We start from the raw sequence: 142,158 nt of genomic DNA, 5'->3' as shown, positions 1-142,158 counted from the left end.
TGTGCACCAGCGTGATTTGATACAGTTGGAGGTTTATTCTGAAAAGATTTATCAATATCCAAGTAAATGTGTTTGTAAATATTTATTAATAGTATTCTGCTGGATCCAATCTAGACTTAGTCGATTGGTGTATTCAGAGCTCTTCTATGTATTTGCTTGTAATTATAAATAATAATATAAATAAAATCAGACAATACTGTTACCATCCATGATACGAAGTTTTTACTTTAACACCATTATTGTCTCATCCACAGATTTTAACAAGACTTGTCTGTAGACATCACATTCCTTGACAATGGCTATGAACAGTGTTAAAGGACAAGTCTTCTTTTCGTGAACCTAGAGTAGTTTTTGTTGTTGTTTATGTGTTACAGAGGTGACATTATCACCTTTAAAATCAGCTTTCCATGAGAAATTCAAATAAATTAATATGGTAGAGGACCTAGTACTCATTAGTGTTTCTAAGTCCACGTGTATTCATTCTGCAGTAAAAAGCAAGAGTGGCAGCTGTGCAATGATTTCATTCAAGTTAAATATTTTTTCTCAGGCCATCCTGTCAGCTCTGACAACCTCTCAGTAGGTTTTGTTGTTAGATACACTAACTTGCTTCTAACCCTCCTCCAGGTCCAGAGACTTTGCAGACAGCAAGTACCTGCTCCACCATGCCCAGTTTAACACCAACATACTTCCAGACAGCCACAAGAGGCCGTACCTCATCAAAGTGACTTCTGAGTGGTGCTTTGCATGCATCCACATTGAGCCTGTGTGGAAGGAGGCAGTGCAGGAGCTGGAACCACTGGGTAAGCTTTATGTCACATTAGTATTAAATGTTCCATAACATTACAGGAATTATTCAGCATTTTCCCTGATAGTACAGAACATGGAAGCTACTGAACATAGTTTCAGAGAATTTTTCTAAACAGGGAAGAGTCCCTTTTAACTGTCAAAGATGCAAAGTCCCCTCTTCTCAGTGATGAAAATCAAGATAAAGCTGGTTTCTGAGCTTTTCTTTGGGGTTTCGTCAAAATTAACTGTGGTTCATTTCATACCTCACTGTGGTACACAGTAGCCCTAATTCTCAGAAGTCTCTAAAACAGATTTTTGCATCTTTTATGAACCTTATCCAGTAGGCCGACCCTCATCATTGCAAAGGCTAGAGCTAAAATCCCAAAGGTTGAAGTGGTGGATTCTCTCACATTGAAATGTGATCCATAATGCTGTGTGCCTATAATTTGACAACTCAGTCTGAATCTGTGAAAATGAACAATTGTCTGTTTTCATTTCCGCAAAATCACTGGAATAACATAATACGAAGTTTGAATGTAGGAACATTTGTATTTTGCTGCAGCGTATCAGGCACATTATCACCCTATTTCTCCCTCCGTGCACCAGGTGTTGGCATCGGCATTGTGGATCTTGGTTATGAACGTCGCCTGGCCAACCAGCTGGGAGCTCACCGCGCTCCCTCCATCATCGGCCTGGTAAATGGCAGGGTGACGTTCTTCCATCAGGCTGTGGTACGAGAACACCTGCGGCAATTCATTGAAGATCTGCTGCCTCAGAAACTGGTGGAAAAGGTAAATGTGATGAATTTCCACATGCTTTTATTTAATGGAACTCATTCATCCAGTCCTGTTCCTTAAATCATTGACTATATATTCTTTCCTTATTGTTATCATTTCTCCAGATCACAGATGACAACTACATGGGTTATCTGAATAGCTGGCAGATGGAAAATAAGCCCAGCCTTGTCATGTTTGATCAAGTTCCTGTTGTTCCCCTGCTCTACAAAGTAAGATTTCAAATTAAGTGCATACCTGTGTATAGTAATTGGGTGAAATGTTCGAGTGGAACGTGTTTAAATGCCAGCCTGAACAGACATCTGGGTCTTCAATTTGGTTCACATTCTAAGACCTGATTAAAATAAAGTACAAATCTGTGAGAGCAGCTGCCTCTGCTTCAAATCTTTATCTGTGTGGAGAAGGAGATATTTCACGCTTAGAAATATCTACTTTTGTCAAAACCTTTTACCCAAACTGAATTTTTTTTTTTTTTAATGGATCGTGATTGTGGGCTAGGTCCAGGATAAATTTGATCACTTTCACTAACATGGGGAAATTTTGCATTTTGACCTTTTCTCATGCAATAATCAATAATCCATTGATCTTGATCGAATCTACAGGCATATATAGATGGTAGATATCTAAGAATGTGTGCAGATAGGTCTAGATCCAGATCCACCATATTTACTAATCCACTTATCTGTAATTATAATATGGTTACATTGCTCTGGATTTGATTTTGGATTCAGTGGAGTGTTGGGCTTCGGCAGAGGTGATCCACTCTCTTGAGAGCTATTCTAGTTCTTTGAATTTATTCATCTTCCAAGCCCTCATCTTCTCACTCTCCTTCTCCAGTTAACAGCGTTTGCCTTCAGAGACTACGTGCGCTTTGGCTACGTGGACCAGGGCGACACACAGAGCTCCCAGTTACTGTGGAAATTCAACATCAACACATATGCCCCCACCATGCTCCTGTTTAAGGAGGATACAGAGAGACCCGTTGACATCATCCAGGTACATCTACGACGCCACCACTTCCATTGTTCTATAGTAGTGAATCAGGCTTTACTATAGTGTCAAGACTTACTGGCTGGTTTTAAATTTGTCAGTGTGTATCGAAAGTCAACCCTGAATATTCATCATATCTGTCTGATAAAAACAAACTAACTTAAACATTTATAATAGTTAATTGCTAAATGAGGTACTTTGGTAATTACTCACCCACATCAATATTTTATTGTCTTCACACCTTCTCTTCCTCTTTCTCAGGCCAGAGGGATGAAGCGACAGATCATGGATGAGTTTGTCTCCAACAACAAGTTCCTGCAGGTTCCACGGCTGGTTAACCAGCAGCTTTTTGATGAGCTGTGTCCTGTCAAGCAGTTCCATCGGCGAAGGAAGTAAGGCATTTTAAGAACCTGCACTTTTTTTAGTTATATTGAAGTTTGCTTAAGGGAATCAGAGGAGATGTCCTCTTAGATGGAAGGAGAATATTGCTGAGCCGCCAAGTCTAATGCTGCAAACAAACATGGTTGTCTTTGTGAACTGAAATGGCATTTGTGTGAATTGTCTGTAATTGTTCTGCAGGTACTGTGTGCTACTGATCACAGAAGAGGACCAAACCTTTCTCCAAGGCAACAGGGCTTTCTTGGACTTTGCATCCGCTAACAAAAAAGAGGTTCTGCGGTTTGCTTATGTCTACCAGCGTCACCAGCAGCCTCTCTGTCTGGCTCTGCTCCATAATCAAGCTACACTCTCTCCTAAGGTCAGAGCCAGAAACACATGCATCAAGACAGAAACATACTATCATAATTTATTGTAAACATGCTTCTACCGTTCTTTTCAGGTGGTGATCCTTGAGAGACGGAGCCAGGCCGGTAAAGTCCTGTACCGCTCTGTGAGCGGCGGCTGGAACGGCAGCGAAGAAGATAAGTACAGGCTTCATGAACAGCTGGAGCTCCTTCAGAAAGATCCCACCTATCTGAGCTCAGACACCACCCTGCCAGAACTCAACAACGAGATGGCTCCGGTAAGACTGAAAAGAGACGGGTTGGGGGGGCACACGTTTTGATTGGAACTTATTTGATGATTCATTGTGTTTTTTCCTGTTTCATTTTCAATTTCAACAGATGTTTATTATTCAGTGGATTAATGCTGCACATGATTACATCCTTCAAATATATGATGACCTCCTCTACTCAAACTGGTAAATGAAACTCTTTAAAATTTCAATGTATTTAATGTTAAAAAATTTTAAAAAAAGAAAAAAAAGAATCATGACTCTGCATCACAGTGATGATGCTCAGAATTTCTCTCTTGGTTCTCATGTTCTTATTTAGCATCATAACCATGATTCAAAAACTTTGTAAGACACATTGAAGCTATGTGAAGACAACACTCTGTGTTGTTGTTTGACTGTGTGCTGCACTGTACTTTCACCATGTTTCATCAACAATACGTTTCTCTCCTCAAGGCGAGAGATGATGCCCATTTTGTCTCTGATCTTCTCAGCTCTCTTCATTCTTTTTGGCACCGTCATCATTCAGGCCTTCAGGTGAGAGAGCCTCAAATATCTGTTTTTATCACGTTCTTTAATATTTGACTTGATCCCTTGAACTTCATGACACTGGCTAGGTCTAAAGCCAAAAGATTTTAGGTCCTGAGAGGAGGTGTTGTTTTTGTGGTTGTTGTTGAAATGATTTTGGAGAGTTGTTTGTCCAAAAAATGTATTTTTTTAATTGTCATCTCATTTATACATTTATTAATTTATTTGTAATTTTGTATACTGTTGTGATCCCAGAAGGGAAATTAAGAGCACACTCTCGTCATTCGTCAAATGCATACATATACTGTATATTAGTGTGTACAGGCCCTGAAAACACACACACACACACACACACACACACACACACACACACACACACACACACACACACACACACACAGGGACCTGTACGCACGCATGCAGTAGGAGGTAGGAAGCTCCTACATGGTATGCCCCAAATGAGCAACTGGTAAGGGGGGCCTTGCTCAAGGGAGCCTCGGCAGTGCTCCGGAGGTGAGCTGACTCCTCCCACTGTCAGCTCACACTCCGGGTGGCTGGGTGGGAGCAGGAATCGAACACCGATCTTGGAAAATTGGACGACCCGCTCTACTACTCCGCCGGTTTAACATTTAGTTGAATGTTCTCTGACTAACAGCTCCCTCCTTCCATTTTGGAACTTTTATACGGATGCAGTTCCCTCATCTCTCTTCATCATCTCTCTGAATCCAAAATTGTCCAATTTCTTACTTACTAAAAGTGGTGGGAGGGTGGGTGAAAGGATGGATGTGTTTTACTATGGGGACAATTGCAAGTTTTTTTCTTCTAATGACATAATAATGACATCTTCACATGATCTGGATCTTAGTTATATTCCAGATATGGTGGTCCTGAATATTTCAAATTTGTATGGCTCACAAGAATGATCAATTTATAATTATTAATGCTCCAGATTTGCTTCAGCTTAATTAGGTGTCAAATTTGAGCTCCTGCCAAACGTTGCTGAGCTAGAACCAGTGGAAAACCACCGTTCATAAAATATTATTTTAGAATAACCATCAAACTAATTATGATGTCAACGTTATTCCAAATTGTGTGTGTTGGTTTTCCTGATAGATGCCATACTTTGAGAGTTTGTCCCAGGCTACTGCTAGAGGTGCAATGACAGAGGCTCTCTTAGTGCAGTCTCATTTATCTTATTTGTCCTCTAATTCCCCATGATTAAGTCAAATACAACCTTAATAGTTTTGCCCTAGAGGAGTCAGAACAATATGTTTCAATGCAGATGATTTGTATTCTGTGGTGTACTTTCAGTGAGCCAGGTGAAAACAAAACCCGGAATCCAAAACCAAAGGAACCACCACAACCTGAAGATGACGTCTCAAATAGAAGCAACACTTCAAGGTAGTGTGGAGAAAAGAGGTGAACACAAGTTGAATGCAGGAGACATTGACCAAAGGTCACTGCTCCAAACCGGGTTTTTGTTCAGTCACCAAAGTTACAGCTCCTGGAAAATACGGTCACTCAAGATCAGTGTTTTAATTCATGAGACTGCATGAATGACGTTGTTCAAATATTTAGGGTTGGTCCTGTGTTGAGTTGTCTGTCAGTCTTTGTAGCCCCATCAGAGTTGCCCTTAAATACACATGAATCAGGATTATGGTTGGTGAATTCATATTTCATGGAGCTTTACTACCCAAAATAAAAAAGAAAGTAAAGTTATGGGAATGCTTTGCCAAAAAAACTGTCCCGGTTTATCTGCACAGGCTGATTCATAGGGCTTTGCTGTGAATTGTATGCCTCATCTTTACTTTTTCCTCTATCCACTATACAATCTTTCAGACTCACTAACTCTCTGAATGTGGATGTGAGCCAGCGTCTGCAGTCTAATAACAGTTAAGAAATATAGATTTGAAGCAGAGCCAGTTACCAGCACTGTAAGGTTTCATATTTAGCTTGTCCTGTGAAAGCTGCAGCAATAACCAGCTGCTTGGATGGAAAACCTGTTATACAGATGACATCACTAACAAATGTCTAACATCAAATGGTGAACAACACGAAAAAAAATGTTGTCAGCTCAAATAGTCGTGTTCAGGTGATTATTGTGTAAATGTGACAGGACAACTCAAGGTTAAGTGTTGGAAAATGTCTTTCTTCTTCTGTGGGGCTGAATACATTAGTCACCACTTTGGAGAGTCATGGTGACTGTTAAACTGTGAAATATAAATCTCCATATGAAATTCATGCTGCTCTCTCTCTCTCTGTGTCTCTCTCTCTCTGTTTCTTATTGGTCCATGCAGCCGTCCTCCTAAGAAGGACTTTGTGGAGGTGACAGAACTGACAGACGTGACGTACACCAGCAACCTGGTGAAGCTCAGGCCGGGTCACATCAACGTTGTCCTGGTGCTCACTAACGCCTCCAAGACTGCCTTACTCAGGAAATTTGCAAAGGAGGTTTTTTCTTTCTCAGGGTAAGTCTCAATACTTGTTTGATCGTTATTCATTGCATTTTTAAAATTTTCATATAATTTTATTTCCACTTTATTTTTTCTTGTTAAGATAAACTATTACTGAAAACTGTTATAGAACAGTAAAGTTTATTAAACTGCGTACTCCATAAATCCAATACAATGATTTGTAATAGAAAAAATGTGCAGTTTTATGGTATTAAGGAGTATTAACCATTCAAAAATTGTTATTGCAAACCTTTTTTGACCACTGCTTCAAATTCTGCAGCACTCAGAGCCTCCACTTCTCCTTCCTCAATGCTGATAAACACCGTCACTGGATGCCATCACTCCTTCACTTGAGCGCTGAAGCTATGCAGAGCGAGGGCCAGTCAGACGAAGATGAGGAGTCCTCGGACTACAACGGCCACGTTCTGGCCCTCAATGGCTACAAGAAGTACTTCTGCCTTTTCAGACCCGTCTTCACAGGGGAGGACCCCAGTGACTCCTCATCCGAAACCTCATTCTCCTCCGACAGCAAGAGAAAGTCCAGATCCAGGTCCAGATCCATCTCCCACTCCAGATCCAGGTCCCATTCCAGAGAGGATGGGGCCGTACCCAAGAGAGGCTCCAGTAGAGCCACCAGCATCGAAGTCCACCACAAGCTTGACAGGCTGGGACTGTGGATGGAGAGGTTAATGGAGGGCACCCTACCCAGATTACGGGTTCTTTCATGGCCCCCCCTAGATGAAACCACCTGAAACAACTGCTCTACAGATAGCTGAGGTTAAAGTTAGAAAGGTACGAACGGTAGTGGATACTGGCTATGGTTTTTCCTCTTGATTGAGTTCTTCAGATGATTTAAGATCTTTTTTGCACTGATGGGTTCCCACACAGAACAGCTAGAGCCTGTTGACAGTGGAGCGGGTGGATTAACAACTTTTAAAATGTATGGCTGTCTTCTGTACAGAGAAAAGGATAGAATCAAGAAATCATAGGGACTTTCTCCTGACATGCTGTTAAAAATGTCAGCACCTACTTACGCAGTTGCAGGGTGAGGTCTTTGTTAGCTGCAGCACCTCCAGAAAGACAATTATGACTGCATGCAAAGTCATTTTCCATGACGTAATTTGCACAGAGGCGACTGCTACCATATTATTTTCCTCATGTCTGTCTTCAGTAATTTAAAGAAAGCTTTGTTCTACTTGCACTCGATCCAATGAACACTCGTTTTGTTGGTTTTTGTTTTTTGTTTTTTTTACTTTATGACGCTTTAAGATAACCTGTGTTTGCTGTTACAGATCTTAGTCATCATCAAGTACAAAAGACAATGTCAAGCATTTTAATCAGCAGTTAGTTTATTCACTTAACATCTCCTTCTGCATTTCAATATGTTGACTGACAGAGTTGCCATGTCCTGTTATGTTTAAAGGGATTTAAAAATTTATTAATAACCAAAATTGGCCTTTTTATGTTTGTTTTTGAAGCTTCTTTTTTCTGAAATGTGGAGTATGAAGATGAATCTTACGATGTTACACTCAAACTTTTAAGCCTGACCCCTTGAGCCAGTGTAAATGTTTAATGCATGAAATACATAGATTTAAACCCACTGTTAAAGATTTTGTGACTGCAATAGCTGCTTCAGTGTTTTACTGCTTCACCTCCTCCATTTGCTCAGAATACATTGATGCTAACAAATAATTTCAATACACTGTACCTTTGGATCATTTCTTTCTTGAATGTCCTTTAAACTTTATTTATGTACATATTCATGTCAGAAATGAAGTGTAGCTAGGACAATAAACAGTTTATTTATTAAAATACAACAATAAGTGTGACCTTTCTTTTTCAGTTTCTGTCACTTTGTAAAGATGCAGCCCTTCATGTTTTAATGCTGGTAAATCGTTCATTAATAAAGATGAGAAATGTATCCAGTTTATTTATTTTGCTGTTATGAAGAACATTTCATGGAAACTCAAACAAATTGCTGTGTGTTTTGTAGCACAGTACGAGCTCAGCACTCGTGAGAAATGTCCACTTTCTTCATGGCAATGTCTTCAGGGCCAAAGGGGATTGGAAGCAGCTCCTCCACTGTCTTCTTCACATATGAACCGTCTGGTTTTGACAGGTAAACGTCCCAGTTTGAGCCAAACTGAAGATAATGAACAAAAAGAAGAAACACGTAATGATTGGTGTTTCTGGTCCCGACAGCAAATGTTACCAAGGAAGCAACACATGCTATAGGTCAGCCACACTATTGCAAGGCACTGTACAGAACATATAATGTGCGTCAAGAGGGGATCAATCATTTACATCAAAAGAAACCAATAACAAAAGAGATAGGACGTCCTGTAAAATGTCAATAGAAATTATCTGACCGTGACTCAACTGGAAGCAGAAAGGAATTTCTTAAATGTTTAACCCTATCAGCTCAATTTGTTTTCTGGTGCTTATAGTGACTTTGAGCCCAGCAACACATTTCAGACAACAGGAGACATTTCTTTTCACTTTTTACATAACTTGATTCTAATACCTCTCTCAGGACCTGCCTGCAGCCACCACATGGGGAGATGACCTTGTCCTCTAGATCACTGCAAAGAACCGAAGAGAAAATGAGTGGACAGTGGGAAGGGTTTCAAGAAGAGTGGTTAGAGAAACAATACATGAATATTTTATTGATCCTACAGATAGAATCAATAGGAGCCTACGTAAAAATCCAGAAACATACCTCTTCAACCTTCTTTTTACTGAAGGTGCCTCGTCAGTCACTGCCTTTTTCAATTATTGTTTTCACGCTTGTGTCACGTGTTTTTATTTTACTTTTCACTTTTTACATTTTTATTAGTCAAAGTGTCATTTATTTCATAATTTTCTTCTAATTTTTTTCTGTTAATTACTATGTTTTTGTGCTGCTATCCATTTGGTTTAAGTTGTATTTTTGTTTTGTTTTGAATTTTACTGTCTTCAGATATTCATACAGTTGTAAAACATTTAGAGATTAAATGTTTTGCAAAGATCCTTTTATGATTTCTATTTACTTGACTCTAAAACATTTTCCCTCACCTACTGGTCAACTTCTGCGAGTCAGTCAAACATTGACTCAACACAGCCTTGAGAAGAAATTGGACAAGCGTGACTCCATAAATATTTGTGATGTGTTAAAGAACTCAAAGTTAATCTGTCTTGGTTAAAATGAAGACGTGGACTTACGTAAGAAGACACTCTTCACACGAAACAGGTAATTACTGGTGACTAAATTTTGGTGTAGATTGAGTTGAACTTACCTAGCAACAGCAATGGCTTTGAAATTTCTGTAGCCTTCAGAAACAGCCTTGAAGATTGCCGTCCTCTCTGCACACACACCCAGGTTGTTGCAGGCGTTTTCCACATTACAACCTGTGAGAAACCAGATATTAGCTGTCTGTCGGTCTGACTATCTACTAACTATATATACAGTATATATATATATGTGTGTGTGTGTGTGTGTGTGTGTGTGTGTGTGTGTGTGTGTGTGTGTGTGTGTGTGTGTGTGTGTGTGTGTGTGTATATATATATATATATAATTTAAAAAACAGTTACTCCGGGTCTTTGTACCCAGGGATGTTTGACAAACGTTTCCCCTCCCCAACATCTCTGGGTACACGTGACTATAACCACTTCATAGTCCAGCAACAAAAACAGGAGTGCATCATTTTTATACAACTGTTGACAATGATTTAACATTCTCTTCAGTGTGCTCGGTGCTATTGACACAGGGGCCGAAAGATAACCGTAACTCACGGGAAAGACTTGATCCGAAAAGTGATTTTGTTGCTCGACCACTTTGAGTAACGCAAACTTCCAATGATTAATTTAATGCTGTTTTTCTGCAGTAATAACCAATAGCTTTAATCTAACCTCCTCTCGTTGAGTTATTTCAACTGTTTTCTGTCAGCTAATCATTAACACAGAGGAAAATCCAACTCTGACCGACTTAATGATCAGGTTTGCAACTGGAAATGAAATCCTGCTTCTTCACCTGCATCTCAAATGATTGTCAACAAAGCAGCAAAAGGGGACTTACCTCAAACATATTTTGGATTGTACTGTGGTTGTGCAATTAAAAGTTTGCAATACATAATTTTAAATATAAATGATAAAATACTTGCTGACAACAAAACAAACTTGTTTCATTCTAATGCTATAAATAATAAATGTGTTAGCAATAAAAAACCGGCATGAAATAAACATGCTTTTCCATTTGCATGTGTACTTTACCTGTAAACACTTTGTTTTCAAGTGTGAGGAGAGCAGCTCCCACCCTGAATTTGCTGTAGGGACAGTATGCTTGTTTCTTTGCCTCCTGAGACTGGTTGATCAGCTTCTTCACTGTTTCTTGGGACAAGTGTTTGGAGCTGTGATCCTTAATGTGCATCGCCTCGCTGTTGAACTTGACTTGATCCATATTTGCTCTTTACCAGTTTGTGCAGATTTACACCACAGCTTTAAAAATAAATAGGAAAGGGTGATAGAGGAGAGGCATCAGTCCTGGCCAATCACCTTAATGGGATGTCAGCACTATGTCATGAGGTCATTGGAAAGGTTTTTTTGTTTTGTTTTGTTTTGTGTTGTCACGTACATGTAGACATGCAACTAAAGGGAGGTTCAGAAAGGTTGCTTTGATAATTCTGAATACTTGAGTTAGCCTATGGAGAACAGGCTTTTCCAGATTGTTTTATGTACAGTGCATCTGGAAAGTTCCACATTTTGTTATGTTACAGCCTCATTCCAGAATACATTTTTGTCCTCAAAATTTTACACATAATATCCCATAATAACATGAAAAAAAAGGTTTTAAGAAATATTTTAAAGAAGAAAAGCCTACATCATCACATGTATTCACAATATTCACAGTCTTTGCTCAATACTAGAGAACCTTTATCAGCAATTACAGCCTAAGGTCTTTTTGAATGTGATGTCACAAGCCTGGCACACCTATCTTCAGGTTATGTTGCCCATTCCTCTTTCCAGCACCTTAGAACCTCATCAGGTTGGATGGGGAGCATCAGAGCTCAGCCATTTTCAAATCTCTCCAGAGATGTTTGATGGGATTCAAGTCAGGGCTCTGGCTGATCCACTGAAGGACATTCATAGAGTTGTTCTGAAGCCACTCCTCTCATATCTTAGCTGTGTGCTCAGGGTCATTGTCCTGGTGGAAGATTAACTGTTGCTCCAGAGGTCAAAAAGCACTCTGGAGCAGGTGTATTACTAGGGTTTTGTGTCTATATGGCCATATACCATACAGGTGGAATGCTGCAGAGATATTTGTCCTTCTGGAAGGTTCTTTCTCCACACAGGACCACTGGAGCTCTGACAGTGTTACCATCAGGCTCTTGGTCATCTCCCTGGTTAAGGCCCTTTTCCCTCGATTGCTCAGTTTAGACAGGCAGTCAGCACCAGGAAGCGTTCTGGTTGTTCTGGCGGCCACCGTTCTCATTTGGACCTCAAGCGACATAATTTTTTCTGTACTCTTCCCCAGATGTGTGCCTTGAGACAATTCTGTCGCAGAGATCTACAGACAATTCCATTGACTACATCTTTTGTTTGTGGTCTGATGCCCTGCGCCTAGGTTGTGGGATCTTTTTTAGAAAGGGGTGTCGCTTATGTGTCTTTTCAAATCAGGTCCAATCAACTGAATTTACCTCTGGTGGACTCCAGTAAAGCTGTAGGAACATCTGATGGGTGATCAATGGAAACAGGATGTGTCTGAGCTAAATTTTAAGCTTTCTGGTAAAAAATATGAATACAGTACTTACGTACATGTTATGTGATTTTTTATTTTTTATTTTTAATAAATTTGGAAAAAACAAAAAAAACCTTTTTTTTTACATTGCTATCATGGGGCGTTGTATGTAGAAATATGAGGAAGAAAAGAATCTATTTGATTTGGAATGAGGCTGTTACGTAACAAAATGTTGAAAAAGTGACGAGTTGTGAATACAGTACTTTCCAGATGCACTGACTGTATACGGTATATTGTGTTGCCTCACTAAGATACAAGACAGAATGCTTCACAGACAAAGATTGAATTACAAATGTAACTTAGACATTAGACTGTGATTTGAATAGCATTGGAGACAGTCAAGACATTACAATATAGACAGTTTCTACAGACAGTAGAAAGCTTCAGCTTGTTTGGTCCTAATCTGGGGAACACAGATTACCCATCCCAGATGACCTGAGGGGTTGGGATTCCTTGGAATATACAAATCAGTCAGGTAAGGACTTTGGTCCCAGAACTTTAAATCTATCCTTTCACACACAGGAAACCATTACAGTGACTTGACAATCAGTATAACACTTTTTACTTTCTGGAGATCTGGATGAGCTGCTGCTGAGAGATTGATTGACTGCATCAACATCTGTCAAAATAAACACTGTACATATAAACAAATATTTCTACATCTTTTTTAGCCAGAAATTACAGCAAATATATTTTATGGAGTGAATAGGCAGATTTAGTGATTGTTTTGAAGTGTATGATGAAATGTATAATCCATAATTACACCAGGATTTTTTGCTTGATTTATTAATTTTAGGGCAACGAAGTCGATGTAAACATAAGACTTTGAGCTTTTAGGGTGTCTTTAGGGTGGGAGATGTGATCAATAACAGAGGAGACAGTTTGAGAAAATAGAAAACTTTATTTATAAGTCCAGCCGTTTGTGATCTCTGAGTCAGGGATGAAAAGGAGGACTCAAAAACAAGAACACACCTTAAAATGGGTATGACATAGTTTCACATTGACAATGGAAAACATCAGAAACATAAGATAATGATAAAAATAAAACCCAATGTGCATTTACAGTAATTGCATAAATACAAAACATGTCCATTATGATCCATTGAACCGCTCATCCCAGTAGACTGTGATCACCTGTTCCGAATGATGTTATTGATCCATCCGAGATAGTTTCTCACCTTGGTGTAGACACCAGGATAGTAAGAGTAGGCACAGCCAATGCCCCATGACACAATGCCTTCAAATCTACCGTCACAAACAAGAGGTCCTCCTGAGTCACCCTGAGGATGGAGAAACAAGAATGTTTTAGTTAGATCTGGTGTTTGTGATATAAATTATCGCGAAATGAAATATCCACAAAAATACAAACATATTTCTAGTCCACAGTTCACATATCTAAGGTTGGAATACTTTTACTTAAAATGGTTTTATTGTATATATTTTTTTAATTGTTTCTTTGTGTTGTTTGTTATTTTGTCGAGACACACTAAATAGGATGAGTTTTTATGTTTTCTATTGCATTTTGTGTTTGTTATGGTGTTGTTAAACGTTGACATCCCTGAACCAGACGTAAACCAGATGGAAGGTTTTCTCATGAGCAAGACTGTAAATTTGATTGCATTTTAATAAATATTATTAATCAATTGGCCAAAAGAGTTCAGTATTGCTGTGGGATATCCTGTGATCGACTGCATTGTTAAAATTTGGATTGTGATTAAATTAGTCCAATAGTGGCCTGAACACAACATGTGACCAGCAAGGGCTCAGCTTCTCAAGAGTGAAGTGATACCATGAACCTTGATCATGTGTCATTACGTGAGTTTTTCTTGAGATTTTGAATAAGTGCAGAAAAAAATTCCAGTGACATGAAAGCCTTCGATTAGAATTTTGCACTTAGTACATGCTGTACATACGCACGCACACACACACGCACGCACACACATCACTGGGTCTCACCTGACAGGAGTCTTTCCCACCAAACAGAGAGCCAGCACAGATCATGTTGTTTGTGACCCTGAAGTAGTAGTAGTACCAGCAGTTGGAGAAGATGTTCACACTCACAGACCTCAGGACAGGCGACAGTTGTTTGTTGTTCATATGGGTCACACCCCAACCGCTGACAGAGCAGTCGGCGAGGTCAGCCAAGGGGGGCGCGTTTGGGTCAGGCAAAGAAGCCAGAGCGACCCTGGAGTTCATGATGGCCGGACGGTCCAACTGAGCCACAGAGGACAAACCTCAGTCAGTCAATACTGAAACTAACTGTGAATTAGTAGATACGTATTCTTTACTCACATTACAGAAATTATTCTGTGTGAGTGAAGAGTTATTACACTTCTACATCACCTCATCACCTTCTCTGCTATCTGTACTTCAGACTGATGACATGTACTACATAAAACCACCATGCATAGCACAATACAGTGAGTAAAATAAGATATGTGGAGATAGTAACTATGTACATTAATGTGAACTGGAGTAGCAAATATATAAAATTTCTTCATCTATCTTTATGGCCTGGTTTATAATAATATGTGAGGAGGTTTTTGTCTCTGAGGTTTTTGAACAGTAATCCCAAAATCACCTTTTACAAAAAATTGAGAACTCTGACTACATGCAATCCTTCCCCTGACACCCCCGCACACATACGCACACAAACCCACACGCACACGCATGCACGCGCACGCGCACACACACACACACACACACACACACACACACACACACACACACACACACACACACACACACATTTTTTTAAGAGACATTCTGTTGAGCCAATGGTTTGTTTTTCTGGTGTTTTACCTGTGCTAAAGACTAAATTTCAAAATAAGATGGAGACTGCTGCTTTGAATTCAGCCAATCATTCACTCTATTGAACTCTATTGAACTGAAACACCACATTACTATTAGTACCCCAAATAACTGTTTGCATAGCGTTTTGTACAGCAGTCTTGTCCATGGTCTGCCTAAGGATTGTGTTGCAAGTCACAGACAATGTCAATGACGTCAATCAGTAACCTAACTCACACACTGAACCCCGGTATCAATATCAATTCTATATTTGTAACACAACCAAAACCTGTGCCAATAGATAAAGTCATCCCTTACCTTAATGAGCATGATGTCATTGTTAAATGACCAGGATCTGTACCGATAGTGTTTGATGATCAAGGAGGCTTTGAACTTCTGCTCAAAGCCCTCATCCAGTGATAAGTCGTGCTCACTCAGGACCAGTTGAAGCAAGTGAATTCTAAAAGAACACAGGAGAGGGCATGAGAGAAAGAAGGGCTCAAGAACCAGCACAAAATTACTCCTACAATAAAATGACTACTGTATGTGCACAACAGTAGTAACTCACGGTCTCCAACAGTGGGCAGCAGACACCACCCACTGAGGGTGGATCAGGGTTCCTCCACAGAAGGGGTTATTCATAAAGCGGAGAATGACTTGAAACTTAATGGAATGGGGTTCCACCTCTCTACCCCCTATGATTCTCCCACCATTTATACCTAAGGGATAAGAGGGTTTAGAAAAAAATGTAAAATAAGTTGTTTGTATATTAATATCAGAATTACATGGTTAATAGTGTAAAAGCCAGTATGTACTCACCTATCAGGTTCACAACATACAGAAGGAGCAGCGAGAGCTGGCAGCATGATGTCAAGTTCATCTTAATAACTACAAAAAATTAAATTCAGATTGTACATTATATTACATCATATATTCTTGTGAACACTATAATTAGCTTACACCTAAGAGGGCTTTCTTCTGGAGAATCTAAGCAGGATGATTCTGCTGTATGTTGAAGTGCTAAGACATATTGTGGTCCTCCTGAAGAGACAGTTCCTTCACAATCTATTTCAATGTACATAATACCCTGACCTGGGTGTACTAATGTACCCCTCCAATCAAATTTAAGTGCTTTACATTTTATGACAGGTGTAGGTTACAGTTTTCAATAAATTCTTGCTATTAATTCATTTTCCGCTGATTGTTTCCTTACAATCACTATGAAATAATCTTCACAAATGCTAATGTTGAATAAAATGAATTCTTAAATCTGTGTAGCATACTCACCTTTATATTGAGTCAGTTGAACAAAGCGCAAGAGTAGCATCAACACACTGGTACTCACACACACACACATACACACTCACACTCACTCTTCTCATCCCAAGACTAACAGTACAGCTTGTGAACTCTCAGGCACCTTTTATACCGTATAACCACTCTCAATCTTATTGTTCAAAGCTATTGTCCACCATATATCTAAGTGTCTCCACACACACAGAGTGTGACCTAGTACTTGACAAAAAAAGAACAGAAAAACAGTAGCTTTCTCATTCAATACGCCCCTCTGCTGAGGCCTTTGTTCTCACAGATTCAGCCTATTGTCCAGTAGTGGAAACAAAGTGAAGCTTTACAGAGGTGAAACCCAACAAGCCACAGATATGACGGACTTGCCAGGCATGATTGTCCGACTATGTTTCCGACAGCAAGAATAATGCTCACATGATGTAGAAATACATTCATCATCTGCTGCGCTGTGAACCAAAGGTGTCAGGGGATTTAACAGCATTTGCTTTTCACTTGAACAGGAATTATATATGATTATATATCAAAGTTAATGGTTATGCTACCTCTCATCTTACATCTCATTTTTGTTCCAGGTGCTTTTTATTACCTGTCATACTTGTTTCTGAATGGTTTTAATTGAAATATAAATTTCACATTTTTAAAGACATTTTTAGGCCTAATGACATATTTTAATTGTTTTTGACAACCGAACTAGGAAATGGTCTGAAACCTCCACTGAGAAGGCTCACTATAAACTCCACAGTTCATCAGTTGAATCTTGTTTGTATAACAGTCTGAGACTCAGTGTAACTCCGAGTCCATGCCTCCTGTGTCTGATAGACAAGGTTAGTGATTCTCTGACAACTGCAGAGTTACCTGGACTGTCAGCTCCACAGGAGGGTGGGCACTCTGATGCTGGGTCCAAAGGTTGGATTTGCACAATAATCGTTAACGTTCTGCTTGTTGGATGGGAAGCTTTGAGTCAATCTGGTATCGTCGCACAAATGTCTGCATTAAGTGTTTGTCTTTGTGTTTATGAAAGAAAAATAACAGCAGATTTGAAGTAAGTTAAGTAAGTGAACGTTGGTCCAGGAAACATCTGACAGCTTGAGGCCCACAGAGCTGCTTCTCCCGTTCTACTGGGTGAAACATAAATTATTTAGAATGATCTAAATGTGGTACAAAAGGAAGCCGGATGAGATTCTCCTCTCACGCTGTGGATGATGCTGATTTACCAGAAGGCTGTTCATGATGATGATGATGATGATGATGATGAGGCTGATAATAATGACCTATTATCACTGCTCACACACACACACACACACACACACACACACACACACACACACACACACACACACACACACACACACACACACACACACACACACACACACACACACACACACACACACACACACACACACAGTAGGCTATTGAAACATTTCAGCACAGATAAGCCTGAACGATGACACAGACAGAGCATGCTGATACAGTATAGATGAGACTGTTCGGCACAGTAACCTGTGTTGCTATGGCAACAGTGTAAGGCCCTTTGACAAGTAAGGAGAAAGAGTTCTGATAGTGCCTGGATGGGATGCTACAAGGCAGTTTTTGGGGGTGACCTGTGGTGTTTGTGTTCTTCTTCAATCAGTGACACAGCAGCGGACGCTGGCGCCGCACGTCACAGAGAAAATGACGGAATGGAGAACTTTTTTTGAACAAATCTCAAGGATAAAAGTTGACTTGAACGACTTCTTGTGTCTCCAGAGAGGAGTTGATGCTCAGACAGGAAAAGAGTAAATGTTTTGCTCCACATTTTGGCAAAAAACCAATAAATTGACTAAATGACAAAGGTCTGGTTTAAAATGTTCCCTTCTATTGCTGTTAAATGGACTTTATAAAGTAGAATACATATTCATTTTCTTGCTGAGAGTTTTATGGGAAAAATCTCTCATGTCAGCAGTTGGTTAGGTTATCTTAGATTAACATAATACAAAGACTGAAAACAGTAGTAAACAGCCGGTCTGACTATCCAAATCTGTCAAATAACATATCTAAAGCAAAAAAAAAAAGAGGTTATAGCTTATTTCCTTAATAGGAAAAAGGTTAACCATTTCTGTGTGTCTCAGAATGCTGTTTGCCAGGCTTTTAGGTAAATTCCTGGTTCCTATTAGGATGTTTTTGACAAAGTATTTCCACCCATGTTCTGGAAGGAAATGAAAAGAGTTCCAGGAATTAGTCTTTGCCGTTCCCATAATCTCCTCTAAAATAACCTGAAACCAATCTACACTATCTTAACTGTTGCATAAGAGGGAGCAACCTCAAGCTAAAGTTTCAGAGCCCAGAGTGAGTTGATGACACAAGAAAGTTTGGATATATTGGATTACTGCCATTATATGATGTCCTCCTACATGATAAAACACCAGTAATTGTTTGGTCGAGTCAACGCACTTGAAAGGATTAACAGGGCGTCACTCTTAAGTTACTCTTTGAGAAACTGGCTCTCCATGTTTTATTTTATTCAATAGATTCACTGAAAGTACAAAGGAACATATGAGTTTTGATACCTGATATGTTGTTAATCGGGTGTGATGAAGAACATTTAGTCCTCACCAGCCAGTTGGAACTATAGAAGCTTTTTGAAGATGGATAAACATCGTGCTGCTTTTGACTTTTCTACAAGAGAATGACTCAGATTACGGAGAATCAAAAGCAACTGCTCTGAATCCATCTGCCACACCTTATCCTTTAAGTGTTTCTGTATTCATACAGGCCATAGATCCATGCAGGACTGTATCTTGGGTGGCCACACCGCTGCACAGAAAAACACCAAGTACACTGTGTGGCTGCAGAACACCAGGGGTTAACACATCTGAGGTGGATCCTTGGTTGACAGATACCGGGTGCTGACTGTAGCACATATAACATTGGGTAAGAATGTTCAAAAAGCAATCATCAATGAACTGCTGATGATACCAGCTAATATTGTTTGGTGCAAAACACTGAAACCATATAACCAAAATACCCATGTTGGAAAAGTTGCACGCTTCTTCATGTGGAGATTTCAGCCATGTTGATGTTTTGCTAGGCAGTAATGTTGTTTGGTTTGATCCATGCTGAAATATCACTGACACTGTTAAACGGATTTCCATGAATACATCCATGGTGCTCAGATGTATCCCAATGATGCTGGTGATCCACTGACTTCTGTCATGTCTCACTATTTGAGTGATGCTTTTAATTTTGTGTAACACACACAACTAAAAAATTGAAGACTAAAAAAATAAATAAATAAAAAAGAAAAGTGAGGAAAAGAAAAGCATTCTTTCTCATGTTAACCAGTAAACTTTGCTAGGCTAAGGTTTGCTGGTTACACTCGACTTGAGTGTTTATCTTCTCATCCAAACCCTGCAAGGAGTGGTGCTTATTTAAATATGGACAAATATGAACGGATGAACCCTATAGGGTTTACTGTAGTTGTCAGTCATGGTGTGAAGTTGGTGAGTCAATATTTAATTTTGTTAAACTGACAAAAGAAATGGAAAGCTTTCTGTCAAAAGAATATACCACTTTGAAATTCTTCTCCCTTAAAATCTAAACTATCTACTCAACAGTTGTGTTTCAACTTTGCTCAAGTAAAGAAACCATTTCTGAGACATTTGCACAGAACCTCAGTCTTCTAGTTTTTTCCCATTGTGAATGCTGCTTGTTCATAATGCAGAGTAACTGTTGACGCCAAAGCACATTGATGTGATCAAGTCACCCAAACGCGGAACATCATCTGTATTGTGTGTGTGTGTGTGTGTGTGTGTGTGTGTGTGTGTGTGTGTGTGTGCGTGCGTGCGTGCGTGTGTGTGTGTGTGTGTGATCTTGTCTGGATTCAGGGAATTGGCTGTATTTCTGATGTACTGTCCCAACCCTGCCTGCACACAGTAATCCATTGTTTGCTGTCAAACAAACACTACTGGCTTCATGGTGACTCACTCTGTGCTACGACTTTGAATCCTGGTAGTTATGTGTCACTTGACATCACTCCAAGCTTCTGTGACTATTGATATCCAGTCATGTTATATTTGTTGACTTACACTGTGCCAAACGAAAATGCCCTTTCTTTTAGGATGGAACAAATGATGACCGTGGCCGGCGACTGCATCATAAATACATTTGAGGGCACTGAACAGCATGCCAATCCCCACAAGCTGGTCAATCCCCACTACAACAGGAGAACCAAGAATGCTGACATCATACTTATTAAGGTACACCAGAAACATTGCAGAGATTCAGCCATCCAAGAGGAGGGATCTTGTCATGAAGCAAATGTTGCAGGCGTTACAGTTCTCTCCTAATTGACTTCAAATATTTATGATGTTCTGAATTGTCAGCCTAAGAAACTTACTGTCCTACATCCACGTATCACAAGTGAAGTGTGGTTTAAAGAGTCATGAGAGCAACGAAACATGACTTTTTAAATAGATGGTACTATTTCTTCAGTGTCATTTTGATCTCAGTGAGTGTGAGTGATAATTTTGGAAACACTGAAATGTATCAAGAGCAATATGATTTTTTCTTTATATCCTCTCACAATTGCAATTATACAGCTTTTTGATCATTTGTCAGACACAAAATGTTGCCATGGAAATAAACAAATACATATACAGTAAATAGGCATTGTCAAATTTTGAATAAATATAAAAAATTACATCAGCGCAAGCTATGAAATGTACAGTATATCTACATGAAAAATTGCAAAAGGCATGCAAAGGAGAGGATGATGGTAGAGGGCCAGGCAGCTCCTCACTGGTGCGCCCCAATGATGGTATTTTGCTCAAGGGCACCTTGGCAGTGCTCTGGAGGTGAACTGACACCGCTCCTTCTACCAGTTCACACTCAAGATTTTTTGTCCACAGCGGGTATTGAACCAGCGACCCTCCAGTCCCCAGCCCAACACTCAACACTGAACTACTGTTGCCCCAAGAAATGCGTTGTTTGCAAGACTGATACACAATGAAATTAACTATACCCATTTTTAAAAGTCCAACACCAAAGTGCTGCTATGGAAATGCACAAAATAAAAATTTATTCAGCCAAATGCACATTTTACATCACTCATCATGTAGAAATGTTTGCAAAACCAGGTTCTGTTGTTGAAAAGTTTTTAAGTTATGCCCTGGACAAAAACATTTTTCATACAAATGGACAGAATTATAGATATATCCCCCTGGGATTTCTCTTGAATGTTTTTTTTTTCTATGTCCAGTTACGAGCCCAGATGATGCTGAACAAATTTTGTTGCCTCTGCCCAGACAGGTGACAGGAGTGGTTGAAGACCTTTTGAGTCAGGTGTCTGAGTCGGGCCACAGCAGTCTGGGTGGAGGCCAGTCTCCCTTCACACTGAGGACAGTCACAGTGCCAATTGTTTCAACTGCAAGGTGTAACAGCAGTGAGTCCTTTAATGAAAACATCACAGCAGACAGGACATGTGCCACTTACAGGACTGGAGGAAAAGATGCTTGCAAGGTACAAAAGGACAAATGTCATTTTTACCGCCATTCACCAACAATCAGCACTTTAAAAAAAAGGCCGTCTGGTCAGTGGGTGTTGCACATTATGTCCAAGTTGCCACATTGAGACACATGTGATCATTTGATATTTGTAAAGCCATTAAATCCATTGAAATGCTGGATTCCCCATGGTGCCAGGCATGGTTCTCAGTGTATATCAAATAGCACATTGTCATTCTGTTTTCATCAGCCCACATTAAGGCAAAAGAATAACATCAGGTCCAAAGGCATTGCTGTTATTTCAAGGCATCATTTATAGCCCTCGACCTCAGCAGCCTCTGATTTGGTTATTTGAAACATGTTTCTATCCCAACCTTCTGCGTGAGAAGAAAATTGCATGAACTCCAACGTGCGAAATAGCAGCAGGCTATATTTTGCCTTAAGATACGAGCTGAATGACTAATTAAAATGTGCTAAATTTAACCCTGCAGTGAGCAACTTTGTGTGTTAGTATATCCATGAAGCAGTAAGAGATGTGGTGAATTCAACCATCCTGTGAGAACTCATTGTCACATTTCTCTGATTTTTTGTGGGTTGTATCACTTTATCACCTTTCTATGAAATGTTAGAGCATAAAATCATATGTGACTAAGTCACATTTCCAGATATGTTGTATATGGAACGTAAAACGGTTCACGAAAATTCACCTATCACCCAAGAGACATCTTTGTTTCTAAATAACTGGTGTTGAGTACTTAGTATTCAGGTATTCAAGGGAGCTGAATGATGTGACATCTGCCAACATATATTCATTAGCTACCTGCTTGCTACATCCAACTTAATTATCTGGCTAGCTCACTTATTTTAGCTTGTGAACAAATCAAATACACTCAAATGCTTTTATAATAAGCATATATTTAGTACAGCCAGAGTCAGTCCTCCATATTACCGTCAGTTTTAGGATTAAAGTGAAAAAGTGATCACTGACAATCATACTCTTCAATTAATTGACTCATCTACGATTAACTTTTCTTAAAAATAATTTTGCTGGATCATTTGAGACCCCAGATTTGTAAATGCTTTCCTGAAAACTCCATCTCCAACACTACTCAGCCTCGTTGCTGTTTACCTGTAACTCTAGTAAAGGGCATTTACATTCCTTTACTGCAAGCTTAGAGAAACTCCATTGCTTTTTTGTTTATAAGACACATTACAACTTTGCAGCTGAAGAAAGTTGTGGTCTTGTTCTTTCAGGGAGACTCAGGAGTACTGCGTGTTTGTGGGAGACATGTCTATGAAGTGGTATCCTGGGACAGCAGCTATGGTGATGCTAAGTTTCCAGGTGTCTAAACGGTTGTATCCAAACTCTGCCGATGGATGACCAAACTGCCTACTGGACATACTTATGCTGCAGCAAAGACTGATGAAGATAGGGTGAAACTCAGATAATGAATATAATCATTTGTGCCTGATAAGGTTCATCTCATTATTCTGGTCATGTTTTCAACTCTGATGCCTCTTGTGTTCTCATGTGATCTACCTGTGAACCATGGCCTCCTCAAGCTAAGGGCACATGTAATTACAGTAACGGTAATAACTTGTTCAAAAAATACACTTTTTTGACAAGTTAAATATCTATCTAGTAATTTTATATTTTGTCAGATGATTATCACTCACACCTGATCCAGTCATTTAAATATTACTATTGTTTATTTATGGGGGAGGGTGCGTTAAAAACCTTGATAACATGTTAATGTGTCCTCTAATTATTCATTTATTCATCTTCCAATCTGCTTCTCCTGCTTTTGCAGGTCACAGGGGTTGCTGGAGTATCCCAGCTGATTTATGGGCAAAATGTGGGGGACACTCCCTTTTATTTATTTTAATTGAAATTTGTATCCGTTGAATTTTACATGTTTGTTTAAATTTTTCCTCAAACCACATCATATATATTACAAGAAAATTACCCCCATTGTTTACCAAGTTTATTGTGAAAATACAGTATACTGTCAGCTGATGGCAAGACCCACATCAAAGAAGAGATTAAGTAGAAAAAGAAGTGGACAGCTCCTTCATGGGGGATGGTGCCTTGCTCAAGGGCACGTCATTAGTGCTCAACAGGTGAACTGGCTCCTCTCCACTACCAGTTCACACTCCAAACATTTTGGTCAACATGGGCCTTGAACCAGCCACCCTCCTTTCCCCAACCCAAGACCTAATGGACTGAGCTGCTGCTGCCCCAAGTACCTCAGTTCTGTAATATTTCTGGCTTTACAGGCCACAAATAACTCCTCTGAGTCCTTCTGTTTTCTATGGATTCAAATCAGTTCACTGTGATGAAAACTCTACAAAATTTAAGGACATTTTTCAGAAACCAAGACTTTAAGGACTTTCAATGTTTGTCCTTTGGGAATGTAAGACGACACCAAAGCTTCGGCTTCCTCACAGACTGTGGGATACTTTATTCTGAGATTTCCTGATACTTGATGAAATCCATCTTACCCTCAACATGCTGCCAGTTTCCAGTGCCTGACAAAGCAAAGTGGCTCCACTGAACCACTGTCTGACTGTAAAATGTTCTGTTCAGTAGAAGCTTCATTCTTCTTCCTCCAGACAAACCCCCAATCCATAGGTATTGTTTCATCGCTCCACAGAGCATCAACCTCAACCTGTGACTTAGACGGTTGTGAGTTTAGTGGAGCTGACCACAGGGAGTAGGTGTGACATGACTGCGCCTCCTATATGAATTGTTGTCGGCATATTAAAGTTAGTTCTGCTGCAGGCTCATGTATCACCTTTCAGGTATGTCATGATCCATCCTTTGCTTCATGTACTTTTCTGTCTATCTCTTTTGTAGGATCCTTTTGTGCTGCTTTTTCTATAGAAGACAGATTAACACATAAAAACTGACAGCAGTGGAAGATAAAACCCAATGATATTTTTCAATGTATAGTTAATCCCTGAGGACTTGATATACAAAAGAAAACCTGTTTACAAGCACCTTAATGGGATCTCACCTTACACCTGGTGTACAAAAACAAAACACAAGAACGTTTGGAAGACTGAAATTCAGATGATTTTTAAGTGTGTTAAGTGTGCGTGTGTGTGTGTGTGTGTGTGTGTGTGTGTGTGTGTGTGTGTGTGTGTGTGTGTGTGTGTGTGTGTGTGTCTGTGTGTGTTGTATATTATTCAGGAGAACAATTTAAGATATAATAAAGATTGTGAGGTTTACTGAGGAAAACCTTAGATATTATTTCATATGGTGAATATCAAAAGAACTAAATAAAACTGATGTCTAGAGCAAATCCGAGATGTTTATCTGTGATAAGATCTCCAAGACCCATCCAACCCTTTGTGGTGAATTCCTGCTCGTCAGAAATTGTGGTGAAAACAGGCCTTTAGTGTTGGAAGTGGAACTGGGGGGGACAAAAGTCACAACTTGGCCCGTGAAAACACTGCCATCCTCTGGTGATGTGGGACTCTGTGGATGTGCTCAAAACATCACGACCAAAGAAATCTCCACTTTGGTAATATTACAGATCAGCTTGTGAGATTTAACACCCTCGACGCGTCAAGCGGTGGCGCGTTAACGACGTTTCCCGAAGATCTGCATGGGTTAATAAATGTGCCCATCTTCGAATAGAAGCTCGCCATTTATTTGATTGCATCTAGATCCCGGAGAGTGGAGCGTTGGCACACTCCCGTCTCCAACTGGAAGCCTCTCCGAGCTGCACCAGAAAATCCCCCCCCCGTACTGCTCCCTTGTCAGGTCTCCCCGGAATCCGTGTTTTGCATCGTGCCTCAATTTGCATTTCTTCCTCAGATTTTCCGAGCGGCGGGTTCAGCCGCTCCAAACCAGCGGGCGCTCCACGGCTTCATTGTACGTGCGCCTCCATTTCCAAAGCAATACGCACGGAGAAGAAACCACTTTGGAAAATTTGAATAATGTTGCCGAAGCTCCACGAGTGGGGAAATTGAGGACATTTTGACTGTTATTTTCTTTTGCGCACCTTCGGACACAGACACGTGTCTTCGGGGTAAACAGAAAGTGCTAGATCGTGTCAGCAGATAGCGTTGCTTTGCCCCCTCCTTTTGTTTGTTATAACGTTAGACAGCCGAGTTCAGGCTTGGCGACAGCCTATACATTTTAGTTTGTGCGCCTTGGTGATAAAGACGCATTTGGAGATGTCGGAAGTGCTACCTTTCAACGAAGAAAAAATGAGTCATTATGGAAATGAGGGCGACGAGGGACACCTTTCCTTCACCTGTCGTCTTCAAGACACCAACAACTTCTTCAGTGGCTCACAGAATAAACGTCCGCCGAAACTCGGACAGATAGGCAGGAGCAAACGGGGTAATTATAGAATTAAGGCGTTTTCATTTTGCATGGAGATGTGTTGAATGCGCAACATAGATTACTGAGCACTGCAATTAAGGATAGACGTCTGCAGCTAAATGGGCAGCGTCTTTCTCTTTGCGTGTCTTCAGTTAGCGTCAGATGATGTTTTGTTTGCATGTGTGTGGGATAAAGTTACCGCTTTTTAAACAATCTATTCGCAATGCAACACAAGTTGGATGCGCAATGCGTGCCGTTAAAATGCCTTGTGAATGCTGCTCACCAGAGTTGTGCAGGATGTCCCCTCCCCAAGTCATGATTGAAATTATTGAGATTTGCATGTCGTGCAGCTAATATTTTTGTGTTTTCACCATCAATTCAGGTAGTTTGCATTTATGCTTTTTCGTAATTTGTGATGACACCCAAGAGATGGTTGTCGAACATTGAAGCTCTCTCCTTGCTAGATGCGTGCACAGACTCACAGTTGCGCCTACATTAGTGCACAGACACAACATGGACAAACATGGCAAATAGGCAGTCAGGATTGGATCATGGCTGCACCAAAATGCCGAAATTGAGACATGCATATTCACAAAAATGCATGTCTTTCTCACGCACAGGCACACACACACACACACACACACACACACACACACACACACACACACACACACACACACACACACACACACACACACATACATACACACACAGACATACATACGCACGCACGCACATTATTACGCTCTCATGCAGTCCACTTCTACCATGACAGCACTGCTGTCAGTGGTTCTGAGCTTTAGTGCCTTTCCGTCAGTCGGTGGTGAATTTTACAGACGCCACAGTGAGATGAGCCCCTTCATTAATGCACTCTCCCCTGTCGTCCACAGTTGTGATTGACGATGAGAATGGTGATGATGAAGCACTGAAAAATGGAACAGAGAAGACCCCAGCAGAGGCTTAAAGAACTCGGCTCACCACTTCTAAGAGACACTATTGAATTTTTTTATGGCGATATTTAACAGTTTTAATCCAAAGACACTGTATATAAGCACTTTTTCTCATGTGGCAACAAGCAGCGCTTCCACGCCCTCCTCTCCCAGTCAGTCATGGCCATCCGAGTGAAACTCACTGGAAGGGGTGGGAGATGGTAGCACAGGAGACCCCGGGTGGATCCCTCCCAAAACACACACAAACACATTCACAAAAACACACTCAGCCTTGATTACTGGGGTTCACCACAAATTCAAAGGTGGGGAACGATGACAGAGGGGCGGGCGAGACGGAGGAAATATGTGATGCTGTGGAAATCAGGGACAGGAGACAGAAATAAATCTGATATTAAAACCTAAGCACACACTTCTCCCATATCTTATCAATCTAAGCTTTGGTTCCATTCTTTCTGCTCTTCATTTTGGTCGAAGGCAAAGGAATAACTGAGTTTGTAAATATGGATATTGTAGCCTGTATTTTCTTGCACAGCGGGAAGCATTTAATTGGCTTATTCTGTGTTCAAGACTTTATTTATTGATCATTTGGAAAAATATCTTGCAATGACTAATGGCCAGAGGGAGTGTATATTTTATGTATGGTGAAAAAACTTAGTGTGAATGGGAGTGACATTTTTCTTTCACTTAACAATACTCGATGTTGCCTGAGTGTTTTTTTTCTTTTTTTTGTTACCATACTAGCAGCTAATGAGTCATTTATGTACAGTGGACCTCCCACCTGTTTGTAAGCTTCCCAGGCTTTCACCTGGATAGGTTGATACTTACCTTGACTGTATACACCCTATTGATGAACTATTTATATTGCATCGTGCATTATTGTTTGTGCCAAATCTCATGTACTGAAAACTTGTTTTTTGTGCTTTATACATTTACTCATACAACTGTTGTTTTGTTGAATTGCCATTCTTAGGGCTCTTTCTTAAAACACTAAAATACCAACTCATGCATGGCCAATATAAAATCATGCATGCATGGCAGAAGTTCTGAAACTTGTGTATTCTTGAAGCACCTCATATACAGCTTTGAATGACAAACCTCAAAAAACAGTCTTAATTCTGCATTGTACTGTACGATTCTCACTGATTTGTACAGTGGCCTAATACCTTGTAATAAAGATTATGACAAAGTATTATTTACTGTTTAGTGTTGATTGTGATTTACAATAAGCAGTTATGTTCTTGATGTTGCTTTTTGTTTTCTTTTCGAACTGTTTTGAAGCTGTAGCAAAAAACACAAAAATATAGTTTTGTATCGAGAGACGATAGCAAGCAGCTTGGCCGACGGATACGTTGTAAGAGTTTCCCCTGCTCTTACTGGATTGCTTATCTGCATGCCAAGGAAGGTCAAGTCAGCATTTTCCACTGGGAACAGTAGCATCCCTTTCCTTGGAAGGATGAAATACCAAGGAAAACAGACAAGACGATTTGGGAGAAATATGGGTGTAAAAAAAAACTAGAATTTGAAATCCATATGTCTTGGTTTGTTAAATGGAGAGTTGAGACACTCTGCTTGAACAGCTGTGCGACTCTGATCTCATTAATGTGCTACAGTACTGCAAATGATTCTGTAGGAAAAGTGTACACCACTTCTTCACAATGCAATAAATGTTTGTTTGCATCTAAAATCTCAGCTCCTGTCTTTGATCAAATACTCCTTTTAACTCCTGCAGGACCACTGAGGCATGAGGAACACTGATGGGATGTGACATTTCCAACTCTGCTCTGGCGACTAAATGATTCATGTGTGACGAGCCTCTGTCAGAGTAGAGCGTCCTAAACCGGGACTGTTGGGATATGTGCTGAGAACACATACATGCACTGCACAGAGGCACACATGTCTGTTTCAGCTCCAATTGCAGACAAGACTAACATCGCTAGTCTCTCTCCCTCCCTCATCTTGACAGACATGAAAGGGGCTGCCTGGGCTGGGTACCATGGTAACAGATGCACCTTGCACTTGATGGGTGCTGCGGTGTTTTTTTTTCCAGTGCAGAATATTCTTCCCTGAGTCTCGGCTTGATACCATCGCTATCTTTAATGGAATGTTCTTCAGTCTCTTATGTCTGCTCTCTTCTCTCAAACCCTCTATTCTTTCAGTGGCGTGACCACGTTGTCCTGCCAAAATAGTCCCTTCTTCCAAGATGGCAGTCAACCATGACAGTGGCATCTACTGCAGTAACAACCTATCCCTTCATAGAGAATGAGAGCATGTTATGTTTTAAGTAGTTGTATGATTCTGTGTGGTGGATTCTTTTATCCAAAATGTTGCAGTGTAAGTGTGATGTAATTGGACTGAGCAGGGCTCTGAGGAGCCTCAACGCAGGATGAGATATATCTACACAGTCAAACCTTGTGGGTCTCAACCAGTGACACACTGCAGAAAATCACCAGGGTTGGATGAAATCACAAAATTCTCACAGCAGTCCTACAGAAATGATCAATGGCCAATGGTAACTTATAGAATATTCTGTAGCATTTTCCTTTCAGTGAGATTAAAAGGTCACTTTTTGATATTTTGTTCAGATTAATTTAGTCTTGTGGGTTGTTGGGTTTTTTTTTTAACCTTTTCTCTTCACTATGTTGTATAATTTGTAGCCATGATGAATGACAGTGTTGCATTATGAAAGGGGATCACATGGCACATGTTAACAAAAAATAGCAATACATTTGACATTTATTGAACAGTAACACAGAAAATCAAGGAAAGAAAAGAGGAAAAGAGGAAAGAAAATCAAACAAATACATCAGTTTGAGACAGTTGTCATGCTCCATACACTCAAAAATTGGTTGGAAACAAGTTGACATCTTTCAAATGAGAAAAGGTATCTGTCAGTACCATCCACTGGATTGTGCATGTTAACTACAGAACAATTTAAACGTTGAAATGTATTGATTTTAAAGCAAATTATGATATTGATTCCACATAAACATTTAGAGTGATGATAGTGATGATGATTCTTTGCTGCAGCCATGAGGAAGGAAGGAATGCTCCACTCTTCATAGACTGCTTACCAATAAATAAAGTTTTGTCTCCAAATGCAAAGTTTTAGATTTACTTAAATTTGACAAAATAACACTCCAAATCAAAAAGATGTGGAATAAATCAGTGAAATTCTAAAGAAGTTGTAGTTTTATAGCAGTATTTTGCTTCTTATGTAGTTCTTGTCCTTTTGCCCATCAAAATAATGATCAGAGTATGTAGCTCTGTAATAGCTTGCAGTTAAAAGCAGCCCGAAGTATGACAAAATTCTATATGTGAGCGAACTGTGATCTTCAGTATGTATTTAATTGACAGATTAAAAGGTAACATGCCTAAGCAGTGTACATCCTAAATCAATGAATTTCTACAAATAGCCTCATCAAGAGGGATTCCATACAAAAAAATAAAACTTTTTGACCTGGACTTGTCAAATATCTTCTTAAGCAATTTTGTAATCAACAGTGTGTTGTGTATTTTGTTATTTTAACCCAATCGTCTAAGGAGGTCTGACCACCCACAATGTTGAAGCAAACGGACAACATGATGGAACAAAGGAGAATTGAGGTATTCAAGGGAAGAAGAGTGGGACGGATGCATTGTTTAGTCACTGACACCAGGAGGGAAAGAACACCCTGCAGCTCACTGTTAGCTGTACGCACGCACTGACATACTGTACTTTGGTACACACAGATTCTCACCCAGCCTCCATTCTGGATTTGTGAATCTGACCTTTGTGAAGTTGATGGGAAATACCCTGGGTGACCTCATATGCTGAGTCACCTCACTGGGAAAATCATCCTCTCTCTTTATTGGTGCAAATCAATAGGTTTTATGTGATGCAGTAATAATAGCATGTGTGTGTGTGTGGCATGCCAGTGGATGAGGCACAGCTTGATTTCCATTCCATTGTATATATATATATATATCCATTTGTGCGCTAAGGTGTGTGGATGTTGGTCGGCTCATTCAGGTTTTTATCATTTGTGTGTGAGCACAGATGTGAGCGAAATCTGTTGTTACATTCCTCTCTCTGTTCCTGTGTGTGTGTGTGTGTGTGTGTGTGTGTGTGTGTGTGTGTGTGTGTGTGTGTGTGTGTGTGTGTGTGTGTGTGTGTGTGTGTGTGTGTGTGTGTGTGTGTGTGTGTGTGTGTGTGTAGGGGGTAAATTGGCATTGGGATCAGGTATTCTCTTGCTGATTAAGACTCTGTTGGGAATTCACAAGGACATGAAGAGCAAATGGGAAAATGCATTCCTGTTTGCAGTCGTGGTTGGAAAAATAAACGATTTTACCTTAAAGCATCACTTTAGAATGCTCTTTCTGCTCATAAATAGGGTTTTCCATCCAGTTTAATTTTCTTTTTGTTTGGGTAGAAAGGAATCACAACATTTCATGCCACAAAAAACAGCTTTGCCTGTGACACGACTTTAAAATACACTTTGTTTGCAGCTAGATCATGACTGCAGATGACGTCAATCTCTCAAGCAAGTTGCCACTCAGATATCAGAACAGCATTTACTCATCTCCAAAAACCAAAGCCTCATGCATCAAAAAAAATTGGGGAGTTTCCAATTTTGACAGATGGGACTCACATGGCAGAGTGTTAAAAACGGACAAACAGCATACAAAGACAAGGATTTCTCCACTTTAGCATTAGCATTCTCTCACTTTTTTCCCAGGAAAGAGAAGAGAGATGAAAAAGGGAGGGAGGAGAGAGGACAGCAGAGAGGCAGACAGATCGAAAGAAAGCAGGAGAGCGGCACGAGAGGGAGATGAGGAGATAAGAGAAATGGAGAGCCATGAGTGAAAGAGAAGAGAAGAATAAACAAAAGTGAGATTAGAGGAAGAGAGAGGAAGAGACCCAGGCTCAGTATGATGAAATGAATGCCAGGGAGAACCACTAGATCGTTACTATAGCAACCACATCCCTCTGCTCTCTGTCTCTGCCTATCTCTCTCTCTCTCTCTCTCTCTCTCTCTCTCTCTCTCTCTCTCTCTCTCTCTCTCTCTCTCTCTCTCTCTCTCTCTCTCTCTCTCTCTCTCTCTCCTTCCATGCCTAGTTGCTTTGTTGTAGCTTTAAGCCTGTGGAGGAAAACCAATGGCTGAAAGAGACAGCTTTTAACATTTTGGTGCAGTGGCGTCGTAAAGCTCCATGGAAACTTTCTGAACATGTGCAGTATAGATTTAGCATCATGTTAAATATTGCTTCCCTGTTATCTTTTGATTTGTGTCAGAAACACCATACCAAACAATGCACTGGTTTGTGTCCTACGGGTATTTCTCTGCAAAATCTTATGTAAGGTTATTGGCATGCATGACAGTGCAATGCACCACTGTGGGGTCACGAGCAGTTCAAGGAAAAGGCACAAGCAAGAATCTCTAATGATATTAATAAAGTAAATTAAGCAGTGTTTTAACATGGACCCTGCAGAGAAGCGGACATGCATCTGATGTAGGTGCAAAGTGTTGTATTTGTCTGATAAAGTGTACATTGCTGCAACGCTGCAGATAGAGATGCTATAAGCTTTCTCCTCACGCTCAGCAGCATAATATTTCTCCATCAGGATTGTCTTCTCCCCTGCAAATTGTGAGCAAAATCACCATTAAACACACACACATACACACACACACACACACACACACACACACACACACACACACACACACACACACACACACACACACACACACACGGGCACACACACTGGCACACACACAGGCGCATACAAGAATATGCAAGCTCACAAATTTAGCCTGGCATCATGCATGCACACACTCACACTCACAGACACCAGCGAGGGAAATATCAAACTGGGATGCACAACAAAGGATGAGCTCGAGGGCCCCCAGCTAATCTCATGCATGGAGATCATTTTCAAAACAGAACAAAATGGTGGGCCATCTCTCCGTGGCAGAGTGGGTCTCCTCAAGGCCCCAGGGGCAGGATGGCATGTAACTGTGTATGCCTGTCTCCTGAATAAAAGATGCTGACCTAGATGGAAATGCCCCATTGGTCACTTAATTTGTTCGACAAGCATGATTGGCTCACACCCAAACACCAATTTAGCTGCTAACCAATCGCACCACAGTGGAGGTGATCATGTGCGTGCAAAATGTTACAAAGTTTTCAGGCTTGCACAGAAAAAGATTTACTGAAGATGGAAAGGAAAGGCAAGGGTTTCTGGGTAGGTTTGGAGCACATATCATTAATATACTGTATCACACTTGAGTCAATTTACTAGACAAGCAATCGCAATTCTTCATATCATTGTCTTTGCATTGCATGTTGTTCTCTCTCATTTGCCCTTTGAAAACACTTAGCATTTAACCTCATTTCCTCTGGACTCTTTTATCCTGTGTGCATTTTCAAAGACAGACTAATGGAAGAAACGATGAGAATATTTATTAGATGCTCCATTATCAGCTAGCATTACACAGCTCACTGATGCAAGCTGACTTCATGCAGTGTGTCAGCATGGACCACGTGGGACTAAACATAGTACATACAGTATGTCTGCATGTCTGTAAGCATGAGTGAGCCCGACTCAAAGGGTGTTTTGTATCAACACAATACTAAGCCCTTCTACATTATTGATATGCAATTTGACTGCCCACCATTAATAAATTATTAAGGAATTGAAAATTGTTGAGCTGGGGCTTGACAGCCTTCAAGCTCTTTGGCCCTGGTGAATGAATGAACCCTGCCACACGCTCATCAATGACAAAAGAACTCCCGACTGCAAAAGTGAATGAAAATTCTGCTTGATTTTATTCAGGTTTTTCAAAGGACCCAAACTATTTAACCCCCACCTTGTATTATGTAATAATCCATCTGTTTATTTCGTGCAATGGGGCTGTTTATAGTGCTTGGTCTCCCCTGGAGGAGCCTGGAACCAGATACTCGGTTTTGTTCCAATCTGACGACTATGACTCTGTTCACCTCAGCATATGTGGTCCAGCTCATTGTTTCTTACATCTAAACCCTTTTTACTGATACAGTAATTGAAGTGAAAGATGATTGAATGAGCTCCTCAGCAGGATGCACATACAGGATCGTAACCAGCCTAGATAGTACAGTATGTGGTGTCTGATCAATTCCTGCTTTTGACTTCTATGTTGTCTCTAAAGTTTACCCATCCATCTTACATTGTGTAGCTTTAAATATCATGAATTATGTATCATGTTGCTCCAGCACTTAATTGAAGCTTTATGATGGGCACTGAGTGAAATACCCAGATCAATAACTACATTTGCATGTGCATATGTGCTTGTTGCTTTGTGTATTGTACTGAGTGTTTATGAACATGATGCACACATACATGTATGTATTAAGGTTGATGTGTCAACAGACTTTGCTGTCTTCCCTTCCTCTTTCATCCATTTCACTTTACCTGCAAACTGTCCATGATTGAAAATGCACATGGAAGCGTTCATACACAGGCAAGGAAATTTGTTTATCTATTCCCATACTTTAATCGACACAAATAGTGTTCAATACCATACATGTTATACAGAGACTCTATCACATCAGTGTCTCCTAACCAGTTCAATATAAGCATTGATAGTTACTACATATTATTGTCCCATCATTGTCAGATTGTGTTCCGTGTAATATCACACCCTTCAGTCTTAATGTCAGCCTGGTAGAACATGTGCCCCAAAACACAACTGGATTCTAATTGTATAATGATATTCTGGGACAATACAAACTATCTGGAACCATCATAACTATTGTAGTAATCATCATAGCTATTCGTTATGAACGCTAGAATTCCCTCCCTACCCACCTTATGTGGTGTTCACCTAAGGAAATAAATTCATCTGTGTATATATCCTCCTCAGAATCAGAGCAGATCTCTGTAAAAATGCAGCAGTCTTCTGAAGGGGAGATGAGTTTTCTTTTTCTTAGGATACCTGGAGGAATGAAAGAGGACGTAAGGGCAGATATCACCCTGACTGTACATGACACCTGTATAATAATGACTTCAGTAACTACTGGTGTGTGTGTGTTCTAAAAAATGAACAAGTTAGACACATTAAAATCTAACCTTGTGCATAAACATCCAAGGTCTAACATTACTGATATGAATAGCCAAGCTGTTTCATCAGCATTGAAATTCCTTGGTGATGTCCATTCTGCACCATCAGCCTCTCTGGCGAAGCCTCAGGAATATAAACCAGCCGTTTGCCCCGTACTCTCTAACTCTCCCTGTTCTCTTCCCTCTATTTCTCTATATTCTCTTACTTATTGACAGAAAACAAGCGTGGCATCACCATTTCCATGCTGTCACAGCTGTAAAGGTTACACTTCTCTTTTTGCTGGACATGCATGGGGGAGCAGTACGGAGGGAAGGATCAGGGATATGAATCTTAATGACTTCTACAAGTGGAGAGTATGAAGAAGGTGTCCAGAGAGAATCTGCCCTTCATCTCCTTCTCTCCACAGCCTCTCTTCCTCTCACCTATGCATGCATGCATGCAGCCTGACTGTGATTATGGGATTTTTCTCCCTTTATTTGTGACTAATTAGCTGATGAAAACAGCCAGGGACCTGAATGCTGCTATGTTGGAAACAGAGAAAACAAGATAGAGGATGGACTCCTAATGTTTCATAGTTTTACATGTGGTGTAGATGTCACTGCACAGCAGTATCATTTACATTGGAACAATGTAGATTTCCATACTGTATAGAATTAAGTAGTGGTTCCTAAACCTTTCAGTGCCTTTCTGGGTCGAGAGTTATATACCCTGGCACGTCCCCAGTTTATCATAGGGCATGTTATTAACACAACTAGTTACACTGACATTCATGCCTATGGGCAACTCTTTTGTGTATTTTTGGTGGTGGGAGGAAGAGAAACCATGCAGAGACATGCAAACACTACATAGAAAAGTCCCAGGTCCTCAGGTAGATTAAACACAGGACCTTCTTCCATCCATCCATCCATCCATCCATCCATCCATTTTCTGGAAGATGTCTCTTCTCCAGCTGCTTAACTGCCTGATGAAGCCTTTCTCAGCTAACTACGGGCAAGAAGCAGGGTACATACTGGATGAGACGCCAACTCATTTTGGGCCAAACAGACACGGGGAGAACATGCAAACTCCACAGAGAAAGGAATCAAACAGTGCTACCCACTTCATCGCCATGATGCCCAAGTCTTGATTAATTTTATTTTATTAATTTCAAAGTGGGACATATAATTCATTACATTTTAGATGGGAAAGACCTCCAACTAATGACCAGAATGCAATGATTGCATTTTTTTCTTCAGCAGCTGTGAAGCTAACAAGAATAATCCTATTTTTTACCTTATTATGTCTGCATGGTAGTGTAGCAACCACCCTATAGACATAATGTACCCATCTTCCTTTAAAAATATTTTTCTGTCCTACTTTTGTATGCATTAATCATTTCAATCACATTAAACTAGTGTTGTGCACAAATGGGCCTGTTCTGGAGGAGGTGGTTTGGACTCCAGCTGCTTCACCAAAGACCCTCTTGAACAACAAGCAACGTCTCTTACACTGATCCGACTGGTTATTTTTAAACACTCACACTAAATTACTGAGGGTTACTGTTTGCCAAACTGCAAGCCAGTGCAGAGTCAGAGCCAGGGTCCAATTTTTCAAAAGTGTGTCTGCTGTCTGTGCATTTTACTTTTTCTTCACATTGGCTTGTCTGTACTTGTTACCCCTTCATGCTAGCCTTTTTGGTATTGTCTGTCTTCCATGCTTCCTAAATTGAAAGGTTTGTCATCTTTTTGCTAAATGTTAGTCTGACATGTGACTGACTGAGCTGATTCCCATTCCTTTGCTGCCTCTTCAGCATTTGAGCTCATGTTGTCTGCTAAAATGGTACATCTTGTCTTTATATGTATAAATAATCTGAACTATCTGCTCTGGTTAACTCACAATGGAAAAGATCATTACCATTACATTACAAAATATTCAGCATTTGTTTCTTACTGGTATTTTTTAGTCTATTTCTGGTGTCCTTTGTGTATGAAGTGCCACTCGGGCACAACTGGCCACTGGTGAACTGCTTGTTCATCCTTTCACACTTCAAACCCTTCTTGAGGCAATGTATGAATAACTGAGTCAAAACATGTATGTATTTTTTATCTTTTGGTCACACCATTGAAATGGACTATCTCACAAGGGATTTCATGACACATGGTAGAACCATAAAACAATAAACACTTCCAACAACAGTTCACATTCATGTTGAAAATGACAATTAATGGTTGCTGGATTCCATGCACAAAAAGTTTCCTGATTAGAAAAACAATAGGCATGAAAATTAAATACACCTGCATAACTTACCTTACAGTAGTGTGTAGAGTGTTTGTGTTATCGTTGTCATACAAAGCTCAAGTGAGCCTATTTATCATGCTTAAACTGTGCTTGGTGAAGCTAGTATTTATAATTTGTGAACTATTCTCCAGACAAAAAAATAAAAATAAAAATTATACAGTATGTCTTGTGATGTGTTGTATTCCATAATTACATTTATCTAAGGATCTAATGTCCACTCCCTACGTTTTGCTAACCACTGACATTAACCTCCATGAGTTCATCTGTAATTGTCTCTGAGGATATAATATTTGAAAATGTGATTTGTTCAAGCTCCTGCGTTGGCACCCTGCTGACAAGTATTTCTGTGTATGGAGAATGTGTGATAGTATGTATATACAATTCACTGCATACATAAACAGCGACATACTGCTTAAGTGTGGACTGAAGCTGAGCCATCTCAAATTGTGTGTTTGTGAGTGTTCGTCTTTTTTTAAGAATTGTTCAAAAAAGCTATTTCTGCCGTGAGCACTCCACTTTGATAGCTTTTCTGTCACATTCAGCAATTGAAATGAGTCGTTATGTGGCAATGCAAAGTCCTTTTCTCTATCTCTTCCAAATTCTCTGGAGACCCCAAGTTTTACTTTTACTCTTTCAGTTGCCATGGATACCTCCGGCAAGGCATCTGATTGGAGGCAACAATAAACTCAGCTCTTTCATGCCTTTGAAAAATTTGTCTCCAATGTGATGATCTGAAAGACTCTCTTGCATTCTGACACCTCAACTGTATGCACCCAAATATGTAGGTACACTCACACACCCACACACCCACACGCACGCACTCTCACAACGCAGCATTAACCATTTGATGACAGCAGAATAGAGATCAATGTAATCTTCAGCACAGTCAAAAGCCACTGTCATCATCCATCTCTGTGGAACAGGGGATATGTGTGAAATCAATTCTGCACTCATTTAAGGAGAAGCCAATCACTAAGGTGACCCTGAGTGCTCCCACGTGGTCGTTGATGTTAGCACCAAAATGGTATAATAATATGCAGTAGCACTGCCAACACAGCAAAGTGGGCAAGAGTAACAAATGACAGATTGGTGTGCTGGACTATTTCAGATAAAAACAAAGTCATTTCTGACTGATACATGCTGTAGGGGAATAGTTTGACCTTTAAATGATCCTGCTCACATATTTATATTACAAATATGAAGCTACTGCATGCAGCTAGTCAACTTGATGATGAAAAACCCTTATTTCCTGTTGCTGACATACATCTATCTTCTTTTCCTTTCGGCTTTTCCCTTTACGGGTCGCCACAGTGAATCAGTTGCCTCCATCTAACCATGTCTTCCGCATCCTCCTCTCTCACACCAACTACCTTCATGTCCTCTTTCAATACATCCATAAACCTCCTCCATGGCTTTCCTCTAGGCCTCCTGCCTGGCAGTTCAAAACTCAGCATCCTTCTACCAATATATTCACTATCTCTCCTCTGGACATGTCCAATCCATCTCAGTCTGGCCTCTCTGACTTTATCTCCAAAACCTCTAGCATGTGCTGTCCTCTGATGTACTCATTCCTGATCCTATCATTCCTGGTCACTCCCAAAGAGAACCTCAGCATCTTCACCTCTGTTGCCTCCAGCTGTCTCCTGTCTTTTCCTCAGTGACACTGTCTCTAGACCAAACAACACCACTGGTCTCACCACAGTTTCGTAGAGCTTTCCTTTCATTTTAGCTGAAACTCTTCTATCACACATCACACCTGACACTTTTCTGCACCCATTCCATCCTGCCTGTACACGCTTTCCCCCCTCTTTTCCAAACTCTCCATTGCTCTGGACTGTTGACCCTAAGTACTTAACGTACCCTAAGTAAGTCACTTAAAATCCTTCACCTTCTTGATCTCTTCTCCCTGTAACCTCACTCTTCCACTTGGGTCCCTCTCATTCACACACATGTACTCTGTCTTGCTACTGCTAACCATCATTCCTCTCCTTTCCAGGACAAACCTCCACCTCTCTAGCTTCTCCCCCACCTGTTCCCTGCTCTCACTACAGATCACAATGTCATCTGCAAACATCATAGTCCATGGAGATTCCTGTCTAACCTCGTCTGTCAGCCTGTCCATCACCACATAGCGAACAAGAAGGGGCTCAGAGCTGATCCCTGATGCAGTCCCACCTCCACCTTGAACTCCTCTGTCACACCTACAGCACACCTCACCACTGTCTTACAGTCCTCATACATGTCCTGCACTGCTCTAACATACTTCTCTGCCACTCCAGACTTCCTCATACAATACCACAGTTCCTCTCTGGGCACCCTATTATAAGCTTTCTTCAGATCTACAAAAACACTCCGTCTGGCCTTCTCTGTACTTCTCTATCAACTTCCCTATAGCAAATACTGCATCTGTAGTACTCTTTTTTGACATGAAACCATACTGCTGCTCACAAATGCTTCCCTCTTCTTCATAACTTCATTGTATGTCTCATCAGCTTTATTCCTCTGTAGTTGCCACAACTCTGCACATCTCCCTTGATCTTAAAAATTGTCATTATCACACTTCTCCACTCCTCAGGCATCTTCTCACTATGTAAGATCCTGTTAAACAACCCAATCAGAAACTTTACTGCCGTCTCTCCTAGACACTTCCAAAACTCCACAGGTATATCAACGGGACCGGGTGCCTTTCCACTCTTCATCCTCTTCGATGCCCTCCTGACTAATCTTTGCTACTTCCTGGTCCACAACAGCCACCTTTTCCAGTCTTTGTTCTCTCTCATTGTCCTCATTCATCAACTCTTCAAAGTACTCATTCTATCTTCCCATTGGGACGGCAGTGGTAGAGCACGCGGTAGAGCAGGTCATCCAATCTTTCAAAGATCGGCAGTTCGATTCCCGCTCCTGCCCAAAAAGAATACCCGAAGGTGAGCTGACAGTGGGAGGTGTCAGCTGCCCCCTGGAGCACTGCCGAGGCACCCTTGAGCGAGGCACCCTTGAGCGAGGCGCCCTTGAGCAAGGTGCCGTCCCCCTTACAATTGCTCATTTGGGGCACACCACGAAGGAGCTGCCCGCCACTCTACCTTCTCTGCATGCATACAGGCCCCATGTGTGTGTGTTTGTGTGTTGGGGACCTGTACACACACATACTGTATATATGAATTATTTGAACTAACTAGAGTATGCCACTAATTTTCCTGCGGGGATTATAATCAGCATATAAAATTAAATTTAAAAAAAAAATCCCCCTACTGGCACCTGTCAATAGACTTCCATCCCTATCCTTAATCACCCTAACCTGCTGCACATCCTTCCCATCTCTGTCTCTCTGTCTTACCTGCAGAGATCAGTCTCTCCCTCCTTACTGTCCAGCCTAGCATACAAGTCATCATAAGCCCCTTGTTTGGCCTTTACTACCTCTATTTTCACCTAATGCTGAATCTCCCTGTGCTCCTGTCTACTATCCTCATTCCTTTCAGTGTCCCACTACTTCTTAGCCAACATCTTTCTCTATATACACTCCTGTACCTCCTCATTCCACCACCTAGTCTCCTTATCTACTTTCCTTCCAGATGACACACCACGTACTCTCCTACCTGTCTCCCTGATCACATTAGCTGTAGTTGTCCAGTCATCTGGAAGCACCTCCTGACCACCCAGACTCTGTCTTAACTCCTTCCTAAAAGTTATGCAACACTCCTTTTTCAGCTTCCACCATTTCATCCTCTGCTCTACCTTTGCCCTCTTCATCTTCCTCACCACCAGAGTCATCCTACACACCACCATCCTATGCTGTTTGGCTACACTCTCGCCTACCACTACTTTGCAGTCACTGATCTCCTTTAGATTACACCATCTACACAAGATGTAGTCTACCTGTGTGCTCCTGCCCCCATCCTTATAGGTCACCCTATGTTCCTACCTCTTCTGGAAGAAAGTATTCACTATAGCCATTTCCATCCCTTTTGCAAAGTCATCCACCATCTGTTCTTCAGCATTCCTCTCCTGGATACCAAACCTGCCCATCACCTCCTCATCACTTCTTTTTCCTGCACCAACATGTCCATTGAAGTCTTCACCAATGACAATTCTCTCACTTCTAGGTATGCTCTGCATCACTTCATCAAGGCCCAACCAGAATTTCTCCTTCTCCTCCAGCTCACATCCTACCTGTGGAGCATACCCACTAACAACATTGAACATCACACCTTTGATTTCTAGCTTCAGACTCATCACTGTATCTGACACTATTTTTACCTCCAGGACATTCCTAACAAACTCCTCCTTCAGGATAACTCCTACTCCATTTCTCTTCCTTTCTACACCATGATAGAACAACTTGAACCCTGCTCCTAAACTTCTAACCTTGTTACCTTTCCACCTTGTCTCCTGGACACACAGTATGTCTACCTTCCTCCTCTGCATCATGTCAACCAACTTTCTACCTTTTTTCTCTACTGTCATACATCTATGAAGACTGTATTTGAATGTATCTAATTTGCTGTTCCTTTAAATTTTGGATTGGTAAAACAAGATTTAAATTATCATTCCAGTTTTAAAAAAAACTGGAATAATTTGCCATTTTACAGTCTTTCTACATGGGATCCAGCTTCCCTGACAGTATTTCCTGTCACTGATTATGATACAAGCAGACTGGTTGCACCAAAAGTCTGTGTAAGATTCTTAGATTTTAACACTGAGGTATATGATGTTGAGGGGATATTGCAATTATTGTGTTTGTCTTTTTGAAAATCTGAAAAAATGTGTAGATCAGGGCTAAATTAAAAACTAACAGTAAATATTTTGGTACCTTTTGCTATTTAGAAATTATAATGTACTCTGGCTCATCAGGTGTTTCAACAAACTGCATAATAGGTCCCACAATAAATGACAACATATGTTGGGAAAAATAGAAAGTTACACATTTTAACTTTTAGTTGACATATTTGCTTAAATTTGCTTACAAACTATGTGTGATTTTATTCAACAGCGTGTTGTCTGTGGTGAGGTCATTTTCATATGAGTTTGATCCAGAGCTAGACTTTGATTTATTCTCACTGACTGAATCGGACTGTTGTCAGCTGCTGGGAAAATGTGGGGTTCAGTTTCAGCAAAGAAGACTCTTCCTTAATCCATTAGTTGTTTGCCTTGCACTGGTTTGTTTAATCTTCCTGTTAATTTTAAACAAATCTGTCATGGAAAATGCTGACATACAAGAGGGAAAGAGAAGTCTGGCATTGATCAACAATCAAACAAAAGTAGCAGTGTGAGGGGACAAATGCCATGATCTGTCGATTTAGCCTGTGAGAAAACAGAAGTCATAAAAATCTGTGCCAGACATAAATGGAGAAGAGTAAGGGTACACATGTCTGGGGGGATTGTTTCAAACAACTGTTTATATAAGTTGTTGATCTAACACTTTTTGGCGTCAACAATCAATCATTTCAGATTATCATATTTTAATTCCTGAATATTTCTAACCTTTTCAAAAAGTAACAATTCAGATGAAACATTTTCAAAGCTTCAAAGGCTGTCCAGAACCAATGTGGGTAGGAACCTCCGTAAACCGGGAAATTATTGCATGTGTTCAAGCCGGACCTGTAAGCGGTTGCACACGTGCCCGTCTACGGTTTTCGGCACGCCATTGTGGAAAATAGTTACTTTCACGCTGCTGACTTCTCGACCTGAGGTTGGTTTCTCTGTACTTTTCGGTTGGTTAAATATTCCATCTTTCCACAATGGCTACGGATTCCTGGGCCCAGGCGGTGGACGAGCAAGAGGCAGCGGCGGAATCGGTAAACTTTAACTTACGCAACACCTGCTAACATGTTAGCTTAGCTACATTATCTTATGGCCTGTTCTGGTACAATGTTAATGCAGATACGCTGCCAAACCGTCTGTATGACAGTAGAGCAGTTTAAATTGTTTAATAACAGTATGGACTGTGAATGAATGAGATTGTGTGACAGTTGGTCTCCCAAACGTTTAAATTCAGGTAATCGTTAGCCGAGATAAGCTAGGCTAGGTTAACTAGCTTGAGTTGAAAGGATATGTGCTCAATGAGTATCTACAATAGCTTTAGCAGTTAGCTAGCTAACAAGTTAATGATGCAAGAGGTTCAAAAATAGCAACGTAGTTGAAGACGTAAATAAAACATCGTCGCAGGAGTTCTTGTGTAATATCAGGAGAGACAAGAACATGAAACGGTCCTGGTTGACATTCTGTCATTTGTCAAATAAGCGAACTGACTTTATTGTGTTCCTCTTTGCAGCTGAGTAACCTTCAAATAAAAGCGAAACCAGAGGAGAATGGTAAGTGCTTAAATAGTAATACTGTTGTATGAAACCCAATAATCTCAACTATTTTGAGTTTCAGTATCTATAATTTTAAACGTACAGGCACGACGTCAAACCTTACAGATTCCAGCAGCGCAGCTGCGTCATCAGAAGCTGAGGGAGAAAACAAGACTACAGAGGACGACGACAAAGGTGGTTTTTATTCACATGTCATTAAATGAGTTGTCTGGATAAGCTGCTTGAATGCCTTTTACTCGAGTTATTTGATTGTCTGAATGCCTGGATTAAGCAAACTTGTTATATTTATTTTTTATCCAGAGGACAAAGCGGCACAATCATTGTTGAATAAACTGATTCGGAATAATCTCGTTAATAACACAAATCAAGTGGAGGTTCTTCAAAAGGATCCCAACTCTCCGCTCTACTCTGTCAAGTCTTTCGAGGAGTTGCGATTGTAAGTGAATATTTTATGTCTGTACTTTTCACACAATTTTATTATTAACAACTCATATTTGTTATATATGAAACTTACAATTATGACAAGCGTGAAGGCGCATGTAGTAAGACAGGATGTTTTGGTGAAGAACATGTTCTCACCAAGACTTAATCCGCAACCGTATTCTTTCTGTTCCATCCTTTTTATTGGTAGATCCTTAAAGGCGTTTAAAACATCATATAAGAGAGTTGATGAATTTGTCCTGTGTACAGAAAACCACAGTTGCTTCAGGGCGTATACGGCATGGGTTTCAATCGGCCATCCAAAATCCAGGAGACTGCCTTACCCATGATGCTGGCTGAACCGTGAGTATGCTTGGCAGTTAATATACATGTTTAGCTCAGTAGATTATCTCTTACCCTAATACATTTTATACAATTGTGAAATCACATCTCTTGCAATCTAATTTCTAATTTCTTGTTTCTTCTAGTCCACAAAATCTCATTGCCCAGTCTCAATCTGGAACAGGGAAAACAGCTGCTTTTGTTCTAGCTATGCTCAGTCATGTAGATCCCAACAACAAATATCCTCAGGTTGGTTTTCATATGCTTTGATGTTCGTCTAGAAGAACAAATGTTTTTTAAAAATTGATATATAACATTTTTATTTTATTTCTATTGAGCCATATTTAACCTTATACCAGTAGAACTTCATTAATCCTTTTCCCTTTATCCTATTTCTTTCTATCAGTGCCTCTGTGTCTCACCCACATATGAACTGGCACTTCAGACTGGTAAAGTAATCGAACAGATGGGAAAACACTATCCTGAGGTCAAGCTAGCATATGCGATCAGAGGAAATAAATGTAAGGCTTCCCTTCTCTTTCCATACTATACAGTGTAAAAGATGCATCAGTTATATTATTCTATAACTGTTTAGTAAATTACAAGTTAGTCTTGAATTTGAATTCTTCCCATTGCTTAAAAGAGAACCATAACCAATATTTTTACATTTCAAACTTTTCAGTACAGAGGGGCATGAAGTTGCAGGAACAGATTGTCATTGGCACACCGGGCACAATACAGGACTGGTGTGTGAAATTCAAGTTTATAGACCCCAAAAAGATCAAGGTTTTCGTGCTGGATGAGGCTGACGTCATGATAGCCACGCAGGGGCACCAGGACCAGAGCATTCGCATCCAGAGGTTAGAATAAGCATGGACTTTGAGGAGAATCAATTTTACCACTAACTAAAAAGTATTTTTCTATGTTCTTGAGACCTTCAGTGCCCCTACGTTCTGTTGCAGTTTAGTTTCAGTGCCATAAGCACACAGATTTGAACCACTGTGACTTTTCTCTGTCATATAGAATGCTGCCAAAAACCTGCCAGATGTTGCTGTTTTCAGCCACATTCGAAGAATCAGTATGGAACTTTGCCCAACGCATTGTGCCTGACCCCAACATCATCAAGTTGAAAAGAGAGGAGGAGACCCTGGATACCATCAAGCAGTACTATGTGTTGTGTAACAGTAAGGAGGAGAAGTTCCAAGCCCTCTGTAACATCTACGGCGCCATTACTATTGCCCAGGCCATGATCTTCTGCCATGTGAGTTCAGACTTTTTTCAGTACAGGACCCTCTTTCAGTCATCAATTGTCAGTTACATGACCTAGTGTGCTTCTGAAGACGTGACAGCACTGTATTCATGTACTCCATCAGACAAGGAAGACTGCAGGCTGGCTGGCGGGGGAGCTGTCTCGAGAAGGCCACCAGGTGGCGCTGCTCAGTGGGGAAATGCAGGTGGAACAGAGGGCTGCTGTCATTGACCGCTTCAGAGACGGCAAGGAGAAGGTCCTGGTCACCACAAATGTTTGTGCTCGAGGTAAAGACAGTCACTTGGACAGGAGAGGCAGATTCAGCATCATTCCATTACCAAGCCAATTTCATGAACATTTTCAAGACAATTCTCCCCATTACAATTTAACACTTAACACAATCCCCTGAACAAATTTAGCCTGCCGTTTGTGTAAATGCATATGAATTTGTATGGATTTTAGTTTCCATTTATCTAAAAGGCACTACATGCTGCACTTGTGGTATTGTCGTTGGCTAAATTGGTGTGAATCAAAAGCATTTAGCTGCTTAGTGAAAATTGTATTTGGTGTATGTTATGGTAAAATCCAGATGAAATAACACTACCACTGTCTATTTCATCTGTTTCATTTTCAGGTATTGATGTTGAACAAGTTTCTGTGGTGATCAACTTTGACTTACCAGTAGACAAGGACGGTAACCCGGACAACGAGACGTACCTGCACCGGATTGGCCGTACAGGTCGATTTGGCAAAAGGGGATTGGCTATCAACATGGTAGACAGCAGGATGAGCATGAACATCCTCAACAGGATCCAGGAGCATTTCAGTAAGGCTGTAGCTACAAAAGTTTCTCCAAAACATGCAACATTTGTTCTTATTCTTCCCAGTTAAAGTAATTGATTCAGGAATGCAGTGGTGTCTTTATTTCCCTTCTATCAGCCGTATGAACTTTTTCTTTGGTTTTTCCTCTACAGGTAAGAAAATTGAAAAGCTAGACACAGATGATCTGGATGAAATCGAAAGAATTGCCAGCTAAAGAGAGCACCGTTCATCGCATGAAGGACACCAACCCTACTTTCCTTCTCCTCGCCGCTCTCCAAGGACTGTATGCTTCAGTGTTTTATGGGTTGTTTTTTTTTTAGCTGTCGGAGGAAAGAGCAAAACCACAAATGCAGCACATGTTTACAAGTGGATATGTCTCCTCCCAGACGAATGTTTTTAAAGCCTCTGGAACCTACCCTGTTTCACCCTTTGTACCACTTTAAATAAAGTCTGAGTTTATTATGTATCCTGATGCTGAAAGACCAGTAATAGTATACTCTATTTTATTGAACAAAAAAAAACTTTTTGGTGTTGGCTGTAGTGGTTGAACGATACAAGCTACTCTAGTAAGAGAAAAGAATATAAAATAACAATTTTATGTGCCACAAAGTTCTTAATTTTAAAGGGAACAACATATAATTGAATGTAAGTGTATCTTGTTGACTATTACAGCATTTATTGAGCTGTATTGACCAAAATTACAAAGGGTGAAGTTGGGTATGCTGCTCCAACACATTAATCAATAAAATTGTGATATCGCAATGGTTGGGTTTCAAGGGTCTATGCAAACTTATCAGCCTGTGATAGGTACTGTATTATAAAATACTATCCACCTGTATTCACATGACAAATTAATCATGAATTAACCTCAGCTTTAGCATCAGGGTGTTGGTCAAATGCCAAAAAAGGCTGCCTGGAGTAATTACACACTAACTCATTTAGATATTTGTTCGATTAGTAATCAGACCTTCACGCATTTCACCCTCATGTTCATAAATCACTAAAAAAGTTAGGGCCATTGTCAATGCAGGCTTGGTGCCTTCACTGAGCATAAATCAGCATCTTCTCCATTTCATAAAACAATTTGCTTTTGTACAAAATGTCATATTGGTCTCATGTTATCATTTCACCCTTTTGAGTCTCAATGTCTCAATCTTTTCAATCAGGGTCTCCGGTTGATCATAAGCAGTTACATTCTTCAACCAGACTGTGTTAAGGATTGTGGGTTCAAAAATGATGCGCAATGCCTTCCTCAAGTGCATTATATATACACATGATTTTGTTACTGATATTCTAAAATATTTGGGCTTATTATTCTGGCAAAGACTTGAAATTTTGATTATATATTGAATTAAGGAGCTTCTTTAGGATGTGTGACTTATCTTTTTGAAACCAAATGCTGAATCGACTTGAGGACCTACGCCAATCAGATTCACTGTGTTGCTCTGACATGTTCACGTAGATGTAAAACATGTATTTGTGTGCATATTTCAAACATCAGGTTAAATAGTGTGACTGAATTACACTTCTAAGAAGTGCAAAAACATTCCTCATGAGGCTAAATTTTGTCAGAAGCAGTACTTTGAACACGATGAGCCTAATCAGTTGAAACTTTCATAGGGTGACTGTAGAAAACGTATGGTTATGCTGATTTCTGAACCATTTGATCAATGCGCTGGAATTGTAAGGTCAGGGATTGGTCAGTCTAGACCTTGTGCAAACCTCATCTGGGTTCCACCTGCACTGAGAAGACTGCTGGTGGAAGTTCAGTTTAAATGGACTGTTTATAGCCAACTTGCTGAAAATCCCTCAATGAGCAGATGCAGCCAAATTAGACACAAGTGAACATAAAGGATTTTGGAGAAAGAAGCAGTGAATGCAGTGTTTTCTGGACATTTGGATGTATACATTACCAGCGAGAGTGTGCACTTTGCTGATCCATTATGTAATAGAGCCACGGACACACACAAAGCAGTTTTGGCTGTATAGCTTAACACTCCTCTCCACAAGTTGTATACCTTATTAGATAATTGTGAGAAGCGATGAAAACCCAGTTCATACATATAGGAGTAATACTGCCTGACCAGGCTTGGTTCATATCGTAACCTGAAGGTCATGTGTAGACTATGATAGGTTCAGGTTGTGTGGTTTTCTGTAGCTGAACTGTGTTCATGGATGCAGTTATGTATTCTTAATATGTGACATTAAAAGAACATGGAGATGTTCATGTGTGCTTTAATGTTCAAATGAGTGTGAGTGTCGAGTAAAAATATAAACAATTTATTACAATCATTTCATACAGCAGTATGGAAATACAAAGAGCACTATGAGTGAATGAATGAAGTGCTCTAGTCCTCTGAGGTTCCAGTGGAGACGAGTTGCTCTTCTGATGTCTCAGGCGAGATCTGCAGGTCTGATGGGGGAAAGATGATATGAATGTTGAAAAGTACTGATAAAAAGATTTCATCTGTCCATCATGATAAATGATTAGCATTCCGTTAACATCTTACTGATGACGTTAAACACTAGGCCTAGTAACCTGAGATAAAAAAACATCTGAAAGACAACCATTTAATTTTTGTTATGCAAACAAGTCAAAAGAATAAAAATCAAATGTCAGTGTTAATCAAAAATATATTTTTTCTTTTCAAAATCCTTATTTACATCATAGCAGGTCATCTGTGGGAAGCCGCCTAAAGCAGGCCTACTAAGAAGTGGGAGGACACTAGTGTGATTCGTTCACTTGATTAGAATATTTTACTCTTGTATGAAGCAAAACAGAAGGGCAAATACATGAACTTCATGTTTTTTTAACAACTTCTGCATGTTTTAGTTCCACACCTGTCTTTTTGTAGTCCACCCTGGTGAGGAAAAGGCCATGGGCTGGAGCAGCGAGGCCCTGAGGATAGACCAAACTGTCTTTAGCTTCAAGTATCTCCTTCATCTGCGGCACCGAGATACGACCCAGGCCTACAGCCACCAGGGCCCCCGTCATCCTCCGCACCTGCAGCACAAGGAGGGCGCAACAAGTTTCAAGAAAAAACAGAAAAAAATAGAAAAACCCACTATTTTAATTTCAATATGCTTTACATTGAATGACGGATTTAGATGAATTCCGTAATCACTATAAACTCTTCTCAGGTATATGTGGTTGTTCATCTTTCATGTGGCCCAGCCATGCGCTGGTGACACGTCCGGGGTGTACCCCGCCTTGCGCCCCTAGCCAACTGAGATAAGCTCCAGTGTAACCCATGACTTACAAAGCAAAAAGGTGTCCTCAAGAAAATGGAAGGACAGACAGACTCATACGTGATTCTTTTTTTTTCCAGTCATCACCAGCAGATGGCGCTACTTCTTTAAAATGAGCATTAACAAATGCATTTTTATTGATAACAACGAACCTGTTTATAGAGAAAAGATGGACTCTTAAAAGTCAGCTCCAAGATTGGAATCTCTCTGAAAGGAAAAGAAAGAAACATGTTAACCTCACACAAATGTGAGCTATATGTCTGTATGTATTTAATGTCACTTTAGTTCATTTTTTTTACTGTCTGCATATTAATGCAGAACATGCAAATATAGTCATAAAGGACATTCTCAAAATCTTTCATCCCAGTTCACACACACATCAGTTCTGAGGAGCTATAATCTACCAAGCAAACAAGCTATTTTAGGGAAAGGTTAAATACGACCACAGGGTTTTTAAAGTTTTGTGGAAAAGCAATGTATAATGTCGCATTACTCAGTCACATCGGGGAGGTAATTATTCTAAATACACTCCTGTCTCTCAAGCCCGCCCGCCTGCCCGCCCGCCCGTCCATCCATCCATCCATCCATCCATCCATCCATCCATCCATCCTCTTGTAGATGAGACGACTGTAATTGTCTCATCAAAAGCCCCCTTCGCGGGTCGCAGATGTGGCTGGAGCCTATCCCAGTTTACTGCAGGTGAGAGGGATGGGTACACTCTGGATGTGTTACCATCTCTCAAACCTATTATGTGCTAAAACGTAGCTGCGTTTTGTTTTACTGGATATTACAGTGCTTTTCTTGACAATATGAACAAATCTGGAGGCCGTGCACAAACTTTGGTATAAATGTCATGTCTTGAATGTGCAGCTGAGGCTTACACTCAATAGGATGGTGTGTAATGCAAAAACTAATGTTTCCTTTTCAAATTTTAAGTGACAGCCACCCTTTTGTCTGAAACAGGCTGACTTAAGGAGAGAGTGCAGAAAACAGGCATATAGGAAGAACTGGGTCAAATGCAAATTGACTCAGCCTTTGCTGTCTGATTAAGTTTGACATATAATGGATGCAGAGACTCAATTAAATGGCAGCGCTGTTAAACCATGGACTCTGGTGAGGGACAGAATCAGTAAAGGTTTACGGTCCCCGAGTGCAGTCGAGTTTCCCTTTCTTTTTGACAAGATTAGTTTTGAGACGATCTAACCTTTGATTGACCTGAAATGTGAAACCGAGTCCTATCGAAGCTAAGAAAAAGGAACATTTTCTGGCTAGTAGAAACACAAATAAATGCTACCAATTTGATTTCTTCCTCCCTTAATATTACTACTTTCACTATTACTGTAGTACTTATTACAAATACCACAAAATGTAATTTTATATTAGCCGTGAAGTATCTCTATGGCCCTGTACCCCACTCCCTTTCTCTCCACTAACCTAACCCTAACCCAAGTGTATAAAACACTTGATTTATGTCTGTTTTTGTGTAGAGAACCAACCCAAACACATGTCATCTTAATGGTAATGATGGATAAATATTTTCTGTTGATCATCTTTGATAAATTGTATATCCTGGTGTCCTCATCTTTTACACAAGTTTGGAATGCCCAAAAATTATGTTTTTAAAAGTTATTAGAGATCAGATAGGGAGAGAGAGATTTATACTCTGTCACCCCCTACAGATCAAAGCAGGAGACTGCCCACCCTGAGTCTTGGATCTGCTTGAGGTTTAAGCCTGTTAAAAAGTAGTGTTTCATGGCCAGACACTTACTAATGAAGGAAAACAGTCAGTTTAGTTCTGGTCTAATCCTCCAGGAATCATTAATCTGGTGTGCCCAGAGGTTTTCCAATAAACCTAACCTTAAGTTAGACAAATCTGTACACACCAGCTGACAACCAGTCCATAAAACCAAGGTTTAACCAACAACAAGTCAGCTGTTCCTTTTTCATGTGCTACTGCAATTCACAGGTCCCAGAGCAGCACACCAACAGGAAGGTGTTTTTAAATGAATGTGATTGGTGTACTCGAACAGGTAGCCTACCTACAGAAGTGTGTCTGCATGAAGGAGCAGCTTGGCTGTATGCTGGCCACATTGAGCATCTTGACAGGATTTTTAAAAGGCATATCGCTGCTGACGGCCCTGAAGCTGCTGAAGTCATGAAGTCCAACCAGTAGAGCAGCAGCCTCACGCATGGCTCCCACATCCAGCTCCCTGATAAACAACACAAGCAATACATTATCCCAGGTTGTAAAAGAACAGGCAGCTCAGGTTGATAAATTTCACTTTTTACAAGTGCATTGTGACCTGAACGTGACCTGCATGAAAAGCTGGAATGTTGTGAACACAATCAGCATGACAGGTTGTCGAGAATTCCTGTTCCTGTTTCAAAAGTTGAATAACTTATTGAAGAAGAAGAAGTAGAACTTTATTGATCCCTTAAGGAGGTTCCGTCAGGGAAATTGGAAGAAATACAAAATATGTGTATTAATTACAATCCTGAACATCTGAGTTGACGTGACAATGTTAGCAGCTGATTACATTCAGAACGGTGGTATATTGTATTTGTCAGTGTTCGTCCGTCCGTCTGTTAGTTCACCAAATATCTTAGCAACCGTTGCAGATAGAAAGATGAAACATAAAGCACATTACTCGGGCAGCAAAATGGATGAAAATAAGATGACGACCTTGACCCTGAGGAAACTAGGTCAAGGTCAAATTTAAACTTTTGTACACTCAGGAACCAGATAAGATAGAAAGACTAAGGAGAAAACCAATGTAAGACCATTGATCAAAACTAATGCTTTGATCTTTCTATGCACTAGCTTGGATCTATGGTCAAACCTACGCACTTGTCAGGTACTACTTTCAGGGTACCCTGACCTACCCTTCGCGGGATTGTTGCAGTCTCTGACTGACTTGTTGTCTTTTACTTTGATACCCACAAAACTCATGACATTGCTATCAATTAATTGCTGGTCAGACAAAGAGACCAACTTTGTTTTGTCTTTCACATTTTATAGACTAAATGATCATATATAAAGAGCAGTTGTTTAAAACAAATTTTAAGTTGCAGTCACTGGTGTTTATAAAATACTTAAATACTGTACTAAAAATACTTAAATACTAACTACTTATATTTGAAATCCTTAAAATTTTACTAAGTACTTTAAATCTTCTTCTTTTCCTTTTGGGTTTTCCCTTCAGGGGTCGCCACAGCGAATCAGTTGCTTCCATCTAACCCTGTCTTCTGCATCCTCTTCTCTCACACCAACTACCTTCATGTCCTCTTTCACTACATCCATAAACCTCCTCTTTGGTCTTCCTCTAGGCCTCCTGCCTGGCAGTTCAAAACTCAGCATCCTTCTACCAATATATTCACTATCTCTCCTCTGGACATGTCCAAACCATCTCAGTCTGGTCTCTCTGACTTTATCTCCAAAACAGCATCTTCATCTCTGCTACCTCCAGCTCTGTCTCTTGTCTTTTCCTCAGTGACACTGTCTCTAGACCAAACAACATCGCTGGTTTCACCACAATTTTGTATAGTTTTATACGGCTACATTTGACTAAGTACTTTAAATACTTTTGTTTTATAACAACATCAAGGACTAATTCGTTTTTTTTAAGCAATCCAAAAAAATGTTCGTCTGGGATCCAGATTAAAAAAATTAAATATGCAGTTTATTTAAATTATGTAATTAAATATTTAATGACTAAAATATTAATACTATGTGATCAATGCATTTCAGAAATATCACGGAAGAAGTAAGAACGACGAGGAGATTATTCAACTTGCTATTAAAAATTTCAAGAAATTCATCACTGAGATGAAGAGTGGTGATGGATATTTTTTGCAGTGTGGGTGTATGGCCGGTGTAATGAACAGGGAGCGGCAGATCAAAGAGAGGAGAGAGGAGGAGGCTGCTTAGGGATAGAGGGATGAGATACAGGCTGTGAATGAGAGGAGATAACAAAGAAAAGGTACCACAGAGGAAAAAGAGAGGGAAGAAGAAAGACAAATACACTCTAACAAATAGTGGAGAGAAGGAGATGCTGAAAAAAGGAAAGAGTGGGAAAGAACCACACTCAGGGTAAGTGTGTGGGTGTTTCTCTGCATGCGTATAAGCCTGCAGCTTATCTTGCCCTACTTTCCTCTCAAAAAGTGAAGAGCAGACAAACGCTAATACATACATTCCCTGAAATTTGTTCTTCACACTCCCTCCATCCAATCACAGCTAAAAATTCAGCTTCGTCTGTTTTCTGTCTCTCATTCTGACTCCGTCCATCCTGGTCCTTCTTACCTTCCTCTGCCTCCTCGTCTTTGTTTGCTCAGATAAAACACTTTGTCTCACTGAACCTAATTTGCAGTTCTGGTGTGGCACGCATGGATTATTTATGTGTTTAACATAACATTGCTTCTGCAAGGCTTGGCATGAGCTTATTGAGGCTGTGTCTGCATGTCTGCGTGTGTGTCTGCGTGTGTCTGGGCCTGTCAGACTGAGCTTGAGTCCGAGTCTGATCTTAAAATCATCATGTCCAAAAAGGATGAAAAGGCAGATGGCGAATTAAGGGAGGGGCCGTGATCGAGGGAGGATAACTCACGTGTTGCGAAGGCACCAGCAGAGATTTTGTTCTGTGACAGGAAGCAGAAATCGGTTATTGACTCCCAGGGCGATCCGATAGACGTAGGTCCGAGACTGGGCACAGTATCGGGCGTGGAAATTATGGGGCACACGGTAGGCACGAGTGATTCTGAGAGAGACAGAAGAGATGCTATAAAGAAAGCTCAACTGCGTGTCTGATGTCGTGAATGTCCTTTAATGTCTCAAAAGTCACAGAAAATAATAAAAATTGGAATAAAAGTGGATGTCTTAAAAACCAAAAACAAACATGCTGAGATGATTTCTTTTTAAACTGTGCTTCATTTCTCTCTCAGACTGAAGCAGTCTGGACACAGATGGACACTTGTACTGTATCCGTGCACAAACCATAAGGCAGGGGTAGGTCATGTGATAACGTGTTCGGACATGAGCTCCCCTGATAGCTAAATCAATCAGCATGGATCAGTTTATGGGTATTAGTGAAATATCAAAGTGGACTGGCATGGAATCAAAGTCAAACACATGGAACCATAAACCAAACAGCACTTGTTTGTAAAACATTAAAGACTTATTCGTCTTTTCATTGTTTTTCAAGGGATGCATTTAAAAATGATTCAAACTGTTTCAGGTACAAATACAGCATCTGTGTGGAGCTCAGTTTCACCATGAAACCACGATACAGAGACACAGCACACACTGTCAAGAGTTTGACATAAATACAATGGCAGCAAAAACATGTCACTATCTCACACTAAACCAGTCACCTCAGCAAACACATTCATGAAAAAATTAAATCAGATTCAACATATTTGATAAAAAATAAAATGGCAAAGTTAGGACTATCAACAACTCTATATGACTGGTGAAAAAGAAATATCAATTTTAACAAGTTTTTACCCAAATCATTGAAATAATGCATTTGCTAACATTTTTTTAGAATTACTTAATGCTTCTAGAAATTCTCAAACTGATTCACATACTATCAAAATAGTTGGCCTTTAATGGCTAACTACTAAAGTAACTTTTGTTGAAGCTCTGGTGTGTGTGTGTGTGTGTGTGTGTGTGTGTGTGTGTGTGTGTGTGTGTGTGTACGTCAAGTCACAGGCACAGAAACTAGGTTACGTTTCTCCGGGGAGGAGATTTGCGGTGACGCACGGCAGAGGAAACCCTTGTGTCTCATTCATCGTCTGCTCCAACATGAAGTGAAAACATTTGCCTGGCCACTAAACCACATAAACACACACACACACATCCACATACATTTTTAATAAGCAGGGAACAAAGCATGGTCTAACACTTTTGAGATCTGGGGTATTGTTTGGTATGGCACCAGTTTTCTACTAGCAGTTTCCCTTGATGACAAAAAAGATTTGATCATCTAAAAAGTGAGGGTATTTTTTACAGTGTGCACCTGTCTGTTTATTCCCTCCAAGGATCTTGTGAAAATTTCATCTTCATGAAAATCCAATGGGACACAAACATTACTAGTGGTTGAATACAGTAAAATTATATGTGGAAACGCAGAATCTGTTTACGTAGAGTCTCCATAACACTGTTAGTGCTAAAATCAGCAGGGTTCACATACTAATGAAGATGGTTGTTTCCATTTAGCGAGTGTACTCGTGTGTATGTGTGTGTGTGTGTGTGTGTGTCTGTATTTGTGTATTAATAGATGCTATAGACCAAAAAGCAGAGCGGGGATAATCCTTTCTAACCTTCTCTCTGCAGGTTTAGGGATTAGCAGGATGCTGAAAGCCTCCCTTTCCTCTCTCCTCTGTCTCCCAAACGGCTCCTTCTGTTTCACCCTCACTCCTGTGTTCATCCTGACTGTTTTGGAATCTGTTTGTTGCTCCAACTTTCCTCTCTCTCACTAAATCCCTTTGTCCTTCACCACTATCCCTCTCTTTTGTTCTACTTTGTTAATGTCTCTTTGTTTCTGCCAACAACTCAAAGTATCACAGCTTTATGAAACAGTCATCATGGGAATGTGATTGTAGCTTTGAATAATGCACCAGCATGTAATGAAGGGATTCAAGAGGAAGTAAAGTGAAGACACCCTCATGCAGGAATTTATTTATACTTAAGTAATGCTGTTCTTTCTACTAATCAGGTGAACTCAATGAGATAAAGATATTAAGCAGAGATACAGTAAATCCACATAGATCCACTGTGATCAATTACAAGAAAGATCACACTTTTCCTTTCAATCTAAATGGATGCTGAATTAAAACACTAAGATGGTCAACTTAAAAACCTTTGTTTTGATAACGGGATGATTTTAAGGGATGACAGACTGAACAGGACTCCACTAGTACCTGTCACCTGAGAGGGAAAGACATAACAGTGGTCATCTAATATGATACAGAATCTGAAAGCTGGCCTAAAACTTGGTTTAGTGTATGAGGGAGATGAAAATCCATTTCTTTGTAAGATGAACATAAAACTTGTCTGGACCTTTTTCTGAAAATTGGTGGAATAATTTGTCAAATAGCAACAAAGAGCAAATTCATTCAAATTTTGGAAATCTGGATTTTTTTTTTAATGTTATTTTTTAACATTGAACTAGAGATTTTTCCACTTTTTCCACCTACCACACATAAACAATTAAATAACATTTAATAAGACGTGGTTTTGGTGCTGGGCATCAAGCGAGAAGAATATATGAAATCTTGGATTGGATCCATGTAGAAGAGAAGAAGTGTCAATATTTGATTCTTCCTTTGTGACAGTGTTTGTCGGTCGCTTTTCATTTAATTTACACGTAAACAAATACTTTGAATAATGTCACAGAACTTTAGAGATTTCACTGTCAGGACTGAGGTTGAGGATTGCTGACTCACCTGATCTCTTCTGTTTTCAGGTGGAAATTAAGAGCATTAACAAGAATGTCCTCAGGAAACGGTGGCATATCGTTCCTGCGCTGCAGGTCGAAGTGTGCAGAGTTAGAGAGGGCGTGAACGCCCGTGTCTGTCCGACTGGAAATTGTTGATAATACTGGATCGACAGGCCTCAGCTTCTTTATTGCATCCTGCACGTAGACAGAATATCAAAGGATGAAATAGTATAACTGCTGTTGTAGTTTAAATAAAGAGTCATACCTCACCACAAACAGTCAGACTGAGTTAGATCAAAATACAGAATAAAGGGATATCAAGTCAAGCTGTAAACAGCAGCAGCATGACGCGACAAGACTTTATTTTGGGTTACATTTATGCCCTTAATTAGAAATGCTGTGTTGCATAGAAAGTGGAGGGCTGACAGGAAACAAGAGCAGAAAGAAAAAGGGAGTGGAGAGTGATCTGTGTATTCAGCTGGATCTAGTTCACTGTTGCTTTGTTAACAAAGACACCCACAATCTGTGGAGCTGGGCATGTTCAGTTGTCGCATAGCAGGGCAGGTAATGTCCAGTAAATCAGATGAAATCAAACATGCCATGTTACAAGTTTCTTGCTGTTTGATCTGAAGACTAGTCTGAAGTTTCTTATCTGATCTTATCTGAGGCGGCAGCAGCTCACTCCAGTGACTGGAGGGCAGCCAGTTCAAGACCAGCATGGATCAAAGTATGATGTTCACCTCCTGAGCACCGCCAAGGTGCCCTTGAGCAAGGCACCAAACCATCTACAGTTTATTTACAGTTTACTCTTTGTGTGTGTTCCAGCCTATATGTATGTGAAATGTAGACTGAAAAAAAATTTCCCCACAGAGGGACTAATAAAGGAACTTTCTTCTTTCCTTATTCCATTCTCTACTTTTAACATTGCACAATTAACATTACCTTTCTGTTGTTGTTTTTATTTTCGGTCTTTTTAGGCACTTGATGTAAAGCCATTGCAGCTCCACTTCTTGTAAGAAAGGTGCTCTACAAATTAAGCTTATTATTGTTGACTAACTATTGCTGTTTTGATGCCTTAAGTTTCTCTAAGAGATAAATTATGATCGGTTCTCCTTTCTTAAAGGATGCATCAGGACACAAACACTGAACTTACCTCTATGTGATTCTGGATCCCCGTCTTATTCAGCTGATGTGGAGGCGATCTCACTGCTCCACTGCATAGAAAATAGTCATCAAAAAATATCAGCACAAAATCGTTACCAATAATACAGTACAGTACTTTACCTCCGTGCAGCACAACCCACCAGTATTTAGTTCCAATGTATTGGAAAAATATGAGGTAACGTGACCGGTTGTGCATAGTCCCTCCGACTGTATCTGACACAGAAGTGAAACGTCACCAGCATTAAACTCTGAACATTAAATCATCTGTGAATAGATTTCTGACGTCATCACCACCTTTGCGTTATGGGGACACGTCTGACCCTCAAAAAATGTCCATGTGGTTCAGAACTGGTGACAAGCGAAAAAAGTAGGCTCGGAATTTTGTAGTCCGGAAAAAAACAGAAGACAGCCTACCAGCAGCTGACCGCTGTGTATTATATACCACTGATAAACCACACCTATGTTCATAATAGTAACAACCTCATTAAGTATAAAACAAGATTGCAGTCTACTTTGATATTCAACGGGCTTAAAACCCCTACTCTGGGTATCTATCAGCCTGTCTGCAGCTCCGCTACAGTCCTGCGAGGCTTTGTCCCTTTTTGATGACGTCACGACGGCTGAAGCAACAAATCTGAAAAATTAGGACAAAACGAAAAGAGAAAGAAAAATTAATTAAAACTCTTAGGCTGGGAATGAAATAGAGTTTTAGTTTTTTTTAAGGTATTATTGCGTACCACTAGATACCGTAATGTAAGAGATCTGACCAAATCAAATATACATCTCGTATAAATGACATTTATTTTTCATATAACAATCTGTTTTATATTGAATAATGTAATGTTTTAAGACCTTTATTTTCTTCTCGGGATTAAAAAAAAAAAGCGTTCGTTTTTGGCAGAATAATTGGGTTAAGTAATAAAAAAATCAATTTAATCCTAAAATACGGCTCATTATTTGTAGAAGGACTGAGTTTAATCTTCGGTAAAACCGGCGCAAATGTCAATATTATTATATGATTATGTGGTTACGTGGGTTGGTTGTACAGCAGGTCGACAGTTTATGCCTTGCAGTGCGCTGATCCATACGAGTCCTTTTTCGTCCTTTCTTGATTCCTCTTGTTGCGACGCGTCGTAACCAGTCGGCGCTCTCTCCTTGTCCTCCACTCCCCGTGGCGCAGCTACGCCTCTCGTCCGTCTCCACACTGGAGTAGTAGTAACCGGACTGCCGCGCACTCTGCTTGCATTCTCTGTCACCGTGCCGCTAGGAGAGGGGCGACAGACATCCACGCGTCAGGGGATACCAGTCACCATCCGCACGGTTCACTGCGTTATTCAGCCGCGGGCAATGACATTAGCAAATTGAAGCGGAAATACACGATAAAAACGCCAAAATGACAGTGGACTTTGAAGAATGTATAAAAGATTCACCCCGATTCAGGTAAGGCTGCTTATGGCAGGCACATCACAGGAGTGCGCAAAAAAAAATGGCACACCTCTTACGCATGATTTTTTTTTTTTTTTTTGACTGGGACTTAATCTCATGCAAAATTTTACCATCAACACAATAAATATTGATAAATGTTAACGCCTGATTCGTTCGTGTGCTCAACGTCAGAGTGGCGTTTTGAATGTTTTCCCTTTCCCATTTTAAATATCTTGTTGATGAAACAGTAAAAAAATTTTTTTTCTTATTTCTTACATATGCTGGAAGACGTGTAACCCCTATGTGATTGTGTGTTTTTTGTGGGTTGTAACGTTAGTGCATGTGAGAAGTGGAACACTAATTGATATGCACTGTGAGGATCCATTTTGCTTGATTGTAAAACAGGAATTCACAAATTTGGCTGTTGTGTTTTCACCAATCTTGTGCATTAAATGAGACAAGGAACACTCTGTGAATAGCCTCAAACCAAGTGAAAAATCCAAAGCATCCGCAAGTGTTGCAGAATGGCTTACAGGTTGGGTGCAGCCTTTTCATTTGCTCATAGAGCCATTCCTGCAGTCACACAGCCTGAATCTGTGGTAGGAGCTGAAGAGAAGATGCCCTTGCAGCAGCAGTTAGTATCTGCAGCAGCTCTGAACTGACTGGAGGTAACAGGGAGAGGAGCCCACGCTTCTCTCTGCAGAGAAAGAGCTCCTGTCCTGGGTGCAGGTCCAGCTGTTCGGCCTCCTGCATGCCCACCGCAGGGCAAAAAGCAGCAGAGTCCAACCTGTCCGCAACCCTGTGTTGACCATTAGGAAGCTAGCAGGTGAAAACAGCATGTGGACCAAGGATCATGTCAAAGAGATTAGATTGTAGTGTTTCGTTGAAGAGGAAAAGTGTTCGGATGTTCGTTATGTGTCTGCTGTCATGTTGCCACGTTATAGTGTGTTTTTTGTGTTTGTGCTCTATTCTCACTCATGTCAATTTGCTGCTTCCTTCTGCCCCTGCCTCTCTCTCAAACACAACTTATTTTGTTTGTTCAACATTGTGTGATGAACAGATACTTTACGATGTGTGTGAGGAAGGAGATATGGAATTAAATAAAGAGACTGGAGGATGAAGACTACCTCACTGAATGCAGTCTTCCTCACAACAATGTCACAAGAAGAGCCTTAGAAGCAACATGCATTTATTCATCTGCCTGTCAGGTTCCCATGATCTTATGAAGACTACTGTTTGGAAAATTCCACTACTGACAAAGGAAGTTGATCTTTCCTTAGATTTACAGTCAGTAGGGGAAATGTTTTGCTTCAGAATTCCATGATCTATATGAGGGTCATAAAAAGCATTTCTGATTACAGCAAATTCCAATGTTTTTATTCATAGCGTTAATGCTTTCAGTTTGTAAATTTGTCCTCACAACAATAACTACTGTTTTGCAAATACATCCTCACGAACACAAATTTAATGTCATATTTGGATAATAATCCCTGTAATGCATGGCGTTATCCACATTGAACTGACTATCTCTCTATGCTTGAACTTGTTGGGTTTGGTTCACGACTGCTTTGACCTTCTACGGGACAGAGCCCTGGAAACCTGTGTGCATGTCAGCACATTATTCTCTTCGAAAAAGAGGGAGAGTAATGGTTGAAAGCAGAGTATCAACAGAATAGTTTTAACTAATGGCATAATGACACAAAGAGCCAGGGGCCGTAAGCTACCAATAACGTAAGGAGACATTTTCCATTTTGAAGACATTGTGGACACTTAAATACCTGTCTGCAGAGTGTCAAATCACAATAAGCCCAATTACAAAGTTAAGTAAATGGCTGCAGGGCTTTTATCAATGTCATGTGACCTCAGCTCTGCCCGTGAATTAGACTCACTGAAGCCCCAGGTTCCATCGTTGTGTCACTTTAGAGGAACATCAGAGAGCCAGTCCTACCTGTCCTCCCACACACGGTTCTCAAACAGCTCATGCGCACTACCTCTCACTTCAGGTTTTAACTTGTACCGGCCTTGTATGCCTGAATGCATGATTGTGTGAGCAGGAAAGAATTTATAAAGTATGTCTAAATATCTGAAACACTTATCTTCATGCTCAGCTCCCTCATCCCTTGTACTATGCATTCCATTTTTACCTCCCCCGTCCTTCCTTTTATTCCCTCACCTGCTGCATTCATTCAGTCTGTGACAAAACCTGAGGTAAAGCCTGAGCACCTGCTGTTTAGTCTCTGGTTGTTGGTTTGGTTGTTGGACTGGTTGTAACCTGACTCTCAAAGACTTCTGCTCTGTTTATCTACATTATCATCCTTATGATTATATTTTGGCCATAGAACTTTTGTTTTTAGACAAGGGCATATCTCCCATACCACACATACTATCTTCACTACACCGCCAATATACAGTATTTTCTGCACTATAAGGCGCACTGGGTTATAAGGTGCACCTTCAATGAACGGCCTATCTAAAAAAAAAATCTTAAATAAGCACACTGGATTATAAAGTGCACTGGATTATAAAACACATCTGAGAACTCATCTTCAATGAATGGTCTATTTTAAAACTTTCTTCATATATAAGGCACATTGGATTATAAGAAATTGAGAAATTTAAAGGCTTTTAGGTGCATCTTGTAGTGGGGAAAATACTGTATATTAAACATGATAAGTAGTTGTCCCTTTTTATTGTTTTCATTTTTGACTAATCTTAATATGGATTTTTCTATAAAAACTCAATTTTAAGGTGATTCTGAAAGCTGACTACTTCAGACTCACCATAGGATTAGAGGAAATGACACATGCTGGTGTTTTGTTGACCACTGAGGTGGATGGAAACATCAAGTGTCACTAATGTAAATCACCACACTGTCTTTGATGTAGCGTACATATAGGGAAGGATTAATGCAGCATTTTGCAACTTATACTTAGTAAATTTATTGACTTGATAAGACTCTTTATATGCATATGTGGTTGTGAACCGTTGCCTAGCAACAGCTGCTGTAAGTGAGTGAAACGTGAGGTTAGATAATTTAGAACAGCTTATGTATGGATGGAAGGATGAAAAGACACTGTCTTAAATATTTCCAGTTTGATTTTCCACTAAAATTTTGACTGGAAGCTTCTGTTGACAGTTTTCAGCTTAAGAGACAAACTGAGATTCCTGTCAAATCATCTGTGTTCACAATACTGCATGAGAAAGGAAGATGAAGATGACACACAACCAAACTATCTACATTTTCAAGAGTGTTATTCTTCTGTAATCTATGGTGGTGTTTTGTGACGATCATTTGAACTGGGTGTCTGAATAGAGTTAGAAACTGACCAGAGGACAAAGGAAGGCAGCCATGTTACATAATTTTCAGAGAACTTCTATTCTTCTCTGAAAGAAAAAGGTTTAAATCAATTTGTGGCTTTAGTTAAGATATAGAAAAGCTGGATTTAAAAACAAACAAACAGTTGAATAATAATCTACTTCAAATAAAGACGAATGTCTTAAAAAGTACTCCATGAATCAAAAATTCAGCCAAACATAAGGCTGCAGACAATAACATTGTTATTACTGATAATTAATAGAGAATCATTTCATAAGGGCCTGTCTGGATTGTCAGGAAGAGCAAAAAAAAAAAAAAATTCAACTGGACAATGTGGGTCTGTTGAAGACATTTCACGTCTCATCTGAAGCTTCTTCAGTTCTGACCTGTGGTTGCTATGGTTACCTGAAGAATGGCTAGTTGAGATGTCACAACCTGTCATTTCTGCCAGGGTGCTTTTTTTTGTAGTAACTGAACTAGATAGATCTTATTGTGAATGCAGCAAAGTTTTCTTTGCTTCATCTGTACCTCTTCTTTCTTATAAATACATGAACAAACTGCTGATGCTGTTCTTCTAGTTTCAGTTGATTGTGTTTTGTCCCATTATGATTAAAATAACAAAAATCTGTAGGTTTAATCATTTTAACAATTTTATATTGAAATAATGCTATTGGAAAAAAGAGATACAACTTCCACTGTAACACATTCTTGATAAAGAACCGTTAACTAACTTGAATGTTCATGTGAAACAAATTATAATTTTTTTAAAGACACACCTCCATTATTTGGTAAATAAAAGTGCTTCTTGATGTTCTAGACATTTTGCTGGTATGCTGGTTTTTCCTAATTAAATATTTATTCCTTACCTACATCATCATTTAAGCTTTGTTTTATACCGTCATGCTACTTTTTCTTAAAATGAGCTGTTTTCTTCATCAGCCTGTGAAATATGTAAATATACACCACACCATATTTAGCCAGATGAGTAGCTGCTGCTGTTACTTGTGATCACTCTGGCTGTCATGGCAACCACCCCGCTGACGTCTATAGGAAGACAGACAGGTGTGCAAAGTGTTCACCCGCAGAGAGACGCAGCTGTGTGACAGAGTAAATGCAGCAGTATGGTCACCTTGATACAGTGCAAAAACATTGTATCAAAGCTAACGTTGACTAATGTCACTGGAGTCTGTCAGGGCTGTAATGGCAGAACATGGTCCCAGAATAAAGCATTGGCATCTTGATACATTGTATTTGTCTGTTGTCTTTTTTACTTATTCGTGACAAAATCTTTTCAGAGCCACGGCGATTCTTTGAACCAGAAATAGATCCTCTTTTCAACATCAAGTCCTTGACAGAATGATTTTAGACTGCTGACATTCAGGCTCTTATGTCAAGATACTCATTTCCAGCCACTCTCTCTAATGCGTCCATACACAGAGGATATGATAGAAAATGCTGTTATCCTCTATATATGGAGGTTCTCTGTTCTCTTTCAACCTTTTATCAGTGCTCTTTATCATTAAGCTGAGACATCTTTAACAAAATTGCTCTGCTAAACAATTCTGCAAACATTAGAAATCAGCAAGCAAATCCTTTCATTTGGTCTTTATCTTGAGGGATTTTCCTCTCAGTGCAATAAGGTTACTCTTTAATCCATGTGAAGGTCAAGCAATTCATTCATGCTCGACATATTTATGTAGGTTTAATATCTTTAAGCAGAATTTTAAACAGAGGTGCTTCTTTTAAATTCAGTCAAAACAGATAGTGTCAGGGCTTGCTAAATGTACTTCCAGATGTGCATATGCCATAAAAGAGTGTTTATAACAGGATACATCTGAGTCACATCCTCTTAGCAATTTTAATATTAATTTGAATATTTCAAATTGATATACATTGAACTAAAGTTGTTCAAATTATTTAGTATTTATTAGTTGAAATAACAGCACAGTGTTTCAGTGCTGCATGCAAAAATCGTTCTCATGTTGTGCTGTTGCAGAAAAAAACAGTAGTAAGAACTGAGTCTAGTCCTTTTCATGTGCTAAGAACGCTGAAATATGGATGTGTTGGGAATGAGATCAGCTGCTTTGTTCTTTATTCCAATAGAAGCAGCAGTTTGGCCATCCATGGACTTTTTAAACTTCAAGTACTGTCACAGAAAGACAAAGCAGAGAGTCTGGGCGCCTAAAGATTTCTGCTGTCCCTCATCCATTCACATAAATATTTTAGTTTCCGCTGTGAGCTTAAAGGTTGAGGCCTTGCTCTGACTGTGAACCACAAGAAACACATCTTTCATGTCACAACCGTGAAAAACTGTGGTGATTCAAAGGGGTTTGTGGCATTGGAGATATTGTATTTAGGGGTTGGGGTAATTAGATGTGGTCCTATTGGTGTTGTAGTATCTATGTGCTGTCTGTCATTCTAATATGAATATCTGTGGTGTGTTTTCCGTGTTCCACAAAGAGAGTTCACTTTTGAAAGGCACCAGACCACTTTAACACAGAGTGTAATCCTATCCTTGCTGTTTTGCAAGTATAGTATTTGTTAGACTGATGCCTTAAAGTAGATGGCAGGTAAAGTGGTGGTGCTACTGCAGTAAATTAGTATAATGTGACATTACAGATGAACTAAAGAGGTAGAGGAAGCAAAAAAGAGGCAGAACACAGTAGCTGTAAAAAAATTGGTTTGATTGAGGGTTTTTGCCAGTGTCATAGCTACCATGCTGTGTATTTGCCCACACAGCATCTTGTGTGCCTACTGTTTGCTTGTGCATTGCCCAGATCACTGTTGCTTCTATGCTTACAAATCCACAATTCAAGCTGTCTTGCCTGCACGTCTTTTGCCTGGGATTAAGTCTTGTACAAGATCCGATTGCTTAATCCAGAGCTATAATTCATACTGAAACCAACTGCACATGCCAAAAAAATAATAATTCATGAGTAGACCACAGAGGAATTTAGAGTATCATATTAAAGCAAGCATGTCACTGCAATCCTCTAGTCACTGCTAATTTATGAAAGGTTTACAACATATCAGGAAGTCTTAACTATGACTTCTGTTTCATCAGCTCTCCTCCACCAACCCCTGATTTCAACAAGTGTTTTAAAAAGCTATTTTGTTACTGATGTGGAGGCTGCTCTTGGTTTTTGTATCCAGTAAATTATAGTTAAAGGTATTAATGAGGAAATCCTGAAAACCAGAACCACTCCAAACTGCAGTTTTTATGATTCAATGGGGATTCTAGAGATATTACTTTTCTTTCCATATAGGTTGATGGTTTAGATATCAAATATATGTTTTTCTATGTTTGGCTACTAAATCTTCACATCTTTACATCTCTAATCTCTGGAATTTTTAATGAATGTCTTTCTTTTCTTTTTTTAAACTCTAACTATGTGCACAGATGTAATCTTTAACCAGCAGTGATTTCTGTGAGTCTGGTAAAGGGAGTTTTTATGTGGTTTCCATTGTCCTTATTTGGTTTACATTAGTATTCCATAGACATACTGTAGATTTATCTAGCCTGCTGGCTAACATGTAGGCTTGTCATATAGGATTCTGATATTCCTGTTTTTCCCTTGTCAGCCATGCGTCCGTTTAATAGGCTGATGATAGAGCAGTGGACCAGCACGTGGTCACCCCCCCCACCCCCCAGATCTACAATGCAGCGGATTTTTTGCTGCTCTGCTGCACGTGCTGCTCGGGGACTTAGTGTGGGACCCATATATGAAATAGGATTATCAGCAACCACACTCTGATTAAATCAACAGGATCGCCTACACACCCTATTACAGCTCACACACTCGCAGCTACACTTACCCTGAGAACCTCAATGCAATTTCTCCTCCTATGCAGCAGTAGCTGGCACAGTAACGCAGAATTGAAGAAATTGGTTTGACACACTTTCCGTGTGATTACAGTTCAAAGGCCTTGTGAGCCCTCAATCTGTTGGACAGATGATATCTGCTCTTGTTGGGAATATTAATATTTTTGTAGTTCAGGTGCTGTTTTCCAGGTCACTTTCATTTATGGCATCAGTCTGACCTTTAACCTTTCAATCCTGGATTATTTTTAGACCTGTCGTCATTTTACAACTGTAGGTATATCATACTTCACCTCGATGCAGTTTAGAATCGTGTCTATTTTTTTAAAGTAGCATCAGGAAGCATCTCCGTAACAGATTTAGTATTTAAGTGCTGAATGTACAAATACATTCACCTCTGTTGCATTTCTGCTCCGTGGTTAAGGAGCTCTCAGACCTACTGTTTTCCTGACGACACTGTAGGTTTATTTTGTTCTTTGACTTAGCTGCTAGATGCTACTAACTGCTTGATTGTGGTGCTAAGATACATTCGTTAAACTGTGACTGAACAGTTCTGTCTCAGGGGAGCGATCCAGTCTTTTAATGATCACACCTTTAATGTCTCTGTCTCTGTACTCAGTTCTGCAGTTTTAAATCTATGACTTGTCATTTAGTAGACAAAAATGTAACAGGCAGGGGTTGAAAAAAATAATTAATAAATAAATAAATGTGATTTCACACATAATTGTAAAACTAATTCCTGTTCAAGTACTATCGATCAACATTTACCAGGAACAAAGGCTGCCAACATTATCAGCATGATGGAACCAGACTTAGACTTCCCAAGTACAGTCACGCTTTCAGATCATGATTATATTCATGTCAATCTCATCGGACGCTTACCTGCAAGCAGCGGGCAGCTCTGTCATGAAGGGGACAGTGCCTTGCTCAAGGGCATCTTGAGGTGAAATGGTACCTCCCACTGCCAGTTCACACTCTGAAATGATTTGGCCCATATGGGCCTTGAATCAAACACCCTCTGGTCCCCAGCCCAAGACCTGGTGGACTGAATGTCCCTCAAGAGATTCAAACACAAGCTGTCTGTGTGGGACTCAACCCCTAACACAGCTACACCAGTTTTTACGATGTTGTTTCTGCAATAAAATAAGAATTCATTTCTTTCACAACATGGGAAAACTCCTTATTCACTGATAATGGACTTTGGAATCTAGATAATCTGTAAGACTTAAAAGAGAGCCAACTTACAGTACATGCTAATATAACTTTGACTAGCTAATGGTGTTTTGTCACCATTGTGGTGCTAAGCTTATGTTGTTGCTCCTGCTCGTCTTGATTTAGAAAGTCAATCAACTTTTATTTGTGAAGCGCTTAATCATGTCAACAGACATTTCAAAGTGCTTTTACATGCAAAAACCCAACAGAGCTCTCCAGAGCCAGTATAAGCAACAGCAGCGGGGAAAAACCTCCCTCATTGAGGAAGAAACTCCGGGCAGGACCCAGACTCTGGAGGACGGTCATCCGCCTTGACCAGTTTTGTGGAAAAGAAAAAAAATGAAGATAAGGACAGGGTAAGAGAGAGACAGGGAGAGAGAGTGGCAGATAGGCCAGATGGAGAAGTGGGAAGGTGTTACAGTATGTAGGGCAGATTCACTAACAAACACATCTTGTGCAAATATAGATAATATTAATTGCTATCATTAGAAATCCTGTGTTCTATAAAGACATCAGCAGTGTGGATATAGAAAGTCTGTCTGTGTCAGTTGTGGCTGTTCTAACTCCAAAAGAAGGTTCAGAACAAACTGGATTTCAGTCCTGTGTTGAGACTGAAAGATGCAGCCTAAATTTAACCCTCACTCAACCCTAACTACAGTCTCACAGCCCCGCAGAGTGAGGAGTTCTCTAAAATCCAGCCAAGGCCTGTCGAAACATGATTCAGATCTATCAGTTAAATCACTAGCTTTGTGTTCCTGGTCTGCTTTCATCATCATGGCACAACATGGCAGCGTCTCAGTAGGAAATGTTTGTCTATACTTGGGCATGCTGCTCGGTATAAACACTTTTTTTTGTCTTCACTAAACATTTTCCATGTTTTAATTCCTATTTCTGGTTTGGTTTTACATGACACATATATTTTGTGACTGTGATTGACTGAAAAAACAAATACACAGACTGTTTACGTACACAAAATGGAAATCATGTCTGAACTGTAAACCATAAAACAAAACACATATAGCAGCATGTGTGTTTGTACAGTATGGACAGCTTACACATTAAAGACTGCTGGTGTGCAATGTATGGAACCATAGCTCAACAAAACAATTTATATGGTCATATTCTGCAGGGTAAAAGGTTCCGACATCCAGTGGTTTCACAAAATCACCAGGCCCAAGAAGAAAGATATCCACAAACATCTTGACTTTTACAAAAGTTCTTTTGTCTGCAGGAAAATAACTCTCAGCTTCATGGTGGCTTTGTTTTTGTTTTGGATTCTTCATACACAATATTGTCGTTCTTTATACAGTAGAGTTGAAGGATTAGGAAACAATTTCTCCTCCCAAAAATTCCTTGGTAATAAACTGAACTAAAAATCAACCGTAGGCCTCACAGTTTACATCCTGTGACTCATAAAAATGTAGAAATACAACAGGACAAGCCCGTTTTGGCAGCACAGTCTATTAGACACATCCACCAATGGACACACACACACACACAAACACACACACATACACACACACCTTTCTCTCTCTTTGACCGTTCGTTTGGCTGCTGATCATCTTTGGTCACAGACGTCCCTGCCTATTGGTGTAACAGTTGTGCTCCTGGAGACGTTTATGCAGAGAGACGTGGGTGTTTGCCATCAGGCACACAACGTGGGGATGAGGTGGTGCCACCAAACCCTTCACCAACAACCCAACTGGTTAAACCTACTCAGAGGGCAAAGACAGGAAAAGACAGAGTGAGAATTTTTTTTGTCCCACACCTGTCGATCGTTTCTCAGTAAATCTCCGGTCGTGACAGATGGCCGCCCACCCACTGCTGAGGTTTATTTCTGTTAAAAGGCAGCATTTCCCCACCACTGTCTTAAGTATCAGCTAAAGTGTCAATGTTGGGTCTAAAAAAATTTGGGGCTATAATTAAAATATCTTTTGCATGCAGCTTGTGTTCTTATTTATGTTATTATACAGATTCAATCAGATTAGTCACTAGTTGATAATGGTAACAACAACAAGCTTGTATTGAACTATAATACTGGTTTTTAAGGGATGCCTGAACAAACCAGGCGTGTAATCTGATTTCCAGCAGAGAAAGAATACTTTGCTTAACTCCTGTGGGACCTGACTGACGACGTGACGAGTGGCATCCCATAATGCAGATAAATTATTTCAACCACTATCTTGCATAACTCAGTTTTGAGGAGAAAGTCAAAAAGCGAACATGGGATAGAGTTAAAAATAGAAGTTGGGGTTGGGTTTTAGTCTCGTCTTCTATTTCTTTCACTGCTTTCTTACAGTTATGTGTCATCCTCTCCTTTTTTCTTTTCTACTTTTAATTATTTTGGGTAATGGAGACATGGTGACTTATATGAATCAATTCCATGTTTGGATCTGCGGGGATTGGTTTTCAGAACTAAAGATTACCTGCCTGTGTGTCTGTTAACAAACTGGATGTAGTTGTATGGATCCAGGAAGAATAAGTGCAGTGGCTGCAGAGATGATGAGCCAGACAGGAGGGGGAAAATAATCGAAGAACAGACATTTATTGGAAGGAAGGAACAAGAGACAGATGTAATGACTAAGCAGAGGGCGTAGACTCTTAGGATGAAAGACGGATTAATGCTCCACTGTTAAAATGCTGTGTTGTTGTCCTGCTAAGTCGTCTGAAATTTACACGCTACAGGCATGCACAGAATATTTCACAATTATAATGAAGGCTGGACACAGACACTGGTTGCTACACATGGATGAAAAATGTGCATTGCTGCTTGCAGTCCTGTAAAACAATCACAAAAATAGAGAAGACAGAGACAAGAAGAAAAAGTGGACAAATGGTTGGTGCTGCTTGGCCAGAGTCTACCCCTCATGTGACAAATAAAATAGTCATGCAGTTCACTCTGATTCATGGCCGTCAAATACAAGGAGAGGTGGTTGTGTGTGTGTGTGTGTGTGTGTGTGTGTGTGTGTGTGTGTGTGTGTGTGTGTGTGTGTGTGTGTGTGTTGGCTCTCATTTCCACATCTGGGATAAGTCAAGCAGCTGGTTTAGATTTGGCCTGACTTTCTCTGTCTTTGTTTTATTTCTACTCTTACTTTCCTTAAAATCCTATTATTATTATTTGACGTAGCATTTTTGTTCTTCCTCTTCAGTCCCGATCCATCTTCAGCTCTCAGTTTCTCTTTCGCTTCCTCCACTTGTCTCCATATTTAATATGAGATCATGCAGAAAGAAAACTCGTCACATTTTCAGACCACTGATTGACTTCTGGTGCATTTAGCAGAAATCAAAACGCCTATGTTTTTTTTTTTTCTTCATCTCCTTAAGTCGTTCCTCTGTATTGTCGAGTCCAGACATTTATCACTGCCCACAGCTTGTTGACACAGCCTCACTGCACGTTTGGCTGCCCACCAAGCCCTGATTCTCACTGAATCCAAACACCAATGCAGCGCAGAAACCACAACCATGATTGACAATCCTGTCTCCAATAGAGAGGAGGAGGAGAGACGAGATCACTGATCTCTTAAAAACTGGTGGACTCCTATTTTACATTTCTCATCCTTACATTATTCAGCCTGCATCCTCACTTCAGATCTCTGTGGAATTCCTTGTAACCAAATGAAAACATTCCCATCTGCCATGTCAGCAGTCCTGGATTTTGGTGGAATCTATCATTCCTACCCCCACAAAGTCACACACAGAAACACATGCAGTCCTTCCTGTTTGGGAATGCCTCCTTCCATTTGTTGAATGGATTGCTCAGTGTGTACAAGCAGATAAGTCAGAACAGCTGAAGGAAGAGTTACCGGTCAGTAATGGACACTACACTGTATCTTGGAGGAGAATGAACGATGACCATGGAACAATATACCATTGCTTTGGCAGGTGGCTGTGGAATTATGGTGGAATTGTGTGTGTGTGTGTGTGTGTGTGCGTGTGTGCGTGCGTGCGTGCGTGCGTGCGTGCGTGCGTGCGTGCAGTAGACAGATGTAGCTAGAACAGTGAGGTTTTAGAACAAATAGAAGTGATGGATAGAAGTGGGCTTCAGCTCAACACAGTTGTCTTTACACTACATGGTTCATCTGACCCAGTAATGATTTTTTTTCGTCCCAGGTGACGTAGATCAAATATCAAGAATTGGGAAAGAAGCAACATGGAATTGTGTGTTCTGAGATCAAAATCAAGCCTCATTCATATGTGGAAATAAATCGGTTAGGAATAGGATGATGTGCATTTGTATCACCTATAGGAGGACAGATTAGGTGTTTCCTGTCAATGTGAGTCACACCTCATTTAAAATACATACAGCCAGGCTGCATTAAGTGCCCTACACTGTCAGCCTCCTTTTAACCCTGAACATGTTTGAGTCAAATCCACATATATGGTTGTGGATGTTACCATAAAGTCTTAATGGATGTACGGTAAGTGTAGATGTTCCTTTTAGATTGCTTTTAAACTTAAATGTAACTGGCAACAAAAGAAAAGAGAATAAAGATGTCAAAAAACAAAATGGGCATTGATTTTACAACAGTTTTCCACATTTGGGCGACAATATAAATTAAATAGTATTTTAAAATTCATAATCAGTCATGATTCACTACATTAACACTTCGGTAAAGCATAAAGTGGCTTATAGTGGCTACTTCAGGATATTGCATGAAGTCAGTATCTGATATCTAACATCTTTAAATAATATTTTCATGAGTGAACAATTCATTTTTACCAAAGGTCCAGTTTTACCAAATACTACCTATGACCCTTAGTTGGTCACAGATAGTATTCCGGCGGCATGGTGGCGCAGTGGTTAGCGCTGTTGCCTCACAACACGGCGGACCCGGGTTCAAGTCCCGCGCTGTGCGGAGTTCGCATGCTCTCCCCGTGTCTGCGTGGGTTCTCTCCGGGTTCACCGGCTTCCTCCCACCTCCAAAAGCATGTAATTCAGGTTGATTGGCCGTTCCAAATTGCCTGTAGGAGTGTGCGTGCATGGTTGTATGTCTTTGTGTGTGGCTACGCGGTGCACTGGCGTCGTGCCTCACGCCCTATGCTGCCGAGATAGGCTCCGACTCACTGATGCAGATGACTACCTGAAGGTCATGCAGTCATGTCAAATTGCCACCAGTTGCTGTGTAATTAGTGTGTGTGAGTGTGAGATGGTTGAAGGTACAGGAAATATTGGTGACACCATAAGGGGTGAAAAAATATTGGTTAATAGTAAATTTTGTGGGTGCAAATCTTTTCAAAGTACAAAAGCATTTAAACTCATGGCCAGTATGGTTTGAACATTGAAACAAACAGCAACGCAGTGTCGTCCTGTGGGGAAGGAATGCACGTAAAGCTGAAGCACTTGTTTTTACCACTTAAAGTCTCATAATGTCATTACATGTTTGACAAGCTGGTGAGGATCCCTACTGACACACACCTGTTTCTGTTTATCTGAGGAACTTTTAAGACAATGTTGAAAATGTCTCAGTAGATTTGGTTTCTGTAGAAAATGAGCCGAACTTGTTCCTGAATTTGTCTTAATGTTCACATTATGAACTGGGACACGTTGGTCTGCACAAAAAGATGATTAGCGAACGTGTTCCTTGTTATTCCATGTTCCCTCCTTCAGTAGAATCCAAATCCTTTACAAACTGACCCTCGATGATTAATCCCTGTTGGTTTCCTCCGCTATTCAAAGTACCCATGTGCTACTAATTTTTTCTGTGTTTTTTTGGGAATGCACATCATTATCTGTATCTGTCCTGCTTCTCTTTGCCAACTTTTCCATGTTTGTGTGCTTCCACTATCTGACCCGGTGGACAATCAAGGAATTACAGAGGTGTGTGTGTGTGTGTGTGTGTGTGTGTGTGTGTGTGTGTGTGTGTGTGTGTACTGTCATTTGGATAAAGCTGGTAATAATAAAATAATCACAGTGGTATATTGTGAAATCTGTAACCACATTCTCACATACATATCACAGACTCCAGTTATCTGTCCTGCATGCTTTGTTTCTATAGCTGTCTCAGTGTGTGGGGGTCTTGCATAAGACCACCCCTTATGTTTATGTAAACCTGTCTCTTCAGTCTTTCTCAACCCCTCAACCCTCCCTCCACATGTTAAACTGTCTGTCTCTTCTCCCACCACACCCACACGACACTTCTATGTCGGGATTTAGTTAATATGCAATCAAGTTACATGTTCCAACAGGTAACCATCATCATAATCTAATGAATGGGACTGGTATTCTGACTGTCAAAGATGTAGTTCGGAACAAATGAATCACCTAATTGGGTCAACAGAAAACACACAAAAGTGTAACTGTATGGTCCAAGCGTTCATCAGACATAAATATTATCCTAAACTAAGCTTGTCTGCTCAGTGAGCTTCCCGGACCATCCATGTGGTCTCTTTTTAGCAGATTCCATTTCCTTTCTTACGCCGCGCACATAATAATGAAGATAAAGAAGCGTTTGTGTGTGCCAGTGAGTGGGTGACTTGTTGACTCATTCATTGAATAGATTGGGTCTGTGTGACTTTAAAAATGTGCTGATGTGTTCTACAGGGTTTTGAGATTACGTTCTGTGTTTTCTTTGCTGTTAGAATCAATGGATCTGTTTGTGCGTCTTGGTAATTTGGAAGGAAGTTCTGCTTCAGTGGTCGGAAATATATTGATAACTCCTAGAATATATGTAGAAATGTGTAATTCTATTGTCACAGATTAAATTGATTAACTTTTGTAAAAAGACAGCTAGAACTGGTCAAATTCAGAAACTGATCATTATAGACTTAAATTTGAGTTCACTTGCCTTAAATCACTATCACCAAACTCATCAAAGTTCACTATCCATTCATACATTTTGTCAGCATCCCTTTATAGTTACAAATGTGTGTCTCTGGGTGTATTCTGGGTGAAAGTGCATGCTGACTTTCACCCAGCATGCGCTGGGTGAAATCCTGGGTAGATCTTGGACAGGTCTGTGGTCCGTGAGAGCACAAACTCATGTAGACACATTCACACCTATCAGCTATGGGAGAAAACCATGAACCGCTGAACCTCAGCTCTGCAATGAATGAACATAGATACTCCTGTTCACCTCTTGTCATCAATGTAAGATGAAGTAAGATTAATAGAAATAACATTGATGTTCCACCTGTATTTGATAATAACTGGTAGAGATGGTCAGGAACATCAGATGTGAGACAGTCTCAAGGTGTTGCACTTGAAAAGATTTACCTTTAGGACTAGAATAGGTCTCCTCCTGAGCTTTACTGATTAACCATTGTTAGGTTGATTAACATGTAGAGTGACTGTGGTTCCCTCTTTGACAGATCCAACCTTTCTGTCAACAGGAGGTTTGTTTTACCGGTGTCAGCTCAGTTGTGAACAAACATAACATGACGAAGCAGGTTTGTTTCTTCTGGAGAACAGCATCACTTCTCCCTCACATTCCCACAGAGCCATAAATAGACACATCAACCTAGAACATGTGTCTTTAGTTCTGCTTCTGTAGGTTAGTGTGGGGAGAGGGATATAATCAAATATTAACACATACTTGCTGTATAAGCTGTACCCTATTCAGTGTGGCTGACATTAACCTCTGACTTGTAGGTGGACCTCATGGATGACGTTTGTGTATCAAATAAAAAAGAACTTGCAGATTTTTGCCTGCTAATCACACAGTGTGGCATAGAAATTGAGTTTTTGCTTCCTTTTACTTTAAAACTCCATTGTGTAACATTAACAGACTTCCATGGCATTTTTTATTTAAAATCATCTTACAAAAGATTGGAGGTTATGCAATCTCCTGTCTTGTGTTGTCAAATTTTGACCAATATTGAGCACAAAACTTGATTCTAGATTTGTGTTCTGATGTAATTAACCTGATAGATTACAAAACTCTACAACGTTTTTAAGCATAATCCCTAAACAAACCTGTTGAGCATGATGTCCTGCAGTCGCCGTGTGTGTGTGTGTGTGTGTGTGTGTGTGTGTCTGTGTGTGTGTGCGTCTGTGTGTGTGTGTGTGTGTGTGTGTGTGTGTGTGTGTGTGTGTGTGTGTGTGTGTTCGTTCAGGCCTTATCTGTGCCAGGTCACCCTCTGCTCTCAGATAATAACTGTGTCTGCTTTTGCAGAGCTGGAGTAATTCAGATTTAATATACCTGTAAACCTGTAAACCTGTAAACCTATAAGTGAAGGTCAATTAATACCTTTATTATCTTCTCTTCAGTTCCGTTTGGTTTGGAGGAAGATTTGACAAGATGATATACTATTTTCTTTTGCCATGTCCATGAATTGGACTTCCTGCTTGGTACATATTTCATGACATGTTTTAACAGGTGCTTTGCAGAGATGGCTTGAATCCAAATCCTTGGAGACTCGTATTTTGATCATCAACAGAAAATTCTGCCCTTGACTACTATTGTTTTCATGGAAGAAAACTCACGTTGCCATTTTATAATGTACTATAATCATCAAAGGTCTGTTTTGAAGGAAAGGAAGAGCTGAAATCTCCTAAAGGACAACATGCTCTTTATTCTGAAGCCTCTTTCTGGCTTGCGGGCATGTGGGGGTTGTGATAAATAGCTGAGTTAGTCATTCGCATCACAGCATCATAATATCTCTTGCAATGTGGAGTCATCAGTGAATGGTGAGAATGTCAAGTGTGTTTCACATGTTTATGAAGAGAAAAACAATCTTTTTATACTCAAATACATTTGTTATCTCCGTGAATAGAGTAGCTTGGAGGTTGTTTGTTCAGCCTGTTTGTCGGGCCATCTGTCTGGTTGTGTTTAAGATAACTGCAATGCAGTTAGATAAACTTCAGTTTAGACGTGGATTCAGGATTATTTGTATTGATAGATAGATCTTAGGTGTCATAAAAATAATCCATATTTAGTCAAGTGCTATTATAAATACTTGCTTATTTGTAAATGCAGGTACTTAAACAGGTGATGTTCCAGATCTGGTGATCCATGGTTAAATTTATAGGGCAGAAAAACAGTTACATACATGCAGCTAGGATCACAATGCGTTTTAAATTTGCTGATTCGGTTAGGAGTCAATGTTTCAATATTTTTTGAAAAGTCAATGAGAAAAACCAAAGCCTGTTGTGAAATATTGAGTTTTATTAATAACTGTTGAATTTACTGTGATACCAGTGTGATTCCAAACTCTAGGAATAGATTTTCATGGTCAGTGGGTCATATTAAAGATTAAAGATTAGAAGTTCAATGGTATAATAGGAATTCTGGTTTGTGTTCTCGGACTGTGTTCCAGTTCATGTTCTGCATTGAACATAAATTATAATTTGGTCCTCCAATATGAAGAGGCAACTAGATGCAAAAAATGCAAAAGACATTTGAGCCAAAGACATAGTGTGCAACTACAGCCTGATACGGATCCTGTGTGGATCATCGGCACAGCAAACCAATCTTCTTCTGTGTGAACAAAAGACAACAGGGAGATTCTGTATCCACTACATTTAAGCTCATGTGTCCATCTGAAGAGGAGATTCTTGCTGTGACATACTAGTATTTACCACACTTGCCTGCTCTCAGAGGAATACACAGATGTGATGTAAATATTTAGTTGTGACCTTCATAGAAGATGTAGTGTGTGATCTTTGCTGTTTGTCCTACGCTGCTTTCTGGAGGGGCTAATGATTTATTTCCAGATTATTTGCTGCAAGCATCTGTCTGGACCTTTTACTGTCTTCCAGTGCTGCTCTCTTCTCTCTGCCACTTTTCAATCTATGGTCATGGATGCAAATAGGACAGAAGCAAAAGTCCTGGGAACAAAGTGCTTCTTCACAGGGGGTCTTCCTCTCTAATGTTTCCATATGTGTGTCACACAACCCACCAGGAGGTCAGCAGAGGTTAAAGAGGTTGGAGTTTGGGATGGGCTCCCAGTCCCACTCTCCTACAGTCTTTTCTCAGTTTGTTGCTGCTTGCAGCCTGTGCTGAGCCTGCTATCATATTTTCATTCCTGTTAGTTCTTCAGGTTTTTGGGGCCAAACTAACTTGAGATAATGTCCTCTTGATACACCACCTATCCAACTCTGCATCTTTCATTTATTTCTTTAACTGTTTACTTGGGAAGATCAGATCTGTCACGTACACCACAGACTGTCCAGAACATTCCTGTGTGAGTGGAACACGATCAAACAAACACTTGAACCTCCATTTGTCCAACACCAAAACTTCAAACGGGCCACATTTTTCCATGACTGGAAAAGAGGATACAAGACAGTGTGTCGGGTTACCTTGATGACATACCGGAGGACTGAGGGATCCGTCATCAACTTGTGGCTGCAGCTTTTATTTTAGGTTGGTTGTAGATGGCTTTTTAACAACCAAAAAACACATATATACTATTAGAGGTTAGTGCGGTAACTCCCATTGTGTGAATGCATTGAATGTATGTAACAATATGCACCTGGAAGAACATGGAAGAGGACATTTCTGGTCAGAATAATAGAACCTGAAAAATTCCCTGAATGTACAGGAAGTTGAGTGAATTTTAGCCGATGGTCCTATTTTATTTATTACTTTAAAGTCATTTTATTGTCTTGATCATACAGATTAAGAATCTCAGATCAGCACAATTGAGGTCACATGATGTTGATGCAACACATGTTGTATTTGTCCAAGTCAGCAGAGTGGCTTCCTGTGGGAAGCAGCTGAGTTTTTCTTGTTTCACTCTAAGCCATTTTCTCGTGTCATTAGGGGAGAGAGATCACTGTACTTTCCAACCAACAGTTAAGTTCCACCTGGCTTGAATCGAGGTCACAATACAATAAGTAGCCTGTGTCACTCAAGCTTCCAGCACACTTCCTGTTGACCTGTTGGAGGAATTTACATCATGTAAAACACTAAATCATGTGAAAGGTTGTGTCAGAGGAAAGATTTGATTTTTTTTTTTTTTTGTCCAGCTGTGTGGGCCAGTGTTTGTGACTTGTTACTGTCATTGGTTATGCATTAAAAAAATTAGCATAAGTGTTTTTCACAGTGGTAAACGCCATCCACTGATGTATTCTGTCTCATTATGTAGTCATAATGTTGGCTGTTTTAAAAAAATTTTTTTTAGTGGGTTGTATTAACACTTTTTAGTGTCTTCTGCAAACACTTCCATCGCTTCGCAGCTTTAGCATTAAATTTTCTTGATGTGTAGTGGTTTTCGCAGCATGTTCCATAAATGGCGCACATGTGTTGTCCAAATGATCGATGTTAAAGATGTTTCCTTACTTTGCATGTGTTTTTTCTTAAGTTGCAGTGCATAGGAAAAAAATTCTTGACTTATGTTTAAATGTTTGCTGCAGTTTTTGATGATTCGAAGACACAAGGATAGATTGTCCTTTTTGTAAACATCATGTTTGGTCCCTTTGTCTCATCGTCCATTGGTGCAGTTCAATATTATTTCAGGGAATGAGTGTGATGTTTGTTGGGTGTTCGGAGGAGGGGTGTAAGGGGAGGCAGTGAAGGCGTCTTTGTTAGCCACACGTAAAATACCAGTGTTTGGCTTTGCGTGTTATTGGTGTGAAAAGGCAGCTTGTTTCAGCAAAACAGTTTTTTGTGAGGGGATCATTTACTGAGGACTCTTTTAATTGAGTCGGTGGCACACGACTAGCTGTTCATAGTGGTTGTGGCAAATGCACAACAGCAGATTAAATCTTTTAGCTCTTTTTGTACAAAAAAATCTTTACATTTAACGAAAGAACACATGAACTGATGAGTGTTCGAATTAATTTTATGTTTACCAGTTCATTTCTTTACTCGGTGGCCAATAAAGGATTGCAGAAAGATGGCAAGCAGACAGACAAACAAAGACAGAAAAGAGAACAGATGAATTCTGAGGGGCAAATTTTAGAACAAAGAGTCCATTTCATTATATGATAAAATCTTTTGTGCCATTAAATACAACAATTTAACAATACAGATCAGTGTAAAATGTTGTAGGAAAATTTTTTTTTGTTTCAAGGACTGGATGACATTGGTTTAAACAGTAAAAACAATGGAATGAAGGATTGGCTGTAGTTACTGTCCCCACCCTATAACCCACCCATCGTATGTTGAGGCAAAATGATCCATCCTAACCAGATGCAATCTGTGTTTTTATTTTAAATTCAGCAAAGTCCCACTGATAATGTATGATTAGGATAAAACAAAACAAATAAAACAAGGAATGCCTTAAAATCATGGCTAATTTTGCAGAAACCAAGTCAGACCACAGAGCTTTCAGAGATCAGCATCCTACTCAAGGACACTTTGTCTGTGGTAGCAGATGCTGCAGATACATCAGGCCACACAGCCATCTTTTGGGCTGATTTCCCAAAAGAAAAAGGAGAACCTCACAGACAAAAGGCAGAGCTGGTAAGAGAGGCAGACACTCAGGGACAGACACATCACACAAAGAGGAAATTGGTCAGTCAAAAAAAGCTCATGTAATGCTGATGCCTGTTTCCATGGTGATTTGGATCAATGAACGGTTGCCACGGAGCTTACTACCTGGAATTCTGGGAAGGGATTTTTTGTTATCTCTGCATGCATCATGAACAATGCCCGCCCCCCCCCCCGGTAACCATCCGCCCCTCACCACTATGCAAAGACAGTTTTCTGTTTGGACTTATTTTCTTCACCCGCAATCACCATCTTTATACCGTATCTAAACACACCGTAATGTGAATTGTAAATAGTTTTTGTATTCTTATCCTATTCCTCACTCACTACTATTCTCTTCCGCCTTTCTATGCACGGACACCGCGTCAAGTTCCTTGACAGTAATTTTTACTGTTCTTGGCAATAAAACCTTTTCTGATTCTGATTTCTGATTCTGATTCTGATTCTGAGTCTGATGTGAGTGTATACCATCTGAACTTGTGGCCGGAGAATGATGAAAGCGGTTATGTTATGAAAAGAGAGTGTAGCAGTTGAATCTGTATGGTGTGTTTTCATGTAGCACAGGCAACAAAAAAAAACAACAATGACTAATCCTCAAAGGTGAAACCAGAAGCTGCCAGACCTCTGCTGAAGGTCTGAAGTGGTTTTGTGATTCAACCTTTTAGGACTGGTCATTGTTGAAATTGCTGCCTGGTCAGGAAGACACAATCATACAACTAGACACCGGAAGCACAAACCTCCTGAGGGCCGCACAGTTTCCCACTCATGCCTTTACATTCGGAATCACATTTTTTTATCTTAGTTGTTTTGATACAAGAACACATTTTGCCGCTGTGAGCAGTTTTCTTCCAGATCAGTAACTTCTGAAGAAATTAAATTTTATGCCTAACTTACACGTCACTGACAATAAAATGAAATGTTCCGCTTCACCATTTCTCGGGTGCTTTTGTCAACATCAGATTTTGATGTGTGTCAGATATTACGGAAACATTGCTGTATATTTTTTGGCTAAGCATTACTGTAATTACATCCCACACAGCGGTGATATATTGTAATTATCAGTGTTTGTGTTCATCCGTCCATCCATTAGTCCACCAAATATCTTCACAACCGTTGCAGATAGAAAAATGAAAGAAAAAGCACATTAATCGGGCGGCAAAGGGGATGAAAATGAGATGACCTTGAGAAAACTAGGTCAAGGTCAAATTTCAACTTTTGTAGTCATCGTGGATTTTTGGAAGGCAGTCACGTGATACCGTACGCGCATTTTATTGGCTGACAGCGTCCGGAAGTGCACTACGTTCTGTGAGTCTCGGACTTACATGAGACACAAAAGTAGTTTAAACAGTCGATAAGAGTGTGGTTTAATATCAGTATGGGGAGGTTCATAAATGTTTAAATAACCGTAAATAATAAATATTTCGTCACTTCGTGACCGCGAGGAGCGACATCTTTGAAACCTGATGAGATATAATAATTAACAAAAAAAAGCAGTATTTTCAGGAACCCAGCGCCACAGAAATGTGTAGGTCAGGTTAAATTTTAACTTCATTGGCGTCGCGGGATGTTGCAGTCTGTGACTGCATTGCTATTCTTTTGACGTTAGAAGTGAAAATCTTGACATTGACACCCGTTAAGCCGTTCCAAATTGCCCTTAGGAATGAGTGTGTGTGTGCATGGTTGTATGTCTTTGTGTGTGGCTCTACGGTGCACTGGCGTCGTGCCCGGAGTGTCCCCCGCCTCACGCCCTATGCCGCCAAGATAAGCTCCGGCTCCCCATGACCCGCTGCGGCAGATAAAGCGGTGGTAATCTGTAGATGACTGACTGACTGACACCCATTAAAAAACAAATCTGAATCTAAACGACTATCTAGACCATCAATAAGATGTAAAAGACTGTTTTTGGAACCACACCCTGTCCCTCCAAAACATTTCATCAAAGTCATGAACAACATTTTAAAAGCCTCATCATTTGACTATACATGTATAACAGAAGTCTGACATGTTCATTCTTGATGGCTTCAGAGATAATAGTGTTTAAGCCCATCAGGCCATTAACTACATGCATGTGTACGAGACAACCTGGAACTGTTATTACTACAATGAAGCATTAATGCTGGCGTGTGTGTGTGCGTGTGTGTGTGTGCACTGCGCATTAGGTATTGGATTTTCTCTCCATCCACCTGATTTCAATACAGAATGAGGTCGTAGCCCCCACAGCCTGATTTGCTGTGTCAGCTCAGGAATAATGCAAAACAAAAAAAAAGCATGGAAACATTTGATGAGCTGCTTTCTAACACTGGTATTTTTCCAAATGTAGTTTGTTCACCATTGGTCGAGTCCCCTTTACTGAACAGATTAGCATGTCTCCTCTCACTGGACTGAGTTGAACACTTGTTTTATTCAAAGTGCATCATGTCCACCAAACACACATTATGTCATCTCCAGTGTACGTCTTTGCTAACGTCTCGCTGCCTGTCACTCCGTTAGCCATGGGGCCCAATGCTGGTGTATGTTGTTCCCTCTGCCACGGCCCCTCTGGTCTATGAAGTGATGCTGATGTGGATGTGATGTGCCATGTAACGGGATGCCAAATGGGTCTGGAAGACATGGGTGAGTGTGTGAGTGTATGCGTGTGTGTGCATGCATGTGTGTGTGAGAAGATAGCTGTGTGAGCCTCATGCTACAGTACACACAGCATGGGGAACCAGAATAGACCCAGTACGCCGATGAGAATGGTCACAGGGGTTGATGGGAGTGCACGTGGATCTTGTGCATGTGAGTCGCCCCCCCCCTCCCCCTCACTGGTGATGTCAGACTACTGGCAATAGGAGCCCATCCCCCCCTCCAGATTGAGCTTCATCATCATCATAAGTGGAGCAGCTTTGGGGCATCCCCACAGAGGAACTGATGTCATTGAGACAAATTTTTGAAATTCATACGTTGTCTTTGCTGCTTTTTTATTATGTCTTGCAGCATCACACGTTGGCTAATCTTTGAGAAGGACAAATAAGGGCGCCATACACACTAACATGCTTACACACACTGAATTACTCACATTTTCCTGTGCAATGCTATTTTTATTTTCAGTATTTATCCATGACAGAGTTGACAATCTTCTTAGTCTACTGATTTTTTTTAAATCCGTCTATAATTCCAAATATGCTTTGACACACATGTACACACATGACCTGTAACACAAAGCACAACTGGCACCACGTTTTCTTAGGTATTGAATTTAGCCATTAGATCAATAGGGTGTGTGTGTGTCAATGTCAATCACTCTTTATTGGTGGTGTGTGCACTCAAAGACACAGCATGTTTTAATGAGCTTTCCCCTGATTGAACGGCTGTTTGTGATGTGTGGCTTTGTGGAGACATGCTGTTAGTAAGTGAAGCTTGTGTGTGTGATGCTGGATTTCTAATTGACATTTGGCAAAAGAGCAGACAGTGTAATGTAGCTGGATTAAATTATATGTACAAATTTTGCAACAGCAACACTTAATGCAACAATTGACCTCAACAGTTTTCTACAAACCATGTTTCTCTCTTCCAAGCAATACGACTGCGCCTTCTCTCTCTACCACACTGGTGTGCCTGTTGTCTCAGTGCCATGTCGCGGTGCAGGTGGAATAAACAGTGTTTCTAGATGAGAGATAAAGAAAGAGACAGGTGCAACACAGACACAAGCCAAGAATCAGCTGAATACCTCCAGTGGTGGCAGAAATACTCAGGTAGTAGGTTTTTTTTTTCTGGGAGAGGAAGTAAAGTCACATGCCAGGCCCTCCTGCACAGTTTATGATGTGTTACTGAATAAACTGGCTGAGCAGAAGTTGTTGCCTAAGTGTTTACATGTTCTTCCTCCATCTCCTACATGTAACGGATGAAGATGAGGGTGAGGTTGAGACTGTGATGAAATCATCATCTCCCAGTTTTATGGCATTCCAGCCAATATGTTTTGCACGAATGGGTGCAACATTGTTCTCCAATAAGCTCCAGCTGTAGAGAGTGAAGATGAGTGTGTGTGTGTGTGTGTGGCTTTTAGGAAGATTTTTCACTTCAATTAACTTTTGCTGTATAAAGGTTTTCATGTCAAAGGACTAAAAAAAATACAATTTGGCACCACATTTACCCCAGTTACAGCTGGGGTCCAGACACAAGGGGTTGCCACAACAACTGGGCCTGTATGTGTGTGTGTGTATATGTGCGTGTTTGTGTTTGGGTAAGCATGAGAGGCCACTCACAAACACACACAACCTCCTCATGTTCTGTGACTGAGATCTGTATTTATGGTTGCGAATTCATGTCAAAGTTGTTGATTTGCAGTAGAATATTTTTGTGTTACTGCCCCCTCTTTCAACTTTTACATTTTTAATGTTTAAGTACCAGCAGACATCTGTGCATGACGTCGTTCATTGATTTTGAATTTTAGCATTTAGCACTAATCTAATTCCAAAGTGATGCCTCCTGTCAATCCATCACTCAGGTTGGATGTAAGTGTATGTGACTGATTGTAGCTTAATGTTCAGGGGGATGTAGACACTACATTTTAATACAATGAGACACACCTTTGGAAAGCCTGCAATGAATTAACACGTTTCACCTCTTCTCTTTCCTCTTTCATCTCTGACTTCCTGTCTTTCCATCTGCTTTTTTAAAGTTCTACCAATGCAAGAAAAAACATCACCTCCTTCTTTCAAATAAAGAAGGAGGTGATAATTTTATTTATTTTATTTTTTTGTGAGGCTTTTTCATTCAGACATGTGGTTCATCTTGTTAACAGAGGCTGACATTGTTAATGAGCAGGTTTGATAAATGATGTGTCTCTGTGTTCTCTCTGCAGGGCAGGCATTGATGATGTGGAGACAGATGTGGGGGAGATTGAGGTGAAGCTTGACAAGGTATCTACCATTCAAATATAGTATTTATTTATTTCTTTGTTTGTTTGTTTGTTGTACTGTACTTTTCAGTAAAGCATCAAATTTGAATAATGTACCGGATGCAAACCATGTTTTTAATTATTTAGGTATTTAGAAATTACATTGCATAGAGCTGGATTTGATCAACATTCATGCCATCAAAGTTTAATAGTTTTTGGCTCTACCTATGAATAATATCCTTTCTCTGTGACTCATCAGTGAGTCGTTTTGGTCTGGGTCTAAATGTTGATGCTATCTAACCAGGAAGCGCTGCTGACACCAGTTATTGGAGTTAACATGTCCGTGCACTGATAAATGACACACATACAGATGACACAGATACACAAACTAATAGTGATTGGTATCACCAAGGCAGTTTTATCATCAATGAAGGCTCCCAGAGAAATATGTACAGTGCATGAGACTGAGGACAGCAAAACCTGCCTGTAATGATGTTGACATGTCTGAATGTTGTTAACACGTTCAGTGCTGTAGACTCTAATGCTTTCAGTCCTTGCTGGTCAGCTGGGCTGGATTGATTCACGTCAGTCATCAACTCCCTGCTGTAAACCTGATGCATTGAATTCATATGATCAAACATTTGGAAATCACCTGGAAATGCATTTAAGCTCATTTCAGCATTGCCAAACTCCAGTAGGCTGTATAGATATTATGAAACTGTTCTAATTTCATGTCATTATGTCATAGATTATGTCACATTATGTCACACACACACACACACACACACACACACACACACACACACACACACACACGCTCTGCAGCATATCCTTTAACCTGTAAAGTGAGAAAGTGTAGTGGCTGCTTTATGTGGCGACTACATTCCATTGCTGTGAGCTGTCTGCACCTGGTAATATACATGTATGTTTATTAGCCTTTAGCTCTCATGTGGCTGAAAATATAATCTGTTTTCTGCCAATAATAAATGTGTATGATGTTACTTGCTGCCATTTTATATATTTTTATATGGTTATTGTTTGTTTAAGATTGATTTAATACAGTCTTATTATGTAGTGTGGTGAACCGTAATAAGATGTGCAAACTTAAATATTAATAATACATTAGAAACACTATTAGCTCATCCTTTAGGCCTCTTCTTTGAGAATCAGGGTTATATGGGGTAGTTCCAATGAAATGTGGAACATGAAGTTCTTTCTCTGTAGGATGCTCAATCCATTTTGTTAAAGAAAGATTGTAAGTCGGCCCCTGACCATTCTATTTAAAAAATATTGAAGTACTTGAGAGACACACAAGCTTGAATAATTCCAGCTTTGTCCCAGATAAAGACATGAGGATTATTCTAAATGAATGTGTCATCCTGTTTTGTGCATGTGACTAACACTTATTTTTTTAGATTTGTGTGACTCCTGTCATAAATCTATTAATATCCTACATACTTACTGTGTAGAATGTGTGATCTTTAAATAGACAGTATTTTTGTTGTGCATTCAAGTTGCTTTTATGTATCGTCCTAGCTGGTGAAACTGTGCAGCGGGATGATCGAGGCTGGTCGAGCTTACATCAGTGCCAACAAGCTTTTTGTCAATGGCATCAAGGACCTGTCCCAGCAGTGCAAGAAGGAGGAGGTGATATCGGTGAGCGGACTTTCTCCAAAAGTTGTAAAACTAGTCTTTCAATGAGTGACATGTCATCAGTCTTTGCTTGGACATTCCTGTGAATTGCCCACATGAATGGTAACAACAGAGCAGTGTAAACATCGTCTGGAGTGATCCATGTAGCTGCTTTAATCATGACAGATGTGACCACATGCAGACATGGGAGGCTACTTTAAAGTCTGTTAATGGTTTTCTTTTTGGAAAATACTTTACTAGTGTATATTTCCAGCAGTGTGCACATTGCTTTGGTTTGGGCTGAGTAGGTAGATTCACAATTCTTTTAGACATTAATCATTCAGTCTTAATCTTATTTTATACCGACAGACGCACATCATAGGTTCACCTACAAATATGTTTAATGCTTCTCAGTAATGCAAAGTTCTTCCTCAGTGGTAGCATTAAGGTTCAGCTTGAATACCCCTAAACACCCAAAACACGTCTAAAATTGAAAAGAACGTCCACATCTACATGAAGATGACCCAGTGGATTCAGGATCGGGCAGTGAGGCTCACTTTCATCGTGTATCTTCACCCCTGACTTACCTACAAGCATCAGCTCTGAAGCAAACCAACTTGTCTGTCCGCTGGACAAAACTGTTGACATGCAACCAGAATATCCAGCAGTGTCCCGTCACTTTTGTCAACACATTCCATTCACGCAAAATTTTGAACCGGGCGTCAAGGCTTTTGGTTTTGTTTTGTGTATTTCTTTAGTGTTGAAATATGATACACATGACTATTATGAAAACTTGATTCTTGACTACATTTTAATTTTCAGGAAAGCCAGTTCAAAGACTGATTGCTGAGTCTAACCTTCTTTAATTTAAGAAAATTATAGTTTGTGTCCCGCTGTATATCCCCGCCACTGTGAAGCAGGTAGAAATATTTCTACCTGTGCGGTAGGATATTATCAGATAAACAAGTCAGAATACAGAAACTATTATGTTGACATCATCATGAGCGTGCAATGTGGTGTCCTCTTCATTCAACCATGTTTGATTGACAGAAAAAACTTAACAACCTTGTCCTATTAAGAGAGTTTACACAGAAACTTGTGTGTATGTCATCAACTTTGCAGGAATGCCTGGAAAAGTGTGGAGAAAGTCTCCAGGAGATTGTCAACTATCACATGGTAAGAAACACATCAGCTTCACACAAATGCAGAAAGTTGAGAGAACGTGTTGTTCCAACACGCCTAGGTTCTTTTGGCATGTTAACGTCTGTCAGACATCCAGTTCCCCGTGGGTCCAGGATTGCACAACACACACAAACTTTAATTGTGACCTCACTCTGTGACGGTGAATCTGTCCACACAACCAAATCTGCAGGCATGTGTGTGATTCAAACCACATGCTTCACCAGATGTGTACAACAGCTATAACACACACACATTCACACTCATACAAAACACACGCATACATTTACATACACACTCTCCCAAAGACATGTGAACCGTTTTCATTCACACGACCAAGTGTGATTGAAAACTTTGCTGTGAATCTGGTACAATTCTGCATTAAAAGAGACAAGGTGATATTTTATATTTTGAAGTCATAAACCTTGATGGTTGTATGCATGTGTGTCTTTTGCCACATTTCATTTTAGTCACGGGGATAGATAATTTTTTGAGTTGTTAGTTTGAAAATTTCTGTGCATCGCATACGTGTGAAACAAAGAAACATGGGTGAGAGACAGAAAGTTAGCTGAGCTGTGGTGGGAGACAACAGGGAAGAAGGAAGAAGAGAAAGATTGACTAGACTCATTTTTCATAATTTCAGCTGGGTTTTTTTGCAGGATATCATTTTGGTGTCAGTAGATTGCTATCTTCACAGATCTTAAGTTTGATATTTGTAATGAACATGTGAGACTTATGATAGATATGAAGGCAGATGGGTTATTTACACGTACATCTTTATTGTTTATTTGAACATTATGTTGTAAAATTGATTTTCTGAAAGTTGGCTGTGTTAGCTATTGGCTGAACTGTGACCTTTTGTTCTTACCTTGCTATTTAGACAAAGGAGCGAAATCATTTTTTAAAATTTTCGTTTCCTCTTTAGCTTTATTAAGTTACATTAATGATTAAAATTTTAATTCATGTTTGTTATGCCTTGGTGTATGTGTTTGAATTCTTGAGATATGGCTAATAACATGTTTTGTGAAGTCACAGTAACCTTGACCTTCACCCAACAAAATCTAATCATGTAATCTTTGATTCCAAGAGTCGTTTGAGCTAATTAGAAGTTTTCTGAAAGTGTTTCTTTAGTATTATGTTAGTAAGAATGGGAAAGGTGGACTAGTGCACAGCCAAACAAAGAAACTAACTAATTTCCTCACTAATCTGTGATATTCTGTGATAAGTTTATAAGTTTCATTTATGTCCTTAGTTCATTTTCATTCATTCATTCATTCATTCATTCATTCATTCATTCATTCATTCGTTTGTTCATTCGTTTGTTCCTGCTAAACTTAAACAGTCCTTTCAGAACAAATTTAAGTTCTGCACGCTAACACGGAGCCATCAGCTGCATTCAGGAGAACCTTTACTGCCTTCACTTTTGATTCCATTCCATTTTTGGTCTTTTCTACATATCTTGACATATTTGGAAGATTTCACATCACCTGTTTTTTCTTCTTCTGTCTCTCCATCACTCTTCCATCCTCTCTCATTGTCCTTAGTTTTCCTGGCCGTTTTTAAGAAAAAAGAAGAATTGAGATTGTATTGTGGTTCTGAATAGATTTAGTAACACAAAGATTATGATTTTGTGGGCTGGGATCTTTGAGTGTCTTTATATATGAACATGTTTGAGTCAGGGCCCCATAACCCACTGCAGGTTTGGGTGGAATATTTGAATTAATTTTGTTTCCGTACAGTATAACCCACTGAGCAGTTGGGAAGTAGTGCTACTCATGCAAGTCACTGTTGGCCATCTTTCCCAACAGCAATCACAGACGGAAACCATCTGTTTTATTTCAAGCACATAGAAAGGGAACATTTTATTGTTTTGCACAGTTCAAACCACAGTTTTTATTCTTCTTCTTTCATGTTTTGCATTGTTGGATGTTTGTTGACTAAACTGCTGACTCGAAGGTTATGGTCACAAAGCGTTGAATTATAATTCACCAATTACTGTTCATGTTACATGTGTGCATTATGTATCTTGGGGTTTACAGGAAATACTGCAGTTTGGAAAACCAGTAAAAGAGAAAAATGTTTTATAGGTTAACAGAAGCAGTTAAGAATGGAAAGAATGGATAGAATGCAATACCCTCAGGATTGCCTCAGTTGTCCTACATTTAATTTGAACTGCCTTGTAAATGCCTCCTGTTATTTGACAACAAGAGTAAGTTTCTATATTTGTAAGATGACATTCATTAATGGTGCCAAACTGCATTTGTGAAAACACGTGGCATCTAAAACCAAGCCGTGATGGTAAAGTCATCCATTATCACATGGTGTGTGTACATACACACAGACACACGCACACGCACAACACACTTTACGTGTATTTTTATTCAGATTTCTATAGAAAGTTTAATCGACAGGCTGTCAAAAGTGATTTTTGTATTAACTTGCTCATGTCAAATGATGGTGTAATCCGTTTGTGTGTGTGTGTGTGTGTGTGTGTGTGTGTGTGTGTGTGTGTGTGTGTGTGTGTGTGTGTGTGTGTGTGTGTGTGTGTGTGTGTGTGTGTGTGTGTGTGTGTGTGTGTACATGTGTTGGATGGATGAGTAGATAGATAGATGGATGGGTGGATACTGAGGAATTGAAGAAGTGTTCTCAGGTTTAATAGAAATTGGCAAGAAATTCAGGAATGTATGAAAAAATCCTTTTCTTGAAGAACAAATATTTTGTCATTGAGTAGAATAAATAGTTAAAGCAGAGAGGGAAAGAGCTGAAGGACAGAGCTGTGAGATAAGGAGGAAGAGGAGTGGGAATTCTCCGGTTCACTGGGGGCATGGGTCGTGAGGCTGCTAATGTGTTGAGGCAGCAGCTGAGTGGGTGCACATGGGTGGGTGTCCACATCGCTTTGCCTCTCCCTCCTCTGCCTGTGGCCACGCCTGTCACGGTGAGGAGCTCATACCGCCATCTGCTGGCGAGACATGGCAACTACAGTTTAGGAGATCTTTGAGATCATCAATGTTACAATCAATTCTTGAGCCTCCTATGTCCATTCTAAGCAGTGAGTGTTGATGGAGAACAATTCCTTTATCCCTTTTGTCCACAGATTTTGTTTGACCAGGCTCAAAGGTCCATTAAGCAGCAGCTACATACCTTCATTAAAGAGTAAGTATCTACTCATACGTAGTTATGGTAATGTGGCTTATATATAGTCTTTTTTTGTGGCCTCGTGATGAGCTGGCATCTTGTCCAGGGTGTAACCCGCCTCCTGCCTGTAGCCAGCTGAGATATTTTCCAGCAGACTTGTGACCTGCAAGCCAAATAAGTGGCTGAAGACAAGATTATTGCAATCATCTGGTCTACAAGAAGATGGATGAATGTCTATAAGATAATTTTATATATTAATGAAATACATTTTAAATGTTGTTACTTATATATTATATCTACATTTGGATTTATTTCTTTATTTTTATGTTTATTAAGTGTTTGTATAATAGGATTGTTAACCATTTTTACAAATACCCAGTAATGATGTAATAATGCACTTCACACTAAGAGACCGCCATGAGTTAAACTGAGTCCGTCTTTTCCAATACCCTCAGAGATGTGCGTAAATTCAAGGACACCAAGAAGCAGTTTGACCGGGTACGTGAGGACATGGAACTGGCCCAAGTGAAAAATGCCCAGGCCCCGAGGAACAAGGTGCATGAGGCCGAAGAGGCCACACAAGCCCTCATCCTCAGCCGCAAAGCCTTCAGACATCTGGCCCTAGACTATGTGCTACAGGTGAAACACACAAATTCTGCTGGGAAACACTTAAAACTGGTTTTAAAAGGTGTAAAATGGTATCATGCAGCCTAAAATCTAAACTTTATATTGTACGTTTTTCTCGATTTTTGGTAGATTAACGTCCTTCAAGCAAAGAAGAAGTTTGAAATCCTGGATGCAGTGAGTAGCCCAAACACATTGTGTCTCTTTTAGATCTCATCATGATAGTGTGGGTTGTGGAAATTTGAATGTGTGTGGTCCCTGAGATGTAACAGAACGCTCCCTGTCCCACTGTGTTTCCTGCAGATGCTGTCCTTCATGCGTGCCCAATACACTCTTTTCCAGCAAGGCTTTAACATCCTGAACGAGATCGATCCATACATGAAAAAACTGGCTGCGCAAGTAATACTAAACTCACGCAGCCAAATCATATGCTTTTAATTCATGCTAAAACCAGCAAATACACGTGTACCCACAGACGCATACACACATACATACAGGTGTGCACTGTTGCTCATATTTACCCTAACAATTTCTTTGATGTGTCATTAAATGTCTTGATGCATTCTGTCTTTCTTTCTTGATACTTTATTTCTCATCACGAAAAAATATGCACACACACACAGACACACACACGCACACACGCACACACACAGTTTGTGTTATTTGATAACTTTGAGTGATAGTAAAACATTAGACTGATCTGAGTTTTAATGCATAAACCAATGGTGGACTAACATCAGTATTTAATCTGTGTACACAGCCTGTCTGTTTATGTTGCTGTTCTCTCTTGGCTTTAGTCTGACTGTCTCTGCTTTCTGTCACTTCATCCGTGCAGCTGGACCAGCTGGTCATCGACTCGGCCATGGAGAAGAGGGAGTTGGAGCACAAACACGCCCTCATCCAGCAAAGGGTGAGACAGTAACACAGATCTTCCTGTTCCTGTTCCTGCCTAAACACACTGTCTCTCCTCCCCCCTTGTCTTTTCTCGCCTCGTGCCTACATGCAGCAGTTCTAGCAGTCCAGACTCACTGCGCTGGTCTTTTGGTTGAAACATGCAGAAGTTACAGATTTAAAACATCTGAGTGTATTTTTATTTGATTTTAAATTACATTTACTACTGATAGTACTGACATTAATGACCTGAAACTAAAATTTTGAAAAATGTCCTTGAAATGTATGAAGGTGATGATTAATTATATTTTTTAAAACTTAAATTTGCTTTTTTTCAAATTTAGATTTTTGTTGAAGACATCACAATATTCTTGTGTATAAGTTTGCCTCAAATAACAGGTCCCTCTTTTCATGAATTTATCTGCTGTTCAGAGAAATAATATTTTTCCTAGGTTTGTGAGCTAGATTTTCTTCTCATAAACTTCACTCAGTCTCACTTATCGTGAAGCATTTGGCTCATTTTAAGATTCTCACTTGAAATCCTGGAGCCTAAAAAAGTATTTTTGTATCCGTCTAGGATATAAAATGGTTCTTTCATAACAAAAACTGAATCATCAAAGGCTTAACAAAGACTTTTTGCAAGACTGTGGAATTATTTTTGCATTGATATTTTGTGACTGAACTTACCTTCAAAGTTCCTTCGATTTTCAAATTCACCACCACAAAAATAAATGTTAAATGAATAATAAGATTATTTATTTAGTTTTTTTTTTTATTGTTGTTGTTGGCTACAGCTAAATGCTTGAGGTCAGAAAGATACTGTGACATATTTGTTTTATGGGTCACTGTGCTGAATAAACTCCTCACTCAGCTCATGAGTCTTGCTCAGGAACAGATGCATGCATTCATCCATCTGTTACCTGAAGAGATGCCAAAAACATGGTTGTTATTCAGCCTGACTTCAGCCCTTCCATCTGATCGATTTTGCTGCCAAGTAAAGGCTTCCTGCCAGGACACAGCAGACATCTTTGTGTCTGACCTAAAGACCTTTCAGCAGCTCTTCATCTTTAATCTGACAGCCAACCTCTGAATCATGCTGCTTGACTTTATATTCTGTAAGGGACACATCTATTGGGCATTATGGGATGTGGATAGTGTATAATAATTAATTCCTAATGCTTTAAGACTACACTTAAGATCATGTTAATGCCTTTTTGATGCACCATTTCAGCAATCATAAAACAATCTTGTTGTTACTTCTAAAGGATTGTAAATGGATGCTCCCCTTGGCTAGTTATAATTTAGAGGTTGGCTGATTTAATAATCATGTAAAACTGTATTAATCTATCTATAATCATGCATGCCTCAATTATAATAAGTTGGTCAGAGCCTGTGTGAAAAACCCTCTTACTCACTAATGTTGATTTGCATATGTTGTTTTATATTAATATATTTTCCTACTAGTGTTTTAATATTGGTAATACACTCTGTTGCCTGAAAATCAGTTGGTGGAGATCTCGTACTAACAATTATCTCTTCCTGTCTCCTCATCTGATTTTCACCTGACCATGTTGCTGCTCCAGACTCTGATGCAGGTGAATTTTTTTTTTCACTTCTGTTCCATCCTTAGAATTTATATTGATCTTTGAGCTGCACATCGCATGTCTGATACTGTTCGAAAGATGCTATTTTGAATAGTGGCATAGGTTTCAGATGTGAGATCTGAAACCTGTGCCAATACTGTAGCGTTCCAGTAGAAACATAGCCAGGTCTCATGGTGTTTATCTGATACGTGTCAGTAAAGAATGTCTGGTTTCCTTTTATCACAACTTATCTTTAAATGTGTGTGTGCGTGTGTGCATGTTAGTGCACAATGTGCAATTTAGAAATACCCCCCCAAAAAAAGTTTCTTTCCCTCCCCAACATGAATTGGAGGAAACATATTTGTTATTTTGTTTGTTTATTTGTTTGTTTCTTTGTAAGATGCCTTAGCATTATGATGATATTTTGTGTTGGAGTGGATCTAAACACATCCAGCTACAGATCCAGAATCTGGTTCACTTCTCGTCTTTCTGCTTTCTGCTATGTGACATAGGGCCTTTTTTTGAGTCACTTTGCTAACACAACAAACAATACAGTAATAGCAGACTAATCAAAGCGGAAAAGTAACAATGGTGTTGGTGGAGGTATGCCCTGTGATTTATATACAGTATGTTTTATGGTAATCACATTCTGGCCCCTGCTGCTGGAATGAATGGGCTGTCTGTTTCTGACGTTCCAGGACAGACACAATATTGTCCACACCAGCATTGGCTTTTTCAGTTTGTTGGTTGTTAAATGGTTTTGACATGTGATGCTCATCTCAGGATCTATTTTTTACAAGTCCTGTGAGCGTCTTTTTCTTGTTTGATGTTGTCTTTTATCTTTAGTCATAGTTCATGATTTTTCTACTTTTTCTCCCATGCTTGGAGGCACCCATACACTAGTCTAAGTCTAACTTCTCAAGCACATTGTTCTTTCATTCCTCTCTCACATATTATAATAATGGAAATATTGTTTGAATCCAATAAAGTATTGATACTTTACCTTTCTCTTTGGTAAATCCATCACCACCAGCTAGATATCACTCTTCAGTCCCTCTGTCTCTACTCTCTTTTCTTTGACAGTCTTTTATGTGTGCAGGGCTTTATTGTTGCTCCTGAGGGACTGTCGCTTTGGCTCCCTCCTCCAATGTTGCAGCATTTGGCAACTTGTTAATTCAAGTAGGTAAAGAGAGGGAGACAGTGAGAAAACCGGCACACAAAACTAGAGTGATGGAGGAAGAGAGCAAAGGAGCGTGTAAGGGAGTATCATACAGTATTACAAAGTTTCTCGCATTTTAAACAATGCGTAAGTTCAGCAATTGTAAATAAGATAATACTGTACGTAGAAAAAAACAGAAGTAGAATTCCATACAATCAGTTCATTAATCCAAAATAATCAATAACTACTGCATCGTGGAGAAAGAGTCAAATTCTGATTGTACTTTAATGCTTTTAATTATACTTTCAATCTTCTATTCTTGATCATTTACACTAAAAATTAAAGAAACTTAAACAGCTATTTTAGTAAAGGAAGATGCATTCTGCTTTACAATATGGCGGACTTCTGGTTTAGAGGTAGATTTTTTTTTTTTTTTTTATGGACACTCTTCGAAACATAACATGGTCCTGGTTGATTTACGGTGGGAGGCTCCGGGCCGGTGCTTGGGGAGCGATAATGTCGGCCTGATTAGGCAGACACAGCGGTGAGGGCGGCGGACAGATGGAGCGCCTTTTATCGGGGACGAACCCTGTCTTCCATCGGGGACGAGCGCTGCTCTGAAGGGAAACGTTTGATCCCTGGCTGCCGCCAAGAGGTCAGCGGGGCACGAGGCCACTGTGACAGCTGTATGCTAATGAGCGCTCGTGCCAGACTCGCGCTGCAGGTGGTGCTGAGCGGAGGAATGTCACGAGCCGCGGATGTCTGAATGAGGCTCGTGCGGGATGCTCGCGTGAGTCTCTGTTAATCCCAGCAAACCTGTGGAGGATCCTGACGATGCTTGTCCGTTTCTGCGGAGGATTATAATTGTTGTAGTTTTAAATTCAGTGTTAAAGTTATTTAGCAGGAGTCTGGCATGTTGTTGGAGATGAAGACGATGGTTTTGGGCCGGCTGGACTGTTCACTGGTGAGGAGCGGCATTTCTTTTCTTTCTTTTTTTTTATCGTTAGTCTGGTGTCGTTTTTTTTTTTTTTTTGCAAAAACGATTGTCTGTCCATTTCCCACAAATATAGGTAATTAAATCGAATTTAGCATCTAGAAATGATTAGTAACGCAAATATTTATTTTGTGTGTTGTGTTGGATCAAGTTAACTGGAAAAACTTGAAGATGTGTCCCAGGAGTCGTCCTCAGTTCAAGTTTTCTTATAATTCCACTTGACATTATTCAGCATAAGGAGCTACCATCACCTCGATGACAGAATCTTCACATATTCCATCCAAGATCGGACATCTTTCAAAAGTCTATAGAATATGTCAGACTTTGACATTTGTTACTTTTGCAAATATGCGTTTTATCACCTAAATAAGATTTACTATATTGTTTTTTAATCTTAAATCTCTTGGAGTTGTTTTACCTCAATCTGGCCCATTCCCCTGTAAAATGGGCCCGGCTGTACTTTTGCCTTTGAGTTTTTTTTCTTTCATGATTTAGCCACATTCAACAAAAGGTTGGTGTGTGTGTGTGTGTGTGTGTGTGTGTGTGTGTGTGTGTGTGTGTGTGTGTGTGTGTGTGCGCGTGTGCGCGTGTGCGTGTGTGTGTGTGTTAACCAATCAGTAGAATGGATGCCATTTAAAATCCCTTCGTGTTTTTGTTTTGCACAGGCTGAACATCCATAAAATTTAACAAAATATTACATCAATAAATGTATTTTTCTACACCGCACATTGCTGCTTCTGTATTCACCATTCTCATTGATCTAATCAAAGTAGTTAAGACGATCATAATGTAGCAACATTACCATAAGTTAACGTTTGTTAGCATGAATGTGATTTGGTCATTTGTAAAGATGAATACAATCACCTGGTTACTGTAAACAAAGAGCCTTACGTTGATGATAACACGGTTTCACTCGTTGGAGTCGAGTGAAACCGAACCTCATCCTCACCGTCCTGAAATCTGTGTCCTTGTACTTTATTGCACGCTAACCAGGTGGCGTTTGACTTTGAATGCTTTTCAAAATGTGTGCAGAAAGAAACAGTTCAGAGGACAGAAGCGTAGATAGAGCGCTGAAGAATTGAAGTATCTGACAGGTAAACACATGAACAGATGGCTGGTGTCAACACGATTACTTTACCTGAGGAATGCATTATAGAAAGATAATGTGTCCCTAACAGACGAATCGTTCATCAGCGTTCTCATGTCAGCTACTGATAAAACACTATCTCTGTTTACCCCTGTTATGTGAAGGTGGACCTTTACACTTTGGGGATTCACTCGAAAGACAGACAGGAAGAGATCTTTGTGGCCATTATGGACTGGTTTCATGACGAGTAATGCCTCAAGAAGGAGATGTGAACAAGAGCCATAATGAAACAGGCTTTGGTGTAAAGAAATGAAAGGATGATGGCCATGGGTTTTGATGATGGCCACTGAGTTAGAATAGAAATACTACATCCAATGTTTTTTAAATGCAGTGATAAACAGAGAGGGATCCAGGAACTAGCATTGACAATAATGTGCACCTTTATGTTCGCTGTACAGGACTTTTCTTACGATGACCCCAAGCTGGAATTCAATGTGGATGCACCTAATGGTGTGGTCATGGAGGGCTACCTCTTCAAGAGGGCTAGCAATGCGTTCAAGACCTGGAACAGGTAAGAAGAGAAGTCAGGACAGAGAACGATATGGAGGAACTCAAAAGACAATTTGATTTTCGACAAAGATAACAGGAAAAATTCCTGTTAACTATTAAAAAGGAATCCATCATAAAATAAATTATTACAGTGTGTGTTCACTTGAAATTATTGAACACTAAATGTTGTTACTGAAGGGGCCTTATAACTAAAAACTTTATTTTCTAAGTACTGTGCAATAAAAAACATTTTGTATGGATAGAAAATGCTCTCTACATGCCTTAATTTTTTTCCAGAGGTAGTAGATACTCCTCTATAAAATTCTTTCATTCTTTTCATGAATACTATTTTTCAGTACAGGGCAAATTTCAGGATGCAGACATGTGAATGATCTCAGAAACTAACTTAGTGCCTTCTTCTCTATTCTAGACGGTGGTTTTCAATACAGAGCAGCCAGCTGGTCTACCAAAAGAAACTCAAGGTACATAATTTTGTAAATACACTGTTGCCAAGGGTTTGTTGACAGATTCGAGTTGTTACTCCACGTATTTGTATATTCATAGAGAATAAGATTACATTCACACTGTTTGAAAGTGACCTAATTCACATTTTTTTCTCAAATCTGATGTTATTGTCTTGACTGCTGAGTGTGAACATGTCTGTACTACGACATTACATTTACAAAATGCTGATAAAAATAAAGAAAAATGTCACTGGAGTGCTATTTCATGTCAAAACACCAAAAATATAGGGAAGCATGTATTTATTTCTTGCATGTTTTGCTGTGTGTTAATGGTCCTGCAGGTTTTTAGAGTTTGAAGTTTCTCATTCATCCATTAAATTAACCCCGTATCCCAGTTGCCTTTTTCTGCGATCCTGTCATTGCTGACAAATCGGTGATGTGGGAGCGCTGACTGGGAGAAGAGACAAATGAATTCTGGTGTGATTGCTCATGCTGCAGGAAACAGACGCATGCATAGAATCAGATATGAATATAGTCCAAATTAGAATTGAAAAGATAAGATTCCAAGTGATTTATTCTCTTTACCCTGGAAGAAACCTCTCCCGTGAACACGTGTGGACAACATGAAAATCACATTTGGATCACTTTTGCTTGCAGAATGAATGAACTGACTTGTCTTTCCTTTCTATTAATGATCAGTATAACCTGCTTTGTGAACTTGCTAAACATCGTGTACACACCCCTTGTGAAACTCCTCTCTGTCCATGACAGGACTCTTTGACGGTGGTGGTGGAGGACCTGAGGCTGTGCTCCGTCAAACCATGTGAAGATAATGAGAGGAGGTTCTGCTTCGAGGTGGTTTCACCCACAAAGTAAGTATGTTTGTTCCCTGAGGTCAAGTTCTATCCAAACTAAACCCCACAAAACATTTGCGTTTTTCTTGTATCTTCATATTTGGCATTTGCTAATCACCCAAATAACAGGTAGCTTCATGGTATTAGTTATATGCAGGTATTAAATAACTGCATCCACAAAACTGTAGGAGCTGTATGCTTCAAGCTGAGTCTGAAAAGCTACGGCAGGCATGGATCCAGGCTGTCCAGGCGAGCATCGCCTCTGCTTACAAAGATATCACTGACAATTATTACATAGAGGTATGAACACAAGCACAAAGACATGTGACCTAATAAATACAGGAAAGTCTCATGTAGCTTTAGCATTTCTGGCATGTTCCACCTGCCTCTGCAGCGTTTGGACCGGACCGCCTCACCCTCCACCAGCAGCATTGATTCTGCCAGTGAACACAGAGAGAGAGGGGACAGAGCTGAGAGGGGTGTTCGTGGTGGTGGGGAGAGCCTCCTCCAGAGGGTACAGAGCCTTCCAGGAAATGAGCTGTGCTGTGACTGCGGCCAAACAGCTCCCTGTTGGGCCTCCATCAACTTGGGGGTGTTGCTCTGCATCGAGTGCTCAGGAATCCACAGGTAACATAATAAGAGAGAGTTGTGTGTTCAAATCTTGAAAGATGATTATGAACTCATGTTCCATGTCAATTTTTAAAAATCTTTTTCTACACTTGTTTCCTTCAGGAGTTTAGGTGTTCATTGCTCTAAAGTGCGTTCATTGACGTTAGACTCATGGGAGCCAGAATTACTGAAGGTGTGTCTCCCCTCGAACATATTTTCCAAAAGCTTCAATTTTTAATGCTGCACTTTCTTCTCCCAGAGCTCCATTTTTAATGTCCTCACACATTTTAATTATACTTCTTCTATTGTTTGATAGAATTCTGTTTCTCATCTCTGTCTTTATGTTTAGTTGATGTGTGAATTGGGGAATACTGTGATCAATCAAATTTATGAGGGAACCTGCGAAGAGCAAGGAGTGAAAAAACCTGGACCCTCCAGCACAAGGTCTGTCTTTTCTCCATTTTCATTCTTTTACAAGGAGAAAAAAAAATTACAGTGTATTTTTTAAAACCAATCTGAAGTCAGTTAGGTTATAAATATGTGTGTGTTCACTAATCTCCCTTTGTCAGTTACCTCTATCTGATTTTACTGCACATTTAAATCCACGCAACATTCAGTTATCTGTACATGCAGTATTGTCGGTTTTACCACCAGACAGGAGAAAGAGGCCTGGATTAAGTCTAAATATGTGGAGAAGCGCTTCCTGAAGAAGATGAGTGGGAGCGAGGTGTTGGTGGAGGGGGAAAGAAAATCGCGGCCCTGGATAGTGAAGAAGTGTCGGCGACATAGCAGCTCAGTTCGAGCCCCCAACAAGGCCCGCAGGAAATACCACTGCTACGAGCCAGGCGGCGCATCACCAGCAAATCTCTCAGCAGGTATATAGAAGATAAATACATACGGTATATTTACTACACTGTGGATTCCTGACTGAAATTTTCTAAATATTTTTATGTCCATCTGCAGTAGCTGCAGCAAAGTTTCGTCGGGACTCCTTGTTCTGCCCAGATGAGCTGGATTCTCTGTTTTCTTACTTTGACACTGGCTCTGGTCCCCGCAGTAAGTCCACTTACAGTATCATAAGATGCACGAAAGAGCTCCCTACTGTGAGAAAAGAGCTCAGAAACCGAAGTTCATACTGCGTTTTCCATGTTTTCTCTTCATCGACTCAGTGATGTTGCTGTTTATGAGTTGTGCTTGGTAATCATTAACGTGTCCGTGGCTTGGCGATCTTTGGCCCTGCAGGTCTGAGCAGTGACAGCGGTCTGGGAGGAAGCAGTGATGGCAGCACAGACATCCTAGTTTTTGGGTCAGTGGTGGACAGCGTCACCGAGGAAGGTAAGTTTTGTGTTGACAGCAGATTATTGTAATATAGTGGAGAATATTTTTTATAGAAATATTCAAATGGTATGTTTTTGTTCATTAAGGATTCTCCATAAGGATTCTCCATTCTCCATTCTCCACCTTGTTTGTCAGAGAATGATTCTGCTGCCATTTAGCTCTGACATCAGAAATATGACTGTCAATTCCAAATCAATCCAAAGTGGTTAGTTTTGAAATATGAGTGTGTCACAATTTTTCGGAAACAATTGCAAAACACCTTAATAATAGTTAATTTAGCATCATCATCCCACCATATATTTTCTGTGTCATCTTCAGTCACCCTCAGAGGGTGAACTTTCAATTGATTTGTTTTCATCGTTTTCTACTTCCTGTCTCATTGTCCTCAGAGGAGGAGTCAGAGGAATCTTCCAGTGGTGAGGTGGAAATCGAACAGGAAGTATCTTCTGACCCTGAAGATCCGAGAGAGCTCCACCCTGGGGCGCTACTCCACCGATCTTCACATCTGCACAACTTATCTCTCATGGCAGAAGCACTGGCACACGGTGCTGATGTACATGCTGCATGTGAGGAGGAAGAGGGCAAAACTCCACTCATACAGGCTGTGATCGGGGTGAGAGACGTAGAAATGGACTAGACTGGAATGTAGTATACGTTATGTTACATTTATTTCATTACCGGTTCAAATATTCCATTATAATAGAGATGGTCTGGGTCAAAATTATAAACAGATGATCTCCGAACTGTGCCAGAATGAACCTCAAACACTGTCATAAATATTCATAGTGATAAGTGTCTGAAAGCATTCTTTGTTAAACCTGTCCCACATTTAAAATATTAAGTATATGAAAATACCATAAATCAGACTTCTAATGGAAATAGTCGCCTCTCTCCATGTGTGACTCTCAGGGATCATTGATAGCTTGTGAGTTCCTGCTGCAGAATGGAGCCGATGTGAACCAGAGGGACATGAGGGGTAGAGGTCCGCTGCACCATGCGACCTACCTGGGACACACTGGGTAAGATATGAGAGGCCTATTATTATCTTCTAACAAAGCGGTGACACATGATATAACACTCTTACAAACAAGCTCTCAGCACCAGACGAGTCTTATCACATTTGCCAAAGCACGGAATAGATGGAAATGATATATTAACATGAATACAAATCAATTAATAGTTAATCTTCTCTCTAATGTATTTAACCCACATGCATACCATATATTCCCAGTGGACAGTATTGTTCATGTAAGTCTCACTGTGTATCTGCTGGTGTCTCATTCTCCTCTTTTCCCTGTGCCCATCCTGCTGTGTTCAGTCAGGTGTGTCTGTTCCTGAAGAGAGGAGCGTCACAGACAGAGGTAGATGAGCAGGGTCGCGACCCCTTAAACATCGCTGTCCAAGCAGCAAATGCAGACATCGTCACCCTGTGAGTGATCCTCATTCAACTTAAGCTGTATTCACACTGGTGCTGTTCTTTTTTTTTTATTGCTGGTAACAAGTTTACATACAAAGTGAAGTGTGTGATGAGCAAAAAAATTGCTCAGGCACTGAGTGACAGTGACAGGTCAGTACAAATTTGCTCATTGCCTGAGATGAAAAGTCCCAGCTCAAGTGACACTTGACTTCAGTCACTTGTTGCTCATCACTGATTGGCTGCTATGATCCAAGAACTGTCTGCTGTTGTGAGTTGGGTAGGGGGTGTTTCTTATAGACAGCAAGAAAATCGAATGTTTCTAATGTCATCTAATATGGAATGCACACGTGTGCGACTAAAGCATTAAACCTAAAAACAACATCATTAAAGATTGCACAATAACATCAAATATTTAGAAATATTTGACAGAATAATTTTACTCAGTCTACCTTTGAACTAAGATGTGGTTAACTGCTGCAGAAAAAGCTTGTTTTGTCAAAGTACTTTTGACAAGTGAAAGAATGATTTTTGATTAATTTAAGAATGGATTTTAAGAATTTAAGTAATGCTTCTATCATGACAGCAGATGAATTTTTACAAATTAATCTTTTAATATCTTATTCTGTCCGACCCTCTTCTCCAGGGGTTTGTCTACCTTGCCACCCCCTACCAACTTTCCACACACACCACACTTTATATCTTTATTTTCTCCTGGTTTATTCGATCCTGTCTCTCATTTCTGCTCCCACAGGTGTTCCTTCTCATTTTTCATCATTGTGTTTCTGTTTTCTTTTTAAATCCAGGTTGCGTCTAGCTCGGATGAACGAGGAAATGCGACAAGCTGAACCTCCCTTGGGTCAACCAGGTCAATACCACAGCAGCAGCCCCACTGAACAGCAGTATAGAAAATGCATCCAGGAATTCATCTGCCTCACGATAGAGGAATGCTAGTGGTCATCTATCTCTCTCTCTCTCTCTCTCTCTCTCTCTCTCTCTCTCTCTCTCTCTCTCTCGCTCTCTCGCTCTCGCTCTCTCTCTCTCTCTCTCTCTCATAAACACACAAACACACACACGCATCTCATGTAGATCTAGGCTTATGGGGATTCTTGGGGTCTTCTGCAGAGAGAGATCAAAGGTTGGGGTGTGTCGTAGGGAAACCCTGGTGTACCCCTGATGGACCTTTAACTGTACTGACACAATGTGTTTTCTGCATCACCACCATGTCTCTTCTTGCCATTACTCAGCACCACTCATGCTATCCTAGCTGCACATCTCTGACATCTGCTTTCTGGTGTTTCCAGGGTTATCCTCTAACTTATCATACTGTGGTGTACCTCTTGTTTGAGGGTTGGCAGTTTATGGATGGGTAACAGCTCTTACCTCAGATTTCACTGCATCAACCCCCTTACACTATATCCCTCCAGAACATCGGTGTTACATCCCATTCTTCTTAGTCAGAGATGTAAATATACATATTTAAAAGTTATAAGGGTAATTTTTGAACTATGTGCTGTGGCATGAGGTGAAGAACATGGTATATGTTCCATTATTTAAAGCGACTGAGGAGTTGGCGTGCTGCAGTTGGGTGGACGGTCCTGTTTACTGTGTATTAAAGTGGTCAGGACTGAAATTAATGTAAAACTGTGACAAAAATACTGATGGGCCCGTGGAGAAAAGGCCCTTGCTTGCTTTGTAAGATATTTTGTGACATGATGAGTGAGTGAACGAGTGGAAGGGAGAGTAAATGAGTGCATGTGTTAAAGAAGACGGAGAGACAGAGTTAATCACATGATATTTGGTACATTGTGTAAAGGAATAAAGGAAACTGCACTTTTCCCACCCACAGTATTATAATTTAGTTATTTTCATGTACGAACAATCTTCCTAGATTGTTCACGTATAGTCATTATATATTTTAACTATTGTCTATTTTATTTATGCTTAATCCCCAGAGGACCAGTGCAATGCATTTGTAGATGCAGTTTATTCTACATTTTTCTTAATGATTGTCATTTTAATCTGAAAGGAGTGTAACAGGACTTGTGTATTCTATGTTAGACATTCTGCGTTCATTTTCCCTTTGGAATGGCCTTATGTTGCTGTGTGTCCCATTATTGGCATTCAATGACACGACTGACAGAGATTTTACAAGCCTATGTTTGAAATTACTAAAATATACAGTTTTATTCATTACAGTCATCAATTACTAGTTAGAAGGAAGCGAAAGCTGAGGTGCAAATGAACCAGAAAAGCAAGGTCTGCTTTGAAGGAGTGTGTAAAAACGAATTTCCATCATACAGTTTTCACAGTTCTTCTGTTCAGTCACTACAGAAGTAAGGAGACTCATGGCGCCTCCAATTTAATGATAATGTTAGAATATCTGCGATGAAATAAAGGATTAAGCAAATGATTTTGAGACAGTTAACACGTGTGGGGTCAGAAGACGTACATTTATACCTGGCTTTCTTCACTGCTCAGTGCTTTCGGCATCTTCCGCATGCTTTGCCAGAACTGTTTTTGGGAGGTTTAACTTTGTTTGCATTCTGAGCATGATAAATATCTTTCTATGGTTTGATCACATCGTAAAGTCCTGTGAAGTAAGCATGTACCACTGTGACCCCCTCGGGCGTTTCTTTTTACACCTCTGTGCCATTCTTCCATCCATGCAATCTGTGGTGACTTTCTCTATGATTTTGATTATTTTTCTAGTTTCTTTTCCTCAACCAAAGACTTTTTAAAGGGAAAGTGTCTGACATTGTATGATATCACTTGTTTTTTTGTTCCAGTAGATGCAGCATAGTCTTACCATGCTTTGTAAAGAGTGGTAGAAACACTGTTGGTATACTCACATGTTCAAAAGGGGTTGCAGAAATGTAACAGACCTGAGAGATTTTGATACTGCAGGAGATATTCTGCAATATTTCAATGTACTGCAAGTAGAACCTCTCTAGGGTGTTATATAACACTACTGTGACCAACTGTTAAGGGCCCTGTCCCAATGTGGAAGTATTAAATGTTGTGTCCATTGTGTGTATTGACATAGGAGTGGTTACAGGTGCTGTTTAAAGTAAAAATGATGTATATAGTACACTTGTGTATTTTAACTAAACACCAACTGCCTGCCTCTCAATATTCTATCATGAATCCTGTCTTTCCTGTTTTACGTTTGTCTTTTTATTCTCCCCCCCCCCAAAAAAGCAACCTGTCAGACAGAAGTGTAACACAGCTCTGCACTACCTGAAGGCGTTCTTCTGACATTTAGATATCTTTGGAATACTTTCTTCCTTGTCATACACACTGAGGGGGGAAAAAAAACAAAACCCATACAATAAAACTGAGAACCTATTAAAAAACTAACCCTGCTTCCTGCCTGTTGCTCTCATGTCGGTTTCTTATTCATCTCTTTTTGCATAACATTCTCTCAGCATCCCAGCAATATGTTTGGAAAAAAAAGTTGCTCTGTGGACTACCTTAGTCAAATACTCATTCAAAGAAATGTGGCAATGTAGATACATATTGTGATGTTGAGAGAATGTCCATTGATGTCTTTTGGTCTATAACAATCTTTTGGGCAACATTCAGCTTATTCAAAGCAATAAAACAATTTTCTTCATGATAAGAACTATATTAAAGGTGTACACATGGACATCTCCACACTGACAGATAAGTGTCAACTAATTGTTTCAAGATCACGTTAGTCCTTATGGTTTCGTTTTTTCAAATAGTTTCTCACTTTCTGGTCGAGGGCAGAAACACCGGCTCTTGAATAATTCAGTGTCTCCAGTGTGTAAAACATTTATGTGAGCATTAATACACAGCGACTGAAAAAATGTTCTCTCATGCCATAAATGTCTAACTATTTTATACATTAATGCTTTTTCGCCTTACAGTTAAGGCAAACAACACATGTCCACTTGAGTAAATAAACACTGACAACCGTTACTTCTGTTACCACAGGGGTTGCCACACGCAGCAGGAGCATTAAACCCAAGGATAGAGTGAGTGAAGCATTCTGGGCCGTCTTACTAGGGAATCAGTGTGATTATGTGATTTCTCTGCTGTGGTGGTGGTGTTTAGGGTGTCCACATCTGTTCCTCCTTCTCTCACGCACACACACACACATTCTGGGAAAAGAGGCGGTGCTGTCTTAATGTTTGCAAATTTTTGTGATCCCTTGTGAACAATGAGGCATTCAGAAGAAAAAAGGATGATTGTGTCCTCAGGAAAAATATGACCAGCAATTACAATTAGTAGGGCACATAGAAAGGGTAAGTAATACTTCTATTGATGTGATGTGATTAGAATATCAAAGCGAATGAATACAGGAGTCTTGGCTCTGTAATGAATGGACGGTTTGTGAAGGAAGATAAACAAGGATAATAAATTATGCTCTCAAACAAAATGAGTTAAAAATATCCCGATGTCAATAAAAAAAAACTCAGGAGCTTCCCATCGTCTTTATACTTTTGGGACTTTGTTGTGTCATGTTTGACAATTCTTCTTTCTTAGCGAGCAGTAAAGTGTGAGCTGATTTTCAATGGATTAAGACGTGAAAAACATTTGTTGTGTTTTGTAACTTTAACTAAAGTTAACAACTGATGTTAAAGTTGCAAAAAAGGATTGTCACTGCAGTCTTAACAGAGTTCTACCATGGGACAATCTCTAGCTTGACCTTAATGTCCCCTTTTGCAGATCATGTCTCCAGTGTTGATGTCTTTCGCGAGTTTTCTCTCCTTGCGTCTCTCCAGCCCGAGAAGTTGAGGAGAAGGAGCACACACTTCAGCTACTGCAAGAAGCCACAGTGACCAATGACTGCTTTATTTTTCCAGTAGTCAGAGAGGAGGCCACATGACTTTATAAAGCAATTTCTGATTCCATAGGGTCAACACTGCAAGCACAAGCCAATGGCCTCAGCACAAGACTTATTCACAATTGCTAGTGTAAATATATGTTTGGACATTTAGGTTAATATGAAAGACCTTACTCTTGTCAAAAAGTTAAATCAGCTGTAGGTCAAGCAATTATTTTGCACAGATGTTATTTCTGCTGAAGTGACACCAGTTTTGGTAATGGCAATGAAGAAGCATCAGGTTGCGTTAAACACTTAGGAGTTTTCACTCATGTATAAAAAGAATTCTCCAAAATGATGTAGCAGAGGCTAAGAATTTCACTCATATGTTGGTCGAGATGCCTCCAAAAGGTCAGAAATTGAACTCAATTAATACAACAATTCAGAAGATTATTTTGTTGGAGTTCCCATATAATCTCAAAGTTAAACCTGAAATAACCTTGATAATATCATCTGGATTAATTTTTAGATAATGTCTAGCTTCCTCCATAGAAAAATGCAAATATCTCCATGGTGTTAATTGCACTCTTTACGGTGGGCTAGTTATACTTGATGTTTTGACTCAGTGAAGTGCCGCGTTAATGTTTTGAATTTTAGTTTTTCACTGTCAAAGATCACATTGAATGATTTTAAATTGTATGCAGTTTATCACAAATAAAACAGTTTAAAATAAACATCCCCAGTGAATATTTTTTTGAATTTGTATTTTTTTAATCTTTAAAAAAAAAAAATGTGTCAACAAGTTTTATGTGGGTTTGTCATCTTTTAGATATGGACCAGAGGATCGTTTTTGAAGAATACTCGTGTTATTAACAAAATAGCTTGATGAATGTCAGAAATAGGGCACGATGACCATGATAATGTGACTGGAACGCAGGATGCATCACCTTACTTGTCACCAGGTCAGTGAAATAGCAATGGTGCATCTGCACAAATATATACCAAACATCAACCTAGACTCAAGATTGATAAATCCACTCTTATCCCTCTACTCTGTGATGCGAGCACAGATACTTATTTTCCACTAGTGACAAATTTCTGTTCATATTATGATAGAGAATAATAGGGTATTAGGGTTGTAAATTACATATAGTGGCGGTAATGTACGTTCTAGGCAATATTTCAGCCGGTTTAACACCAACGAAGAAGTAAACCGGAAGCAAGAGTTTTTCCTGCTGCTGACGGTAAATTACCTAAAGCTAAGTCGGTGCCATCGTCTAATCGGTCTGGGGACTGGCTGCCGAAACAACAGCCGTGTTTCGTGTCCGGTCACGAATACTTGCTTCCACTGTGGTCTTTGGAAAGGTATGTGTTTATTAGGCGGCTTTTAGATATTTTTGTTTCTGCTTTCGTTATTGTCACAAGTGGTAGCGCTGACGGTGTTGAGCTAAACATTGCCTTGGCCCAAGTTAGCTAATGTTAGCATTTAGCTGCGAACATATTAACGTAGTTCCACACAGCTCGCCCTGCTAGCGTTAGCTATTTAGACATCATGTATTGTTATGCAGTGGTTCGTTTTAAGCCATCAGACACCGACGATTTCAATCTGCAGCTTCAAGGTGGTCTACACCTTGTTTATGTTACTGTCAGCGGCTGAGTAGGTGACTTGGAGCTAACTAAGTGATCAGGTTGGCTAGTTAGAGATGTAATTATAACTTAACATGGCTTGCAAAGAAGAGGATTTTTTCCGTGTAACATTTGGCTCCACACCGATCAGCCTGGCATCTGTTAGGAAGTGCAGTGCCATCATTTGGACGCTAACGTTACAATACACGGGCTAGCTTTGTGCTGTCAGCTGTTAGCCACATGATGGTTATCAGGAGGCAGAGATGCAGGTTTGACAGTGATGTTGAGTTCATTAAGGCGGGACGACAATGTGAGGTACATAGAAAGTCTTTACCTAATGTAGTGTCAAGCTAGTTTTATTTCCATTTTAAGTTTGTACTTAATGCTTCATCTTTTGCTTTCACTTTTATACGTAGCTACACACGGCACATCAATCTGTACAGTATTGTTCAATAGCATGTTCATTTAAATCACACGTAAATAAAGAGCCACATAAATCACAAGGAAAATATTTAATGTGAGACTGGCGGGCAGTGAGCCAGTGGGTTATGTCACAGCAATACGTTTCTGGTTCAGGTGTCTGCACCAAATTATTAATTCATTATAAATTGTTTATGTTGTATTGAAGTGCAAATAGCTAATCATGAGCCCTTTTAAAGCCTCTTGCTTCTAATGTGATATTTTGTTTCTTGTCTGTTTGGTATTATTGTAAATTAACTGCTTTTGCAACTATTTTTTTGCATAGGTTATACATTGAACGGCATCTTCTAACTTATACATTTCTATATGCCAACTAAGGCATTTAAATGTGATTATATCTCAATTAACAGTTGCAGTACAGCATAATTTTTCAAACCTCTCACTCCATATTGGATTACTCTTCAGAATGACACTATATTTGTTTAAAAAGATCAAGATCACCTGCAGTCATCAGTTTTCATTGAGGTCAAGCTCTGAGACTGTTTAAAGCAGTTCTTAAACTGTAACATAATTTGAGAGAGATAATTTGTCATCTCTTTCCACAGATGAACAATAACGGGAATAAGAGAGCGCCGACCACAGCCACTCAGCGACTTAAGCAGGATTACCTCAGGATAAAGAAAGACCCTGTGCCTTATATCTGTGCAGAACCTCTCCCCTCCAACATCCTAGAATGGTATGGTCTCCGTCCTTATCCTCAGTGGTCACTTTGTTTGTTTGTTTGCAGCCCAGTCAGGAAACAAACCTTTCGTGCCTACAAGGCTGGAATGACCCACACTGTCATGGGTCAGATATTCAGGTGTAACCATAATGACTTATTGTATCCGTGCCCTCAGGACACTTTATACCTGTGCGTTTTCCTGTCAGTTAGAACGGAGAAGTGTATTTATTTCTCTTCCCATTGTCTAGTTTTTCACGTAGTTTTGTACCAGTTTTGCAATGTGCCCGATGATACGTGAATGGAAAAAAAATGTTGATTCAAAAGTGTTTACTGTCAGAAATATTTCTCATCTCCTCCAGGCACTATGTCGTCAGAGGTCCTGAGAAAACGCCATATGAAGGTAAAAACTTGCCACAGCTATCTAGCACACACCCTGTTAGAAGATTCTGCTTCCTGGTTTATAAGGAAGTTTTATATTTGAATATATTTTTTTGTTTTGTATTCTATTCCATTTTTGGTTGATACAATCCAACTTGTCAATCTTTTCTATAGGAGGATATTATCATGGAAAACTTATATTTCCCCGGGAATTTCCTTTTAAACCACCAAGTATCTATATGATAACACCAAATGGGAGATTTAAGTGTAACACAAGGTGAGAATTATGTTTCTCATTAGAGATTCCAACTAAAATTTCTGAAAAATCTTGGGTCATTGGTGTAGAGCTTTCACATAACATGACCTGTTTTTTTTCTCAGGTTATGTTTGTCCATCACAGACTTCCATCCAGACACGTGGAACCCAGCGTGGTCAGTTTCTACCATCCTCACAGGTCTGCTTAGCTTTATGGTGGAGAAAGGCCCCACCCTTGGCAGCATCGAGACCTCTGACTATACAGTGAGCACAAATATCTAACATAAGTGATCTGTAGTCTCCCAGATATGTGATGGACATTATTTAGTTATTTATTTACTCTGCTTTCTCCAGAAAAGACAGCTGTCAGCCCAAAGTCTGGTCTTTAATCTCAAGGACGAGGTGTTTTGCGAGCTGTTTCCTGACGTAGTCGATGTAAGTCTTCTGATGTCTGGTAGCTTCTCGTCCGTTGCTCTTTTTTTATTTTTGGTCTAATGTGGATCATTTTGTCTCATTCCCTCCACCAGGAGATTAAACAGAAACAAAAAGCTCAAGAGGAGTTGAGCGCCCGCATGCAGCCCCTCCCCTTACCCGACGTGGTGCCTGATGGTGACCCTCACCACGCCCACTATGGCCTCCCCGCCCTCAATGGAGGTCCTATCCCACTTGAGGGTGCCAACCCCGCTCCTGGTCTACAGCAGGCCAATCGCAATCATGGACTTTTAGGCGGGGCTCTAGCCAACCTGTTTGTGATTGTAGGCTTTGCGGCGTTTGCCTACACAGTCAAGTATGTGCTGAGGAGCATAGCCCAGGAGTGAGAGGTGCTGGTGATGTAGAGCAACGCTCCCCCTGCAGGTGAGCCAGCTAGTGGACTCCACATTCTATAAACACATTACGTGGGGGAGGGATGTTCAATCCTGGGTTAAACCCCTCCATTACCACCACCACCACCACCACTAAGGACTTTGAAAGATGGAAACTAAAAGCCAACCCACCTAGGAAGAGTTGAGAGGAGGTGGGGGAGTGGGTGGGAGTGGCAGCAGGGCTGGGGGGCAGGAGGGGTTTCTTAAAATGGTTGCGATCCACTCTGCTTCAGTCGTTTGTGGCAGCAGTAGGAACAAACTTGGCTCATGGATTGTTAAAGGGTGTAGAACTTATTAGCATTTGTTGCACCATGTTGGTGGATGGGCACAACAGAAATAAGCTTAAATGAGACAGGGAAAAAATGCACTGTTGTTCTGCTGGACTGACGAGCCTGTTAAATTCCCCGGTCCCAAGTCCTACTACAAAAACAATTTCCCTTTTCATTGTCAGTTATAAAATCCTGGACACCTCAGGGTGGGACCTTACACTGTTTCAGTGCTAGATGCTTTCATTCACGAGACAATGAGTGCTACAGAAATCATTCCTGTGGTTCTGCTTTATAAATGTGTGTTTGAAGCAAATTTCAACTGTTTTTGACACTTTTTTTACTGCATCAGGTTTCATCAACCTGCAGCTGCAGTTCAAGAACCAAATCCTCTACTTCCACCTTCCTTGTGTCAGGTTTGGTTGTGTTCTTAGGAAAAGGTTCTAAAAACATAGCAGTCTGAGAGTTCCAAACCACTTAGAGTGTTGACATAGTCTCTGGAATTTCTCTGGAATCTTACAATCAATCACCAAATCAATCTTATGTTAAATATGTACTATTCGTAGGGAAATATTATTGGATGCAAGCACTTAATATTGTTAGTTCAGTGGCAGAATGGAGTTGTCATGGCAACAGCAACAACATGACAGACAGTGGCCAAGGTAGCTTGTCTGTAACACTTGAATACTGTAAGTATCAGGCTTCACCTTGTAACTTTTGTTTTTATTTTGTTCACATTTCCATGGGTTACCATGGTTACCTATCTTAACCTGTCGAGGCTCTCAGAAAGCGACGTGATTTGAGCCAAGCAGCACGTCTGAAAAGAGCCGTGCTTCTGTTTCTCCACACACACACACACAGACACACACACACGTGTTGAACTACAGCATGAAGGGCATTCGTTTGTACGTTTGTACATCGTATGTCCCCATCACCACATCCTGGACAATGTCAAGCAACATGAAAGGGTGGTAGATAGGTTTATTATCTGTGAAAATTGTTTGAGATCACTGACACCCAGTGACAAGTTTCCATGAGAAGACGTGTGAAAACAAACTTGTAAAGTGTAAAGAATGATTAAAAACAGCACCCACAAATGTTGGAAATGAAGAATGACATTTGCCTACAGTAATACTGTAACTCATTATTAGAGTCTAATTTCTACACCGAAGCAGATGATCCATCACAGGTTGAGCAAATTCAGAAGAACGTTGTCTTTCGACAGCCGAGCATCGGAAAGTGGATTCATGTGTGTGTCTCCTTGGGGAAAACAAAAAGCACTACCTTGAGATCTTTTGGTACAAGTCCAGACATTCCCTCCTGGCAACCCATGAGCCAACAAGTGTACCGAATGTCTGCCAAAAAGTAAATTGAACTGCACTTTGATAATTGGCTTAGCTAACAAATATACTGTCAAACTTTATTGGTCCAATTTAGAACTCACAAAAAAAAAACAACTGGTTTTAATCTTAATATTGATTTTGTTGGGGGGTTTTTTTCCAAATTTAAATTTTTTATAAATTCAGCTTGTGTTTCATCCTTCCTATTTATAGACAGCCTCAAAGTCTAGTGTTTGCTTATCAGGTTTGCAAACTAAAAGGCAGGCTGTGTTTCAGGCGCACAGATTTGCTAATAATTTACCGTTGTGTTGTTTTGCAGGTAGTGAAGATGGTTCTACTGTGTATCTAATGTTTCACCTGAAAAAAAAAAAAAAGATGATTTGCATCTTTATTGCTCTTTTCTTGGCAGCATCTTTAAAAAAGACAAACTGCTGATAAGAGTGTGTTTGCCTAACTACAGAAAACGCCCAAATTTCCATGCTTCAGTTAATCTTGTGTGACATTGTATGTTTTCATAGTAAATGCAAATAAATTTCCTTGCTTGGCAAGGCATTTTAGAAAACCTTCATTTTATCTGATTCTGTTGGAAAATTACGAAATTTGAGTTGTCAAGTCTGACCCTACAAAGAAGGAATTTGTGTGTGTGTGTGTGTGTGTGTGTGTGTGTGTGTGTGTGTGTGTGTGTGTGTGTGTGTGTGTGTGTGTCTACTGTCATTTGAAGAATTTTTGTTCCATGACTGCATTGAAAACTATAAAATACAAACTTGTTAAAATCATAACACCCCCATACTTTTCAGATGCCTATGATCTGTCTGCTCATTCATTCCTTCATCTGAGGTGTTTGTCCAGATTGATGTCATAGTTCTAAAACCAATCCAAGCTGGCATTGAGTGTGAGACGGGTCGTGTCCAGAGGTCCGTTTCACAAAGCAGGTTTAGAGGAAACCCTGGGTATGGTAAACCTGGAATTAGGGAAACGCATTTTGCTGTTTCACAAAGGGAGGTAATTTAATTTTTTAATTTAATTTTATGCTGTTTAAAATATAAACAGTATAGAATTAAATAAAATCCATTCAACCCCGTGCTGACCTCGCCACCTCCACCCCGCTCCTCCTGAGAGAGTCATTGTACCCCCTGATGGTACGGGGCACGAAGGAGGACCTCAGCCTCTCTGGAGGCGCTGTGTGACAGCAGTCTGTCGCTGAAGGTGCTTCTCTGCTGGGAGAAGGTGGTGTGCAGGGGGTGGCTGGTGTTGTTCATGATAGCCTTAACTTTAGACATGGTCCTGCTCTGCAGAACTGTCTCCACAGAGTCCAGGCTCAGCCCGACCACTGAGCCCGCTCTGCGAATGAGTCTGTTAAGTCCATATCTCTTTTCCTGGCCCTGCCACCCCAACACACAATGGCGTATGACAGCACACTGGAAACTACGGACTGATACAACATGAGAAGGAGCTTAGGACAGATGTAGAAGGAGGCTGGCCTCCTCAGGAAGTACATCCTGCTCTGCCCCTTCTTGTACACACAGTCCGAGTTGAGTGACCAGTCCAGTCTGCTGTCTAGCTGCAGTCCCAGGTACTTATAGTTTCCTACCACCTCCACCTCACTGCCCTCGATGATCACTGGCTGTGGAGAGGGAGATGCCCGCCGGAACTCCAGCACCATCTCCTTTGTCTTGAAGACGTTGAGCTGGAGCTGGTTCTGTTGGCACCACTCCACGAAGTCAGCCACCAAACCCCTGTACTCCCCCTCATCACCCTCCCGGATACATGCCGCAATCGCAGTGTCATCTGAGTACTTCTGTATGTGGCATGTATCCGAGTTGTGCTTGAAGTCCGATGTGTAGAGGGTGAAGAGAATGGGGGAGAGCACGTGTTTCCTTTAACACAAGCAGGAGTACTGACGAGTTTTACTTGTATCATGCTCGTACTCATCCAAAATGCTATATCCGTACCGGATACTCGTCTGAAACGAATACATGGCTTAACCCTAGTAACTTAACCCAGAGTCAGAGAAGTAACTTGTTTCACAAAGCGAGGTAACTGAACCTCTGCATTTGTTACCATAGTAACAGACTCTCTGGAACCAACTTAGTCAGGAGCAGGTTTTACTTCATGAACCCAGGGTTTCCTCTGACTCCACCCTCTTTCAAAGCCGCTCACACCGTTTCATTTCCTGTTTTCCATCAGAGAGTTTTACTAAAGTTCAGTTTGATCTTTAAAAGGAAACTCAGTCTGTATTTTAATATGCAAACATGGTATGTCCATTTGGCGAGGATCCCATGGTGAAGGTCTGGCATTAATTCAGAGAGAACTAAATATTATTGTATTTCGTTCAGATGTCCCCTCATATCCAGACAATTTTCTTTATGATCGGTACTGGTTCATGTACCGATCCATCACACACATCCACGACCTAATCAATCCTCACATTTACAGAATAACAAATCAGTCATGCTCTCACATCCCAGCAGGAACTGTGTGTAGTGCTGTGTTTCATCTTTTACTTATTTCCAAACAGTAGTTTTCGATACAATGTGAGGGATACTCAGTGTGCCTCGCCTTGTGACGACTTTCACCCGTTTGTCAATTTCCCTGGAGATAAACCTGTCAGAATCATCAATGCGGAGTTCCACAGGATTGCAGGTGAATGATTTAGAAATCTGATAAATTAATTTGAAATTACTGTATATTACTTTATAATGTTGATGAGTAGTCAATACCTTCTCAGGCCACCAGATGGAGTCTACATTTTTAAAGATACTGTATATCTGCACTTGCCGCCATCCATCTTCATCCACTCATCCGTAGTCGGGTCGGGGAGGAAGCAGCTTCAACAGGGAACCTCAAACTTCCCTTTTCCCAGCCACATCAACTAGTTCTGACTGGAGGCTCCCAAGGTCAAGCCAGTGTTGAGATATAATCCCTCCACCTGGTCCTGGGACTACATCGGTAGTCTAATAAATTTCCTGGTTTCGTTATGTACTGTCAATTTTCTATCTACGTTCTCGCGCGTATGTTAAACTGAGGGTAACGCATCTAGAATAGTGCACAGACTAATTACTGAAAAACCATAAAAAACTTTAAAGCTTCAATACATAAAAGCCATCAAAGTATAAAAGCCATAAAACAAGCATAAAACAACCTTTTCAGTCACACACGTGGCTCATGTCCAAAGCCAGAAGCAGGAACATAGCTGTGACACCGACGATTTCAATCTACGCTTTAAGGTGGCCTACACTTTGTTTATGTTACACTTAGAAGCTTAATGATAAGATAATCCTTTATTCGACCCACAGTGGGGAATATTTCATGATTGTGGCAGCAGTATCCAGATAGAATGGAAGAATAGGATAGACGGCAGTAGGATAAAGTAGTACCACAGCTTCATACATACAGACATTCTGAGATACATATTTAGGGATGTACAGGTTACAATTTGCAACCTACACTGCTCATACAGATTCTGAGATTGATTTTCTGAGTGTGGTTGATTGCGAGCAGTGCTGGTTATATAGTCTGACAGCTGCAGGATAGATAGATACTTAATTAATCCCGGAGGAAACACCTGCAATAGTTCAGGTGATAGTTCAGATAGTTATTGTTCAGGTGAACACCCAGGTACTTATCACCATCTCAAAGTCCAATCCCTGGAAGGTCACTGGTGTCGCCAGGCAGAGTGATCGCCTGCGGAAATCCACCACCAGCTCCTTGGTTTTCCCAGTGTTGATCTGGAAGCGGCTCAGCTGACACCAGTCCTAGGTCAGTTGTCTGTACTCCCTGTCGTCCCCGTCAGTGATGAGGCATTACAGAGTCATCAGAGAACTTCTGCAGGTGACACGTTGAAGAGTTGATGGTCCAAGTTGAGGTGATGGTCTCTCAGAGGTGCTGACGCTATCGTGTTAAAAGCGCTGGAGAAATCTAAGGACATGATCTTCACAGTGCTCCCAGGTCTCTCCAGGTGAGAGATGGCCCACTGTTGGAGGAAGACGATGGCGTCATCCACCCCGATGGTAGGCTGGAAAGCAAACGGGAGTGGATCCAATAACGGGCTCATCAGGGGGCGGAGATGACTACAGACCAGCCGCTCTAGAGTCTTCATCGGGTGGATGTTAGCGCGACCGGCCTGTAGCTGTTAAGGTCCTTTGTGTGCAGCGTCTTGGATACAGGAACCATGGAGGAAGCTGTCCACAGCTGTGGGACCCTCAGCTTGAGGCTCAGGTTGAACATGTGTTCAACAATCCCACTCAGCTGGTCTGCACGGGATTTCAGTAGCCTGGAGCTAATGTTGTCTGGACCCATAGCCTATGACCTTGACCTATACTGAGTCAAATTTTTGACTGTCCACCAGGATAAGGTTTGGTCATCCCTGACGTTGAGTTTGTGTTCAGGCTAAGGTAGCAGTCAGAGCTATACACTGAAAGTTCCTCACAAGCTGTTGATATCAGTTAGCATTTGGCTATTTGGCTCTGCTTCAGACACTACTAACTCAGAACTGTTTTCTGGTTTTTGATGAATTAAAGCAACTTCAGCTCTTCTAAGTGATCTGAGAGCTGAGTGTATCCAAACTGACAACACAGCCCATTACCAAACAGCCTCAGCCTTTATTTATAGCCTAACATATTAACTGTCACCGGTCAAGGGTTATGTTCAACTTGACCTAAACGCTGCATGTGAAATAATCCAGGCAGAAATCAAGAGCTGAAATTATCACTCATTCCCAGCCTTGTGAGAGACAAAGAGTGGATACGTTCACACACACACACACAAACACACACACACACACACACACGCACGCACGCACACACACACACACATACACGGAATAAGGAGAATTTAAGAATGAAGAACTAAAATAAATCATAATAAATAGATAATAGATAAGAGAATAAAAATGTATACACAGGTATGTATAGTTTTTAGTGTCCTAGGTTCCATTCATCTTCGTGACTGTGATGTAGATTAGTGGACGGCGATAAAGTAGGGACTTCATGCAATAGCCAACAGTTCAATATACTTTAAGAGTACCATATGTTTTGTCATAACTCTCTGGTCACAATCTATTTTTCATTAGACTGCTTTATCTCAGCTCTCCAATGGTTTTAGCAAAACTTAACCAGTAACGTAAGTTGAAATAGCTAATTTGTCATCTATATCCACAGATGAGCAATAACGGGAAAAAAAGAGTGTCGACCACAGCCGCTCAACGACTTACGAAGGATTACCTCAGAATAAAGCAAGACCCTGTGCCTTACATCCGTGCAGAACCTCTACCCTCCAACATCCTAGAATGGTAAGGTCTCCATATTATTGAGGCTTATCATCAGAAGTCGCTAAAGCACTGAACTTCTTTTCAGTTTTCCATCTTATCTGGTTCCTGAGTGTACAAAACTTGAAATTTGACCTTGACCTAGTTTTCTCAAGGTCAAGGTCTTGAGAAATTTGTGCTGCCTGAGTAATCTGCTTTCTGTTTCATCTTTCTATCTGCAATGCTTGCAAAGATATTTGGTGGACATAGTAACGGATGAACGAATGGACGAACAAACAAACGAACACACGAACACTGACAATTACAATAGACCGCTTTGAAGCGGGATGTAATAACAAAACAGAGCCAAACAAAAGCAGGAACTTAATCTCCTAACTCTCCAAACATGCAGAAAATAAAAAAGGGGATATAGATAAATTATTTTTCTGTTGCTCTTGTTTAAAAAAGAAAGTATATGAAGAGTGGAAAGGTACTCAGTCCTGATGATAGACCTGTGGAGGTGTGGAAGTGTCTAGGAGAGGTGGCAGTAGAGTTTCTGACTGGGTTGTTCAACAGGATCTTAGATAGTGAGAAGATGCCTGAGGAATGGAGGAGAAGTGTGCTGGTGCCCATTTTTAAGAACAAGGGAGATGTGCAGAGTTGTGGCAACTACAGAGGAATAAAGCTGATGAGCCATACAATGAAGTTATGGAAAAGAGTAGTTGAAGCTGCTAAGGGTAGAAGTGAGAATTTCTGAGCAGCAGTATGGTTTCATGCCAAAAAAGAGTACTACAGATGCAGTATTTGCTTTGAGGATGTTGATAGAGAAGTACAGAGAAGGCCAGAGGGAGCTGCATTGTGTTTTTGTAGATCTGGAGAAAGCTTATGACAGGGTGTCCAGAGAGGAACTATGGTATTCTATGGGGAAGTCTGGAGTGGCAGAGAAGTATGTGAGAGCGGTGGAGAAAAGATGTGATGTGTGATAGAAGAGTTTCAGCTAAAATGAAAGGAAAGGTGTACAAAACTGGTAAGAGCAGTGATGTTGTTTGGTCTAGAGACAGTGTTAATGAGGACAAGACAGGAAACAGAGCTGGAGGTAGCAGAGATGAAGATGGTGGGACTATCTTTGGGAGTGGCCAGGTTGGATAGGATCAGGAATGAGTACATCAGAGGGACAGCACATGTTAGAGGTTTTGGAGATAAAGTCAGAGAGGCCAGACTGAGATGGTTTGGACATGTCCAGAGGAGAGATAGTGAATATATTGGTAGAGGGATGCTGAGTTTTGAACTGCCAGGCAGGAGGCCTAGAGGAAGACCAAAGAGGAGGTTTATGGATGTAGTGAAAGAGGACATGAAGGTACTTGGTGTGAGAGAAGAGGATCCAGAAGACAGGGTTAGATGGAGGCAACTGATTCGCTGTGGCGACCCCTGAAGGGAAACGCTGAAAGGAAAAGACTTTCCTCCAGCCAGCTAGAACGGAGGAGTGCATTTATTTCTGTTCTTATTGTTCTTTTTTTCCTTGTAGTTTTGTATGTCATGCAATGTGCACGGCAATATATGAATGGATATTCAAAAAAAAAAAGTTTATTCAAAAGTATTCTGTCGTTTCATGTCTCCTCCAGGCACTATGTCGTCAGAGGTCCTGAGAAAACGCCATATGAAGGTAGAAATTTGCCACAGTTATCTAGCACACACCTTATAAGAAGTTTCTGCTTCCTGCTTTACAAGAAAGTTTCATATTTGAATATGTCTTCACTTTTTTTTATTCTATATTTTTTCGGGGGGAAGCTGATATCATAGTGATATGATACAATCCAACTTGTCAATCTTTTCTATAGGAGGATATTATCATGGAAAAATTATATTTCCCCGGGAATTTCCTTTTAAACCACCAAGTATCTATATGATAACACCAAATGGGAGATTTAAGTGTAACACAAGGTGAGAATTATGTTTCTTATTAGAGATTCCAACTAAAATTTCTGAAAAATCTTGGGTCATTGGTGTAGATCTTTCATATAACATTAACTGTTTTTTTTCCTCAGGTTATGTTTGTCCATCACAGACTTCCATCCAGACACGTGGAACCCAGCGTGGTCAGTTTCTACCATCCTCACAGGTCTGCTTAGCTTTATGGTGGAGAAAGGCCCCACCCTCGGCAGCATCGAGACCTCTGACAATACAGTGAGCACAAACATCTAACATGATAAGTGATCTGTAGTCTCCCAGATATGTGATGGGCATTATTTAGTTATTTATTTACTTACTTTGTTTTCTCCAGAAAAGACAGCTGTCAGTGGAAAGTCTGGTCTTTAATCTCAAGGACGAGGTGTTTTGCGAGCTGTTTCCTGACGTAGTCGATGTAAGTCTTCTGATGTCTGGTAGCTTCTCGTCCATTGCTGTGTGTTTTTTGGCCTAATGTGGATCATTTTGTCTCATTCCCTCCACCAGGAGATTAAACAGAAACAAAAAGCTTCTCACCACGCACTCAATGGAGGTCCTATACCACTTAGGGGTGCCAACCCTGATCCTGGTCTACAGCAGGCCAACCACAACCACAGACTTTTAGGCGGGGCTCTAGCCAACCCGTTTGTGTTTGCAGGCTTTGCGGCGTTTGCCTTTGTAGTCAAGTTTGTGCTGTGGACAATAGCCCAGGAGTGAGTGCTGGTAAAAAAAAATCAATCAACTTTTATTTGTATGGCGCTTAATCACCACAGCAGACATTTCAAAGCGCTTCAACAGACAGAGAAACCAACTGAACCCTCCAGAGAAAGCAGAAGCAACAGCGGTGGGGAAAAACTCCCACATTGAGGAACAAATTCCGGGCAGGACCCAGACTCCCGAGGTCTGCCATTCGCCTTGACTGCCCTTGATGTTCAATCCTGGGTGATGGAAACTAGACGCCAACCCAGGCTTTTAGTTGAGAGGAAGTGGGGGAGTGGGTGGGAATTGCAGCTGGGCTGGGGGGGCAGAAGGGGTTTCTTAAAATGGTTGCGATCCACTCTGCTTCAGTCGTTTGTGACTGCAGTAGGAACAAACTTGGCTCATGGATTGTTGAAGGGTGTAGCAAAAAATGCACTATTGTTCTGCTATAGTTTATATTCACATTCTGCCTCACGCCACCAGTCGGCTGGGATAGGCTCCAGAAACCCCAAACCCGCGACAGTGAATGACACAGGTTTAGAAGATGAATGAACACTCTAAACAAAATACAGAAAACATAAAGAAGTGGTTTACTTGGACCGCCAGACTAGGAGGGCAGATCTGGAAATAGAATACTGGAGCACACGTTAGAGGTGGGTGATGAATCATGCTAACTATTCGTTATGTTAACAATAGGGAATCATGCTAACTATTGGAACGATAAAAACACTAACTGTATTTGTAAGAAATAAAGTCGACCAAATGAAATGTGATTTGTATCTTTTTATTGTCCACTGTGGTGGTGATGGTGACTTAGACTGTGAAAGGATTATGGCAGATGGTGTCTCACTGCTCTGCTGTCTTGGATATAGCTGGCAGGTGGATGTGGTCGTCATTGGGGTCTTCAGTTTGTAGGGCAGGGTGTTGTTACCCTCTGATAGTGGCAATATTCACACCATCAGCCTCATTATGTGAGGGAGCCTTGATAGGAATGTGGGTGCCATCTATGGAGCCAATTCTATTGGGAAATCCCAAAAGAAACAAGGCAGTCATAGACTGCAACATCCCGCGATACCCCTGAATTTAAAATTTTATTTGATTTGATAAAAGACCCATGATCCAACATGTAACTGGAGCATTCTATTTTTCATAGGTTTTCAGAGATTTGTACCAAAAAAGGTATTAAATGTGACCTTGACCTACTTTTTCAAGGTCAAGGTTGTGATCTAATTTTCATCCCCTTGCCTCCCTGAATATCAAACCTTTTGTTTCATCTTTCTATCTTATCCTTTTTCTGAGATATGTGCAAACATATCTCAGGATAGAAAATATCTCAGACCATAGATCAAAGCTAGTGCTTTGTTCTATGATTTTACTCACACCGGCCTTCTCCCTCGTCTCTCTAATCCGGTTCCTGAGTGTACCAAAGTTGAAATTTGACCTTGACCTAGTTTTCTCAAGGTCAAGGTGGTCATCTCATTTTCATCCCCTTTGCCACCCGAGTAATGTGCTTTTTGTTTCATCTTTCTATCTGCAACGGTTGCGAAGATATTTGGTGGACAGACGGACGGACGAACACACAAACACTGACAATTACAATACCTCACCGCTCCGCGGGATGTAATTAAAGATAATAATCCAAATCTGAGGTTGTAGCACAATTTCATTAAGAGAATATAATTTCGATTTAATTTATCAGATTTCTACGTCATTCACCTGCAATCCTGTGGAACTCCTATTTGATGATTCTGAAGGGTTTGTCTCCAGGAAAATTTACCAAATGGGATAGCTGTATTTGTAAGAAAAGTCGTGCATCTGAACAGACGGGGTCGTGATTTTCTTGATTTGAGGACAACATTTAATTGAAAGTCTGAATAATGCGACACAAAATAAAAGATAAATGAATGTGTAGTCATATTGCTTTTCGGACCAACAGAAACATGGCTACATAAGAAAGAGTATGTTAGTCTTAATGAAGCCTCTCCTCCCAGCCATATTAACACTCACATTGCGCGTGATCATGGACGGGGAGGTTGCGTGGCAGCCATTTACAATTCTAATTTAGCGATTATCCCTAAACCTGGGTCCAGCTACATTACTTTTGATAGTCTTATCATGACTGTGCTACAGTCTGCAAATAAATGAACTGAATCCATTGAATTTGTAATTGCATATCATCCTGCTGGACCATATTCTTTTTTTCTGGTAGATTTTTTTGAATTTGTATTCAATTTGGCTGTGACCAAAGATGAGGTTATATTAATATAAGATTTCAATGTTCATTTTGACAGTGTGAATGATAAGGGTTTCTTAAGGGTTCTGTTGGGTTTCTCTCTGTTGAAGCACTTTGAAATGCCTGCTGATGTGATTAAGCGCTTTACAAATAAAAGATTGATAGACTGATTGTTTGGATCCAACAGTGTCTTTGGATCCAAACAATCAGTCAAACTTAGCAAAACTTGCTTGTCAGGGCCAGTGGATGATATTGTACGGTAACAAAGAATTCCTCCTTGATGTTTGTTCCTTGTTTATATTGACATTAAAAAAAAATTGTGAGCTGCAGGTCTTCCTTAGTGTATGCACGTGCGTACACACGCACGCGCACACACACACACTTCGGGTTTATGATGAATGAATACTTCTGGTAAAGCGTGAGGAATAACGACACAAACCATTCGAATTTTTTCGTTTATTGAAAACAGTGACTGGATTATTTTAGCTGACTTTTTTCCCTGAATTAGTTCTACCAAATAGCCTCTTGACTATACTATGTTTAGATGAAATACAGTTAAATATTTAGACAACACAAAGGTAAATCAAACACAACAGGGAGGACTTTCTAAATAACAGAAATCCCACACACCATCCACAGATCAACCTCCTTTAACCAGAACCGGTGGAAATAGAAGTCTCTCAGCTGAAGTCACGGTGTGGATCACATTGAATGATCCCTTGTGAAAAACAATGATTTTTGACAATCTATATGAGTAAGTCACTTGTGCACATTTTATGTGTGGAACGATATAAGCAGTGTGTTCAGTGAACAGCACCACCTCTAAGTGTAGGACATATACCTCGATACATACATGGGACAATGGTTTACAAAAGGCTTGTGTTTTTCACCAGTCATACAGCAGTGCGGGGAGTTTGTCCCAACTTCCTATGGAGCATTTCCAAGTGTGAAGGGGATATAACAATATCAATATGAAAAGATAAAACTGGCCATGAATCTATCTGCATAGTGAGACGGTAACACAATCAGGATTCACAGATGATTTTTTTTTTCAGCCAACAGAACCCCCCCCCCCCCCCTCACATATTTCAAAGGAGAGAAAGTAAGGGTCCTTATTCCATTTCCATCAAAAGCTTTTCATGTCAGTCCCGATGACGGTGATCCCACTCCTCTGTACTTCATAAATACATTCAACACTCAGTTGATGGGAATAAAACACAAGTTTCTATTGCATAAGGAAATGATTAACCTCGCCTAACACTATCACTACATCGACTATCACACATACACTTAAATAAAACGCATATCCATCACAGTTTTTAACCACACCTTAACCATATTCAACATCTTCATGGACTTTCCTCTTCTTATGCCACAACAAATTATAATTTAAACATGGTAAAAGACTTTGGAGAATAAACAGACATGATTAAGATACAGTCATGGTTGTGTTAGGCAAAAAAACAAAGGGTCTCATTGGATTAGTGTGAGAACTTTTTGAAAAAGGCTCATTAAAAATTAACAACTTTTAACTCTATTGGCTAGTCTTTTGCTAGCCGTGTGAGTCAGGTGTCTTAAGGTTCGCCTAAAGTGTCATCGCAGTGTGTGACAGGAGCATCGTCTCTCTTCTCACAAAACCTCAAGATAAACAGGAGTAAAATACATTAACCGCAAAATGTTAATTATACATACAGATACGCTGGGGCTTAAGAACACAAATCTAAAAGGAAAATAAATCGATACAATATCAATGACTTAAAAATCATGAACACAAGAGTGTGTGATATGAGTTGGAGGTGAAACGCTGCCTTAGATTCTGAAAGCAGCAACTGAATAATAGACAAAACAGTTCTACTACTAGAATAGAGATTAAATGTCCCTTTGTAATAGTATGTGGGGGAAGTATACATTTAATCCTCCTTTGTTCAAAGTGTGCGGCCTCCTATAGGTAGGGGTACTGTGTGAGACGCCGGGGGCTCAGCTGGTAGGCACTGTAAGCATCAGCCCGTGTTGTCACATTAACGTAGGAAGAACCAGTGGCGAACTGATGCTGGTAGGCTGCAGGGAGGCCATGCAGGAGACTACTGACAGAATCCTTACGACTGGCCGAGTCCCTCCTGGAGGAGGAGGATGAGGTGTACACTCCTGCATAGGCGGATGGGGAGGGCCCGTGGCTGCCGCGACCGCGGGCCAGCAGCTGCTCCATGGCCTGAGAAGCTGAAGAGAGGGCATTGGAAGCTGGGTATGTGTACAGACCGGGACCGGGGGCTGAGGCGGAGGTCAGGGCCGACACCTCGGGGAAGCTGTAATGAGACGCTGAGACGGCTGGAGGAAACGTCTGCTGGCGCCGCAAAGACGAGTCGCTGTGGGAGCGCTCCTGAGATGAAGAGACGACAGGCTGAACCTGAGAAGGAACAAACAAGGAGGAAACAGGATCAGAGAAGTCTCATTAAATTATGTCTGAGGAATACACAAAACCTGACATGTTTGTTTTGGACATCAAGTCTGTTTCTAACTCACCACTGGAGGGAACCAGACATCCATGAAACTTTGTTTTAACTATCAATCAGACACCGGACTATACTTGTGTTTCACATCCCATAAAGCTCACTTTTCTTCTGTTTCTTCCCTTCCTTTGGGACCTGACTGCATTTGAGTGTCTTTAGTTGTTAATCAGCACAAGGGGTGTCTTGACTCTATACTAACTGTAACATCCAGTCATATAATTAAAAAGAAAAAGTTTAATTATAAAATCTATCATGCACCTTTTATTTTTTGACACAATATTCACTACTGTAAGTAGTAGAAAACTAAAATACTTTGTTGGCATGTTGCTGCCTACCACCTGTTTCTAGCAACTTAATTTAACCCTTGAATGTCACAACAACCAAAACTGTTTAAAGGAACTGCAGATTCAAACAAAAACTCATAGCTTCTCCAGTAAAACTACCAACAACAATGCCTCACCTGGCTGAGGTTTAAGGGGTGTAACTGGCTCGGCACCAGTCCGTGACGCTCCACGTTCTCCCCTGAACTACAGGGCTGACGGTTGGATGATCTCTTGGGCTTTATGTAGTTCACTATAAAAAGCAGAAAGCAATAGTTTTACTTTTACACCCAAAAATTAAATGCGTAATCGATAGAACAGAGACCAGCTCTCACCAGTCTCCAAGCGTGCCCCTCTCTCCTTACCCTGGGTTTTGACTGAAGGCGCCACCACTGCCAGAGACTTGTTATGGCGTGAAGACGTGCTGCTAGTCTGGTTCAGTGTTCGGGGGGGAGGAGTCAGGGGGCTGGCTGTGGAGGAGTCCGAGTCGTGCACCGTCACACAGCTGATGACGTTAGTCCGCTGGCTCATGCAAACACTAGAAACAGTACCATCGTGTTATTTCATATAAAAACAACATGGATATTAAAAAATAACGTGTGTGACAGGACATTAGGATATGTCCAGGATATGATCTAGTTTTGGAAGCACAAATACAGCACTGGTACTGTTGAATCTGTCAGTTTTAATTAATGCCAATCAATGGGGGCCCTTGGGGCAGGCAACGCTACAGAGTTGTTATTCTCACCTAGCGGGATGGAACTTCCGCTCATCCTCCGTGTCTGTGTCACTGTGAATGGTGATGATGCTGACAGCTGGGCTCGGTGTGTCAGAGATTATGATTGGCTGGGACAGTGTGTTGCTGGAGGTGGGAGGAGTCACGTCGCTGCTGCTGACAAGGGATGCAGTGGATATTCCCCTAAGAAGACGAGGTAACAAAGACAGACTCTGAGCTATGCCCTCCGAAGAAACGGTAAATCCAAGTGTAACTTAAACTAATGAACTACAACAGGACTGTTTAGCTGTCTGTGATTTCTGGCACCTCCTCAAGGCACACACATGAAACCCCAGGGCTCTACCAACCTGTTCCTGTTCTCTCCACGTCTGGCTTTCGTCTTCTTCCTCTCCTGCTGGGTCCTGGTTTGGGCTGCGTTCCTGACGAGACAAAGACCAAAAAAGTTAGTGGTGATAATAGTGGTTAAAAAAAAGGAGAATATTAACAGGGAAAAAAAATTCTGAATGTGATCAAGGCATGATCACTGGATTCTGTCCAGTGAGGTTTGAGATGATGTGAACAGACAATATTCTGTCTTGTGGACCCACTTTGACATAAAATGACCTTGAACTCACAGAAAGTCCTTTTGTTTTCTTTTTTTAACAGCCTTGAATTCACTCATTTTACTCTGTAAGGTAGAGGAATTCACAAAGAAAAAAAAAGTCCATTCCAAGCTGGGCCACAGATGACAAGCACAGACAGGTTGGGTAAAACAGGGCAGAGCTTTTTAAAAATTTAAATATTTCAACAGTAAATAAAAGTTTTGACGCTGTTTTGGTCTGGATCAGCCAGCTGAAATACACTATTAAGGCGCACCTTCAATGAATGGCCCATTTTTAAACCTTTTTTTCCATATATAAGGCACACTGTCGTATTTTGAGAAAATTAAAGGCTTTTGGGTGTGCCTTATAGTGCGGAAAGTACAGTATTTCCATACATGGTTCAGTCACTGCATGCAGTGTGAACCTTTGAGTACTGGTGAGCCTGGAGCTCCACACAATGCACCGGCACTTTTATATTCAAACATAAGCAGAGGCTGATACAAGATACTCTGACGTAGAATAAGAGAACTGGGGGGTGAGCTGCTGACCACATCGGGCTGGAGGAGGAGGAACACTGCGTGGACAGCGTGTGTGAAAAGTAGACGACCACACACTTCTCCTCACAACAAAGTAAGGAGCTGATTCTGATCATTATTAAATATGTACTGCACTACAGTAATGGTTGAAGCAGTGAATAAATGTTGCTGCTACAGTTTTAGTTAACACAGTGGCTAACACAATAATTGATCCAATCATTCTTCCCTTTTTCACAGGAACTTTAACGAAGCAAACAAGCTGATACAAAGAGGCTTTGTACTAAAACATATGATTTATGAGACAGTTGGGTAAAACTAAAGGCCTGCTCCTGATACAAACTGCTTTATTTACAAACTGGTATATTATGTCATTACGTTAAAGCCCACAGTCAATGCTTGTGGAAATACAGCCCCTACCACTGAGTCAACATAATGGAGATGAAGCCATGTGACTGAGATGATTTATGCGTCACTAACCATTTTTGTTTTGACCTCATCGGTTCACCTACCTCCAGTTGTGTCCTTGTTGTGAGGAAGCATCAAGTGTTTCCAGAGGTGATTCAGCCATGCTTGACGGGTGAGCAGCGCTGTGGATGGTCACACCCGGGACCTGCTGCCATGACGACGGTATGAGGATCTGTTGCGTGCCAGTAGGCCAAGCCTGCTGGAAAAAAAAAGAAAAAACAACAACAACACACCCACACGTCAGCGAATGTAATATCCAGGATGATCAAATCAACAAGAACGCTGTAATCGGCCAAACAAACCGAGCCATGCTGAGAATAAATACAAATTAGCTCATCTCCTCTACAGGCAAGAGACAAAGCCAGATAAGCGAGCAACCTTTCCCAAGCCATTCCCATATTATTGTACTGCCCTGCAACAAATGCACAGGATGATCATGCAAAGCACAAACAAATGAAGCAGTGTAAACAGTCAGACTGGGTGTATAAGACACACAAAAAAAACGATGGTGCCTGTTAAAGAAGAACCACTGAGGAAAGAAAGGTAGTTTAGTTCAATGACGTCAGTCTGTTGTGAATGACAGCCGTCTGGGGGAAGGCATGCCGCATATTCTGGCTCTGAAACGGAAATAGGTGTGTCAAAGAGGAGGATTTTATTGGGTTTGTTAGCTGTAGTCTCCATTTCTGAAAGAGAGACCGAACAAAAAGAAGCTGCAAGCAAAGCGCAGACCACTGCAGCTACACATGCGCTCCATGCCTTCACGCCTATGGGGGAAAGACTGAGCTAAGGGAGTGAAAGGATGTATGAAGAGTGGGGAGGGCGAATCCTTTGGATTGGAAAGAGGTGGTAAATTTTGTCACGTCAGATCGGAGTCACAACAGACAAATTTATAGAGGGATAATGGCGTCTCCAGACTCCACTCCCCCAAAAAAGAAGTTTAATTTAACCACAAAAATAAGCCCTGACCAATCACGATTCTGACAATCATGACGTGTCTGGATGTAAAATGGAATAATATAGGATGAACAAAAAACAAGCCCTATTTATTTTTTTGCCACAGAGGGACAAAGAATGTTGCAAATAAGGAAAACAAGATGGAGTGTGGCAGGAGAGAAGTGACGTTGTTAGTAATAGAGGGAGGATGTGTGTGCAAGGCTTTCTTCAGGGATATCATCGTTGCTTTACCAGCACTGTGGCTGTGTGCTCCAGAAGGGTGGGTCGACCCACCCCAGTGCCCAACCCGAGGGGCAGAGAATACTGGGGCGCTATGCCTGTTGAGGGTGGGTGAAGGGTGGCCACCATCAAGGGTGTGCAGGAACCCTGGAGGAGGAAGGAAGGATAGGGGAGGGCAGGGTTAGAGCACGAGTCCTGAAAGGTTGTACTGACTCAGACAAAAGGGACAAAGCAGATTAAACCAACCGCACAAGAGACAGAAACTGGGCACCTGGACACTTTACTGTTGCAGAATGCAAAAATAATTCTTAATTTTAGTTTATGGAGTTGGATGTGTCCAATGCATTAAATATCCAGCCCCCGTTCAAGGCACGCAATGGGAACAATCCTCAAAGTGTAATGCAATCAATAGAAAGACAAATGACAAAAAGCATGGACTGTGTTATTCTGAGTGTCAGCAGTATAATTGGTAAAACACCCCCAACCCGCTGTCCAGAGGAGGGAAGGGAACAAGTGGATCCCTGAAAAACTCCAACACTGTTTCCACGACAGAAAAACTCTGCACCACCACGATCGGTAATGATAAAATGATATCATACATGGTTGACGCTGTTCTTTTCTGTCTCTGTCTGCACCATAAATTACAATGTACAGAAAAATATCAAATGAGTAAATATGTAATCAACATCATGTATGATTTACATTCCTTTCCATCAACAAAAACACACACTCTTTCAATCTTAACACAGATTTTGTTGTCCATCTTCCTCAAAGAAAGTCAATTTCCACCAAAGAAAAAAACTTCTAAAATTTGCAGCTGCATTTCTAGATCTTGGGACCTCTCACCTGTGTGAGCATGCTGGGTTGGATCTGTAGCGACTGAGCAGATTGGTTCTGAGGTACTATGGGTACGGAGTTCTCCATCCTCACAGGGAAAGTGGAACTCTTACTGGATGGCTGTAGCCCTGGAAAACAATCCCACACAAGGATAGTGATGAGTAATACAAAGACCCTGACGATCAGCTTGATTTTGAAATATTCCTCTTTAACGCAGAATTGTTGAAGAACATCTGCCCTGATCTAAAAAACTGGTCAATCTCATCACTTTTCTGAAGAGTTTCTTACTTAAAGTCTTCCCAGCAGCTTTATTCTATACCTTGAATAGTGGAAGGTGGACAGACGATGAGCGTCTGCTGAAAGGGTTCAGGGTTCAGACCAGCAGGACGCGTTGGGATTGGAACACTTTGTTGAGCCAGCCCGGGAATGTTGATGGTAGCCTGCTGGTACAGAGCTGGCTGGTAGTTTAGTAAAGGAACCGCTCCCCCCGCAGAAGGCACCTGTTAACACAGATTAAGGCTGGATTATATTCTGCAACAGATGCAGACATGGAAAGCTGCAGACACAATGGAAACGCAGTTTATTTGTTTATACTACACATCAGCCCTGAGCCATACAGCCTGATAGATTGGTCATTCCATGTACAGTGTAACAAAAATATAATGAAGGGTCCTCTGATCCAAAAACAACTGAAGATATCGAAAATTATTATAGTGCTTCCAAACGCAAGGGGACAGAGAAATCATCAACATGATCCTCTTACAATTTACCTGAAATGTGATGCAAGTATCAAATTCAACAAGTACATTAATTTTCTTACTTGTTTATGATTATATTTTCTAGCAAATTAAAGCAATTAAAAATGTATTTGCGATAAACCTCATTTAACAAGTCTGAGAAGAAGCTGTAAATAAATCATTTTGTAGGTTTTATTTTAAAAACAGTTTAAAACCCTAACCCAGCCAAATAATATATCTGTCTAATTACTGGATGAAGTGATATGGATATAATTGCTTCTGCTTCTATTAATCAAGTTGCTGAGAGCTTTCACGTGGACTCTTGATTTACTTCTGAACCAGACATTCTGACATTACATCTGCAGCCTTCATGGAAAACTGGAGTTCCTCCCTCAGATTGCTTTTGGTTTTGTTAATTGACTAGAGACAGAGGAAAGTGAAGCCCCACCAAAACATGTGAGATGCTGCTTCCCTTTCTAAGATGTGATGGGGACACAAGGGTCATTTGGAAATGCAGATGATGGTTTACTGAAAAATTAATCAGGTGAGAAACTGGTCCCTCTAATATGTTTTCTATTGTAAACACATACATGAAATTGCTGCAGTTTAAGTGTCTGTTGTGAATAACTAACTCATTAGCTGCCAGCGCTTTGTAGATATTGATCTCCGCCGGTGGACTTTCTCAAACGCTCCAAACATTTTACCTTTCTTTTATTTCATTTATCTATGAAAGAATGAGCCCTACCCGTTCTTTCTATTCTTAACCAACAGCAAGACGCTTCGCTCAGAGCGACGCCGTGTTCACTCACTGGTGTGCACTGACATACGCGAACTTTGTTGCAACGAAAGTTGCCGTAGCTCTTCCGTCTTCCTGATTCACCATACTCTGCTCCGTAACTGGATCAGTAGTCATGATGCCAAATTCTATGATTACAAGCCTGATTTCCACTGACAAGCTGTGCCAGACTGTCCGCCAGCCCTCCAAGTTGAAAAACACAATTGATGTCTATAAATGTCACTGATGGTGAAGACATGAGACATACCTGGTTATGCTGGTTGAGCTGGCTACTGAAGGTAACAGTGAGGTTACCGGCTGCAGCACTGGGGACTGCATTGGTGGAGTATAGGGACTTGCTACTATCATAGGAGGCCCTGCGCTTGCAAATCTCCATGTTCTGGAAGCAGGACTTAACACTAGAGAGGAAGGACAAAATCACAGATTGAATAAAAACGAAGAATCATCATCATCATCAACAAATAAATAAAGGAAATCTATATGCAGTCGTACCAAAGAGAACATCTTTACTTAATGAACTTACTGGGAACTGTGAGGATAATCGACAAGGTGACTCATTGTGACAAAGGGGTGCCCCAGAGTTTTTGTAGGTGTGATCCGTTTGTCAGCATCCAGGCGCAGCATTCGCTTCAACAGGTCTATAAACTCTCGTCTGTCAGCTTTCTCTGCTAACATGTCTGTCCCCTCCAAATGAGAAGACAAGTTCACCTGGAGTGGAGAAAATAACACAACATTAAGTCACACACTGTCAAGTATGGGTGGAATGATTGCTTAGGTCGATGTATGTGGCTTTGGCGTCCACAACATAAACATTTTCCAACATGGAGAGACAAATTCAAATGTCATGTAATACTTATCAGCTAACAATGTAAATTACCTGCATCATGTCATCAAGACAGTTGAAGATGTACTTCCTGGCCTCTTTGGACTTAATCCCCATTTCCATTTCATGCTCTGATGGAGTCTGTAAAATGGAAATGATATCTTTACCATTATGTGCCAGCACAACTTTTTCAAAACAAATTCAAAATGTTTTTTATTTGAGCATATTTCTAGTCATTTTTCACAGCCTACTCAAAGATTAAGTAGGCATTATAATAGAGTTAACAGTCAAGCTTATTAACCTTGAGCCTCCAAAGTGGGTAGCTGGAGTCAGGTCCTCGATTGAAGAAGCGAATGGTCTTAGTGCCGGCACTCAGCAAGTACTCCGCAGGCAGTCCCTGAGTCTGAGAAATGTAACGGATCTAGAAACAAAACATTCATGTGGGATAAGTGGTCAGAACCAAGGAAATCTAGTCTGTACACAAATGAATGATTCCTGCAATTACTTGTGCAGCACATATCAGTTGGCTTAAAGCCTAACTAGCTGTATAAAGTCCAGAATTCTATTAATATTAGTACTGACCTGATCATACTCTGATGCTCCAGGGTAGAGAGGCCAACCCAGAAATAGCTCAGCAATCACACACCCTAACGACCACATGTCAATGGCCTCACAGAACGGCAGACCTAAAATGATCTCTGGAGCCCTGGACAATACAGAGAAGATCAAAGGACCTGAGTTGGGGAAACAACAGAGCTACAAACTTTAAGATTATAGAAAAAAACCCATCTGTCACTAACCTGTAGTAGCGAGATTGTAAGTACGTTGAGCAGACAGCTTTAGACACATGACTTGCTGAGCCAAAGTCGATGACCTTAACCCTGTATGGCTGTCTCAGAGGATCAACCAGCATAATGTTCTCAGGCTTCAGGTCTGCGTGAATCAGGCCCAAGCTTTTCAGTTTCATCAGTGCTGTAGCCACCTTAAGATACAAACATATAAAATATTAATCACACACACAATATCAATGAGCAGCGCTAAAGCAAAAGAAAGCAGCTCTTTCATAAATAGCAAATGTCATAAATGTCAAACATTTACCAACCTGCTGTAATATAGGTCTGATGTGCCTTAGGGGTAGTGGGCTGAACTTGCTGTGTTTGAGAAAGTCATACAGGTTCTGCTCCAGCATCTCAAACACCAGGCAGGTGTGACCCTTGTGCTGGAAGCACTCATACGAGCGCACAAAGTTGTACTCATCAGCGTTTTCTGCACTCAGTCTATTCAGGATGCCCACCTATGGAAAGAGAAGAAAATACCTGAGTGTTTGGTACCTGCTTATTCAACGCAGCATGAAAATGCAAATACTTTGAATTTGTACAAGTTCATTATAATGGTAGAATTTCATTTCCTTAGTTTTCCCTCAAATAATTCATAACTGAATGTTGTGCTGCCACATCTGCACAGATGTCATGTTACATCAAGAGCATTTTTCACAGATCCACCTAATAACAGACAGTATGTGTGAAGGCTCTGAAAGTGATATTCAACCCAAGTACAACCAGCACTATGATCTCATTTTAGTAGCATAACCAATCATTTTTATCACAGTCAGTATTGAAGATACATCTATTAACAGCATGGCACGGGGGGTGTTAAGTTATCAGGATCTTTTTTTAATTCTTTAAATACCAATTTCTGTCAAACAAATGAAACACCAAGTCTCCCTCCAAGGAAATAAACCATATGTACCCTATTTTTTTTTAAATCGGGTCGTTTTTGCCTTGTTTTTTGTGCCTGTTAAGAACTGAAAAACCCAGCTTTATATTGCTAGAAATATATCCATAAAAATGTAGTTGGCATGTACTGATCATTGGTTATATATAATTGATAATTTTCATATGAAATGTCCCCAGATTATTAAAGTGGACATTAGACAGTTTATGACATTTTAGTGGATATTTTAGACAGAATCCAGACTATAGACTTCCAATAACATCAGCACTGATTTTTTTCAATGGTGTACTTCCTTATTGAGACAGTCAACTTGCTGTCTCTTCATAAATCTCATATATAGCAAAAAACAACTGCCTTTACAAGTATTTCCGCAATTAATACGGTAAGACAAAAAGTCCTCTCCATATCAAATGAAGCCAGTCACTCTACACCGACTTTTGTTATAGAAGTAGGACAGAAAAATATTTGAGCAAAAAAATTTTTTTTTAGAATTACCTCGATTTGGCCCTGGCGAGCATATGAGGGGTGGTTCTTTAGGATCTTGATGGCCACAATTTCATTGGTGCCTCTCTTCCAACACTTGGCCACTTGTCCAAACGTGCCTCTCCCTAAAAACTCTAATACTTCATAGCTGCAGGACACGGAGCAGAGGATCTCATGCTGCACTAGCTGATAATCGCCTTCACCATTGGAGCTGCTGCTCTTGGTAGTTGGAGCTGAGTGGGGTATAGATTGGCCGGTGCCCCCTCCACCCACACCTGTACGGGTCGAGTAAGTTGCTGCAGGAGCAGAGAGCTCCTCCAAAATTTGGACACTGCCACATCCACTCCCACTCCCACTGCCTTCATTAACTTCCTCGATTTTTCTCTTCTGCCCGTGCCTGTGCCCTCGAGTTTCAGAAGAGATCTCAGTGTGAGCGTAAGAGGAGGACGTTGGCTGCTCTGTGACACGTCGACTGGATCCACGGGGAAGACTGCCAGTACTATCGGCTGCTCGCACCACCACTTGTCCCCTGGAGCCCGGTGCAGCAGGGGGAAAGACCAGGGATGGGGCAAAAGGTGGCACAGCCATGGCTGGGGCAAAGGTGTATGCTGACTGGCCTGCTATGGAACTGTAAGCCTCTGTGGTGGAAACATCCCAAACATTGCTTTCCACCTTCAGCTTCTTCACGCGGCAAAAGGCACTGGATGAGATGGAGGGAGGAGAGAAGACCTGCAGCTGAGAGCTCATAGCTGAAAAGAGATTGAAGCAAATTACACAGATGTACAAAACAGAACTTAAATCACAGAAGTAACTTCTACAAAAATGTCAAAAAGAGCACAAAAAGAATCAATTAGACTTTCTTAAGGTTGTTAGAAGACATTTCACTTCTGGTCAAAGAGGCTTCCTTCAGTTGTAACCAAGTCCAGATTGTTACTCCTGTTGGAACAGAAAGCAATAGACAACCGAAAACACCAAGACAATGGGTCTTGTTTGGAGTCGTTACCATTCAAAGGAGAGTCGTTGTCCTGCCCACCCTATACAGGAGATAAAGGTGAACCCATGTCACACCAAAACTGCCTCCATATGACCATCCCCTATTTCCATACAGAGTAAACTACCACTGACAAAAACAAAGTTGTGCCAAAGGTCAAAGAGCAGAAACGCAAATGCTCTTAAGACATGTGGCTAACTGAACTGGGCCTTTATCAAACGGAAAATTGTTTGTATCTCCTACAGTACTGGTGTTTCAGAAAAAAATGATGATTGTTTTCAGTAAACACAAGGTTTCCACACACTGCAATCCTAGTAACAGACTAAGACAGAAGTTGGTCCAGCCTAAGGACAAACACCATGACACAAGCAGAGCAACGCAGTGTGTGTTGCCAAGTGCAGTGAGGGACGCAGTGACTTGTTCATTCGGTAGCCCAAACAAGCGTTCCACAAGCTTAGGACTCACCACAGGGGAGGGCTTGAGAGAAGGGTTAAACAAGCCATTTTTGTCAAACTTTTGTCAAACCATCTCTGAACAGAGGATGAGGATTAAGACCCCATCTATCAGCCACCTACAATGCAGCACTGACCACCACCCCCAGAAACCAGAAGAGTCATTCACACCCTTGTGTGACCATAACAGCTCAGACAAGGGTGGGTGGGACATCAACTCCATTATTAACGCTAACGACTTCAAACAAGACTTATTGTCATGGTGGTTTCCGTCGTCGGTTTGTTTTTCCACTCCAACGGGAGTGTAAGTTTTCAACCAATCTTGAGCAAGTCCAGTTAATGCAGTTTTTTTGCTCTTCTTGATTTACCTCAACCTAGATGATTGAGAATCTACACAGACATGTTGTTTAACTATGAACAAGACACAGCATATACTGCATTGTGACATGTTTATTTACTAAATATATGCAGTCAAAGATGGAGTTGCTGATGTAGCCATTATCAGTCTACTGAAGAAACGGTGATCCCTACTTACTTCATATGGTATAGCTTAAAAAAAACTATAACAAAATTTATAATTACGAATGTAGGAATTTCACTTAATATACGATCTTAGTAATATAATTGTTAATAAAGTCCAACATGACAGCAGTACACCAACCAGTCAATTGATTCAGGATTACAGGAACGAACCTGTTTCAACTAAAGGAGCAGCTGAGCCTGACCCTGGACAAGGACTGTTTACTAGTATATGTTGCCAAAATCGATAACGTTTCATCATAGTTATACCATGATCAGAAATCATATATTGAATACTAAATAAGCCTGCTTTATCTGATTGATTCCCTCACTGGAAAATTGAAATAAATCTTGAGAGTTAATTCTTATCGTTTCAATACTTGCGCAGCAACAGCATGTACAGTAATAATCTGCTGTGTGTGTGATGGGTACCTACAGGGTGACTCTTTGGGGAACTAAGTGAACTACAGACAAGTCAATCAATCACCACCCCCTGTTAAATGTCTGTAGCAAAAGCAGAACATCAATTTAATTATGTTACTTCCACTTTTTGGATCCAGTCAACAATTTGCGACAAGGGTAACATTACCTAACCCGCCACTGCTACTGAGCTAAAGGGCTAACGTTGCGAAAATAGGGTGTTAGATTATCAGCAGTTTACATGTCAAAATAAAGTTAACGTTACGTTAAATCAAGTAGAAAGTGTAAAAAAACAAAATAGACAAGGAATATTTAGTGACATACCGGGCTGGATGTTATCACAACGTCGAAGAACTTATTTCTCCGAGGTTTAAATCCCACTGCAGACTGCCGTTAGTCGATTAGCTTCCGCTTGCTAACATTAGATGGTAGCTAGGCCTGCATTGTTTCCTCAGTCGATGGAGGGCTAGGCAGCGGCGAAAGGCGTCAAAGTGCTGGGTTTCCACAAGAAAGACGCATGGGTCTCATTGTAATGTTACGCTAGCTCATCTAGTGACAAACTGTGTAAATTTATGGCCTAAAAAAATAACAAAAATCCTGTACAAATTCGTCGCTCCCGGAGCAGCGTACTCCGGTTTCCCCGGAACAACCACGTCTTTATATCAGCTGCGACTCTGACGTCATTTCCAGCTTGCGCTGCAGTTACCGTTGATTTGTCAGCGACGCGCATAGAGATTTCACCATGTTCTCACTGGATGTCGTAACTGTCGTAAAACTGATGCAGTCCTCTCTGTAATTGTTTTACACTGGTGGTGGAAGCTGATGTGCTGCAAGTAGTTCTTGGTAATTTGCAAGTATAGTAGTGCAAATTTTGCGTCTGAAAATATGGGCTGTTGAAGACAGATGAGACAAAAAACAACATCAAGAAAAAAAAGCAATACATATTTTTTTTTAATGTGATTTGATTTAACTAACTAGACTGTGCCACTAATTTGCCTTTGGCCATTAATCAAGTATAAAAAATTGAATTGAGTTAAAAAAAAATGTCAAAGTGGAGAAGCCATCTCTGAAGGGGGGGGGGGGGGATCACCTTTCACCTTTTTACAGTCAGGTCCTTTTGGTGAAACTCAGATTTCAACGATCGTCTTGGTCAACCCCACTGTTGGGAAGCCAAATGGGTGTCAACTATGGTCGCTGGATGTGAATAGCACTGACTACACCCATGGTGACCACACCCAGCCACCTTCAGAACTGAAGAGGCCTCTCGGATGAGATATGAAAATACGTGTTCAAGAAACTTTCTTAAAGTCCAGTGGACTGATTTAAACAGCTTTGGATAACCATGGCCTGGATAACTGAGAACCTACACAGACAATTCACGCTATATTAATAACTAGGCTAAATCAACGTAAAGGCACAATATTTACAAGTGATAAAAAAATACACAAACAGGACTGCCATATTTCTGAAAGTATCTTAAGCACATGGCTGTCAGAATCGGTTTTGCCCTCATGTCTGTCATTGTCTTCTAAGTGTTTAAAATGTGGCTGAAAATACTATGAAAACACTGAGTACAATCTAAATGTACTGGACACCAGATTACTGCATATACATCTTTAATTTGAGAACCCAATTCAGGTATACTTTAATTTCTTCATTCAAAAATGTCACATTATCTTGAACAAGGAGATCTCAGACTATCAATATCAAGTTTTAGAACAAGTACAAGCTACTATTCACAACTGTTAGGCTTCTGATAACAGTTGTGTCGGGAGAATTGCACTTGTGTGAAATACAGTCTGTAGTAGGCATGCTGGATGAGACAAGTTGAAAATTTGTCTTCAAGACCAATTGGAGAAATAAATATCTGTGAAAAACAAAAACACAATTTAAAGTGCAAATTTTCTTTTTATTCTGATTTCATTTTACAGCAGAAATTATGTAAAGCATTCAGAAGACATTTTCCACATATAAGGGCAATATTCAAAACACTTTGCATGGCCTCAGCAACAAAATATTCTTTTAAAAACATCAACATTTTAGTGATGCTTGTGCATGCACATTTGTAAAACAAAGTAAAATCTAGGCTACAAAAAAGAGGAATGAAAGACTGAGATAGGCATGGAAAACACAACAGCAGGCAAGGTGGGAATACTGCAGGAAATGACAAAGCGAAGACAGGGTGAAAGAAGAGGACGGCAGGGAGAGGTCTAGCCATAGGTTATCTATAAGGGTCCACCATTCTAGCATGCAATGTGGTGTTTGGCCACGCTCTCTCAAAACAAGGCCTGAAGGGTAATGCCATTCATCTCTAGGCAGAGGCCACCTCTGTGCATGTCTATCTGCTGTCTACTATTGCAATATTTTATTTTCTCATTTTCTATTCTATATTTTTTTTTACAGTAACCATCCTCCCCAAAAATATGAACATATTGATGAAATATTATGCAATCTGTGTGTGTATATATTTGTGTGTTGATATGCATAAGCATTTTCCTTTTGTAGTATGTTTATAGCGTACATCAAGGAGTCCAAAGTAATGTTCTTTGTGATATATACTGCGCTGATGTGAAAGGAGACGCAGTTTAAGAGGAGGTTCAGGTGCGGCTGGAGATGGAATGCTTCTGACAGCACTGTCCTGACTGTGACTGTTTCTCAGTATGACAAATTCAGAAAACGTGAAATATACATATGAGGGATCCTCCAATTGTACTGTATATCTTTCAGTGTACTTTCTGTTACAACCCTTTTAAATGAAGCAAATTGAGGTGATATATACTCAATACTTCCTTGCATTATTTAAGCGTCGTTTTAAAAATCTTGTGCGTTTAAGACAAGAGCATGTGTAGAAATAAAAGCACCACTTTTCACTTCTATTGAGTTTGGTTTATATTCAAAACAACCTTGTTAAATACAAGATTCGGGGATTCATTTCTTTCTAGAAAAAGTGATGCAAACTCAGCTCGGATGAATCAAACAGATCACATTTGCTGGTTCACATCACCGGAGAGGAATATCATGACTGCATCAATCAAGAAGATGATTTAAACAGTAATGAGGAGGGTTACTGAATGAACAACTGGAGTTTCCCTAACATCCACAAACATTTACACATACACGCACAGATAAATGTCCACAGACAACTGTGTTAGCGATCATTACACTCCACAAACCATCTCCCTGTTCTTCAACCCTGAGTAAAATCTAAGGGAGAGATTTAATTGTTCCCAAAGACAAAAGCACAGAGAGAAAGAGTGCAGCACATTTGTTTGCCTGAATGTGTTCATTCGTGCATGTATGTGTTTTTGGGTGCGTGCATATCTTCATGAGACAGTGAGTGAAAAAACAAAAGTGCATATGATAGATATTTTGTCCTCTGGAAAATGGTTGCTTTCGTTTAAATGCCGCAAAACTCTTTCTAAGGAAAGACAGACGAATAGAGTCCATGCAAGAAACACACAACTTCCAATAGACTCTTTGACAGTGCCCTTCACACATAGGTGCTTAATTCTAAGGTTTACTTTTTCTAATGATATAAAACTGACACACAAGTGGGGATATAGTGATACTGTAATTACCGTCTCAGAAAGCGACACACAGCATCAATCAGGCCATGATCATCCATTCATACCACTGACAAATTAAAACTTTTAACTTAGACTCAGATCAAGTTTAACACTGTCAAGTTCATTTTTAACACACAATTTAGGAAAATAAACAGGTAACTGTTAACTTTTAGAGGACATACAATAGATATTTCCTGATATTTGCTTGTAATTTTTTGTTGAGCAGGCACTTTCTAAACAGAACTTTCCAGAAGTCTAAAGTACACATCATACAATAATGGCAGTGACAATGACAAGAGAAAAATGAAACAAATGATATGTTAAAAGTGGGGAGGAGACATTCTATTTGTAGATGGAAAGCTTTGTCTGGAGGCCAGGCTGGATCTGCTGTAGGTGTGATTAGTAGTCTGAATAAAAGCTAGTATGTTGCTGAAGCACAACCACATTTTAAAAGAATGTAGCGCCCTCTTCCCTTTTTTTCAGAAAATCATACACTGCATTCATATTAAAAACCCTCATGATCTTCATCACATTAGTATCATCATCACAATTGCATCATCATCATTTACATGAAAGACTTCAGAACGTGTAGGTCTACAGGTGAGCTAGAACTAGATTTC

At 40.4% G+C, this 142,158-nt stretch overlaps 10 protein-coding genes and 1 long non-coding RNA gene across 20 annotated transcripts in view; 7 read left to right on the top strand and 4 right to left on the bottom strand.

Moving 5' to 3' along the window:
• Window positions 1–7,312, top strand: part of dnajc16l (DnaJ (Hsp40) homolog, subfamily C, member 16 like) — an 8,261-nt gene extending 949 nt beyond the window's left edge. The window contains exons 4-15 of the mRNA XM_068315968.1: window positions 625–800; window positions 1,393–1,577; window positions 1,688–1,792; window positions 2,418–2,576; window positions 2,832–2,962; window positions 3,150–3,327; window positions 3,409–3,591; window positions 3,692–3,768; window positions 4,036–4,116; window positions 5,419–5,508; window positions 6,405–6,575; window positions 6,841–7,312. Coding sequence (XP_068172069.1) covers window positions 625–800; window positions 1,393–1,577; window positions 1,688–1,792; window positions 2,418–2,576; window positions 2,832–2,962; window positions 3,150–3,327; window positions 3,409–3,591; window positions 3,692–3,768; window positions 4,036–4,116; window positions 5,419–5,508; window positions 6,405–6,575; window positions 6,841–7,312 — 2,008 coding nt within the window. The remainder of the gene's footprint in view (window positions 1–624; window positions 801–1,392; window positions 1,578–1,687; window positions 1,793–2,417; window positions 2,577–2,831; window positions 2,963–3,149; window positions 3,328–3,408; window positions 3,592–3,691; window positions 3,769–4,035; window positions 4,117–5,418; window positions 5,509–6,404; window positions 6,576–6,840) is intronic.
• Window positions 7,313–8,550: 1,238 nt separating this feature from the next.
• On the bottom strand, window positions 8,551–11,623 carry cdab (cytidine deaminase b). Its single transcript, XM_068315969.1, has 5 exons — window positions 11,526–11,623; window positions 10,809–11,033; window positions 9,836–9,947; window positions 9,085–9,142; window positions 8,551–8,703 (listed from the first exon to the last, which is right to left on the bottom strand). Exons 2-5 carry the CDS (start codon window positions 10,993–10,995, stop codon window positions 8,566–8,568), a joined length of 495 nt encoding a protein of 164 aa, XP_068172070.1. The 5' UTR covers window positions 10,996–11,033; window positions 11,526–11,623; the 3' UTR covers window positions 8,551–8,565.
• A 1,840-nt stretch (window positions 11,624–13,463) lies between these two features.
• On the bottom strand, window positions 13,464–16,003 carry LOC137595599 (trypsin-like). The gene is made up of 5 exons (XM_068315811.1): window positions 15,943–16,003; window positions 15,692–15,842; window positions 15,442–15,583; window positions 14,290–14,547; window positions 13,464–13,613 (listed from the first exon to the last, which is right to left on the bottom strand). The coding sequence occupies exons 1-5, from the start codon at window positions 16,001–16,003 to the stop codon at window positions 13,464–13,466; spliced, it is 762 nt and encodes a 253-aa protein (XP_068171912.1).
• Window positions 16,004–19,222: 3,219 nt separating this feature from the next.
• LOC137595720 (uncharacterized) lies at window positions 19,223–20,663 on the top strand. The gene is made up of 3 exons (XR_011035452.1): window positions 19,223–19,344; window positions 20,298–20,421; window positions 20,531–20,663. It is a non-coding gene; the product is annotated as an uncharacterized lncRNA (long non-coding RNA).
• A 5,105-nt stretch (window positions 20,664–25,768) lies between these two features.
• On the top strand, window positions 25,769–28,683 carry camk2n1 (calcium/calmodulin dependent protein kinase II inhibitor 1). Its single transcript, XM_068316011.1, has 2 exons — window positions 25,769–26,268; window positions 27,141–28,683. Exons 1-2 carry the CDS (start codon window positions 26,100–26,102, stop codon window positions 27,212–27,214), a joined length of 243 nt encoding a protein of 80 aa, XP_068172112.1. The 5' UTR covers window positions 25,769–26,099; the 3' UTR covers window positions 27,215–28,683.
• A 14,483-nt stretch (window positions 28,684–43,166) lies between these two features.
• On the top strand, window positions 43,167–47,162 carry ddx19b (DEAD-box helicase 19b). 2 transcript variants are annotated; one of them, XM_068314372.1, is made up of 12 exons: window positions 43,167–43,344; window positions 43,821–43,860; window positions 43,969–44,037; window positions 44,164–44,299; window positions 44,554–44,646; window positions 44,772–44,874; window positions 45,032–45,146; window positions 45,308–45,485; window positions 45,649–45,886; window positions 45,999–46,161; window positions 46,509–46,700; window positions 46,849–47,162. In XM_068314372.1, exons 1-12 carry the CDS (start codon window positions 43,288–43,290, stop codon window positions 46,908–46,910), a joined length of 1,446 nt encoding a protein of 481 aa, XP_068170473.1. In that variant the 5' UTR covers window positions 43,167–43,287; the 3' UTR covers window positions 46,911–47,162. The 2 variants fall into 2 exon arrangements, with proteins under 2 accessions (XP_068170473.1, XP_068170472.1); XM_068314371.1 differs by having other exon boundaries at window positions 43,948–44,037.
• A 143-nt stretch (window positions 47,163–47,305) lies between these two features.
• On the bottom strand, window positions 47,306–59,691 carry pusl1 (pseudouridine synthase like 1). Its single transcript, XM_068314373.1, has 10 exons — window positions 59,574–59,691; window positions 58,837–59,176; window positions 58,683–58,755; window positions 58,532–58,592; window positions 57,386–57,573; window positions 54,547–54,696; window positions 51,985–52,155; window positions 50,098–50,152; window positions 49,538–49,700; window positions 47,306–49,109 (listed from the first exon to the last, which is right to left on the bottom strand). Exons 3-10 carry the CDS (start codon window positions 58,736–58,738, stop codon window positions 49,045–49,047), a joined length of 909 nt encoding a protein of 302 aa, XP_068170474.1. The 5' UTR covers window positions 58,739–58,755; window positions 58,837–59,176; window positions 59,574–59,691; the 3' UTR covers window positions 47,306–49,044.
• Window positions 59,692–59,750: 59 nt separating this feature from the next.
• On the top strand, window positions 59,751–108,608 carry LOC137594820 (arf-GAP with coiled-coil, ANK repeat and PH domain-containing protein 3-like). 5 transcript variants are annotated; one of them, XM_068314368.1, is made up of 25 exons: window positions 59,751–59,982; window positions 85,533–85,590; window positions 87,105–87,224; window positions 88,323–88,376; window positions 91,474–91,532; window positions 91,970–92,153; window positions 92,271–92,315; window positions 92,442–92,537; window positions 92,974–93,048; window positions 94,613–94,624; window positions 98,311–98,423; window positions 98,832–98,883; window positions 99,637–99,737; window positions 99,908–100,019; window positions 100,114–100,346; window positions 100,452–100,521; window positions 100,678–100,772; window positions 100,983–101,203; window positions 101,292–101,384; window positions 101,571–101,663; window positions 102,056–102,279; window positions 102,576–102,685; window positions 102,985–103,095; window positions 103,887–103,948; window positions 107,776–108,608. In XM_068314368.1, the coding sequence occupies exons 1-25, from the start codon at window positions 59,936–59,938 to the stop codon at window positions 107,886–107,888; spliced, it is 2,553 nt and encodes an 850-aa protein (XP_068170469.1). In that variant the 5' UTR covers window positions 59,751–59,935; the 3' UTR covers window positions 107,889–108,608. The 5 variants fall into 5 exon arrangements, with proteins under 5 accessions (XP_068170469.1, XP_068170467.1, XP_068170468.1 ...); XM_068314367.1 differs by having other exon boundaries at window positions 59,755–59,982; window positions 101,292–101,385; window positions 101,563–101,663; XM_068314366.1 differs by lacking the exon at window positions 94,613–94,624 and having other exon boundaries at window positions 59,753–59,982; window positions 101,292–101,385; window positions 101,563–101,663; window positions 107,041–107,898.
• Window positions 108,609–109,097: 489 nt separating this feature from the next.
• On the top strand, window positions 109,098–113,858 carry LOC137595208 (ubiquitin-conjugating enzyme E2 J2). The gene is made up of 7 exons (XM_068315134.1): window positions 109,098–109,237; window positions 110,524–110,654; window positions 110,999–111,039; window positions 111,192–111,294; window positions 111,398–111,536; window positions 111,627–111,707; window positions 111,800–113,858. Exons 2-7 carry the CDS (start codon window positions 110,524–110,526, stop codon window positions 112,088–112,090), a joined length of 786 nt encoding a protein of 261 aa, XP_068171235.1. The 5' UTR covers window positions 109,098–109,237; the 3' UTR covers window positions 112,091–113,858.
• Window positions 113,859–118,900: 5,042 nt separating this feature from the next.
• On the top strand, window positions 118,901–121,647 carry LOC137595756 (ubiquitin-conjugating enzyme E2 J2-like). Its single transcript, XM_068316021.1, has 6 exons — window positions 118,901–119,031; window positions 120,609–120,649; window positions 120,825–120,927; window positions 121,032–121,170; window positions 121,268–121,348; window positions 121,438–121,647. The coding sequence occupies exons 1-6, from the start codon at window positions 118,901–118,903 to the stop codon at window positions 121,645–121,647; spliced, it is 705 nt and encodes a 234-aa protein (XP_068172122.1).
• Window positions 121,648–124,303: 2,656 nt separating this feature from the next.
• hipk1b (homeodomain interacting protein kinase 1b) lies at window positions 124,304–138,607 on the bottom strand. 5 transcript variants are annotated; one of them, XM_068315140.1, is made up of 18 exons: window positions 138,297–138,607; window positions 135,603–136,339; window positions 134,476–134,667; window positions 134,174–134,355; window positions 133,956–134,079; window positions 133,675–133,794; window positions 133,428–133,514; window positions 133,074–133,258; window positions 132,798–132,948; window positions 131,337–131,517; window positions 131,027–131,145; window positions 130,193–130,327; window positions 129,052–129,206; window positions 127,773–127,844; window positions 127,438–127,608; window positions 127,025–127,227; window positions 126,830–126,942; window positions 124,304–126,266 (listed from the first exon to the last, which is right to left on the bottom strand). In XM_068315140.1, the coding sequence occupies exons 2-18, from the start codon at window positions 136,335–136,337 to the stop codon at window positions 125,805–125,807; spliced, it is 3,387 nt and encodes a 1,128-aa protein (XP_068171241.1). In that variant the 5' UTR covers window positions 136,338–136,339; window positions 138,297–138,607; the 3' UTR covers window positions 124,304–125,804. The 5 variants fall into 5 exon arrangements, with proteins under 5 accessions (XP_068171241.1, XP_068171243.1, XP_068171242.1 ...); XM_068315142.1 differs by having other exon boundaries at window positions 127,055–127,227; window positions 138,297–138,606; XM_068315141.1 differs by having other exon boundaries at window positions 129,052–129,203; window positions 138,297–138,606.
• Between the last annotated feature and the right edge of the window lie 3,551 nt (window positions 138,608–142,158).

The sequence above is a fragment of the Antennarius striatus genome, chromosome 5, assembly GCF_040054535.1.
Source record: "Antennarius striatus isolate MH-2024 chromosome 5, ASM4005453v1, whole genome shotgun sequence".
NCBI lineage: Eukaryota > Metazoa > Chordata > Actinopteri > Lophiiformes > Antennariidae > Antennarius > Antennarius striatus.
The sequence above is the reverse complement of the archived record's forward strand: the minus strand, read 5'-3'. Positions and strand labels throughout refer to the sequence as shown.

Bases quoted from the DNA above. Each gene is read 5' to 3' on its own strand.
- pusl1 (XM_068314373.1), bottom strand. From the start codon at position 58,738: ATGCACAACCGGTCACGTTACCTCATATTTTTCCAATACATTGGAACT. The intron at 54,697-57,385 runs GTGAGTCAGCAA...TGTCTCTCTCAG, and splicing joins CTGAAAACAGAAGAGATCAG to AATCACTCGTGCCTACCGTG. The intron at 49,110-49,537 runs GTGTGGAACTAA...TTCCCCCATCAG, and splicing joins GGTGGACTACAAAAAGACAG to ACCTGCAGATCTCGCCTGAG.
- camk2n1 (XM_068316011.1), top strand. From the start codon at position 26,100: ATGTCGGAAGTGCTACCTTTCAACGAAGAAAAAATGAGTCATTATGGA. The intron at 26,269-27,140 runs GTAATTATAGAA...TGTCGTCCACAG, and splicing joins GATAGGCAGGAGCAAACGGG to TTGTGATTGACGATGAGAAT.
- LOC137594820 (XM_068314366.1), top strand. From the start codon at position 59,936: ATGACAGTGGACTTTGAAGAATGTATAAAAGATTCACCCCGATTCAG. The intron at 91,533-91,969 runs GTAAGTATCTAC...CAATACCCTCAG, and splicing joins CTACATACCTTCATTAAAGA to AGATGTGCGTAAATTCAAGG. The intron at 101,664-102,055 runs GTAAGTTTTGTG...CATTGTCCTCAG, and splicing joins GGACAGCGTCACCGAGGAAG to AGGAGGAGTCAGAGGAATCT.
- LOC137595756 (XM_068316021.1), top strand. From the start codon at position 118,901: ATGAGCAATAACGGGAAAAAAAGAGTGTCGACCACAGCCGCTCAACGA. The intron at 119,032-120,608 runs GTAAGGTCTCCA...TGTCTCCTCCAG, and splicing joins CCCTCCAACATCCTAGAATG to GCACTATGTCGTCAGAGGTC. The intron at 121,171-121,267 runs GTGAGCACAAAC...TGTTTTCTCCAG, and splicing joins TCGAGACCTCTGACAATACA to AAAAGACAGCTGTCAGTGGA.
- LOC137595599 (XM_068315811.1), bottom strand. From the start codon at position 16,003: ATGAACTTGACATCATGCTGCCAGCTCTCGCTGCTCCTTCTGTATGTT. The intron at 14,548-15,441 runs GTAAGGGATGAC...TCTGTGGCTCAG, and splicing joins ATGACATCATGCTCATTAAG to TTGGACCGTCCGGCCATCAT. The intron at 13,614-14,289 runs GTGAGACCCAGT...CTCCATCCTCAG, and splicing joins GTGGGAAAGACTCCTGTCAG to GGTGACTCAGGAGGACCTCT.
- hipk1b (XM_068315140.1), bottom strand. From the start codon at position 136,337: ATGAGCTCTCAGCTGCAGGTCTTCTCTCCTCCCTCCATCTCATCCAGT. The intron at 130,328-131,026 runs GTGAGAGGTCCC...TTCCTCCTCCAG, and splicing joins AACCCAGCATGCTCACACAG to GGTTCCTGCACACCCTTGAT. The intron at 126,267-126,829 runs GTGAGGCATTGT...GTTCCTTCTCAG, and splicing joins ACCCCTTAAACCTCAGCCAG to GTTCAGCCTGTCGTCTCTTC.
- ddx19b (XM_068314371.1), top strand. From the start codon at position 43,288: ATGGCTACGGATTCCTGGGCCCAGGCGGTGGACGAGCAAGAGGCAGCG. The intron at 44,647-44,771 runs GTGAGTATGCTT...TGTTTCTTCTAG, and splicing joins CCCATGATGCTGGCTGAACC to TCCACAAAATCTCATTGCCC. The intron at 45,486-45,648 runs GTTAGAATAAGC...TCTGTCATATAG, and splicing joins CAGAGCATTCGCATCCAGAG to AATGCTGCCAAAAACCTGCC.
- LOC137595208 (XM_068315134.1), top strand. From the start codon at position 110,524: ATGAACAATAACGGGAATAAGAGAGCGCCGACCACAGCCACTCAGCGA. The intron at 111,040-111,191 runs GTAAAAACTTGC...TCTTTTCTATAG, and splicing joins TGAGAAAACGCCATATGAAG to GAGGATATTATCATGGAAAA. The intron at 111,537-111,626 runs GTGAGCACAAAT...TGCTTTCTCCAG, and splicing joins TCGAGACCTCTGACTATACA to AAAAGACAGCTGTCAGCCCA.
- cdab (XM_068315969.1), bottom strand. From the start codon at position 10,995: ATGGATCAAGTCAAGTTCAACAGCGAGGCGATGCACATTAAGGATCAC. The intron at 9,143-9,835 runs GTAAGTTCAACT...GGTTCTTTGCAG, and splicing joins AAAGCCATTGCTGTTGCTAG to TGATCTAGAGGACAAGGTCA. The intron at 8,704-9,084 runs GTATTAGAATCA...CATTATCTTCAG, and splicing joins GCAGGCAGGTCCTGAGAGAG to TTTGGCTCAAACTGGGACGT.